This window comes from Choloepus didactylus, chromosome 2, assembly GCF_015220235.1.
Source record: "Choloepus didactylus isolate mChoDid1 chromosome 2, mChoDid1.pri, whole genome shotgun sequence".
NCBI lineage: Eukaryota > Metazoa > Chordata > Mammalia > Pilosa > Megalonychidae > Choloepus > Choloepus didactylus.
In genome coordinates, this window is record NC_051308.1 from 223,228,910 (window position 1) to 223,373,088 (window position 144,179).

Genomic DNA, 144,179 nt, shown 5'->3' on the forward strand with positions numbered 1-144,179 from the left:
TCTGAGCAACAAAAGAGGTTCTCTGGAAGTGACTCTTAGGCACAAGCATAGGTAGGCTTAGCCTCCCCTCTATAGCCTTAAGACTGAGAGCTTGACTTATTAAGTAGGGGGTTCCTAATTTCACATAGCATATATTCTATCCAAGATAAATAGTGTCTCACATTATCTTCACATAGTTATACAATCCTCATCACTCTCAATTTTTAACAGCTATCATAACCCCAAATACCCCAAAGCTCTTATCACCCCTAATTATTTACTCCTAGTATTGATGTGGTACTAGTAAGGTATTCCTATTAAGTATAGTCCATAGTATGCAATAGGTAGTTTTTCTCATATACCACTCTGTTGTTAACTGTAGTCATACTTTAGAAGTAGATCATGAAAGCACTTATTTATATTTGTAGTGCTAATCCGTGGGACACATACCTTTAAACAACCCCTTTTGAACATGTTCGCCTTCAATATGGCACTGATAATTATAATCCCATTAACAAACTATCGTCACCCCTGTCCATTCCCATACCTTTAAGTTCAATATCATTATCAGGTCTGTACATATTAGGTAATCATTCCCCCTTCTCTAGCTTCTGAATATCTCTAGGACCCCCATATCATTATCAGGTCTGTATATATTAGGTAATCATTCCCCCTTCTCTAGCTTCTGTCTACCTCTAGGACCCCCATATGCTACATTTTAAGACATTGATTTTACACTATTCAGGGAGTTCATATTAGTGATAATATAGAATGTCTCTCCTTTTCTGCTTGACTTATTTCACTCAGTACTATGTCCTCAAGTTTCATCTACATTGTCACATGTTTCAGGACCTCATTCCTTCTTATTGCTGCATAGTATTCCATAGTATGTATATACCACATTTTGTTTATCCACTCACCTGTTGAAGGACACCTGAATTGTTTCCATCTTTTGGCAATTGTGAATAATACCACTATGAACATCGGTGTGCAAATGTCTGTTCGTGTCACTGCATTCAGATCTTCTGGGTATGTACCAAGTAGTGGAATTGCTGTGTCGTAGGGTAACTCGATATTTAGTTTTCTGAGGAACCACCAAACTGTCTTCCGCAGCAGCTTTACCATTATACATTCCCACCAGTAATGGGATGTGAACCCGTTTGTAAATAGGATCTTGAAGATGAGGCTAAACTGAATCAGAGTGGGTCTTAATCCAATATGACTGGGATCCTTATAAGCAGGGGAAATTTGGACACAGTCAGGAGTAGAAGAGAGAAGGAGACAGATGGTCATGTGATGGAGGTAGAGATTGAGTTTTGGGTGGCCAGCAAGTCACAACCAGAATGCTACAGACTTCAGAGAACGCATGATCCTGCTGCCACTTTGATTTTGAACTTCTAGCCTCCAAAACCGGGAGAAAATAATTTCCTGTTGTTTAAGCCAATTAGTCTGTGGTACTTGGTTACAGCAGCCCTGACAAACCAAGACAGAATTTTTCATGTCTTCGACGATGACACCAATACCCGTCATTCTCCCATGGATGAGGTTTACTTCTGGTTTACTATTCCCATAGACAGAGGAAGTTCCAGGGGCATCTGCTTGGCCCTTCCCACCATAATGGCCCTAACTCTATGGGTCAGACAGCCAACTGATTCGTCTTAGTTGCTAAGCATGTTTATTCCAATTATAAATTCAGGAACTGGGGAAATAACTCCAGTGTGTGACCAGAGAGGCCACGAAAAGTTTCTACTATCACTGATGGACTATCCTAGTCCCCAGGAATTAGCATAAATTCAGAGCCAGTGTCTGGTAATCCCCTAAAGATCTGGATATTTCCTCTTCCCTCTACAGGGTCATTCTAGTAAATGAACACATCCCAATGGGGAAAGTTCGAGGGAAGATTTACCGTAAGCAGGGTTGCAAGTCCTTTCTTAAGGGGACCTGGCTTCCCCTTCAATCGGAGGGCTCAGGGTCTGCAAACTGGATGAAAGTGACCCCAGTCACTCAGGGGCACCCACTTCAATAAATTTGGCTCAGTCCAGTGCCAGGTGTAACACTCTTAGAAGCCACGTCCACGCATAGTCCCCAGTGTTATGTCAATATATGTTAGCAAAATCTTGAAGTTATTTTGGTGTATAAATTACTTCCTTCTGAATCAGATGCTGTACTTGTCCCCTTGGAGCATGCTGAGATTTGATCCTAATTAGGAGTCTAATGGCAACAAGAAGTGGTTTGGGTGGATCTGGAGGGAAGGGGCAACTGGCCCAAGCAAAGTTATTACAGAGTTTTCAAGCAAGAGATTAATCTTCTCATACACAAGTGGGCAAGCTGTTTCCACTGGCACGGGAGGCCCAGAGTGACAAGGGAGTCTGAGATATTTTGCTTTGTCTGAGTCCAACCAAGAGTCCCCATTACAAGTTTCATGGTCCACTTCTTCCCATCACATGACAGACTTGGTGAGACTGTGAATTCAACTGATGTAATTCTGCAACATGCATAAATTTTGTGTTTTATTCATCACAAATCAGCTGCAAGAAATAAAAGATTATTTTACAGCTATCCTGGAGGCAAGCTCTATGGTTCTCCGACCATAACTTGAGCTGAGAGTTTAAAGACCTGAGCTTGTCATTTTCTCTCTGCAAAGGCTCTGAAGTTCTCAGAAGACTCCAGACCACAGCCTCTGTAGCCACTATCACTGTCATAACAGTCAAGTGCCATAACCATTGGGACCCCCAAGGCACTTGTTTCAGTTGACACTTCATCACAAATAATGACAGGTGGTAATTTGATTAATCACGATGCCACAGCACGCCATGGATTAGTAACATCACATTTCTCATTGACAAGGAACTTGGCACATTCAAGCTCAATGACACAACCACATCCCACTTTTGGGGATCTGTTTCTGGGGATCACTCTTTTTTTTTTATTATTTTGAAATAAATTCAAAGTTATATGAACAGTCGCAAAAACAATACTAGCCCCATACACAGAATTCCATCACACCCTGACCCCCCTCCCCCGATAGCTCAATCCACCAACTTCAACATGCTGTCACATTGCTATTTCTTTCCCTCCCTCCCTCCTTATCATCCATCATCTATTGCTCTGTCTTCTGAACATATGAGAGTTAGCTGCACAGATCCTTGAACATACACTATAATTAACGTATATACTTCCCATGAACAAGAACATTCTTGTATGCAATTCCATTAAGCACAGCTAAGAAGTACAAGAGATTCAACAATGATACAAAGCTTACATTATATATTTCCTTTTCCTTATGTCTCAACTGTGTCCCTTTGGGCCACCTGTCCTCTATCCTCCAATCCCATCCAAGTTTATCCTTAGCATTCAATTGTCATCTAGTTAGACTGTCTTTTTTTTTTTTTTTCAGTTGTGGAAACATATATACAGCCTAAATCTTCCCATTCCACCCCCTCCCTAGCCTTCCATTAGTGGGATTAATCACATTTAGAATGTTGTAATGCTCTTGCCCACCATCCATTACTAGAAATTTCCCTTCACCTCATACAGCAACCCTATACTCATTTCTTAACTCCCCATTGCCCCTTCCCCCATTTCTCTTAACCCAAACTCTACTTTTCATCTCCATGGTTATATTCTCTGATAATTTCTTTGTGTTTACTGTGGGGCTTAAAATTAACCTCTTAAATCCCTATCAATCTTGTTTTTCTTTGATACCACCTTCACTTCAATAGGACACATAAACTATGTTCCTATACTCCTTCATTTCCCCACCTTTATATAGTTGTCTAAAATTACATATTTTACATTGAGTTCAAAACCACTGATTTGTCCTTAGAGTTTGTGTATTTTATATCATGTAGGAAGTAAAGAGTGGAGTTACAGTTCAAAAATTATTGACTTCTATTTGTATTCCATTGTGGTTGGAGAATGTCCTTTGAGTATATTCAATTTTTTTTCTTTAATTTCTTGAGGCTTGTTTTATGTCCCAGCTTATGGTCCCTTCTGGAGAAAGATCTGTGATCACTAGAGAAAAATGAGTGTCCTGGTGATTTGGGATGTAAGGTACTATATATGTCTGTTAAAATTCTCTATATCTCTTTCTCCTTTCTTTGTCTCTCTGTTGGTAGGGCTCCCTTTAGAATCTGAAGTAGGGCAGGTCTTTTATTGGCAAAGTCTCTCAGCATTTGTTTGTCTGTGAAAAATTTAAGCTCTCCCTCAAATTTGAAGTAGAGTTTTGCTGGATAAAGTATTCTTGGTTGGAAATTTTTCTCTCTCAGAATTTTAAATATGTCATGCCACTGCCTTCTCACCTCCATGGTGGCCGCTGAGTAGCCACTACTTAGGCTTATGTTGTTTCCTTTGTATGTGGTGAATTGCTTTTCTCTTGCTGCTTTCAGAACTTGCTCCTTCTCTTCAGTATTTGACAGTCTGATCAGAATATGTCTTGGGGTGGGTTTATTCGGATTTATTCTATTTGGAGTTCACTGGGCATTTATGCTTTGTGTATTTATATTGTGTAGAAGATTGGGGAAGTTTTCCCCCACAATTTCTTTGAATACTCTTTCTAGACCTTTACCCTTCTCTTCCCCTTCTGGGACACCAATGAGTCTTAAATTTGGACGTTTTATTTTATCTATCGTATCCCTGAGATCCATTTCGATTTTTTCAATTTTTTTCTCCATTCTTTCTTTTGTTCTTTCATTTTCTGTTCTGTGGACTTCTAGGACACTGAGACATTGTTCAGCTTCCTCTAGTCTTGTATTGTGAATATCCAGAGTCTTTTTAATTTGGCCAACAGTTTCTTTTATTTCCATAAGATCTTCTATTTTTTTATTTACTCTTGCAATGTCTTCTTTATGCTCTTCTAGGGTCTTCTTTATGTCAGTTATATCCTGGGCCATGGTCTTCTTGATGTCCTTTAAATCCTTTGCCATGTTTTCGTTCCCCGATTGTAGTTCTTTGATTAATTTTGTGAGGTACTGTGTTTCTTCTGATATCTTGATTTGTGTGTTTGGAGTTGAATTCTCCATATCGTCTGGTTTTGTCATACGCTTTAAGATTTTCTGTTGTTTTTGGCCTCTTGGCATTTGTTTTGCTTGATAGGGTTCTTTCAAGTTGTAACAAAAAAAGGATATCGATCTAATTTTTCAGAAACACAGTTTGGTGGTATACACTTTCTCTAACTAACCAGCAGATGGCATCTGTGAGTCACCTATATCCCTCAAGTCAGTTCTCAACCTTGTTCCTGCAGTATGTGGGGAAATGATTCTTGTGGGGTTCAGTTGGAGAACTCAGTTTGGGTGTGTTGCTGGAGGCGTCCGCCCTGAATGTGGGCCGTGTGTACGGGTGGCCAGGGAGGAAGGGCAGTTTTAATGTTCAAATCCCCCAGGTTCCAGGAGATTCAAGGCCACCGCAAGAGTCTAAGCCTTCATTTCAGTTCAGCCCCAGACCCTCTCTCTCACTGATCCACAAACCACTGGACTTGGCGTAGCGTCCCTGGGTTCTCCGAGCAGGTCCCCCCTCCCAGCCTTGATCCTCCAGGAGCTCAGCTGAGGGAATGCTGTGCTACATCACCAGTGCGCGCCGTCCCTCAAGGGAAGCCCTGGGCTGCCGTGCTGTGCCATGGCGTGCTCTCAGCTCATTTCAGAATGCAGAATGTCTGAGGCTGTCTTTACTGCAATGCCTTGCAGGCTGAGAACAGCTGAGGTTTTCTTCACAGAGAGAGAGAGAGGGACAGAAAAACTACCAGGTTCACCCATCAGCCAGAGGTAGCACCTGATCCTGTCGGCTCCCTATCCTGGGACAGATATGTCCCCCGATTCTCCCCAGGTCAGTTGTCACCACAAGCCTCTGTCTGCTTATTGAGGATTCACTGTCTGTATTGAGCAGTTAATATTAAAACCTCACTTGGAGCTGGGCTGAGAGAGTGCACGGTGCGGCTTCCGTGAGGGAGGGGCTCTCGGCTCTAGGCTCTCGGCTCTCAGCGCGGGTCTGCAGTTTTACTTACAGATTTTATGCTGTGATCTCGGGCATTCCTCCCAATTCAGGTTGGTGGATGATGAGTGGACAGTCACGTTTGTCTCCCTGCTGTTATTCCAGGTTATTTACTGGTTTTTTGGTCATTTATGAATTGTTCTGGGGGGGACTAAGTCTTCCACTCCTCTCTATGCCGCCATCTTCCCAGAATCCCTCTGGGGGTCACTCTTAGTACCAATTTCTCTATCAGTGAGAATCCAGCCGATGAGTCAGAAGTTGCATATTGGGACAGAGAGAATTTAAGATGAAGAATGGTTAGAATGGTTGAAATTTTAAACCAGGTAACTGAAATTTAAAAAGGGAACTCTGAAGGGTCATGGGGGTAGGAATAGCAGGAAGCATCTATAAAACAAAGGGAAAAGGTTGGAATTACAGAACTAAGAAACTTAGAGGAGGGGCCTGAGGAGCTGAAACTCTGACCTCTGCCTAGTCTGGTGTCCTGGAGCTTGGAGGAGGGACCCAGACCTCTGAGGAGGGGGTGCTGCCAGCTCATGCTGGTGACTCAGAGTGGGACACAATGAAACTGGTTCTACAATTTTTGGAAAGCTGCAAAATGGATTCAGTTGCTGCTACAGGAAGGTACTGCTGCCGAGGGGTGAAGGAGGGTTCTGGGGGTGGCCCTCAGAGTCCGAGGAAGCAAACAGGAAGGAAAAAGTCCTGACTTCCTCCTCTGGCCTCACTGTCTCCCTCTAGTGGCCCATATTGGCAGAGCAACACATAGAGCCAGTAGACAGAGTACAGATGTGATCCACAGGTTCACAGGTACTTTCATAAAGAGATGAAGTTAGGTGAGTATTATCTGGTTTTCAGCCGAGATGGAAGGGAAACAGGGGTGGAAAAGCCATCTGCCTCTGGACAACAAATAGTACAAGATAAGACTGAAGCTCTTGAGCAACCTGAGTAGAAAGCTGTGATCACCTTGGAGGCAAATACCAGGTTGAGAGTGTGGCCTTCTCCCTCCTAAATTTTTAGTGAGCACTGATTGGCCTTCGTTACCTGTGCTGAGAGGAATTTCAAAACGAGGTGACATCTAAGAAAAATGTTCTCATTCAGGAGAGAGTTCTAAGAAGTTTCTTTCTTCATACATATATATCTTGTGGTGTTCAGCTTTACCACATTTCATCTAAAAAGATGAGCAGCTTTAACATGAATGTTACATTTTATTTTTAGGAATTATGATAAAATATGTTCCCTTTGTAAATAAAAGATAATATTGTAAATCTTTTTATTAAATAAAGATGTATATCTGTATTTTTGAATCATGTTATAGATTATGGATATATTGTTTAATAGATTATATTTTGGAACCACAACAAAAAAAGTGTGGCCTTCCTAACTATTATTTTAGTTGGTTTCAAGATAGTTACAATCAAGAGTGAAGCAAGGGGATGTGCCAGTTTGGATGTATTATGTCCCCCAGAAAAAGCCATGGGGGCAGACATATTAGTGCCAGCTGTGGGTAATACCTTTGATTGGATTATTTCCATGGAGGTGTGGCCCCACCCATTCAGCGTGGATCTTGATTGGTTACTGGAGTACTTTAAGAAGAGCCACACAGGCCCAGCTGCTTGTTGCAACTGAGAGACACATTTTGAAGACGGCTGTTGAAAGCTGACGCTGACATTTTGGAGAATGCCATTTTGAAACGCAACCTGGGAGCACGCAGATGCAGCCACGTGCCTTCCTAGCTAACAGAAGTTTTCTGGACACCACTGGCCGTCCGCTGGTGAAGGTATACACTTGTTGATGCCTTTTCTGGGGCACTTGATGGCCTTAAGACTGTAACTTTGTAATCAAACAAACCCCCTTTATAAAAGCCAACCCATTTCTGGTATTTAGCATTCTGGCAGCATTAGCAAACCAGAACAGGGGGTAACAAACATGTAAGTTCATCAGCTTGAGAATTATGTTCAGGACAGATTTGAGTGTGGTTACTGTCATGTGGATAAAACTAGAAGCAATAAGAACAGACACCTATAAAGATTTTGGGATAAATGTATTACAAAGAAATCATGAGCCTAAACTAAAATAGACTTTGACTCATTAAGACTTAAAGTAACTCTTAGGCCCCCATGCTAGCAGGAAGTGGGCTGTGAAAGCTGAGCATTCTCCAAGGAGGTCATATCCACAAAGCCCATCTTAGCTGCAGACATAAAGGTTAATCAACAAGGAAGAACTTCCCAGGGGACACAGCCAGGTAGCCGTGGAGAACAATGGACAAAGGGGTCCCCCCTAGAACAAAATCAGGGTCTAATGAAATTCCCCCATCCCCAGGGAAGAGGGCTTTTTTTTTTTTTTAACTTGATCTTTTGGTCAAGATTAACTTGATCTTTTGGTCAAGATTTTCTCACTCCCACAATGCTGGATCCAGGCTCATCCCCAGGAGTCATGTCCCATGTTGCAGGGAGATTTACATCCCTGGGAGTCATGTCCCACCTGGGGGGGGGGGGCAATTCATCGGCCACGTGGGCACATCTGAGCAACAAAGAGGTTCTCTGGGGGAGACTCTTAGGCACAATTTTCAGTAGGCTTAGCCTCTCCTGTGCAGTAACAAGCTTCATAAGGGCAAGCCCCAAGACTGAGGGCTCATCCTACCAAATTGTTAGTCCTCAATGCCTGTGAGAATATCGGTAATAACCCAGTTGGGGAAGTCCAACATTTCCACATTTTTCCCCAGTTCCTCAGAGGGATCCTGCAAATATATTTTTATTCTTTGCCCAAATTACTTTGGGATGTATTGGGGTTTCACACTAATCTGTACAAACCTACTAGATCTCACTTCCTTTTCAAAGTTCCATGTGATTTTGGTGTTTGAATAAACTGACTGTACAAATTTAATTATTTATTGTGCTGTGGAAAATATAGATCCTGCACCAAATAAACATCTCTTCCCTTGGTCTCGCACAGAAGTTGAAGTTTTAAAACACAGTCAATATTGTCCTTTACCCTTTGGCCTGATTTGCCTTAGTCCTAACCAGACCTGCTTCGTTCATATCTCTAACTGAAGTCTAAACCCTTTTTCAGCTTTTTTTAAAACTGTTTCTGTATGAGGTAATACTGACATTCACAGCTGCTGAGCTCTAGCTCTGAGTCTCAGGTGTCACACAGATACCTAAAGTTCCAGAGACTGACCAGGTTATACACAAAGAGCTCAGCATCTCAGAACTTAGAGATAACCATTAGAACTCAGGAATAGATGTGATGTTGTAAGAGCTTACAATCTAGGAAGCATTACAATAAGCATTCCCCTAATAAGCTGTGCTCTAAAGTTCAATTCTCAGAGTTTACCCATTATAGTTAGTCCATATTAATGAGGCATTACAATGTTTGCCTTTTCATTTCTGGAGTACTTCAGTCAAAATGCTGTCCTCTGATTGATTAACAATGTAGATTACAAGGGGTGACAGTGTGATTGTGAAAACCTTGTGGATCACACTCCCTTTATCCAGTGTATAGATGGATGAGTAGATAAATGGGGACAAAAACTAAATGAAAAATAGGGTGGGGGACAAAAACTAAATGAAAAAGAGGGTGGGATGGGGGGATGATTTGGGTGTTCTTTTTATTTTTATTTTTTATTCTTATTCTGATTCTTTCTGGTATAAGGAAAATGATCAAAAATAAATTGGGGTGATGAATGCACAACTATATGATGGTACTGTGAACAGTTGATTGTGCACCATGGATAATTGCATGGTATGTGAATATATCTCAGTAAAACTGAGTTAAAAAAAAAATGCTGTCCTCCAGATCCATTCATCTTGTTGCTTGTGTGGCATCCCCTGGCCTGAGCAAAACGAACCTGCAGACCATAGCACACAGCAGTCTGCATGACCTAGGCAGCTACTGTTTAACCTGCTGTCTTTGTAAGGCAGTAAAGAGAAAAAGGGTAAATTGACCTTAAAATGTAACTTTAAAACATGAAAAGGGAAGCAGGCAGGAGGTGAGAGACTCTTCATCTAACAAAAGAGCAAGATATAATTGTACCCCAGAATTCCCACCATCAAATGTTAATCTAGTCCTTCCTGCACCACGTCACAGTGACCTGTTCCTCAAGCTATGCACCCCCACCCTTAGGAATGTCTTTGTCTTAAACCCTTAAAAATGGCTTGCTGTCCTCTTTCAATTGCACAGTCGACTTCCCTGCAAATGCAATGCCCGCCCGGCCTGAGAGAGCCGTCACGGTCTCTCTGCGACTTCTCACCCTGTCAGTAAGCCCAGAATAAAAGTTCATGTATCAGAAAATGCTCGTTGTCTTCTCTGGCCTCTGGACTGGCAAAGCCCTCATGGGTTGTGACAATTGGCAGAGCCAGCCAGGAAAATCAAACAGCTGCCAGCTGGAGACTAAGGAAATCCCAGGCACTGATGACATGAACTTGGGGAGGGGAAAGAAGGCGGCCCCGGGCAGGATACCAGGGTGGCCCACAATGTCTATGTGGGAAGGGCTGCCCACCCTCCCAGAGGAATGGATGTCTATGTGGGGAGGGGTGGCTGCCCTCCTAGATGAGTGGAATCTGCCGAGGGAGTATGGAAATGTTTATAACTCTCTGACTGGACTAACAGCCATCCTGCAGCAGGCCATAGGAGCTTTGGGGACTCAGAAAGAAAAAAAGGACCACCAGTTTGCAGCTGCAGTGGGCTGGCCATTGTTAGAGGCTGTATGTTCTGCTACTGAGGAAGTTTTAGCAGCAAAGTTGGCCATAAGCCACCTGGGAGGCAAATTAAAGCTAGAAAAAAATATGAGGCTATCACAAGCAGAATAGAAAGATGCTCTGGATAAAAGTTTAGAAATACTGGCATGCCAAAACACTAGAGTAAGAGGGCATAAGCTGCCCAAAGGGCAAGTCAGGCATATCCTGGCTTCCCCTAACTGGAACCCTAAAGTGTGGGACCCTGCTGATTCCTCTTCAAAAGATGATGAGCCCCTGTCTGACTGGGAAATTAATACTAAGGAAAGTAAGCATGCTCGACCCCTGGTCCAACAAAGGGTTAAAACAGAGAAAATTCAACACCCTGATCCCCCATGGAGGGAAGAGGGCAGGGCAGTAGCAGCAGCTTCTAATCAAAAGGTGCTCATTTCATCCTGGGAGTTTTTCCTGGCCAAATTAAGAGATATTAGTAAGCAATATCACCAAAAACCTAGAGAGCCATTAGTGAATTGGTTGCTCCTGTTTCATTTTGTGTTGGATCTTGCTAATGCCTTCTTTAGCATTCCTCTAGATTCCCTCAATCAACCCTGCCACAGTGGGGTTGTAGGGAGGTGGAATGCTGCCTTGTTGCAGAATATGAGTACTCAATTAAGTCAATTTGACTTTGTGTAAAGCCTTGCTAATATGTCATTTAGAATATTTTTAGATTCTTCCAGGCAACCTGTGTTAGCCTTCACATGGGGAAAACAACAATGGACATTTGCCATACTTCCACAAGGATACCTTCAAATGTGGAAACCTCCAGAAAAGCCTGACTTCTCTATCAAGTTCTTGGGTATTGTCTGGTTGGGTAAAACTAAGGCTGTTCCTTCAGTTGTTATTGTTAAAATACAGTTATCCCACATTGCTTACTTCCGAACAGTTAATAGCTTTTCTTGGTTGATTAAGTTATTGGAAAGTGTTTATACTCTATTTAGTATGATTTTTAAAGCCTTTGTACATCCCAATAATAAAAGGAAAAGTATGGGAATGGGATTTTCCATGGCAGGCTGTGTTTAAAAAGGCTAAGCAAATTATTGCATAAGCACAGGCTTTAGAGGGGCTGGACCCCGATATACCCTGTGATTTGGATGTGGCCAGTGCCAATACTGGCTTTGGGTGGGGTTTGTGGCAAAGGCAACAAGCTAAATGTATACCTATTAGAGTCTTGTCCCAAGTATGGAAGGGCACAGAACTCAGATATAGCCCTTTTTTTTTTTTTTAATCTTCATTTTATTGAGATATATTCACATACCACACAGTCATACAAAACAAATCGTGCATTTGATTGTTCACAGTACCATTACATAGTTGTACATTCATCACCTAAATCAATCCCTGACACCTTCATTAGCACACACACACAAATAATAAGAATAATAATTAAAGTGAAAAAGAGCAATTGAAGTAAAAAAGAACACTGGGTACCTTTGTATGTTTGTTTGTTTGTTTCCTTCCCCTATTTTTCTACTCATCCATCCATAAACTAGACAAAGTGGAGTGTGGTCCTTATGGTTTTCCCAATCCCATTGTCACCCCTCATAAGCTACATTTTTATACAATTGTCTTCGAGATTCATGGGTTCTGGGTTGTAGTTTGATAGTTACAGGTATCCACCAGCTACCCCAATTCTTTAGAACCTAAAGAGGGTTGTCTAAATTGTGCGTAAGAATGCCCACCAGAGTGACCTCTCGGCTCCTTTTGGAATCTCTCTGCTACTGAAGCTTATTTCATTTCCTTTCACATCCCCCTTTTGGTCAAGAAGATGTTCTCTGTCCCACGATGCCAGCTCTACATTCCTCCCCAGGAGTCATATTCCACGTTGCCAGGGAGATTCACTCCCCTGGGTGTCTGATCCCACATAGAGGGGAGGGCAGTGATTTCACCTTTCAAGTTGGCTTAGCTAGAGAGAGAGGGCCACATCTGAGCAACAAAGAGGCATTCGGGAGGAGGCTCTTAGGCACAATTATAGGGAGGCCCAGCCTCTCCTTTGCAGCAACCGTCTTCCCAAGGGTAAAACCTACGGTAGAGGGCTCAACCCATCAAACCACCAGTTCCCTATGTCTGTGGTCATGTTAGCAACCATTGAGGTGGGGTAGGCCAATACCCCTGCATTCTCCACAGGCTCCTCAAGGGGGCACTACATATTTTTTTCCTTGTTTTTTCCTTTTTTTTTTAACCTTTTTTTCCTTTTTAAATCAACTGTATGGAAAAAAAAATTAAAAAAAAAACAAAAAACATACAATAGAAGAACATTTCAAAGAGACCATAACAAGGGAGAAAGAAAAAGACAACTAACCTAAGATAACTGCTTAACTTCCAACCTGTTCCTACTTTATCCCAAGAAAGTTACATAATATAGCAACATTTCTGTGAACTTGCTCCTACTATATCCATCAGAAATTAACAGACCATAGTCATTCCTGGGCATCCCCAGAACGTTAAATAGCATATCTGTTCTTCTTGGATTACTGTTCCCCCTTCCTCAATTGCTCTCTATTGCTAGTTCCCCTACATTCGACATTATAAACCATTCGTTTTACATTTTTCAAAGTTCACATTAGTGGTAGCATATAATATTTCTCTTTCTGTGCCTGGCTTATTTCGCTCAGCATTATGTCTTCAAGGTTCATCCATGTTGTCGTATGTTTCACGAGGTCGTTCCTTCTTACTGCCGTGTAGTATTCCATCGTGTGTATATACCACATTTTATTTATCCACTCATCTGTTGAAGGACATTTGGGTTGTTTCCATCTCTTGGCAATTGTGAATAATGCTGCTATGAACATTGGCGTGCAGATATCTGTTCGTGTCACTGCTTTCCGATCTTCCGGGTATATACCGAGAAGTGCAATCGCTGGATCGAACGGTAACTCTATTTCTAGTTTTCTAAGGAACTGCCAGACTGACTTCCAGAGTGGCTGAACCATTATACAGTCCCACCAACAATGAATAAGAGTTCCAATTTCTCCACATCCCCTCCAACATTTGTAGTTTCCTGTTTGTTTAATGGCAGCCACTCTAATAGGTGTTAGATGGTATCTCATTGTGGTCTTAATTTGCATCTCTCTAATAGCTAGTGAAGCTGAGCATTTTTTCATGTGTTTCTTGGCCATCTGTATTTCCTCTTCAGAGAACTGTCTTTTCATATCCTTTGCCCATTTTATAATTGGGCTGTCTGTACTATTGTCATTGAGTTGTAGGATTTCTTTATATATGCAAGATATCAGTCTTTTGTCAGATACATGGTTTCCAAAAATTTTTTCCCATTGAGTTGGAGATATAGCCCTTTAAAAGAGCAATTGTGCACAGCTGTAATGCTCTGTTACAAGTTGAAGGTCTAACTCAGGTGCCCAGTGATCTTGCAGAAGACCACACCCATACAGGTATGTGGATACAGGACATGATAAATGAGCCCCATTTGGGGAGTGCTCAGGTGAGCATGCTGACAAAATGGAAAGTCTACCTCCTACGAAGTGGCATTTTTAACAATGGCTCTTTAAGTACAGAGATGCATGAAATTTTAGGACCAGCCTCCTATGTGGAAGAGCAGCATACCTTGTTTCCTGTCAATCCTCTGGAGGTGGCTCCTCCCATGCCCACTGTTGACAGACAAGGAAATACACCCGACTCTGCATGGTTTGGCACATGGACAACCTGCTACCTGGACAGCCGTGACTGTCCAGCCCAGTACCTACACCATCTAGTGGGAAAACATCTGGACTGTCTGCCACAAATGTAAGGTAACTGTTTTTCATGTCTCTGCCCACAACACCATTTCATCACCAGGTAACATAGAAGCGGATGCCCTAGCGAAATTCCACAGCCTAACACCAACGATGCATGAAGTGGCTGAATGGCTGCACTGGAAAACTGGGCATCGAGGACACCAGATTCCTGTTACCTGGTGGCAAAAAGACTATTTTGGCCCCCTTCCTCTGTCCAAAGGGACAAAGTATGCCTTCACTGCTGTGGATACAGCTACAGGACTGCTGCTGGCCCTCCCAGTGGACAAGGCCAACCAACAAACTATCATATGTAGCTTAGAAAAATTAAGTGCCTTTTCTGGGGTCCCCACACAGTGATGGGGGGGGACCCCCTTCACCAGGCAATTAACCCAGGCCCAGGCTACAGAACATGATGTCCTTTAGACTTTTCACTTGCCCTATAATCCCACAGCAGCTGGCTTAATTGGAAGAATGGATGGCCTTTTAAAGGAATTCTTAAAAGGATGCAGCATCAACTCTAGACCCAAAGTGGCCAGCTCCCGCCCCTGTGGACATGGTAACTGTTGGGCCCGTGCAGACCTTATGAAATCAGAAAAAGGGGTCGGCTGCCTTTAAGCTGCAAGAGGGCAATGATAATAACTTTCTCTTGCCTGTGCCACAGACACTAGAAATTGGGGAAAATAAGGTCAATTGGCTCTGATTCTGGCCCATACAGCCAGGCTGGTTGAGAATCCTAAGCCCATGGTTATTAGAATTACATAGGAAACTAATTGTAGATCTGACACTGAAGGGTTCCCTATAGGGGGAGAAAATATGGTATTTAACTACCCTCACCTTCTACTATGAAGACTCAGTTTATATATTGCTAAACCACTCAGCTGTCCAATTTAATGCTTATATGTGTTGTTAATTCTTGTTTAAAAATGTGTTACTATTTCAATAATGCATTAACTAAAATGTTTTGAGTATTTAGCATTCTAACAAGTCTAATGTTAATGGTAATAATATGTTGTGAAATGTTTGCTCAAGAACAATTTCCAGAATTATTTTGGTGACTTGAATGTAGAGGGTATGAGGGATGCTTTTATTAAAGGAAAAGGAAAGTAGTTTTGTCCTAAATGACTGGTTGTATTAGGGAAAAAAAAAAAAAAAAAGGATATGGAACAAAACCTGAATGAATATAGAAAGTTGCAGAAAGTTGGTGGAAAGGAAAATTTATTTCAATGGTCAAGGTTGGAAAATGGTAAAAACTAGAATAAAGCAGACTGCCTGGTAGTTTTATCCTTTAGCTGTTTTAGCCCCAGGTGGTACTTGTGCTCTGGTTGATATTCAGTGTTGTAAGCATGTGCCTGGTAATCCACAGAATGTAACCCACACTCTTGATCATATGCAAAATCACATACAAACTAGTGATCATTTATCTAATGGTTTGCTTGTCTAAATGGTGGGACTCATTAACTTGGCCATAGTGCCACTTGCTAATAGGTTTATTATCTCTCTGTACCAGTATATTAATCCTATGTTGTTTATTGTATTGTTGTGAATTATGGATGTAAAGTCTGTCCTACGGTCAGTGCAAACTGTTGTGTGTCAGTGGATTGTGGCAGCCCGTGGCCTGAGCAAACCAGCCTGCGACTTTGGTGCACAGCAGTCTGCCTGACCTAGGCAGCTCATGTTTAACCTATTGTCTTTGTAAGCCAGTAAAGAGAAAAAGGATAAATTGACCTTAAAATGTAATTTTAAAATGTGAAAAGGGAAGCAGGCAGGAGGTGAGAGACTCTTGGTCTCACGAAAGAGCAGGATGTAATTGTACCCCAGACCTCCCGCCGTCAAATGTTAATCTAGTCCTTCCTGCACCATCCCCATGTCACAATGACCTGTTCCTGAGTCTGTTCTTCCCCACCTTTAGGAATGTCTTTGTCTTAAACCCTTATAACTGGCTTGCTGTCCTCTTTTAATCACGCGGTCGACTTCCCTGAGAATGCGATGCCTGCCCAGCCTGAGAGAGCCGTCATGATCTCTCTGCGACGTCTCACCCTGTTGGTAAGCCCTGAATAAAAGTTCATGTATCAGAAAATGCTCGTTGTCTTCTTTGGCCTCTGGACTGGCATAGCCCTCATGGGTTGTGACAGCATATCTCACAGCTTCATTCCTTCTTGCAGCTGCTCAATATTCTATTGCATGCATACACCACAGTTCACCACTCTGTTCATCAGTGTACCCTTAGGCCACCTCCATCCATTGCAAATCATGAATACTGTCACCATAAACACCAGTGTGCAAATGTCCACTCATGTCCCTGCTCTGATGGGAAGGCGGCTTTGAAATGCCCCACCAGTGGGATTTAAAATGGCTTTGGACCAACTGCTGTACATCTTCCATTCTTCTTCCATTCTTTTGTTTTCTAAATGGGAGTTTGTGTCGAGTTATCCTTCTTCCTTCTCTACCATTGTATATTGAGTGTATCTGTGGGGTTGGTTTTGTTTGTTTGTTTGTCTGTGTTTTTTTATTCATAGGTCAGCATAAGGAACCGTATCTGGAGTTGACTGAGAAACTCTGAGCTGGATGCAGTGACTAGATGAGATTTGGGGTTATTTCCCTTGGGAAGAGGTAAGTGTGTCCTCTGTGTGAGAAGAGCAGAAGCAGGTTATTTGGTGTAGAAAAACAGACTGAGAGAGACCGAGGAAGTCTGTGACACACAAATATCTGTGTTCTCTTTTTCCTGAACCCATAGCCAGATTTCAGTTCCCAGTAGGTTGCCAGATTTAGCAAATACAAATACAAGATGCCCAGTTACATTTGAATTTCTTAGTATAAATATGTCCCATGCAATATTTGGTACATAATTATGCTGAAAAGTTATTTGTTGTTTACAAAATTTAAATTTAACCAGGCATCCTGTATTTTATCTGGCAAGCCTACCCCCCAGCCTCCCTTGCAGTTAGATGTGGCCATGTGACTGAGTTCTAACCAATGGAATATAAGTGAATGTGATGTGCATCTTCCAGCCCTGGCCCCTGAAAACCTCCCCAAAAGCAGAGAACTCCAAAGAAGCGGGCAGAGTCACAAGACGGAAGAAGACCAGGTCCCAGATGACTGTGTAGAACAGGCTGCCCTCAAACTTGCACTAGACTAAGCTGGAAGCAAGAAAGAAATTCTCATTACTGTGCCACTAAGTTTTGGGAATCATTTGTTATGGCAGCTAGCCTACTCTGAATTATATCCCTAATCCCTAAATTCAATAGCTTGTGTGATCATTCCTTAACTTTAGCAGCATATGACCCTGTTAACTCTTTTCTTTCTTCTTGGAACTCTCTCTTCCTCTAAAGATACTATGTTTCTCATCCTTTAATGATAATTAAAAAAAAAAAAAGTTCTATGTGCTGAGGAACTGTTCTAAGTGCTTTACCTACAGTGTCTCATTTTAATCCTCAGAACTCCTCTATGTGGAAGGTGACATAACCCCCATTTTATAGAGGAGAAAGCAGGTTTGGAGAGGTTGAGTCACTTGCCCAGAGTCTCACAGCCCTTCCTTCTCTCTCCTCTTCCTTTTGATAGTCCCATCCAGTAACATGGCTCTGCAATTATCATGCCTGTGCAGATGGCTCTCTGACTCCTCTCATCTCCAGTCCCACATGTCTGAACACCTGGCTCACAAATGTGCTGATGGCACTGTAAACACATGTCCAAAATGCAACTCTTGTTCCTTTCTCAGCACTGTTCTAAACACTTTTCATGTGGCAACTCATATAATCCTCACAACAACTCTATGAGGTAGATAGTATGATCCACATTTTGCAGATAAGTTTATGAAGCTAATATACATGGTTGGGCCGGGCTCGGGCTGATTTTAAGGCCTAGATCTCAGTAATGGTAAAACCTCAGCTCGATGCAAAGCAAGCTCTCCCTGATCTGTTCCATTTCCTACCTCCTATACTCATTCTCTGCCTTTAACTTTCGAATCCTACTTATCCTTCAAAGTCCAGCTCAAATGCTATTGTTCCACAAAGTTTTCTCAGGTATCCCAAGCTGGAAGGGATCTCCAATTTGTGTGATTTAAAGAGTGCTGGTTCTGCATCCCATTTCCCTTTTTCTAAGTGCACAAGAGAAATCTGAATTCATCCTCATCATAAAAAGTTCAAGAACAGAGAGATATACAGCAAAAAGCTTAAGTATCCCTTTACTCTCCAGCATTTATCATTTTCTACCTTGATTAATATTTCTGTACATCTGCTAGCTACTCTTTTAGAAAGTTACTTAAGGATAAGAGCCATAGCTGAGTCACCTTTATTCCCCTAAAACAGACATTAATAAACAATCATTGAATTAATCAGTCAATTTCAAATCCCTTAAACCTACTGCACACATTACGCTTTTTTTTTTTTATAAGAGAGGGTCTGTTCAGGAAAAGAAGTGACTTTTTCAATGGGGACTGGTAAATACTTGCCAAACATTCCTTCTCCTCCCACCTTCATTAAAGAACAAAAAAGCATCTACTTCTAGGTACATGAAGCGTCTGGTTTCTGATTTAGCAGGGTCTCAAAAGGAAATGACTTTTCTCTGAAATTGTAGACGCTCAATCCAGCTGCCGCATTGTTAGACCTCAGGGTAAACAGGAAGCTTCCTGCCTTGGGCCCTTCAAGTCTGTCTCCCAGCCTATTAAAGACTATAATAGGATGGTAAAAGGACAGCTGCTGGCCATAAAGCCAACCCATTCTTTAGATTCTCAGAGAACAGGAACTAGATCCCCCCAAAGTCACAGAGAAAGCTGCGTCCTTCTCCAGGTCACACAAGACGCTTCTGCCTAGCTGTGGTCCTCAGTTATCTCCTCAATTATCAGTTCTAACTATAATCGTATTTGCAGAATCCCCGAGTGATTTAGTTCTCTGGTATTAACCAAGAAGGTAGGATTCCCGGTCCTTGAAATCACTTGTTTCTGGGGTGATGAGAGCTAGTGTGAAGCTGAGGCTGACACTGCCAGGGCAGTGAAATTACACCCTATCCTGTGTGGTCTGAGTCACCTCTTCCCGTAGGGGAACAATCTGTCCCCTTGATCCCCCCAGAGGAGGCAAAGAGGAGACTCCAAGAAAGCAAAGGATCTGGTGCTCCTACCTCAGCAATCAAGAACCAAAACAGGACCCCAACTCTTCCTGTACAAAGGGTGGAAGTCCCTGGATTTGCAGCTGTTGGTGAGGAGAGAGAGAACAGTCTCTGCCAACTGGAAGGACACTAGGGCAGGGGTGAGCATGTTTTGCCAAGAAAGGCACTTGGGCCTCTTGGCAGAAGGCAGAGGGCTGCCCCAATCCATGTGTACGTTTTCAGAAGCATTTGACTCTGGACCAAATCTGCTCAGCTATGCTCAGCGCTGGGGCGGTGGATGGGCAGCGCTTACTGGCCAGGCTGACCAGAAGCTCCAACAGAGGGTGCTGGGGCTCAGCCAGGAGCTTCCCTTCAGCTGGCAAGTTTAGCTTTCAGTCACAGTCAGAGGCAGCGTGTCCAAATTCCAAGTCTCAGGGCTCTCCAGAGCTGTTTATGATTCCCCACCTATTTTGAAGAGTTCTTGCTTGTTGGAATTTTGGGCTCAAATGGAGAATGAGTGGTGATGATAGAGAGCCTCTTATCTGGCTCAAGGAAAGAGCAAAAATAGCTCAGCAGGAGCCAATGATCTTATACTGTCACAGTGATGGTCTCACAACCAAACGGAGGCCAGAAAGCAGGACAGATACCATTTCGTTCAACTTTGGCCTTACCTACAATTATTCGGTTCTTTATTGCTGAGGTAGGAGCACCAGATTCTTTGCTTTCGTGGAGTCTCCTCTTTGCCTCCTCCTCATGCTGCCATGTTGGCTTCTCTGACCCATGTTTGCCATGCAAGCAAGCAGAAGCTCTCAAGAATGGCAGGAAAATCAGCCGAGTGCAGGCTGACTTATGCAGGACAGGTATCTTATTTGCCAGGTGTCATTGCTTTCCCTCATTCAAAGGAAAGGTCACTTAGGTTACTGTTCAGTGTTGCACCCAAGTGAAGTTTCTTCTAATGCTGAAAGCGGGAGAACTTGAGACATTGTCTCCTAAAATCAGTTGTTTGAGACTCTACATAAGTGTTTAGACTGGGAGATTCTGTTTAAGGACATTCTTAAGATCTCTGAGCTGAAAGGGACCTAACAAGAGATTATATGGTTCAGCCCCCGCCCCCACCCCAGTAAGAACAATATCATTTGCCCTAGTTCCAGAAGATTACTAAGGCTCTGAATAACTGCCCAAGATCATACAGCTGGTAAATGGGGTTTTACTAGGAAGACTAGAATCCAGGTCTCCTGCTCTTCATGCAGCGTTCTCCTTACCCTTTTTCTTGGAAAAAAAATTTTTCCAAGTAATTTGTATTATTTTTAAAAAGTTAATTCATTATATGCACAGCCAAATGATGTTTAATTTGCACCTCGGTAATATTTCTCATATACATAAAACTGCCAAATCATGAAAAAAAAAATCAGAAACCATGTCCCATTTAGCAAAATGGTCCCACTTTCCCATGCCACTACACTTCTCAGGCCACCACCGTCTTGTGTGGAAGATCCTCAGTCTGTCAGCTAGAGCCTTTGATGAAATTTACATTTAAATAATTTACATCTAATTTACATGTGGGTCAGTGGTAGGTCTTAGACGATCTCTGCTATGTTTGGATAACTAAACAGATCCAAGTAAGTGTACTTCAGTCTTGGAAAAAGAGATCTTCACTTATAGAGAAAACAGTTATCACCCTACAATTTGTCCTGGCCAGGACCAGAAGGGGCTCTCTAGCAGCTCACACTTCCCCCATCCCCAGCTAACCTCCAAAGAGAGAAAGAGGAAAAGAGAGAGACTCTACTGGATGAGTAACAATCTCAGGACAGCACAGGCTGTCCCAGAGTGTACCTGTACTTGCAGACCCCTGGGTCAAGTCTGCTGCAAGCCTGCCCCTTGAGACTCCAGGTCATGTCCAAGGCAGGAAGTTGCAATGCAGGAGTAGTCCCAGGAGCCAGTAAGTCAGAAAATAGCCTAGAATGCTTCGTGTGACTGGAGAACAGGTTTTCCAGTTGTACAAAAGTTCCATGATAGGATTGCTGGGGTCCTTTTGTCCTGGTGGGGAGTCCCTTGCAAGAGGCTTCTGAGCTGCAATCTCTAGGGATCTCAGCAGCGGCTCTCGATCCTGAAGCAGATGAGCTGGAAACCAGTAAACAACAGGTGTGGAGGAGCCCAGAAACCTGGTGAGAACCTGGAAATCATAGGAGAGAAAAGTACCCACACATTAATTGGGATGTCACTGATTCAAATGGGACCAACTAGGGGCTTAGTTTCCCATCACATACACTAGAAATTTATTATCCTGGAAAAGAAATTCAACAGAGCTTAGGATCTGTTTATAAAGATGTGACACTAGCCAGGCAACCTCAATGTTACAAAGAAACATAGCTCATAGCTACAGACTAATTAATAACCACAGTAATGGTCCAATCAACACTAAAAATTCTGCAGGGTCCAATGCTAGCCCAGGGCCTGGACCCTAAACTCTGGGCTGTGACATGGGGCTTGGGAACCTGGGATGGTTCCTTCATTCCATGTGGATGGTCAAGCAGAGGGGAGGGGATCCTATGGTCCAACACTGTCCCTCCTGGAGGAGCTCAGAGCCAGGACTCCAAATGGCCTTTCTCATCTAACCTCTTGGAAGCTCCAAGCTTTGTTGGCACTCACTCTACTAGCTAATCCAGCTACAAACACAGAATACTTCTTTCTGTTTCCCCTGTGCCTTTTTTTCACACAAAGAACTTTACAAACAGCCAATGTGCACCTTCAACAGGCAGAAACTGCTGAGGAGAGGTCAGCATGGGGGCAAAAAAGACTTTTTTGGGTTATATTGAAACTGGAGCCAGAGCCAGGAACAAAAAATCAGATGCATGATCACCCTCTTTCATCCCTCTCTATTCCCACCATCCCAAACATTGAATATGTGCTCTGAAAATTGGGCATCTGCCTGATCTCAGAGAACTACAAGAAGCTAATATTCAAGCAGAAATTCTGGATATCGTGGTATTTTAGGGAAGGTTCCAGAGATGCCCTCTTTGCTTATTTCTATATCTTAGCTGACTGAGGCCACTTTATAACCCTCGAGTCTTTGCACACACTGTTCCATTTACCTAGAATGTTCTTCCTCTACTTATACAGAAAATTCCTGCTTACTCTTCAGGACCTTAAATGTGAGGCCTTCTTCAACTACTCCAGTTAGCTACTTATTCTTCCAAGCTTCCACAAAACTTTACCACAAAACAGCAATCCCTCTTCCATCCCACTGTACTGTAATTTTATCTGTTAGAGATCTGGCTACACATTTATGCCCTAAGGGCACAAATTTATATTACTTACGTTCTATCCCCAGTGGTCTGACACAGGGTCTGGCATAAAGAAAGCCCCCACAAAGTTGTTGAGTGAATAAATTAGGTATGGGTCACTCAAACAAGAGAAGTTAACTGTCTTTCCTGCTCCCTCATCAAGGGATTTTTTTCATATTCACATCCTAATCCCACCCAGGAATCCACCTCACCTGAACATGCATGCACAGACCTCCGAACAGCAGCAGCGCTGCAGCGTGGACCAGGTATACAAACACCTGGGGACTGAGGAATCCAGGGTCAGGCTTCTCTAGGGTCTTAATTTTCTTGCTCCTTCGCAGCCCAAGTGTAAGGCAGAGCCAAGGGTGGGTGGTCACGTATGTCCAGGTCGCCCAGACAACTAGTACAGCCACTGGTGCAGCCAGCAGGAAATTGGGCAACTGCCTGAGCTTATAGTATCTCAAAAGGCCAACATTCCAGTAGATATCCTGGATATAGCTGTATATTAGGGGAAGGTCCCAGGAACACCAAGGTGGCACATTTCCATCTGCAGTCCGGTAGCCCTTGTCCACAGCTAACTGCAGCAAGGGTTTAGGGATGGGGTGGGCTAAGCTTGGCAGGCAGAACTGGGTATAAGCGTAATACTGAAAGAGGACAAAGGGAAGGCCCAGTGTGAGCACTGACAGGAACACAGAGGCCATCAGCTTAATGAGCTGCCTCAGGGGGCTCTGCACCAGGACAGAAAATAGAAAGTCTCGGCACTGGGCGTGCACAAGAAAGCCAATGTTGATCAGCCCATTGGAACGTACACCAGAGGCAAAGGAAAAGAGGAGTCCACTAGTCCAGCTCTGGCCTCTCTCTAGCTGTCCCATGGCACTGAATGTCAGGAGGGCAAACAGAGCTTCTGAGTAACCAGCTGCCAGGAAGACATTGGCAGGGCTGAGGCAGAAGAGCAGTGCTGCATAAAAGGCCTGGCGGGGACAGTGCAAAACCAGACATCCCAGGTCATGAAGCGCGACTGCTGCCAGCACAAAGAACAAGGAGTTAAGCAGTGCTACAGAAATTAGCAGGCAACTTCGTAGGCTCAGTAACCCTCGCAGGGGTCTCAGCAATTCAGTCCCCACCAGCAGGGCCAGGGGGAAACCAGGAAAGAAGGCAAAGTTGTGCTCATAGAGATAGCCATGCTCAGCAATGAACAGGAAGTGTTCAGCATCCCAGTGAGACAGGCCACCAAGAAGACCTTCCACAAGTTGGTCCACAGGGCCCGAGGGGGCCAGGCGAGGAGGAGAAAAGGCTTCTGCATGGTGATCTGGGATGATCGCATTGAACAGGGCCTATGGGGTGAGGGAGAAACAGGATTCTGGTTGAGCAAATAGAAGAAAATACTTGCCATTTAATACAATGAGGAAGAAGAGGCTTGTTGGGGGAAACCGGGAGTTCAGTTTTAGATGACTTAAGTTTGACTTGGAACCCAAGAGCAGTGATCAACTGGGCAGTGATATATATCCATCTGTGGGTCAGAAGAGAGACGAGGGCTGGAGAGACAAACTTGGGGATTAAAAATGGCTGGATGGCATTTAAAGCTGTGAGACTGGGTGAAATTACCCAGGAGAAATTACGAAAAGAAAAGAAAACGTCTGAGGACTGAGCCCTGGACATGTAACATTTGGCGGTTAGTACAAGGGTTAAGATCCAGCAATGAAGATAAAGAAAGAAGGGTTGGTGAGGTAGGGGAAAACCAGAACACAGTGCTGCAGAACCAAGTGAAGAAAGGGAGTGATCAACTTGGCTAAATGCTAATGGGAGGTGAGGTAAAATGGGGACTGAAAACCAACCATGGGATTTAACCATGCGGTGGTCACTGGTGACCTTGCCAAGAGCTATTTCAGTGTAGGGAAGGAGAGACAATCCTGCTTAGAGGAGGTTCAACAGAGAATGGGACAAGAGAATTTGGAGACAGTGCACACAAGCAACTATTTTGAGGAGCTATGCCGTAAAGAGGAGCAGAGAAATGGGGTTGTAGGTGAATAAGGATGTGAGGTCAAGAGAAAGTTTTCTGTTTTTTTTTTTTAAGGTGAGAGATAAATGTTTGCGTGCCAGTGGGAATAATCCTGTGGAAAGGAAACTATTGAGGAGGCAGGAGAAAGAGGAGAATTGCTGGAGTAGGTGAAAGGGGGTGGCATCTGATACACAGGTGGAGGAGCCAGCCTTAGAGCAGAGCACATGCAGCTCATCCCACCTTCAACAGCAAAGGCACCGAGGTGAAGATGCTGGGTAAGCTGCTAGAGGTGATGGGAGCATGTGGAAGGTCTCTTCTGAATGCTTTTGTTTTTCTGAGTTTTCACTCAGGAAAGCAAGTTATCAGTTGAGAGTGAGGATTGGGGAAAAGGTGTTAAGACAGTTGAGGAAAGAAGAAAATGTGTAAAACAAGTTACCTATGAACCTAGTTCTCAAAATAGGCTGCACACTTGGAATCACCCAGTGAGTTTTAAAAATACTGATGCCTGGATCCCTCCTGCAGAGCTGATGATTTAACTGGGATGGGAAGCAGCCTGGGCACTGAGAGTTTTAAAAGCTCTCCAGATGTGATTCTGATCTGTAGAGAAACTTGAGAGAAATGCACTAAGACTTCCAGGTAGCACTAAAGATTCACTGGGGTTAGTGGCCTTGAATAAAAGAGACTATTTTTCACAGTTATCTATTTTTCTCTGTGCAGGTGCAGGCATGGAGTAGGCAGAGAACTGGATTTAACAAGGCTGGGCTTTCGCGAATAAGACATAAGGAGAGGCAGCACGAGAACTGAGTGTGTATGCCTGGGAATGATGATCATGAAAGATTATGCAACCTGACCTGGGTAAAAAGGGGAAGGTGAAGCCAAGAGGAAGGTGAGACAATGAAATAGTGGCAGGATCAATGGAGTATAACCCTACGGGGATGGCATATTTGTTAGATCCTCTAACCAGAGGGGGTGAGCTGGAAAGACAGGAGACAGTCAGAGAATGGGATGTTTAAAATAGAGATTATTTGGTAGGGGGAGGAGGTCTAGGATATGACTATGAGAGTAGGGAGAAGACAAGATCATTAGAAGGAAGCAGGACAAGGAACTGAAAGATTGGGATGTATCATGTTCATTAATAACTGAAATCACCAAGAAAACAAGAGAACTAATGCTGGAAAGAGTGACAGTGAACCAGGAGCTAAAACCATCAAGGAATGAGGAGGAATGTCCTGTGCCTCTGTAGAGGACGGCAACACCAAGGGGTAACCAGAGATATAATCTGATGGCATGAACTTTAAACTGGGAGAAAGAGGAGAGAGAATGAAACAGCTTATTGTTAAATGTCTTTTTCCCCATTAGACCATAAGCTCCTTAAGTTCCGGGAAAGGGACCATGACTTTTTTACACACACTATACAGCACAGTTCTTAGAAAATATTAGGTGCTTAATAAAATTTTGGTGGTTGAGTGAACTGTCTAGGGAAATATACTCATTCCAAAATCACCACCTGAATGAGAACCCAACTGTCCTGGTTCCCTGTCCCAGACAACAATTCACAGTACTGTTCTTTTAGGTATGCCCTTAACTCAATTGATACTGGTTCAGAGCTATCCTCGAGCCAGTTTCCTCAGCTTGACCACAGGAGCACAACCCCATTTTTGAGGCTCTTTCTCTTTTCAGTCAGTTTCTTTATCACACCACTTCAAACAGTGAAAACAAATGGGAAAGGCGTGACAATCGCAGATAACAGCCCTAGCCTCTAAGCGAAAGACACTTTCAAGTAAACCTGGGGCCCAGCAGAGCTTGCTGTGCCTTACTGTAGTGGTGGAGGAGAGGGAAGCTTTCCCCAAAGGAACTAGGTATGAGCCTCTAGAAAGAGAGATGCTTGCAATAAAAGGCACCTAAGATTATGCTAATATAACATCTCCAGGATGTTGATATCGTTCAACAACATTCATTCATTTATGAACATAGACCGAGGGCCTATCAAATACAGATATAATTCATAGATATGGGAAATTTGATTAAAATATTGATCAAGGACAGCTTTGGAGGGAAAAGGAAGTTGTAAAGGGGCAAATGCATCCTGAAACTTGTGTGTGGGTGAGGCAGCATGGAGGGGATGCCTGTGGGAAAAGGAGACATTACTGACTCAATGAATATACACAGACCTCTCGGGGACTCGAACAGTTTCACCTCTCTCCCACTCAACAGACACAGGGGACCCCAGGGCAATGTTTTGAGCTGTCACACCTAAGGGCATCTCTGGTTAGAGAACATCCTGGCCTGTTGGAAAGATCACTAGTTCAGGAGTTAGGAAACCTGCGGTCTAATTCTGGCCCTTCCTTAACTTGTTATGTGATTTTGGGAGAGTCACTTCACCTTTCTGGGCTTCTGCTGCTTCATGTGTAAAATAAGGGATTAACAGATCATTTGTAAGATTCCCTGCCTGCTTTTCAGTTATAAAGTTTATGTCTCTATGGTTCCAACCACATGGCGGGGCACAGGATGTATTCTCCTGGGAGATGGAAAGGGGGTGGGGACTACTCTTAGTGCCTATCCCAGCCTGGAGCAGCAGCATGATCAGGACAAGGATCAGAGACTGACCTGCAGCACCAGAGTCAGGATGCGGCAGCTGAACGCAAACCTCAGCACCTCTTTCCGGCATGGGTCCAGGGGCCACATGCTCTCGCCACCAGGAATCCAGCGGTGTTGCCACCAGAACTGAGCTCTCTCAGGCTTCTAAGCTACAAAACCCAAGGAGGAAATGTCACACATGGGCCAAAGGCAAATTCTTGAAAGTATTCTTCACAGGAACCTCCCCTTTCAGCATTACTACGGCAAACTTAACCATCTAACTGCCCAGATGAGGGAACACATCTTGAAGGCAGATGGGACCACCTGGTGTCACTTTGAAGCACTGTGTTCTCACAGGAAGAGTTCCACACAGATAGACATGAAGCTGGAAAACCAAGTATGCAGAAAGTCTTTAAAAGCATGCTGAGTGCTCCTATGCAGGAAATAAAGACTTTAGTTCAAGTCCTGCCTTTGACACAAGTTCTCCTTCAGTCTCTCTGAGTCTGAGTTTTTTATGCATAGAATGGGGGTGAGACTAACTGCTTTGCCCATCTCACCAAGTTGCCATGATGACGAAACAGACTAAAGTGTGAAAGAGCCCTTCACAAATCTATGATGTAATTGCTATTTATTTGGTTTGTGCCCTTTTCTTCTTGCCCAGAATAATACACTAGGTCCCAAAGCTGAATCCCAAAAAGTGGCCCAGAGAACTGTACTGGAAGACCTTACTGACTACACACTGCAGCTTAGCTCTCTGATGTGTGTTCAGCTGGTCTGTTAAATTTAAGTGGAGAAGGAAAAGAAAACCACCACTCAGCAGGACTTCAGCCAGTTCACATTGCTAAAACAAACTTAGGGTGAAGACAGAATTGACTACCAAGGATGGAGGAAACTTATTTCCCAACTCTTTGTTGTAATGACAGCAAGGTATAAACATTGCAAAGGCATTCTGAGACAAGGAATGCATTTTAAGGGCTTTTTTTTTTTCCAATTCCTTGGCCTAAAAGAAATAGTGATCTTCCTATAGAACTTTCAAACACCAGTCAGGGAAATCAGAAAGTAAGGCAAGAGCATCAGAGGCAGCTCATCAGTTTGTGGTGAAGAAAAGCTATCCCGAAAGGAATAAAGCATTTAATCTGAGAAATTAATATGGAGGACCAGAAGACTCTTTCCATCTCTTATGTGGATAATACCTATGAAAGCTTTAGGTATCACTTGTTTCTAGTATTCTCTGATTTTCACTAGACTACGTGATATGCTCCCACTGCACTCTGCCTTGTCATGTTTATTGCTAGTGCTTATTTAAGCTGCTTGTCAGCCCCAATAGACTAGAAGTTCTATGAGGACAGGGGCTTTGTCTATCTTGCTCACTAATCTTTCCCCAGGTGACACCACTGTATAAAAGTGGTAAGAGAAGGATAAGGCATCACCAGCTCACTGACTCTGGATATAAAATCACTGCCGCAAGCATTCCTTCCACCATATCTCATGTTAAGAACAAAAAGACAAAGTCCCAGAAGCCACAGGACAATAAAACTTCCCCAGGAAGGGAGCAAGGTTGGCTAATAGCGACAGTGCTCTTTCCTCACCACAAGAGGGCGCCTGCTGCTTACTCCACGGCTAGGAAGCCTGCAGGAAGGGAGGAGCCACCAAGTGCACAAGGGTTAGCTCATGAAAATTCTGTTCAAAGGCAAGCTTCTGAAAACCCCGGAGAGCAGCCGTACTTTGTGAATCCACCTAACGTTTCCAACACCTGACTCGCTGAATCGAGAGAAATCAGAGAAAATGGCACAGCCAACCTCATACGGCTGCTCTTTCTCTATCCCACAGTGACTTCAATCTTTTTCTCTTCCCACCCACATGCAGAGGAGTAGCTGGGAACAGAACAGCACTTAACCCACCTCTGCCTCTCCACCAGGCTTCCATTCTTCCTTTCCTCTCTCCAGAGTCAAGCTCCAGCCTCAGTGGCCACAGGAGACTTGTGGCTTATACTTAGCTTACAGGCAAGTAAAAGAAAAATAAAATCAGTCAGTTCTCCTTCTTGTCTAGTTGCCAGCCTCACTTCCCAACAACCTCTTTGCCAAATCAGACTTTTTTAACTGGCAGGACACTTAAGAGATCAACTAACTTCATTCTTTCATTTTCTCCTGAGGAAAACAGGCCCCAGAGAGGTAAGTAATAGAAGTCTCCTCCGTTTTTTAATTTTTACATCGGGGATCTCATTAGATTCTGTGAGGCCAGCATAATTACCACCCTTACTTTATGGATGTAGAAACTGAGGCTCACTGGGGTCAAGTGAAACACCCAAAGATACTTGAGAGTGTCCGGGGTCATGTTTTCTGCTTCTGAAACCTGATAGTCTTCCCACCTGACCTCACCTCTGGCCAAAGGGTATGTGCTCTTTCAGTGCCAAGATTACAAACCAGGTCTCCCGACTCCTAGCCCAACACTTCAGCCAGTGATACAACATGCTCTCGCTGTGTAGGGCAAGGAGGCCCTAATCGAGAATTTAGGAGAGCCCGCTGAGTTGGGGCCCCGGACCCTCTGGGTAAGACATATTCTGTGGGGTGGGGAAGGAGCTCTGTCCGGCCTGACGACCTCAGGGCCAGAGGCTTAGCAGGCCGCCCCGAGCTAGGGCTGCCTGCGGCCAGCCGTGCCCGGCCCGAAGCCCGTTCTGACCTGCTCCGTTATGACACAGCCGCTACCGGGGACCGGGCATCTGCCCTCCACGGTCCAGGGGCCGCTCCCGAGGGGGCCAGAGGAACCCCAGCCCCCAAGCCGTCGGGCCGGAAAGCGGGGAAGGGCGGGAGGATGTAGAGGAAGAGGCGGCGCCAGGAGGCCAGTAGGGCGGAGGGGCGTGGCTTCCTGCTCCTCCACGGCCTCTACCTCCCGCCCCTCGGCCTGCATTGACGACCTCCCAGGGCGCCAGGGTTCCCAAGCTGGCGCCCAGTGCTTAGCACCTGCGCATCTGCACCTCCTAGGCAGGACCCAATTCGTAGCACCTCCATCCGGGAACCCAAGCGTCCGCGCCTGCGCACTGACTTCGCCGATGGCGGCCCCGCCCCGCTCCTGCCCGGACTCGGAGCCGCCCCGCCTCCCTCCGCAACGGCCATGTTGGCTCTGGGCGAGCGGCATAGGGACGGCGTATCCCGATGACTCCGCGCTTTTCAGCTCAGCATCTTCCCGCCTTGGTGACACTTGGAGAGTTCTCCCTCGCACTTTATCCCTCCCCAGGGCCCCTGCCCCGCCTTCGTTTGGTCCTCCGGGATTGCTGTCCCAAAGCTGTGCTCTTGTTCCAGTTCCGTCCCGCAGACATTCACTGAATGTGTGTACCGAGGCTCTCTTAGCTGGGGGCTCCCCTGCAGCCTCTTCGCAGAAGCCAGAGCCGCACTTTCTCTGCTGTCAGGCAACAACAGCTTAGCACAGGGCCTGACACAAAATAGGTGTTCTCTGAAGGGAAGGAAAAGCCTTCTCGGGGCTTCTGTGGCCGGCAGCGGTAACCTGCGTTCTGGGTGTGAGGAAAGTGGGGGATCCCCTTGACTTTACCCTCGGGCAACCAGGGACCTTCTGTCCTCCTTCAATCCCCTGCCCCACTTCAGGTGGCTAATGAGGATGGGCAAGGAGACCTCTCAGGGAACAGCCCCTGGATTCTTTTCTCCTTCTTCACTAAAGCAGCTTCTCTTATAGGTCAAAAAAGAAGAAGAAAAGACAAAACCGTCTGTTAGGGAGGAGCGGCCGGTTGGTACCCCTGTAACGGAAACTGTTAGAACAACTTTGCACCCTCCTCAAAGGAAACAGATAATAAATCCTTCTCCTTTGGTGGATTTCTTGTTTCTAAGGATTCCAAAGCCTTCTGTGGTTTCAGTTATCTGCCCTCCAAAACGAAGCTGGGGTTTGGGTTAGCGACTGGCCACAGCCCTGGCTGAGGGAGGGTTTATCTTCTCCAACAGCTACTAATGTGGGTGGGAACAAAAGGGTGGTGTTGCTATCTCTTCAGGCAAAGAAACTAGCTCACATCAGCTCTGGGGGGGCCAGGAACTATATCTTTTGATGCTTTATAATTTATCACAGACCCTGAGACCTAAACTGCCCCCAGGTATTTGTTGTAAGGTGGAAAGAGAACAAATCACATAATAGTTGTTGGGTGTTGGAGAAGAAGGGGAAAATTGGAGTTTTTAGAAGGCCCTTCCCCCACGTTTTTCAACAACGCATTGTTTTCAGCTTCAGAGGCTTATAAGTGAAATGTCAAAATTGGGGGCACCCACTCTTGTGATGAGGCCTAAGATTAGGGCTTGAATCTCTAGAAGTCCGGGAAGCTCCAGGCAGCACTCTGCAAAACCAGAACTGCGAAATGAACTGTCCTTGCTCTCTGAATTCACAAAGGAAAAAGACATGCTTTCTCACTGTTCTTTCTGTCTACACCAAATTCCCTCAAAAATCTATTTATAAAAAGAACAGGGGTCTCTTGTGAGAAGTCAGAATGTTTTCTAAAAGCTCAACTGTCACCCTTTCGAGGGAGAACTTTGTCCAGATCCTCAAGCTCTACTTTCCTGCAATTTTTCCTCCGTTCCTTCTCTGCTACCCAACCCCCTCCTCTTCCGCTCTGTTTCCCGTTTCATTTTCTGGCTCTTGCTCTGACAGGAAAACAGGGAAGCTGAATCTTGGTGTTCTTAAAGCCCTGGCTTGTCAGACTGGAAGGAGACTGGGTGGGATGGGAGGGGGTTCTGGGCCTCCAAGGACCTTGAGTAGTGGAGGAGGCAACTCTCTCCAGTCTTTGCTGTTAAGAGCCTGCAGCTAAAATGGAGCCTCCATCAACACAGGGAGTCAGCTGAGCAACTAGAACTGCAGAGAGCAAGTGAGGGAGAGCTGGATCCCAGGGCTTCAGGAAAACTCTACACCTCCTGGCCACTTGCACTAAGAAGCAAATATCCCACACCACCAAGAAACAGTTTTCGTAATACAAACCCCTAACCCAAACAATACAGGCAATGCTGTTTCTAGAATTCTAGAATGTAAGAGGGTTCCAGTATTTCTGTTCCTTGAACTTGCCTGGCTTTTGTTTTCCCTGCTTAAAACACTACTGCCGGACTACCCCTTGGATAGCCCACTACATTCAGGTCTTAGCTCAAACATCATTGCCTCCTCATAGAGGACTTCCCTGACTACCCAGTCACCACCACCACCCTGTACTATCCCCATCACCCTGTTTTATTTTATTCATTACACTTAACACCACCTGGTTATGTCATCTATAAGTTTTACTTGTTTTGTTGTCTGTTTCCCTCTTCTGGCATGTAAGCTCTATGAGAGCAGGGGCCTTGTTCATCAAGGTATTCCCAGCACTTAGAGCACATTCTGCTTACTCAATAAAGATAATTTAATTTGTTTAATCTAATACCCACACTTTATGGATGAGGAAACAAAAGTTCAGAGAGGGCAAGTGACTGGCCTGAGGTCACACAGCTAGTGGCTACAGTGGCTGTGAATTCACAAAGGAAAAAAACATGCATTCAGTTCTCCAGCCTCCCAGGCTGGTACTTTGAACCACTTCATAGTATTTTCATCTCTCTCTCAGGTTTACCCGATTTCTATCTCTTCCTTTTTCTACCAAGAGTCTTGACATGCTATGCCAAGAATACTTTACAGGGCACACTGAGTCTTAACAGGTCCTACCTACCCTTTCCTCTACCAAATTCCTATCTCACCTGTTTGATTTATTCAACAATACTGGACTGACTAGCATGTGACAGGAGGTGAGGATGCAATACTGAGTAAGACAGGCACAGTCTTTGTCCTCATGGAGATGACAATACCTATCTCATAGGATGCATAGTGCTTGGCATACACTGCTCAATAAAGGTGGGCTATTATAACTTCCTGAACAAATCAGGGGAGAATGATTTTTCTAAAGAAGGTGTGGAGAAGGAAGTTTGGTAGCTCTCACTGAGTGCTTACCTCCTTGGACCTCTCCGATGACTTGTTTCTCTGCAGCTTCCTTGCTTTGCTCCTGCCTCCACATCTGGAGGAGGGCTTCACCCCAGGTCTGGAAGAGGGACGTCGCAGTATATTTTAGTGGCTCAGTTCTCAGACACTAAACTTGCTGCGGTCCCAATCCTACAGGAATGAATGGAGTAGCTGACTCTGACATGGAACAATGACTCTGAGGCCACACCATTATGGGGCAAAAGTGACATGATAGCCTCTGATTTCTGTCACTTGGACCTCTCCGATGACTTGTTTCTCTGCAGCTTCCTTGCTTTGCTCCTGCCTCCACATCTGGAGGAGGGCTTCACCCCAGGTCTGGAAGAGGGACGTCGCAGTATATTTTAGTGGCTCAGTTCTCAGACACTAAACTTGCTGCGGTCCCAATCCTACAGGAATGAATGGAGTAGCTGACTCTGACATGGAACAATGACTCTGAGGCCACACCATTATGGGGCAAAAGTGACATGATAGCCTCTGATTTCTGTCACTTCCAACTGTTAGCAGCCAGGCAGCTTTGCCCTTACCAGAGCTTTATTTTACTTTTTTTTTTTTTTTTGCTGTGGATGGATAAAAGGGCATTCACTGGCAGTTTCCAAGGATGCTGGGAGACACCTGCATCCATCCTTACACTTGGGGTGGCACCAGTCAGGTCTTGGACATTTACCAAAAGCATCCTTTGTGCCCTTTGCCATACCCCTTAATGATACTCATTCCAAGACAAAGCCCCTGCTCTGCTTCCCAATTGCAGGAGCCATACACTGATCCTTTAAAGTCATGGACACTAGGCAGTTTTCACCTTCCCTGCATGCCTTTTAACAGTTAGAAAACCCTGACCCCACAGCTGTTTCTCTCAGACCAGAGGCCTAGGGGGAAGGGCCTCACCCACTTGGGGGTGGTAGTGGCTGCAGGGCAAAAGAGCCAATGAGGTTGAGAGTATTGTTTAGGCTGGACTTGGCTGCTCTCCAGCTATGAAAGAAGGCTAAGGTCATTTGAGGGGTGGGGAGGGAGGAGCCTGGGAAAAGAACGACTGGCCACACCCCTGGGTTCTCCACTGGCTAGGTTCTATTTACTTCTCAAAAGCACATTACTCACAGCTCAGTGACTAGCAGTTCTTTTGGCCCCGTGGTAACTCCAGTGAGAAACTGGAGACCAGGCTAGGCTGCCTCTGCATTGCAGGAGAGCAGATGAAAGGAACCCAGGAAACCGAACTCCACACGCAGCCCAGAAATGCACTTTCTAAACTAGAAAATGGAGCTCAAAAGGCCCTGAGCAAAGAGCCATTAGCAACATTGTTCATTACAGTGTGAAAATATTCCCATTTTTCTCTAAAAGAGTCCTAGAAGGCTAGCTAGTTCTCTCTCTCCCCTCTATTCTAGCTATTCATTCCTGTCCCTGACCCCAAAATTAACATTTAGTTTGATTCTTGGGACAATTTTACTTCATGCTAAATACAATGAAAACAAATCTTGCTTTCTGAGCACCACAGCTAGCTCTGGTTACCCCCGGCTGCCTCTGCATCCGGGAGGGAGGTGTGGTGTATCGGGAAGAGCATGGGCCCTGGTCAGGTGGACTTTGGTGCGGAAGCCCAGACAAGCTTTCCATTTCTCTCAGCATCTTTCCTCAACTGTAAAAAGGGAGCCAGGACACTGACCTCGTGGGCTATGGGGCTGTTGTTATCTGTTATTTGCAATGTACTATATCTAACTAGGTACTCAATAGCAAGCTGTTGTTTCAAGTTTCACTTCTAAGTGTCCACAATAATAGCATTTTCTGTTACTGCTTCTGATTTCTCCTGAGAAACCTGAACTTGAAGTTCTCTCCATTGTTTCCCCAAGAAAGGGAATGAACAGAGGAACCATGTATCGCAGTATTAGCCTCATAAAAGCAACTGGGTCTGGTCAATGCCTACGATATCAATCATTAATTAGTTAAGTGGTGACCACCTGCCTGGCTGTGCTGTAGGACAGGGATATAGCAGTGAACAAAACAAGGCCCCCTGCTCTCAGCTTCTAGTGGAAGAAGACAGGTAAGTAAAATATACAATGGGTCAGATGGAAATAGGGCTATATAAAAAAAAAACTAAGGCAGAGAAAGGAAATAGAGCAGGGGGGGCAGAGATAGCCATTGTAAAGGTGGTCAGGGAAAGTCACTGATATAATATTTGAGCAAAGACCTGAGGGAGAAGAGGGCTTGAGCCCCACAGATGACAGAGGGAACAGTAAGTGCAAAGACTCCAAGAGGGAAACTGCTCTGGGGCAGTGGAGTGAGCAATGGGGAAGAATGGGGATCAGAAAGAAAGTGGCAAGCTAGGTAACCGGGGAGCAGCACTGAAGAATTTTGATCTGCCTTAGGTTTTGAAAGGACCATTCTGGTTGCTATGTCAAAAATAGTTTGACAAGGCAGAGTAGAAGCAGGGAGGCCAGGAGGGGGATATTTCAAGAATCCAGGAAAGATGATAGTGTTTTGGACTACAGTGGTGGTGGCTGGACTGAACTTATTCTCTGAAGAGTGGTGACAGACTGGATGTGGAAATGAATAGTCAAGGATGACTTCCATGGATTTTGGCCAAGCAATGGAAGTGTGGAGTTTCCTTTTACTGAGAAGTCTATGGGAGACATAGGTTTTTAGGGAAGACAGAGCATCTTGACTTGGACATGTTCAATTTGAGATTCCTATTAAACTTCCAAGCAGAGATGTCCAAAGGCAGCTAAATATACTAGTCTGGAGTCAGGGGAGAAAGCCAGGCTGGAGATACAAACGATTAAGTTGGAGAGAAAAAAACAGAGATCCTCCCTTTGCCAACTATTTCCACAAGTTTTTTTTTCTAGCGCATCATCAATTTCTTTGACTTAACTTTAAAACCTACTTATTTCAAGAGGCTAACATACGTTTTATGGCTGAAACTTCCTCCTGCAGGCTACATCATCTCAGAACCTTCTTAAACTTAAAACTTACACTATCGAGGTTAAAGCTGAATATGGTACAGTGACTACAGGGTCCAGTAAGCCACCATGTAGGGGCAAGAGCACACAAAGGGAGGTTTGCAAGAACAGGACCAGCCAATCCATCACCACCACCAAAAGGTTACTCTTTAAAATAGTTTGAAATAAAAAGCCTCACAAACGTCTTACCAAGATTTAATGTACATTTATTCTTAACACGTGGAACATAGAGTATAAAGATTTCATACTGAATAAATGATATTAAGCCAAAAAAGGAAAAAAAGGAGGAATTTACATCAAGTTTAGCTACATTGTTTGAAATACAAATATGCAGATTTTATCACTGGAAAAATCTCAATTGTGTTTCTTCATCAGGAATTTCAACTGAACCTAGAACTTTTTCACACCTCGATTAGAAAGAAAACAAAACAAAACAAAAACCCAGAAAAAAATAAACTATAAGTTGATTGGCTGCTGAGACAGCAAGGACTTTTTACAGAGACCTGTACAGCATCACACCAAGAGGGGCGATGTCTGGCAAGAGATTAAATAGCTGTGTCTCGCTTTGTGCAGGTCACCAACTTGTTAACTCGTCATACTATAAAGGGGTGGCTGGGAAGGGAACCAAACTGTGGGGATCCAGAGGGTATGTGCAATGTACAACGTCATATATATACACACGTGGCAGCGCAGCCGCTGCAGCTAAAGGTTAAAACCAGTTCTAAGAGGTGATCTCAGGGTTATTCATACAATCAAGGAGGAAGAGAAAGAGGTCAGGGTGTTGTAGGTTCACACATGATACTTTGGGGGAAAAGCCTTTTTTTTTTTCTCCTCAACGTTTAACTAAAAACATTTTTAAAAACTACAGCTTGCTGCTGACCCAGCGTTTTCTCTTTTTTTTTCCATGTGAGACATTATTATTACAGTATGTTTACAGTATCAGGTGTACAGTACAGTACATGAAAGGGTCTACACTCTACTGCACAGGCCTCTCCAGTGAACAGGGTCTGTTCACAACTGCTAACTTCTTGGCTCCTGCAAGATTGTGAATGTACAACAATAAACCACACACAGTTCAGCAGTCACCTTTTTTGTCCTTCAGAGGGTTTTTTTTTTTTTTGTATTTTTTTCCTTTTTTTTTTTTTTAACCATTAAAAACAGTTATGAAATGTGGCATCCCGTTGATGCAAGGACCGGGAAAGCCATTTTTATTTTAATTTTTTTTCCCCAAACTCACTGTAAACAACAGTAACTTTGGTTAAAATAAAAAAGTCTTCTATGTAGGCAGAGCTTTGTCTTTTCAAATAGGGTGGGGTCCTGAGGGGAGTAAGGTGAGGACAAGGAACAGAGAAGGTAAGGGAGGTGGAGCGGGTAGGGAGGAATGAAAAACAGGAGAAACTTTTTTACCCAAGGGAGAAGCTGGACAGCACAGGGTAAACTGGATTCTGAGGTGGTTTTGCATAAATAAAGGGCAACAGTCAGTTTCTAAGTTCTCCACACACGCACACACACACGGGGGAGGGGAGGGGGAGGTGTCCCACGGCTGTCATGACTGGCCAATCAAAAACAGTACGTCACAAATGACTTGTGAAACCAATGAGTTCATCAACGGCGATACCGAGATGTCTAACAGCCGTGACTCGTACAGCGTGAACTCTGAGTGGTTCTCGTCCACCTTGGCCAGGGCCAGCAGCGCACGGGCAGCCCGCCGCATCATGTCCACACTGGTTGGCTCAAAGGGTGGGTTCTGCATGTGGAGTAGGCTGGCCTGGCTCTGCTGGAACTGCGTGGCAGCAAGGCTGTCCTCGAGGAAGCCCAGGAGGTTGCCGATGCTGCCCTTCTGCACTGCAATGGCACGGGCTGCCAGGCTGTCACCCTGCGCCAGGTTGGCCAGCAGTACCACAGCCATCTCCCGGCATACCGGGTTCTTTCGGTCACTGAGGAAGCGCACCATGGTGCTATACAACTTCTCCAGCCGGCTGAAGGGGGGCGTGGCCAGGATCAGGTCCACATTGTTGTCCTGGATGCTAAGTTTGCTGAGGGTTTCCAAGACCAGTCTCTGAGGGGAGAGGACAGCATTGGGGCCCAGGGTGGAGAAGGGGTCCTGGGCTTCAGCTGAAGGGCATACCGCCCAGTGTAGGAGCCCATCCAGGACAGGCAGGCAAATGCTCTCTGGGTATGGGGAAAGGTCCAACTGCCCCGAGATGTTGGCGAGGGTGACCAAAGTGTTTTCCCGGAGCATCTCCAAGCAGTCCCACCACCACTCCACTTTGTTGCAGCTCACCCCCTGGTCCTGCTCCTCCTCCTTCTCGTAAGTTAGTGGTGCCTGCTTCCGTTCTGGGTGCTTGTGGTGCAGCAGGATCAGCTTACCCAGGATCAGCAGCAGCCCCGGGTGTTTGGACATCTCAAAGTCGTTGCCTGGCACAAATGACAGGCTACGGATGGTGTTGGAGACACAGACACAGCGCTTGGCAAGGGAGTCCTGCCAGTCCAGAAGGGTACACAGTGGGGTCTCATCTTTACTATGGGGCTCGTCCTCTAGAATCTTGATATTCCGGTGGCTCTGTGCTGGACTGATGCCAAACGGAAATTTGCTGCTTTCTTTAGTGGCCTCTGCACTCTTAGCCCCCTCCTCTGTCAATGTGCTAGACCTGGTGGACAGCATGTCATCCATGGTAGCTGTGATCCGTTTTTCTGGAGGGCCATCAGGCGGGGGACCATCCTGCTCTGTTGTCCCTGGAGTACCCTCTGCTACTGTGACATATTTCCGGGGGGCTGGTAGACAGGGCGCATGAGGCCGGGTAGGCAGCAGCTCTGTCTTGCTTTCAAAGTGGGTCTGGATATGCTCAGTGGTGTCCCCCCCACCAATCCGCCAGTGCAGCAGGCCGCTGTCAAACTCCTGCACACGCCCAAGCTTATCTGAGCAGTCCACCACAAACGGGTCATTCTTCTGTACAATCTTCACAGGCAGCTTGTCAAATTTACTCATCAACTTGTCCTCGCTATTCTCTGAGACTGGCTTATCCTTGCCCGAAAAGGCTATCTCCTCATCATTTTCAACTACTTCCTCCTCTTCTTCCTCTTCCAGTTTAGGACCTAGAAGGTCTTCTTCCTCCTCTCCCTCCCCCTCCGTGGGGGCTGGACTAGAGGCCTTACTGAATCTCCCAGGGTCCAGTAATGTTCTCTGTCCTGGGTCACCCACCTCATATTCCTTTAAAATGCCAAAGATCTCAATCAGGCAACGTCGGAAATATTCCACAAGGAGCTCCAGCAACCCTGGGAGCTAAAAAACAAAGAACCAGAAATAAGCTAGGGGAGAAAAGCAGCCTAAGAAGAGAATCTTTGACTTGAGAGGGCCCTCTCAAAGTCTTCTATCCAATCCCCTTTTCTTCCAAGTCAGATGTATCACTCTGGAGAGGCAGAGTTGCTTCTCCCAAAGGCTCTCCATAGAGCAAGTTGTTTATCTTAATCTCTCCTCTGTCTAATACAAAGTTCTTCTTCTGCCCAACCTACCTTTACTTAGGCCTGCCTCCCATGGGATGGAAATCCTTGCCAACAGCTTAGTACCTTATCTACCAATGCCAGTGCCACCCATCTCTCAGCCTCTTCTTTCCCAACCCATCTTCTGCCTTTCTTCACCAGGTCCGGTTGCTACTTGTTGGTATTTGCCAATGTTCCTCTTAGGATACTCTTTCCATCCCACTGCCAAGTGGAGGCCAAGGCTAGATGTGGCAGGATCAGCTCTTCTAACACAAACTGAGAGAAGAGAATGCAGTATGGACAATGTTCATCTGCTCTCTTTTCTAAGCTCTATAACATTCAAGGAGGCTGGATCTCCACAAATCTTACAGCAAAATGAGTGAGAGGAGCCCTCAGCTCTCTAAACTCTGGTCTAAGCTGGTGCTAAGGAGACCTAAATTCCAGCTTGGATCCTTGTATGGGACATTTAATCTCTACAAGAAAACACTAACTCCAGCCCGGTTAATCTCTGGCTGAATAGTGTATCAAAATGGAAAAACAGGGCTTTAGAATTTGAAAGATGTAGTTTAAAATTCTGGCTTTTCTAGTAACCGTATGATTTAAACCCTTTAAACTAGTTTTTCCATCTTTCCATTGGAAATGATGTAAATCCCCAAACTTTACAGGGTTGTTCTGAGGTCTAAATGGAATATGTAAAATATCTGGTAAATGGAATTGGCCAATATTTGTTCCTTTACAAATTACTTTTGTCACAGAGACAATATTATGCAATGGAAATAAAGCCAGCCTTTGGAATCAGAAAGATTCTGCTGACAGCTATGTGAACTTGGGCAAGGCATAAGCCTCTCTAAGCCTGTTTACTCATCTTTAAACAACGTCGTCTTCCTCATGGGGCTGTTGTGAGGATGACATGAAACAAAACATAAAGGGTCTGGCACAAGGTGAGGGGATAATAATTGGAAACTATTAATAGCAATGCCCATCCTTGACAGATGGCTTGGTAAGTACTAAGGATGATCAAACGAAGTAGGATGTTGCAGCAGAAACTCTTTCCAGCTACTGGGAAAACTCAAGGTACATATCTTATGGGGAGTGGGTCTAAAGAATCAGCTTTGCAAGAACATCATTACAAAAAAAAAAAAGCACCCATAAGTATACTTCTTTCTTCCTTCCACATTCCAGTCAATACCTGAGTAAATTGGATCACAGACCTCTACTCAGTGTGGAAGAAGCAGGGAAGAGAAAAATAAAGAAACTGCTCTGCTCTCTGACAGAGGCCACAGACTCTTCTCGGTAGTCTAAAATATAGTGTCTTAACTGACATCAACAGAAGCTGGATTTCTTACCAATACCAAAACTTTTCTCTCAAATTCCCTCTGAAGTCAATTCTTTTTAAAGCAATCAACACAATACACCTTAAACCGGCTGTTACTGTCTCAGTATCCTGGGCCCATGCCCGCTGGCAAGGAACCAAAGTACTAGTCGGGTGACTGTGTTGTCTGGAGATGGCTTATTTCCCGTATTGCTCAGCAGGGTCTACCTCAGGAGATCCCAGACCCTCCCATTCTTCCCCAAGCACCTGTACTCACCTGACTGAGGCTGAAGGTCATGATGCTGTTATCATCATACAGCAGGATGTTAATGGTGTCTAATGCCCACGTGCTCTCTGCCAGCAGCCCAGACTTGAGGGACATCATGACTCGCCATGCCTCCGGGGTTCCTGAAATAAACCCCCGTGTCTTCCATCCAACAAAGCCCAGGTTGGCTGGAGGCTCCCCCCAGGGCTGGACAATCAGTCAGGCTACTCTGAAGATAACACATAGTTGGAGTCTGTTACTATCTGGGAGATGACACACACCTGCCCTCAAGGTATCGTAGCCTCTCTAGGACATCACTGCCTGGGAATTCCTTGAAGAAAGTCTGAAGTCAGTTTTTCTTCCTTAGCAAAAGCTTTTTGGCTCTATTTTAGTCAACAGTGGACTCAGACTGAACCTCATCCAGGATGGCCTCGAGGGAGCAATGGACAATGGAGGAGGGGGAGACTAACCAACCCAGTCAAGGAGGTCTCCTTACCAATGTCTTTCATTGTGAGCCGCCTCCTCTGCTTCAACACAGGCTGTGTGGCCTCCACAGAGCCAGGTGGGAAGGTAATATCCCGCCGAATCATGGGAGGCTGCACAGGGGCAGGTGCTATGTGTGAAGCAGGCACTGGTGGGCCTGCCTTCTGCATTTTCATCCCAGAGTGCAGGAACGGGGACTTGCTAGGAGAGGTGCGGTTCTCCATTGGCCGGGGAAGGGGAGCAGGACTGGATACCTGAGGAATGTGATTCTGCATGCTTGGTGGGGGCTGGTAGTTAGATGGAGGGGGCCTTGTCATAGGGGGCACAGGGGCAGAGGGACCATATGGGGGCTGGCGTGTGCCATGGGAAGGCCATGGGCCTTCATGGTTGGCCCTCTGATCCGTGTGCAGCATTTCGTCTGTTCGGTTCACTCCATGATAGGCGGGGCCCTGGGGGGCAGAACCTGTGCTTTGCCTGTTGGCATAATTGTAGGTCATGTCGTTACGCCCCTGCCACATGGTGCCTTGCTGAGCAACCTCAGCTGATGCCTGTATGGGGCCGCCCATCATTTGTGGTGGTATGTTCTGCTGGGCATTGGAGCCAGGGGGTGCAGAGACACGGTCTCGGCCAAACTGGAATGGAAATTGGTTCTGGGGGCCGGCCGTTGGTCGGCGCTCAGTAGCAGCAGTGGCAGTGGCAGGATAGGCATTGCCATACTGGTTGTACACATCTTGCTGAGGGGAAGGCTGGGCAGCTTGTTGCTGGCTGGCAGGCTGGGGTTGGGCTGGAGGCAACTGCTGCTGCTGAGGCTGCCCCTGCCCCGTGCTGTATGGCACACTGTACATCTCCCCTTCGTGCCGCTTGGCAGGTGGGCCATATGTGCCATCCATTGGCCGCTTGTAATTCTAAGACAGGGAACAAGCAGAGAGGAAGTTAATACTCTTTCTGCATTTGGGGACACAAGACAAAAGATACCAAGATGGCTACAACCAGACACTTGTTTGGCTTTCTTCTGCCCCTGCAGAAGAGAAGACATAGACCCTAGGAAATAAAGGAATCACCTTTATAAACTACTTTTTGAAAGCAACCACTATTCTCATTTCCCCTGTGGCTTTCCCTTGATAAGCAGAAAAACATGCAAACCTCAAAAACCAAAATAAGTTCTATTGTTAGCCCTTTTGGAGAACTGGGGAGATTGGAATGGACTCAAAAAGAGAAAGGATTGAGAACTTGGCTTTTAAGGCAGAATTGGCTATCTGGGTGGGAGAACACCAAAGTATCCGAAGTGAGTTTCTTAGACTTTTCAACAGATTAAGTTTCTTAACTGGCTTTTAAAAGGAACCTGAGTCAGTCTATTCCCAGTAATCCTTGTCACCTGCTGCTGCTGCTGATACATTGTGGTCTGCTGGCTGGGGAAGGGACTGCCGGAAGGGGTGCCTTGGGTGGAGAACTGATTGCCATAGGAATCATGTCTGCAATTGGGAGAGAAACAGAGGGTTAGGGTGAGAGAGGGCAATGCCTGAGCCAGAGCAGCCCCGAGGCTGGAACAGACCTGGCTTCACTCACCGTTGCTGCTGTTGCTGCTGCTGTGGGGGGTAGCGGCTGGGAGAGTACATCCCCGAGTCTGGGTTGGAAGGCATGAGATTTGGTTGTGGGGCTCCAGTGCCCATGTTTCCCTCGGGTCCTATTCCAGGCTCCCTAAACAAAATCGGAGAAGCAAACTGAATCCACTCTAGCTGTGGGGTGTTGGGGGCAGAACAGGGGTAGGGGCCATGCTTACCTCACTCTGTCATAAGGACCTCCATAGGGGTAGTGCTGTCGCGGTCCCATCGCCACATTTCCTAGCCCAGGGCCGGCAGCACGGCTGTAGGGATCCCCCATCCCACCGTTGGGGCCCTGCCCTGAGGACATGAAGGGATCACTCCCTGGAGCTGAGTGCAGAAAGAAAGGGAAACAGTGAATATACCAGTATACCATCTGACCTACTAGTTGAATACCTTGCCTGCTCCAAGGGCATAGAGCTCCAAAGACCCAGGCCCTCTCCAGAGCTCAGGTCTGTTCCCATTGCTTTCCTGACAGGTTCAAAACAGATCCAAAGAGGCCCAACTGGCAAAGAGCGCTTACTTATTAAAGGTTAGCAAGGTGAGGCCAGGGAGAAGGAGACAAGAAAGGATGTAGGGCTGAAGACAGGTGGTTAGGTGGATGCTCAGGAAATGCCTTATCTCAGAATGGTCTGAAAGGAACTCTAAGATAACAAGATATACCCCCCATCTCCCTGGTCATGTCTTCAAGGGCACAAAGTCAATGGCAATTGGTCACCTTTCCTCATGCTGCCATAAGGATCCTTATTTGGCTCGTAGGACATGCGCCCCATCATGTCAGAGGTATTCATACTGGGCTGGAACCCAGGGTTTGGAGTCATGGAATTCCGCTTCTGGAATGTGGGGTCATTTCCATCAGGAAAGGCATCCTGAATCCCAACCGAATTGCTCCTGCTCCGGAGTGAGAAAAGTCAATTAAAATCCTAAATAAGCTAATTCTTCCAATGTAACACAGGACTCACTGGAGTCACTGGCTGGGTGAGAAGACAGGAGCCACTCTTGGGCTGATGAGGAGCTCCTGTGTACCTCTCCTTAGGGTCCCCAAACCACCCTCCCTTACTCCTGTTCTTACCTCATTCCTGGCAAGGGGGGGATCTGGCTGTGTGGTGTGGATGCTGGAGTTGGTGGCTTTAGGTCTCCTCCTTCTGCCATGGAACTGCTGGTTGACTGAGGAGTCTGTGGCCCCTGCATAGACCCTGACCCTGCTGTGGACAGAGATGGGGGGTAAGCAGTTTGCCTGGCAGGAAAGTGTTTTCTCCTTATAGAAATGCACAAATGCCCTGGAACAGATTTTTACATGATTAAAACTCAGGGCCCTTTTAAACCTAAATCACCCTTCTCAGCAAGGGATGTGCAAGGCCAAGTAATAAAAAGGGATTTTGAGGGTTCTAGTATTCCTTGCTGCTAATTTAACATTTAGGGGATAGGAATGATGTGGTGATAATGTCACCATCCTGGTGATTCTTTGTGTCACTGCCAAGCTTCCCTATCTCTCTTTACTTCCCCAAGGACCTTAACTAACCTATTAAATCTGTAATGACATATGCAAGCTCCTAGTCAGGGTCTGCAAAATGCTGGGCAGGAAGGTTCTGTCTCACCCCAAACCTGTGGCACACTTTAGGAGCTTAGGAGTTCTTATTCTCAACCATCCAGCACAGTGCCATTGCTCAGGTTCAAATGTTCCTCTAAGCATGATGAACACAGAACTATCAGTAATTAATGCTTCCCATAATTAATGCTTCCATTAGTTACCATTCCCAGCAGCAGATATCCCACTGCTTAGGCCTCCCCAGTTAATGAGTCATCTCAGACACTCACTGTACCCTCTGAGGTCAACACCAGGGCACATCTCTTACACCCACCTCCCAGGCACCCTGGCCTTCTTCCCTCCCTCCCTATGCTCACCCAGGCCCCAGTCTCCTCTCAGAAAGGAGGGTGGGCAGAGGCACTCCCACCAGAAAGTTCCATTCATGTCCTTCCCCAGCTCCTCTTTCCCATTCATTACCATCTCCGCTCCCTGGGGAATTCAGAATGCTAGTCTGAACTGCATTCTAAGGCACTGACATCAGTGGGCCAAAGCTCCCAGATGGCCCTGCTTCACTGCCATTTGTCAGTTTCCCCCACTCCTCTGGTGTCCCTCCCACTTACCAGTTTACAAACATTTGGCAAGATGCCAGGTGCATAATGAAAATTAAAACTTAAGGGCTGCTACAGACTACTTCCCAAGGGAGTCACCACTGCCTGCTCTTCAGTATGCCAACTTGTTAAGCCTTGTGGTACGGCAGGGCAGAGCACACATCCCTGGCAATTCCTCTGTACCTGGAGAAAGGTGCCACTGAATAAGGACCCTGGAACCTTGAAAGCTACCCCTCAGCCTTGGTGGGGCTGCTCATCCCATTCTTACCAGGAGAGGGAGGCTGGATCTTGGGCTGGGACTTCTTGGAATCAGCAGCTGCAAAGATGTCTGGGGGAGGGTCTTCTCCCCGTTCAATCTTGCACTCAAAAGCATAGAGACACTGGATATACTGCTTTTTCAAAGAGCTGGCAGCACTGCTTGAGGTGCCCACATTGAGGTTGGTTGCAAGTTCCCGCCATTTTTTGTTCTTGTTGACCTGTACAAACAACCAGAAGTGTCAGGGTACATCTTTCACCTGGTCTTTCTGCCCCTAAGTCCCAACCCCATCAGCCTGCCAGGTACTCATCTTTAGTGAAATCACAGTTCTCAGTGAACTGCAGAAGTTTACCCCACTTGGTGGATATTCTACAACAAATGTTAAATCCATGGCTGGTTTCCCTCTACCCTCAGCATCTTCTGTCCACATATCATTGCAACTATCAAACCATTTATTCAAAAGAAGGCAAATTTCATGTCATTATTAGAGAAAATAGAATTCAGAAAGTGTGGTCTTTGCTTTACACAAGCGTATTACTTAAAACCGGCCTACAAATCACCATGAGCTCCAAATTCTATTTTAAATACACTAATAAAACTAACATTTATCAGGTATCTGCTGTTTATAAGGTGCTACTCTAGGTGCTTCATACACATCAATGCATTTAATCCTAGGCACAGGTACCATTATTCCCCTCTTACAAATGAGGAAACTGAGACACAAATTGAGTAACTTGCTCAGTCACACAGCTACCAAGTTGAATCCAAAGTTCATGCTATTAACCACTACACTGAAATGCTACCTTATGAGAAATCCTTTTATGAAATGGAGACTCTTATGGTAATATCAACAACCTGTTTGACTTATTTTGTCAAACAGGGAGTTTGCACATCTGATTTTTTTTAGTGTGGGGCTCCCTGCAAATTTGACATTCTTGTGCCACTGCTCCCCTACATCCAGTGACATTAACTACAGGCCCTTTCATAATTGTCTAGGAGAAGCTTGGAGCCCTATGATATTTTTGTACCTCCCAGCAGCCAGCCTACATTTCTGCCTCAATTCCTCCATATCAGAGCACAATGACCGATGACATTCTTTCTGCTCTAGCCAGCTAGGTCTTCCTCCTCATGCATTCTTAAACTCACTAGGCATCCACCTTGTGGTAAGCCTGTCTTCCAGGGGCTTGGACCTGGCTTTTCAGTCCCCAGCCACAAATGAAGTTCAATATGCTATGTTACCTGTTAGCAGAGAGAGTGACAAAGAATCACAGAGGGGGACAACCTAGACAGAGGGGAGGTGACCAAGATCACTTCCCAGAATAGGTAATATCAGAGCTGAGTCTTTAAGGTTGGAGATGGTTCTGGTCGGGGATGATTCCAGACTGTCTTCCATCTCCACACCATGTGGGACAGTCTACTGGAAGGCTCCTTCCTCTACTTAAAGTCTTCAGGAAAGCTCACCACTCACCACTTGCCTTCTTGGAGCCTTTACAAACTAACCTATATTGGTACTCTTCCTCCTCTAAACTCTTACTGTTTTCAAGAGTTCAATTACATTACAGCATCTAAAAGGTTTGCATCCTTTTGTAAACTGGAAGACAGGCCCAGGCTTCTGCACCTCATCCTAGGTTCAGTGGCTCCAGAAGCTCATCCAACCTAAAATAAGCCACATCTAGTCCAAGGCCCCTTTTCCCTACAGGCAGGAAAAGCCTGACTATGAAAACTCAGTACCAGGGAGAATGGCAGGAATAAGCCTAGGGGTCACTTCAGGAGCCTTCTGTGGCTCTGCTTCCCACGCCAGTTATGTGGCAGTGTGCACGTGTCTTATTTTGTTTTGTTTTCCTTTGTGGGGGAAGGGAATAAAGCCTGAAGGGAGAAGGAGTTCATAACTGGCTGTTGGTTGGCTTCATTCCAATCACTTTCTTTTCTGCTGGTGACAGCTGTTTTCCTCTTCTGATTTAGAGGGTTTGGAATAAGTCCCTCCCCACCACGCCTCCTGATCTCAGCCAAAACCCTGACCCAAGAGCAGCTCCTGGTCTGGCGACTAAAGAACACACAGAGTAAGGAGCCTGCAAGGCACACTGAGCTCTCTGTCAGTGCTGCCTCACCTGTTTGCCTCCTCGGCTGAGTCTAAAACAAAACCATAAGGTATCAGGGCAGGGGCAAGGCTCAATGTAGCATCCAGTTCAGAGGTTTTCAGCAGGAATTAATCAATTCACTTAAGTCTTCACTAATGGAGGCATTAAATACATAATTTTCCACCTATTCTTCCTTCATAAATTATTTCTTCTGAACAGCTCCTGAAATCCCATCTCCATTGGGAAGGTTTCTAGAGTGAGAGGGTCAGCAACTACTCTGGCTGCCCCTGTACCATCTTGCAGGCCAGTTTATGTGGCAGAAACTTGTTGAAAGTTTTATGTTGATTGTTTTTCACTTTCACGCTGGGTCGACATTGTCCCTACTTAATAAATTAAAAAAAAAAAAAAAAAAAAAGGCTCAGAGTGATTAAAGTCACATGTTATTAGTGGCTAAGACAGAATTCAAAAGCAGACCCATCTCTCCAAACCCTGCCCTTTGTCCTCTAACTGCTTCCCATGGAATCAGAATGCCCACAGCCTCAGCCTTTCCCTATCTTTACATTCTAGTGGGACCCTAGATACATGGTAAACTTAACGCAAATACCTCGTATTACCCAGAGGTCTTAGCCTCTTGCCTTATCTCCTGGAAGACCTGTGTTCTCTGGTCTGTAAGTGGCTCTGACAGCAGGGGTGGGTGATGTTCCCTGTGGGATGCGTGGTATCACATGAAACCAGTGAGTACCCAAAGAGAGGAATTTTTGAAACCACAAGGGAAGTCAAGTGCCAAGCACTCACCTGAGTCAATCCACCAATCTCCTTCACAGACACATAGAGGCGATAGAGGTCCAGAGGTTTTCTGCCCACAGCAGGCAGATTCGTCATGCCCATGGCCTTCTCCTCTGTGAAGGCTAGATAACGGTCCACCCACATCTTTCTCTCGGGCTCACCACCCAGCTCATACAACTTGGTGATCTTCTCATTTGTTGTAGTAGAGGAACTGGATTTCTGGAAGGGGCAAGTCAAAATTCATAGGAATAGGTCAGATTCAAAGTCTATGTTTCAGGTCTCAGAAGGCCTTGATTTGGGCAGTAGTAAAGCTTCTTACTCTGGCATGGTCACTAATACCTGCCCTGCCTTCACATGGGTAAAGGGCTAAAAGGGAGCCAAAACTTTCTTCTTGTAAAGGAAGGAAGCTAACCAACACTTATTGCCTAAATACTACATACTGAATGCTGAGCTATATGCCTTTACAAATATTAGGTATAAATTATCTCCATAAATACATGACCTTGACACGATAGGCTGAACTAAAATGAAAAGAAACTCTTCCTCTCAAAATAAGGAAGTCTCCCAACTGGTTGAAAGGCTTTGGCTATTATCTTATCCAAGAAAGGAGGATGCCTGAAAGGGTCTAGAAGCCAGGGTTGAAGATCCACAGGAGATAGCAGCTATGATTTTTTATTTTCCCTACTTTACAGATAGGGAAAATGAAGCACAGCAAAGGACAGAAATGTTTCCAATGACCCAAATGCTGAGCAGGTTCTCAGGCTGCCTATCAGAGAGTGTAAGCTCCAACCTACATGGGGGGCCAAGGTCCCAAACCCCACCTGCCTCATTTCCCCCTTTATAGAACACAAGGCATCAACTGCTCCTACTGTTCTGAATAAGGTCCAGGAAGAGAAAAGCAACTACTTTCTCATTACACACACCATCTTAATATAGGGGACCCCAGGCCAATTGTGGAGAGAACTCTATACTGCAATCTCTGATAATTCCTCCATAACCGAGACCTGTGAGAACATTTTCCATTTAAATCAGGGTTCCTTAAGGTAACTCAAACCTAATGCAATGAGCTATTATCCTGGGACCCTTCATGATAGGAAGAGGCAACAACAGCATTTTCAGAGACTATCTAGTCAGTGCCATAAAAGTCTGAAGTCTAGTCATCCTATTTAATTTTTCCTTCCTATCTTTGGAAAGGATGGGATGCAAGACTGAGGGAAGTCAAAACACGAATCTTTACTTTGGATTTGGACTCTGTCTTGGGTGTCCCATCTGCCTTGTTATTCATTTTGGTGGCTGGGGTTAACTTGACGTCTCCAAGGCCCATCATCTCTGGGCTGGCTGCCATCCCTATAAAAGAGAAAAAAAATTCTCAAGTCCCATAGGTTTAGCTGTGGCCTGAAGATAACTCTAGAAGACCATGGGTAAGCAATGACTAGGACTTACCTGCTGAATTGTTGGCCATGGTTCCGCCCATGGGATATGGGGGTCCCTGAGGGTTGATCATGCCAGCCATACTATTAATCCCTTGTCCATAGGGAGGTCCAGTTCCCATCATGCCCCCCTGATTCATATTGGGGTAGCCTGGTGGCCTGAGGAAGAAGATGGAGTGTGAGAGAGCAGCAAGGGTTGGAGACGCCAAGCATTCAGATTTGGACATTAGCTCAATAGGGTTGTGTGAGCCAAGACCATCTAGTTAGGCTTACAAGGAAAAACTTATGGGTCCCCCAGATCAGAACTCTGTAACATCTGACCTAGATACTCTCATCTAAAGGATTCTAAGACAGTACAAGCTCCAAATAGGACAATATCTCAATTTTAAGGGCTACAATCCTTGGAAGGAATCAAGGAGCCCTATCGTGTCTCCTAAGTACTGGCTCCCTCTATGCCACCTCCAAAGTCAAGCTGGGTTTCCATTTAAGGGCCCTCTCTGGCAAAAGGCCTACATTAAATGTTCAACTTTACCACTCTGTCATGCCGAACCCCAAACTATACTAAATCTGCTCATAGCATAGCATCTGAAGGTGGCTCTGTATTCTCTTCTTAATGGGCCTACTGCGAACTCTGCATTTCTATCATTCTGAGATTTTACCAAACACACCTTTTAAAATTCAGTTTTACTGAGATATATTCACATATCATTCAATCATCCGTGGTACACAATCAACTGTTCATAGTACCATCATATATTGTGCATTCATCACCCTATTTTTTGAACATTATCCTTATACCAGAAAAAGTCAAAAATAACACCCAAATCATCCCTCCCCACCCTATTTTTCATTTAGTTTTTGTCCCCATTTTTCTACTCATCCATCAAAACACTGGATAAAGGGAGTGTGATCCACAAGGCTTTCACAACCACACAATCACACTACATTGCTATACAATCGTCTTCAAGAGTCAAGGCTACTGGGTTGCAGTTTGGTAGTTTCAGGTATTTACTTCTAGCTATTCCAATGCATTGAAACCTAAAAAGGGCTATCTCTATAGTGCGTAAGAATGTCCACCAGAGTGACTTCTTGACTCCATTTGAAATCTCTCAGCCACTGAAACTTTATTTTGTTTCATTTCACATCTCCCTTTTGGTCAAGAAAATGTTCTCATTCCCACGATGCTGGGTCCAGATTCATCTGGGCAACAAAGAGGTACTCAGGGGGAGACTCTTAGGCACAAATATAGGCAGGTTTAGCTTCTCCTTTCCAGTAATGAGCTTCATAAGGGCAAGTCCCGAGGTAGAGGGCTCGGCACACCAAACCGCCAGTCCTCAATCAAACCCACCTTTTTTATAGTCATCTACCCTATTCTACCTTGGTTCATCAACATCTCAATAAAACAAGATTCACTTAAATATTTGTAGGCAGCAACAATGGGGTGCACAGAGATGGAGCCTTGAATAACAATGGGATCAGATTTACTGAACTCTGTAGCCAAGGAATAGGTAAATCTTCAAGTAATTAAACCAAATCACATGAGCTTTCTGCACTTTAGCACCAGAGTCAGATACCCATCAGTCAACGAGATCACCTACCCACAGGACCACACAGAACCATCAGGAGAAATGGCTAACCAAATCCCTACCATCCTCATTTCTCACACACAGATCCAAGTCATGTGCATTGTTAAGAATCCTTTTGAAAACCAAGAAATTAGACTGACAGAAGAAAGGAAAAAAACCGTCTACTCTGAAAACTTATCTTATTAATAAATAATCTGTGCTTTATAAAGTTCAGGCTCTTTACATCTGATATTTGGTCATGTGAAATTTTATACCAACCTAAGATGTTAAAATCAGCACTTCTGTTGTATGTTTTTTTTTCTTACTGTAAGAAAACCTGGTTTTCTGAAGAGCTTCCAGTAAATACATATTTTAAAAAGGACACATTAGGTCAAGAAGTATCTCAATGACCTGAATGACTCTAAAATTTATTTCCTTATACTGACATCCCTCTTTACTTCCCAGGCCTTACCTGTTTTGGATAGAGTTGGCAGCAACATGCATGGCGACAGCAGTTTCTTGAGTTTTCCGGTTCATGCCCCCTGGTGGGGGACACATTCCTGACCCAACCTGAGGTGGCATATTGGCCATGTTAGGGCCATAAGGCCGGTTGCCCATGGAGGCATGACTCATTCTCCCTGGAGGGAGTGTGCCATAAGGTGGAATGCCAGGCTGCCCATGCATCTGACCTCCAGCACCCATAGGGTTCATGCTTCCAGCCATGCCTGCACTGGGGTAGTTGGCATTGGGCAAGGCATTATAGTTTGGCTGCCTGGGGTAGCCTCCTGGGAGGGAAAGAAGGAGAGAAGATAAGAGATTTGATTAGTGACTCACTAGCAACTCACAGGTACCTCTCAACACAAACTCCAAAGACAATGAACAATGGGAATATTTCAATATTTGGTCAGGAAAGAGACCAACTTCACGGTAGCTTTTATTGCAAGGAATAAAGGGGAAGTCAATGGCATATTAGAGGTAGGCCCTGCATTTAAAGACAGCACAGAATAAGGCCAGCTGGCAGGCAGGGCTGACTTCAATTAATTCCCCGAATTCTTTTCTGTCTACAAAGTCACCTTGCTCTGTCTCCAATGTTCTGCACAAGACATTCACCTTTGGTTAGTTTAGGGCTCATTTTGAGCAAAGACGTATTCTATTAGAATTTACTAAAAAAAATAATTGTAATAACCAATAGTTGCCATCTATTAAGTGTTCTGTGTTCATTATTAAGCCAAGTACCTTATCTCCATTTTACAGATAAAAAATAAAACAGAGAAGTTCAAGGTCTTTCCTGGGCTAACAGAGTAGGTGGACACAAGATGGAACCCTGTTTTGCCCTACATCAGGACCTGGGCTTAGTGGATTCAAGGCAAATGACAGTCCTATTCTTACTACCTGGATGTTAGCATATCAGGCAAGAAACCAAAACTCTCTTCTCATCTCTATCTACTACTAACTAAATAGTATACTCACCTTGAGGGCCATACTGACCCCCCTGGGGACCGTAGCTCCCCATGGAGTTCTGCTGGTAGGAGCCCATGCCTGTGTGCATCTGCCCTCCAGAAGGCTGACGTGGAGATAAGGCCGAGCCGGGCTGGGGAGAACTGTACTGGGGCATCTGGGGGTTCCTCTGCATGTAACCTGTTTGTGGTATGTGTCCATAGTTATTATAATGGGAACAAATGCTCTCTCTGATCCTAGGACTTCATCACCTACATTTTCTTTAGCAGCTGCCTGCATGGAGTCTCTCTCTAATTTGCTATACAATCATGTGCCCTTTAAGGCAATCCCCAAAGTGACACAAGCCATTAACCAGGGGATGCCAACTGTTTCTACTGAACGGAGGTTTGAAATCACAAAGAGCAATGACAGGAAACAAAATGAATGATTTAAAGGGTGAAGACCCAATGCTGAGTATTCTTACCAAATTAGGCATAAGTAGGAGACAATCCATCAAAACACAGACACACATGAAGAAAGGAAGAATGACTGTAGGGGTACACAATTCTAGAATCACTAACTTGGCTAAGCCCACTCTAACTTCACAATCTGCTGCTGGGACTGTCCTAAGCTTCATGGTCAAACAGTTCTCTAAAAACTATTGCAAAGGACACTTAAGTCTCTGCCCTCTCCCCCAAAGCCCAGCCTCTCACCTCGATCTTGGGCAATGCTTGATTGGTTCATGGAAGGATGCATGATGCTGTCCGACTGACCACTGGGTGGTCGAGGTGGCATCTGGTTGCCTATTCCAGACAGTGAGAGAAGTAAGCCAATCATGGCCAATCCTGGAAATTCTAGCTGGGAGGTCAGTTCAGAGTTGGAATGGCTAATGGGGAGGTCAAGTACCTCCCGATATCATATACAGAGAGAGTTCTAGCCAAGGGGCTCCTTCCTATCTCCCTTCTCCCAATTAAGGGGAAGTTATACAGACATGAACCAGAGATGATCTCTCTGACACTGGAAAGCTGGGGTGCCCTAGTATCCTTAGGGGCCAGTCCCTTTTCCACCTCCCCACAGCCCAGTACTTGAGGGTACCTGGCACTGCAGCAGGTGAGAGTGGTCCTGAGCGAGACTGAGCAACACTGGCGGGAGAGCCAACAGGGGACGGGGAAGGGCCTCGGATGCCAGGCAGGTGAGGAGAGGTATGAGGAGAGAAAGGAGACTGAGCTGGATTACTCTGCTCTCCTTGGCTGCTGGAAATCCCTGACGTGCTCACTCCAGGGCTCAGAGCTCCTTCTGTCCCCATGGGGAGATCATCTATCGAACCAGACAGATCCTGAAACACATATAACGAGGACATGGATTAGCATTATTGGGCAGAAAGACTCTTCTTTAACAATCCTACCACATGCTTAGCATTTTCCCTGAACAACCAAGAACAAACATGTTGGATACATTATTTAGTCACAATACTACAGTTTATAGACAGCGACTTTCTATAAAGGGCTAGACAGTAAATATTTTAGACTTTGCAGACCACACAGTCTCTGTCGAAATATGTCTGCCGTTGTAGTGCAAAAGTAGTCACAGACAATATGTTAACAAATGGGTATGGCTGTATCTCAATAAAACTTTATTTATAAAAACAGGTGTGAGTCTGCAAGCTGTCCTCTCAGAAGCAGAACTGGTATTTTCATCAGCTTTTTTTTCCCCCTAGACTTCTACAGTCATAAGAAAGCCGCTCTTTCTAAGAAACTTTAGTTCCTTTCCAATAGGGAAACTTTATAAAACACTGCCAGGATGATACCAGGAGTTAACAAGAGAATGTTAACAAAGTTTGGGCAATGTTCATAGATCTCGTCTCCCCCAGATTATTATAACCTCCACTTACCAAGGACCCAGGCACTTCAAGTCACCACAGTTGGCAACACAAGGCATAGGAGATAAAAAAGGGATACTCTGTGTGCCAGTTTGAATGTATTGTGTCCCCCAAATGCCATTATCTTTGTGGTCTTGTGTGGGGCAGACGTTTTTGGTGCTGGTTGGATTTGCTTGGAGTGTGCCCCGCCCAGCTGTCGGAGATAATTTTGATGAGATGTTCCCATGGAGGTGTGGCCCCACCCATTCGGGGTGGGCCTTGATCGGTGGAGCTATATAAATGAGCTGACTCAAAGAGGAAAGAGAGTGCAGCTGGGAGTGATGTTTTGAAGAGGAGCAAGCTTGCTAGAGAGGAACGTCCTGGGAGAAAGCCGTTTTGAGGCCGGAGCTTTGGAGCAGATGCCAACTGCCTTCCTAGCTAACAGAGGTTTTCCGGAGGCCATTGGCCATCCTCCGGTGAGGGTACCCGATTGCTGATGTGTTACCTTGGATGCTTTGTGGCCTTAAGACTGTCATTGTTTAGTGAAATAAACCCCCGTTTTATAAAAGCCTATCCATCTCTGGTGTTTTGCATTCTCCAGCATTAGCAAACTAGGACAATTCCTAACTGCCAAGAAAGTCTGGGACTATATTCCTAACACCCGGCCCACAAGAGGGATGAACAGTTTGCCAACTGAACAAACCCAGTTTTTCCCCTGCTTTAAGTGTTTCAATGGGAACTTGGTATTTGTTTGGAGGCTTCACTTATTTTGAATTGTTTAGTTAAGATTTCATTCTTGGTTGGGAAGCTCCAAAATTGGCTATCAGGAGCTCAATATGAACAGTATTTGCCCTGGGAAATGCTCCTTACCTCACCCGACCCCCAGCCCCATCGTTCATTCTCTAGCAATACCACTGAACCAACATTACGCATTAATTTCATACTGGGAACTGTATGCTGAAGAAATGATGAGAGCTCAAATCTGGGAAAACCCTGATGCTTAAATGGTTAAGAAAAAAGTTCACTTCTTTCATTTGAAAAAGAAAATCCAAGCTGGCCTGATTTGAATTAGAATCTATTCCTGTTCTCATAAATAAGTTCACCTTGGAAAGATCAGCTCAAGGTGACTGAGGAGACTGACAACAGCAGTGGCAGTTAGAGGGCATCTCTTAGGCTCTCCCCCAAGTACCCAGGCTGGTTGGACCTTCCTCAAACCAGTTGGCTACTCTGCTAGGTAGAGCATTTTTTCTGAGTTCTATGGGAATGAAGCTTGCTCAGAAGGCAAGGCAGGTAGGTAGGTGTAAGTTTGTGTCTGTATCTAGCTCTCAGTTTTAGCTGAGAAGTCAGAAAATGCTAACTTTCCTGTTGATATACAGACCTGGCACACCATAACATGCTTTCAAAATGCAATGAGAATTAGTCCAGGGTAGAAGGGAACTCAAGAAGCCCATTTTCTCAAAGGACTGAAGTACCAGTAGCTGTAAAGAGCCTTGGGTTCATCCCAAGAAACAAGGTGTTCCATCCCTGTGTTGAAGATTAGCTATACCAGCTAATATCCTTGGCCACTGAGCCAAGGAGAACAAACTCAAAAAAGCAGCAAGATAACATGAGGAGCCCACTGTGTGGGCCAGAAAAGGCCACCAGAGCCACCTGCTAAGCCATATAGTCTGAAACAGAAACCACAGCCTAGTGCTCAGTTTTAGGGGCCAGTAGTTCTCTTGTGCATTCCTTCTTATGATCTCCATTCCTTATCAAGCTGCCAGCTTCTGAAAATAACAGCTACTTGCTCGCAGGAAAAAGAAATCAGTATATTGGAACAGAATAGGAATCAAGGAACCATAAGACAAGAATTTGTTCTAATGGCTGTGCATTTTTATCTTTAATAACACAAGTAAAACATGAACATTCTCATGGTAAAAATACTTTCAGATAATAGAGGTAAAGTCAAAGTTCTCCTGTGGCCCTCTTTCTGCTGTCCTCAATAGAAGAATCACTGTTCAATTTGGTCTGTATCCTTGGAGGCCTACCAAGGAATTGAGTAGGGAGGGAGAAATAAACTCTGACCACTGTTACATAGTGTTGTCAGAGGGACTAAGGGTGTTCCTTTAGTCAAACTTCTGATAAAAAAACCAGGCTCACTATATACCCACAAGGTGAATGTCCCTAATTCAGCTGAGGGATCCCAGGAGCCTAAAAAAAAGAGCCAAACACATTGCAGCCCCTGGGGCTAGGCTCTCAGGACCCTGGAGGCATCTGTGACTGGCAAAGTAGTGGCTTCCTTCACAAAGGCACCATTAGAATATCTGTCAGTTTTGGTAAAGTGCCCTGAGCTTCTTGGAGAAAAAGTGCTAAATAAACCACTGTCAACAACAGTCCCACATGGGTTGGTGTGCCTGGTCACAGAAGAATGCTAGGGAAGGAAGTAGCGTTTATCTTCTCATTTCTCTGATTTGATTGGTTTGAGGCCAGTCTCTCAAGCTGTCATTCATCAGATGGCAACTGGTCTGTGGGGGTAGCTGGTTCAACAGAATTTTAAGAACCAAAATGTTAGCATAGGAAGGGATAGGTCATCTACTATTAATATTAACAATAGCTGGCATTTGAGCAACCACTATGTGTCATGCACTTTACAGAGGTATCTCATTTAATTTTCTACAATTCTTGGAGGTAAGTATCACTGGCATTTTTAAGATGAGGAAGCTGATACTCAGAGACTGAGTTACATGCCAAAGCCTTCAAACGAGTAGATGGCAGAAGCTAGAATTGAACCCAAGTCTGCCAGACCCCAAACCTATTCTCTCTCTTCCTCTCTCCGTTACGCTGCATTACTATTTGAACTGAGGAAAAAGCACCATACTTTTGAGTCAGGAAACCAAGGCCCAGCTCTTGGAACTTAGCTGTAACCTTGGACAAACTAGGAACAAGCTGGGCTTCAGTTTTTCTCACTCATGCAATGAAAAGGCTGGATAAATATGAGTTTGTGATGCCACTTGGGCATATGCATTGAAACTGGCTAGCACCAAATGATAAGGACCAAATGACCAATAGCAATACCCTGGAATGAGAGACATAACAATATACAAGCAGCATAGGATATAAGGCATACCCATTAGTCCCAGTGGTTAATCATGGTAAGTGCTTTTATTGGACAGGAGGGAGTGGTAAGGGTAGCAGTCTCTAAAAGTTATGAAAATTACTGGGGCACAAGAAGCTGACCAACAGCCCAGCCTGAGCTACATGAAGATACTGCTCTGAACTTCATGTCCTTTTACTGCATAGGACACACCTCTACTTTCCACTCTACAAAAAGCCAGTTTTTCAAGTCTTTTGTTCCATAAAATACCCATGTCTGGTTGTTGAGTCAGACCTCGATGTGCCTAACAAGTTCAGTTTTCTACAACACATTTATCACAAAGAAAAAGTTCAATCAATTCAAGCCTCTATTCTCCCTAGTGGGGACTGCCTTTGGCATTTCAGGACTCTCAGGTTCTCAGCTCTCCCAAAAAGGCACAGCTAACAGGTATTTTCTGGTAGCACTGCTGAAAGAACCGTAGCAATGCCCCTTAAGTGAAAAGATCTCTTTTCCTAGGTTTGCTCTCCTCCAGGCATAATCCTGCTGAGACGGGAGGTGAGGATCAGCCCACTCAGTGCCCCACCAGTTCCAAGGAAGCAGCAGGGCCAGGGAGAATTTCCTCACGTGTTTCCAACGTGTTTCATGCATTTTATTGCTCATCTACCATGCAGATCAAAAGCACTGGAGCAGGTCCAACTATTTCACACAGAATCTCACACTCCATGCTGGCTACAGCCCCGAAAGCCTTCCTTTCTTCACTTGAAATACTGCCCAATGTTATTTTGGGATGTGACCTGATAGAGGAAGCCCACAGGGACTCTGTGACGATAACCATTCCAGCTGTGATTGGTTGCCCAGCCCCAGTGAATGCCAGCATGAGTCTGTCAGGCTCTGCTGACAAATGGGACTCAGCAGCTAACACTTTCCCTTCGTACCACAACAAAACCATGCCTGAAATCACACAGTCCCTACCTAACTGGGGGGAAGGGGGGATGTTGCTGGTGCTCTCACAGGAAAGGGCTACAAGTTCTAACATGACTGGGCTGCCTGATGGTGTACATTTCAAAAGGAAGATACCAGATCAGGGTTAGAGGAGGTGGTGTTTAAATGATCTCCCAACAACCCTGAATTGTTCATTTTGCTGAGCAGATTAAATATCATCAATTGGCAAGTCTAAGGACCAGCTTATGGCAATGCTCAGATTTCGAGTTTTCCTATAAATTTGGCTGAATCCTGGAGGAACAGAGTTTTCATTAACCCTCAGATGGGTTTCATATATGGAATGCTTTAGCTGAGTTGTGCTGATTACTGGCAGGCTAACCACCCACCAAGAGAGCCAGGTAAATCCTACACACATACTTGTAACATTTTTTTTCTTTTGGAAGCTCACAACTCAATCGCACCCACATTAAATGATAATCCTTGAATGAAAAAAGTACAAATGCACAGCCAGAAATCACCAGAGCTGCGCTAGCCAATCTGCCAGGATCCGCCCGCCTGCGCCCCTACCCCAGCCTAGTCCAACAGATCCAGAGCCACGGCAGAAGGCTGCTCCCATGCTGGAGAATGCAAGGAAATCCTGGAGAACACAGTAAGAGGTTGAGAAACAGAACACTTGAAGAAAGGCAGAAGGTAGGAAAGGAGGCAACAGCTGTGAACAAACTACAAAGAAGAAAGACTAAGACAAATTTAATTACCTAGGAAGTACTTAAGGCAAATAGGGAGTTTTGGGGAGTCCTGGCTTTTCAGAAAGCCTTCCTCAAGCAACATATTTGTTGGGAGGGGCAGGGGCAGTGAGGGGTGGGCAGGAGGCTACCTCTAAGCGAACACTTCTAAAAAAAGTTCAATACAATAAAGGTTCAGTTATTGATTCCCATTTTTTCTTTTCAGTCTTTGCTAAACAGGTGATCTGACCCACCTCAGACTGGTAGGGACTCCTAAGTTAAAGAGTTACTGTACTTTTGTTCCAAGGAGTGGTCTCGGTCCACAGATTAACTGCTACCTATGCACAGAGAACAGGCTAGGTGGTGGTGGCTGAAATGCCAAGAATGAGTCAACATACAGAACAGGCTGCCTCTTACTCCTGATGGTACCTCCAGGTCGGGGATTAAGCAGGTAGAAAAGAAGAAGAAAAGACCCAGAAGCTGGCACCATCCTTTTAGTTCAGGACCAAGCACCATCTCCTCCGTGGACCGCTACTTAGAAGAGCAGAAACTGCCCTCAGGAAAAGCTCGGAGAACTCTATTTCCAAAAACTTGGTTTGTATCCTATAAATCACTACATAGGACCAGAACCCACCCCCCACCCAACTCCTTCTTCTCTTTTTCTACAATAGGCTATTGTTCTGGGAATAATGGATCTTTCTTCCTGGTACTTTCTGGCTGCCTGATAGGAAATGCACAGGAAAGAAGGGTCAGGCTCTTCTTGTCTCCAGAATGCTTTTCTTTCTTCCTTTTTAAAATTTTTTTGTGGTAACATATATACAACATAAAATTTCCCATTTAAACCACTTTCAAATATCCAGAATGCTTTTCTGGGGCTCATCTCCATAAACATCCATGCTTTATGTCAGAATTCAGAAAGCCAGCTCTAGCAGACCAAGTCTCAAAACTGGAAGGATGTTGGAAAAGTAAAAGGAGGAATAAAGCAAATCCCTTTATATATCCCTCTTGAAGGAAAGCAGAATTGATAAGAATATGTGACTACCATGTGCTCAACCCTAACCTAAGTAGTTGGCTCACATTTCACTGACGTTTTACAATCATCTTCTGATGCAGGTTTCATCATCCCTATTTTAACAAAAAAGAAGCAGGCTCCGAAGTTAAATTACTTGCTCAAGGACAGAGAGCTATTCAAAGAGCAAAAGAGCTAGAGTTCAAATCCATATTACCCTGATTCCAAAGCCTCTACTTCCACCACAAGGCAGAATTTGCCATTATCAGGCTTGCCAATTGAGTGGCAAGGCAATCACAGAAGCATCTATGTATATTAGCTACATCACTCCAGACAGGCTAACCTTACTAGGCCTCAGTTAACATCTCTATAAAGGAAAGACTAAAACTAGATAATCTGACTCTGCAAGTCTATGATGCTATGTGTTCCCCTCTTTCCTAGCCACTCTCCTACATCTTCCATGGTTTACTTCAAATCAGCCCTTTCACCCCTAATTTTCTTAACTAAACCAAACATAAACCTAAAAGTAGATTTAAGTTAAAACCTATTTTTTCTACACTAGAGGGCACAGTGTTTTTTCTTACCCCTGGGTTCCTAGACGGGTACTTAATGTATTAGGGAGAAGGACTTAGAATCTAGGGAAACAAGCAGAAAGTTAAGTTGTAAGAAGGTAGGTGTCTGTTGTCTGCTGGGCATTTGTTCATGTTCTAATCCTATTATCAAGCACAAGGGTGTGGCTCAGAAAGAAAAATCAAAACATCATGACCTCATGTCAGGTGATTTCAAATGTTCACTTTCTTCCTCACTCAGCCCTCCTGGGCCTTGTTTAGGGACCTCAAAATACAAGATGGGAAGGTTCCTTTTTCTGTGGGCAAGCAGGCTTCAACTCCCTGCCCATAGACACGCTCCAACAATGGGACAACAGAGCTCTCCTTTAACACATCAGGTTGGCCAATTTCCCAGCCACCCCAGAGCAGAACTGGGGGGAGGACCAACTGCTTGAAGATGCACTAAAGGCAGAGCAACCATAAACAAAAACCATTATTAAACCTTGGGAACTTCAAAAAAGAGAACCACTTTGTGGGGCAGTAGAGGGATCAGAAGCTTCCACAGTTATAACAAAGATCCACTGGTTCCTCTGCTAAACAATCTGCTTAAAGACTGTGCTGTTGACTCCAAGGACAGGACTGATGATATTGTACTATATCTTCCCCTCTCTCCCCCTAGCCTGTGGGACCAGAGCAGGACTAGGCTGCATTCTCCTATATTTTAGTGACTCAAAGAATGCCAGGCATACAAAAGGCAAGATGCTTGATAAATGCTGCTCAGTGAATAATCTACTAAAAAGCATCCTTTTTACAGTCACTCTCTACTGGTCCTCTCTCTTTCCTTTGATCTCCATATCCCCTATCCCCCAACTCCCCACCTCAGGTTCTGAACTCTAGTTCTCCACACTAGCAGAGGAACTGGATGGTGATGTCACCCAGTTTTAGATAGGTTCTCCTGTCTAAAACTGAAAAGTGCAACCTCCGAATGGGCCTTGGCTACTTGGGTAAGCTGCTGCTAGAACTGCAGTACAGGAAAGGAACGTCTGGAAAAGAGGCTATCAGGAGGCGGGGCTTTGTGTCACTGGAGAAGTTTCAATCTAATTGCAAAAATACAAGAACCTGCTGTTCTAATTCACCTCAGCAAAATCTCCTGAGGTGTATCTACCCCTTTGGGTGGAGGCTGGGCCACTGCTGAGGTGCAAGAGGGAGGGAAGAAAGACTGCTGGGCTGTCTGCATTCCCTCGAAGGGAGCCGCTGCAAACAGCCAGCTTGGTCACTGCAGTAGCCATTGATTTTCCAGGGGTCAATATTCTGCTCCCAAAGATCTGCTCAGCTGGAGGTTTAATCACATCGAGTACTTCTGCTCAACATCTCCCCTGTGCTCTTCCTCCCCAAACCAATAAAACAAACACCAAACAATGAGAATTGGCAACAGATAGATGAGATGATGCTCCTCACAGCTGGTTGCCACCCCCAGAGAAATTCTAGGCACTAGCTTAAAGGGAGTCAGCACCAGTTTCAAGGGAGAGGGAGCCAAACCAACAAGGGACAGCCCATGAGAAGCCGCAGGGACAGACCCGTAGGCACAAGAGAACACTTTAACCCATTGTCCAACACCCCCATCCATACCCATTTAAAAACTGGACAATTTCACATGAAAATCCAGGTTTTCAACTTCTAAAAAGTTAAGTAGATCCTGGAACTCCCAAAGGACTCTTCAGTTTGTCACAGTCTCCACCAGACCTATATAATACCATGTTATCTGCCTGACCGACCAGCCCCTCTCTAGATAACCCCTTCCCCACCCCTCACAAAAGGCTTCTTACTTTGGCAAGGAGAGAATATCTCACCCAGTCAGAAACTACCTCCTGACCAGAAATGTTGAGTTTTTTGAGGGTCACTAGCTAAGACACTCAAATCTGTAGGGGGGTGGGGAGAAACTGGGTCAGAACTGGGCCTGAGTTAGAGCAGCCAAGAGCTGCGCATATTTATGGAATGGGGCTGTTCTAATCCCAGCAGGAAACAAGAGCACTATGAAGCTAGAGAAGACAAAGAAGTTAGGAACCCCCTACTTTTTTAAAGTCAAGCACTCTCTGTCAGGAAGGCCAACCATACAGTGCTTATTGCATGATCAAGATCATCAGCTGCAATCCTACAACCTGAGCAAGGAGGACAGGAAAGAGGGGAGTAAGAGGGAAGGAACCCAGAAAAGAAAGCAGTTTTCTAGGTATAAGCAGCATAAGGGGAGGAGACGTGAGGGGGTTGCCTTAGGCTTCCACATCATCTGTCTGTCTTCTCTGTAGCAAGCCTGGTTGCTCCTTAGAATTACAGCAACCAGAACACAAGCAAGGATCTAACGTACAAACTAAGGAAGTCAAGGTTGGCACTGTATTAAACTTAGTAGGGGCTGGATGGCCTCCTTCATTTAGTAAGTTAAAGCCCTAAATTTATATTTTTATATTTGCCAGCAGTCTTCCCCTAACATGGTCTAGACAAAATTTAAAGATTTGGGGCGGGGGGTTGGAGTGTGTGTGTGTGTGTGTGTGTGTGTTGGGGCGGGGGGTTGGAGTGTGTGTGTGTGTGTGTGTGTGTGTAACAGATTCTACTTGGGAAACAGGTAGGATCTTAAACCAGAAAAGACAGCCATCAACCACAAAGCCCTTTAAAACGAAAAGAACAATTCTGAACATAGGGAGAGCTATAGGCAAGTTCTAGAAGTAGAAGACAAGGGGAAAAAAAAAATACCCTTGATAATAGTTCCTCTGAACACTGATACCTTTTATTTGAAACTTGGTTTCTCTCCCACTTTCCCCAAAATGTCAGGACAATTACCTTGAACCAATCTCAGTAAACAATATTCAGGAGACCAGTTTTCCTCCCACAACAAAGCTGACCTTAAGAGACAGGTTTGCCGAGACTCAGCTTAAGCCCTTGGCCTCTAGTTCCCACCTTCAACATGGCATGGCTTCTTGGCTTCCTTGGGAAAGGTCAACTGGGAAGGAAGCTAGCAGCTCACTGGTGAGCTTTGCACCTCATTGCAATCAGAGATGATGTCACAATGCCAGCCAATTCCATGCTGATATGAAAATGGAATTAGTTCAGGCCGTGGAAATGGATGGAGCAAGAGACCAAAGCACTAGTCCCCAAAAAGCACTAGAACACATATTGGTTTCGACATAGCTTTCAGGTAGAATATCAAATGTCTTAGAAACATGAGAAAAAGACAACTGAGCTAATTCTATACTTGATTTATCAGGTATGCTAACACAGCTTCACGCCTAGGGGTCTTCCCCTCTGTTTGTAGGAATAGATTATCACCTTGGCTGAGGAGGGGTCCTACTGGTTTTGGCAAGGGGTATCATTTCCAGGTGGGCTTAGCTTATCTCCTGCTCAAAAGACCCAAGTCCACATGGAGTGACAAGAAACAGCTTGGCAATCAAACACCTGTGGGCTGGGCTGGCTTTCTGAATTTGGTTGATCTTTTTTGCAGAAGAACAGCAAAAGGCAGGGCATGTGTTAATTGAGGTAATATCCCAGCCAGCTCTGCAGAAGGTTATGAAAGCATGAATAGGAGAGAAAAGAGAAGGGGTAAAGGAAAGTCATCATCACCAAAGCAATAGAGTTTTCATGTAATTCTAAGTTTTTTGAGCTTTCTTCCAGAGTAAATGCCTCCTACATCTTCCTGGGGAGTGGACCTAAACTCAGAAGCTGAAGTTATTAGTATCTCAACCCACATCCCTCCATACTTCCTCTTCCCTTTCTCCAAAGGGAAGAAAATATGGAAGGCAAAGCTCCTGTTTTCAGAATACAACATTCTTCCTTTTCTTAAAAGAATAAGTTTGCTGAAGCAGAGGCTGGTCCTAACAGTAAAAGCATTGGACTGGAACTCAGGGAACCCAAAGTTCTTATTTATTGAAAGACTTTGGGCAAGTCCCTCACCCTTTCTAAGCCTTGGGTTGTCATTTGTAAAGTTGGGAGGGGGAGAGGCAGGGAATAATGGTGTTAGAGTTAATGTGGTGAGTATTTTGTGGAATGGCTCATTCTGTCTCCATTCTACCTTTTTACAAATTGGAGAAGTTAGAAAGCTAAAACTACATTTCCCAGAATCCCTTACATGTGAGTTTGGATAAAATTCAGATTCTGCTAATTAGAAGCAGAATCTAATTAGATCAAAGTGTGGCAGAGACCATATTTCTGTCTCCTTCAGTTGTTTCTGCAGGAGCATTTTGGTTCCATTCTCCAGTTACCTGGTGCTGGTTCTGGTGGCAATACCTGCTGCTTGATACATTCCAGCCTAGTGATCCCTGGATTGCAGATTAGGGGTGTAATGTGAGAACAATCAATCCGATAGTGGCTCAGAAATAAGAGTTCCTTTGGTAGGTCAAATCTAGTACAGTACTGTTCTGGGTCTCATTCCTGGAGACTCAGCCTAGAGCCTAGGCCCCCCAACAATTCTGTTAGCCCAAATTCTCTGTATTAAATCCCTCTCTACTGAAACATACCTAAGTTCAGTGCAGATACCACTATATCTGACACAGCAATCCCAGATGATTCCCAAGAGTATTTGTGAAGGGAAGAGGAGAAAAGAATTCTTCAAACATCATATCCTCTGCTAAATCAGCACTTTCCTGGTGAGAATGGGAGCCTTACACCTTCAAATACATTTGTCCAGGAAAACCTCCATTTCTTCCTTTCTTGCAACCATCCTGCACTTCCTCCCACCCACCCCAAGCTCTGGGGAACTGAATTGTTCACAAAAGATGGAAGGTCAAGTCAGCCCATGCTTTTCTTTCCAACCATATGTTCTCTGTTGAGGACTGTATTACTGCCTATTCCAAAATAAGTATGCTCTGTGCTTCAGGGAGGCTTGGGCTAGAAAGGGTATCAGGTATATTCCTCAGCAGTAGGAAGTTCAAGAGAACTTGAACTTCCTGGCACCAGTATGGCTAGTAAATGAGGACAAGTTTGGCCTGCACAAGATCCAACTGATCTTCTTATGTCATTTTCTGGTCTAAGCAAAGAACCACCAGCTTCCTGTAGCAGGGCTGGAACAAACCGAAAAATGAGGTTAAATGCAAGTGATGTGCTTAGTGGGAATGAGGTTCTTCCACCTAGCCCTTAGTAGAACTGACAGACCCGAGGAGCCATCACAGTAGAGGTAAGGCTCAGCTGCCTCTCAGATCGAGGTTGTTCCAAAATAAATAAATAAATAAATAAAAGGTTCCAACAAGAGGAATCTGTGTGAGACACACAGGCAGGAAGCAGAGCTGAGCCACCAGTGACTAGAATAGAAACAGGAAACAGGCCCAGGAACAAGCATACGGTAATCTGCTGCAAGCAGTACAGGCTCTAGCAGGCAAAGGCAGCATTAGGGCCAGAGCCAGTATGACTAAGATGGAGAAGCGGGTTGGCCAGCCCTGCTAGAGAACCAGCTCTAGAGAAGGGACAGCTACATGCATAGGGTACACACCGCTCTGAGCAGTTGGGGCAGACATGACAGAGGGGGTGGGAATTTCCTTTTCGAGACTTTGTGAGAGCAACGGGGCTACAATTCAAGGGATGCAAAATACACAGGCAGGTATAAAGAGAATAATAGGTCACCAATCTCAGAATGGCCAAGCTTTTCTGGGTACCAAAATTGCTAGTGGCATCTGTTATCCCTTTTAAAATAAACCATCAAAAACCTAGGCAAGAACTAGTGTGCTGCCTGCCCCCCCCCCCTTTCTATCATGAAATGGGACAAAAAGGAGCAAAAAAACATGTAAGATTAAAATCCTTTAGACATATCAGTATTTTAAGCCTCCAGAGACTTTCAGTCTCTTCCTTGATAAACATAGACAATAAAAAGCTGGCCCCCAAGTTCTGCTAAGTTATCAAGAATCTAAGGAACTAGTGATTTACTAACTTACCTGTGCTGGGTGCATAACAGGTGTGAGATACAGGCCTAAGTCTATCATCAAATGCTATGGGCAACATGAAAAAACTGCCAAGAAAATGGGAAAGACCCAGGAAAGTGACTTCTTTAAAAAAAAAAAAAAAAAAGTGGGGAAACAGCTTAAGCAAAAGGACAATGGCAAAGTAGGACTGGGAGTTGTGAGAAGCTTAGGGTATAGCTGAGTGTCCAGAGATGAGACTGCAGAGCTATGTTGGGAGCTGTGGATAGCCCCACTAAGGAGTCTACCCTGTAGAATAGGGAGCCAAGATCCCCCAAAGCACCCCAAAACAACCAGAGTTGGTCTTCCACTTCCATCTCCCACACTCAAGAGATTATTTAAATTTTACTAGATACAGGTAAAATTTATTATATTCCAAAGTTCCCAGAGCCTGGCATATCACTTGAAAATTTCATTCTCAGCTCTCAGGGTCAAACCCTTAAGAGATGTATGAATCACCTGGGGATTTTGTCAACAGAGTCGGATGCAATAGATCTGGGGTGGGGCCTGAAAATCTGCATTTCTAGCAAGCTTCCCAGTGACATCTATGCTCCTGGATGATGGATCACTTTGCATACCAAGGGTCTAACTGATCAAGGTTAGCTTTAACCAAGACATTGGATTCTAAGAAGAAAGGTATGGAATAGGGCTTGCTTCTATCCATTACAGGAGAGACCAAAAAACCCAACACCAGTCAATTCTCCACTGTTCAAGGTGATTCCCTAGTTGGTTAGTTACTCCAGTGGACCTTATAGGTTTGGTCATCTTCCCCCCAGCTGCTCTTTTCATAACTCATCATAACTCTATCACAAGGAGATCTGGGGAACAATGGTGAAATGGAAATCCATTTATACTCCTTCCCTTTAGACAAGTCTAGTAAACAGTCAGTGGTAAAGCATTTTTGGGTAAAAATGAAGAGAGGATCAGATTGTTCATGCCTTTCCTCTTCTGGATGGGATGCTAGAGGAAATACTTCATTTGAAAATCAGAGAGCTGGGAACTCAAGTCCTACTTCTGACCCTTAGTTTCTTCATATGTAAAACAGTGGTGGGTGCTCAGTATATTTCAATTCTTTTCCTTCTAGGATGATTAGTGTTGGCTGTAGCTCCTTGGCTGACTTTTCTCCTGCCCTCTAACATTCAGATTCTACAGGAATGACCAAGCTCCCTCACATTTCATCTTTCCAGATCACTGTAATGCAAGCTCTCTGGGTCTGAGAACATCACAGCATGAGTGCTAATAGCTACTATATTGTTAAGTGAAATCCAAGCGCATTCTCCTCTACATTAAGAAAGAATGGCTCAAAAACCCAAGTATAAATGACTGTGGATAATTTAGCAGTGATTAAAAATCCTAATCCTATTCTCCTTCTCAGTCCCAGTATCAAACCTCCACTCCTACCCAACAGAAGAAACAGGTATGATCAGCTCCATTTATCCCGACCTTCAACAAAGGTCAGGCAAAGATGTAGTGTCCCTTATAAGCCCTTCAATGGGTGTGCCTGATTCATTTCTCTCCCAATTCCTGAAAGATGTTCCTGTTTATACCTTCCAAATACTCTGCCAGCATTTTCACCCTTCCCTCTTCTGTCTGTCTCCTACATATGCCAGTCTTGCGATGCAGCTGAAGAATTTGGGCTGATTCAGCCACCTCTAGTTCTTTTCTGTGCCTTTCAAGAACGTTTTTTACCCACAGCCTTTATACCTTCCCCTTGTTCGTTTCCTCTCCTCAAGCCCTCAGAAATCAGGCCCTTTCCCCATCACTCCTCCAAAAAAGATCCCAATAACTTGCTTTATGACAAATCCGTATGCCTGTTTTCCTTGAAATAAAAATTTGATGCAGACCATCTTGCCTGCACCCGCGGCTTCCAGAAATATGACAACAACCCTGGTCCTCCTCTGATCTTTCCAGTTGTCTGCTGACTGCTACTACCTGACAACTGCAGGCATTGTCCAGGGCTCCATCTGGCTCCTCTCTCCATACTCCATAGCCTGGGAGGCCTACTTCATTCCATGGTTTAACTATTAACTACCACACAGATAACCTGAACTCTATTCAGGTTCAGCTCTTATCTAAGTTTCAGTCTTCTATCTCCATTTAATAACAAGGCATTTCTTTTTTGAATATCTCACTATATTATATCCCTTAAAATAAAAAACAGAATGTACCTTCTCCTCAAAAATGAGTTTTCCCTGTTAACTTTTCTATTTCTGTCAATGGGAACTTTCTTCCACTCCCAGTCACCCAAGATTATTAAATCTTCTGTCAAGTAGAATCCACTTATTTTCAGATCTATAGATTCTTTCTTGCATGTTTCATATCTGGGACTGGGTGGCTATGCTAATGAGACAGAAGGCGTAGAATTCTACACTTCTTGCCAGAACTATTTCAACAGTTTAAAACTTGTCCTCTTGCTTCCAGACTCTCCCCCTTTTCAAAACCATACTAGACACCAAAGGATTATTTTCGTAAAACAGTTTTATCATGTTATTGTCCTAATTATATATCCGCAGGTCTATAAGATCAAATCCAAATGGCTACTTAGCCCACTAGGGCCCAACTCTATTGATCTAGCTTTCTTTCCTGTCACTTCCCACCCTAGGAAGCCTGATCCTGAACCCCACACATCATCAATACTGTACCCCACTCCATTCCTACTGGCCTCTACTCAGGCAGGACTTTTCGTTTCCAACAATCCAGAATCTTGACTCAGAATCTGAAGCTAGGGTTCAGTAATCAAATATTTTCATTAACCTCCAGATGATTCTTAATGCATGCTAAGTTTGAGAAGCACTAATCTAGCTAATCTCTCCAGATCAGGGCTTTCAATCCTATATTCATTTCCATCACTGATTGGAAACCCAGGTACACTTTCAAAACCAAGATATAAATTTACAATGTGCCTCAGAAAGAAAAATTTGGGAAACATTATTCTAGGGAAACCATACACACCTGAATGAATCACATAAACAGAAACTCCATGTCTTTCTCAAAAATGACTGTAATCAAAAGCCAGATACCAGTTCTTTAGATAAGAGCCCTCCCCTTACAATTTTTGACCCAAATGGAAGAAAATTAAAGTTCTTAATGAAACTTAATGAAATGCTCACCTATCCCTTACAAGAACTTTCTTAACATAAGGTAAATAGATGACAAACCCTAACCATGCTTCTTCCTAAGGCCACTTCCAGGAAGCACAAATAAATTATCCTCTAAAATGGGGGTTGGGCCGTCCCATAATAGTCTGTGATATCCACCTTGCCCTATCAGTGGAAACAATCCAATAATATGGTCAAGCTGTTCCCTGTCAGACGTACAGTTCCTGAATGAGCAATATAATGGACATTGTACAGGTTCATTCATTCAATGAGCTGGAGCCAACATATGCCAGGCACTATATGATGGCAATGAACAAGACAGAGCAATTAAAGAAGTACTTTAAATTACATTTAGGATAAGCACCGACAAGAAATATGGGTGCTACGACAGTGTAGTATAGCAAAGGAACCTGACAGTCTACAGTGGAGCTCTATGATACTCTAAATTAGAATCATGTGGGAGAAGCTTCTAACCATAGCAATGCCCAAGCCCTGCCCCACATCAAACAAATCAGAACTCTTGTGAACCTTACATTGGTTTTTAAAAGTCATTTGCTCCCCAGGTAATTCTAACATGCAGTCAAAGTTGAGAACCACTGGTCTTAGGCATCACAAGATAAGTGTTGGAGACACAGAGGTCAGTAACACAGAGCCTGCCTTCCAGGAGCTCACCATTTAGTGGGACAGACACAAGTATATTCAAGTGGAGGCATCAGCAAAATATCCTGGCAACATGGAAAAAAGAAATCTCAAAATACAGGATAGTGCTTCTCTGAGTACAGAGAGGGGGAAGTGATCCCAGAGGGCCACATAAGTGCTTTTACCTGAGTCAGCAAGGTTTGGGTAGTACTCAGGCACTGAGGTATTCTTTATACCTTTTTTGTATCTCTTAATATTGCAATTTTTTTTAAGTAAAACAAAACTGCCTTTAGTCAGTGAAGGCATTACAGAAATTATTTAAAGCTGAGAATGGAAGCTTGATTAGGAAGGCGCTTTCTAAGGAAACAACCTTTAAGATGTAATCTGAAAAATAAATAGGAGTTGGGGGGAAAGAGCATGTGGCAAAAGGAACAGCATGTGCAAAGGTCGGAATGAGAAAAAGCATAGGGCTTAGAGAAACTGAGAAAAAGTTGAGAGCAAGGAAGAGAGCAAAAGGGTATGAATGGAGATTCTCAAAGTGCTGTCTCTATTCTGGCATCATCGGCAACATCATGGAACTTGTCAGAAATGCAAATTCCCAGGTCCCACTTCAGACCTACTGGATCAGAAACTTGAGGGAGGGGAAAGGGGCAGTAATCTGTGTTTCTGACACCTACGGTAATATTGAGGATTCTGGATTTATTCTAAGATTAATTAAAAATAATTGGGAGGTTTTTAATAGGGGGATAACATGATCAGAATAATGGCAGATAAATGGTTTGGCATTAATAGCCAAGTAAAACAAACTCCTCAAAATCTAACTTTTATAATAATCAGGATCAGAAACCACACTGAGTCTCTAAAATCAAGGGTCACAATCATAATGCTTCTAGAGCCAAGGAAGCAAGGTGAATGAGTTAAGTGGGATTCATGGCAAACTGCAGGGGCTGCCCTCCAGTCAGCCTACCTTCTGCTCTCATGTCAAACACAAATATGTGCTCCATAAACATCTGTTGGCTGAAGGAATCCACTGTCAAACCTAGGGAACCTTTAATATGACTGCTTAAGAAAGGAGAGGACATCTTTTAGGGAATCCCAAACTCCTCATTTATTCATATATGACTGTTTCCCAGCCTGGCTAAACAAATCTGACATTAAACCAAAATTTCAAAAAGTAACCACCTTGTTTCTTGTTCTTGGCCCAAGTAGCAGAGGGATAAAGCAATACACCCAAAAAGATATCAATAACTCAGCCAGCTCACCTTCCACATGGAGCTTCCACCACAGAGCAAATGACCCATTTGGATGAATCCATAGTAGAAGCCTGGACTTGGGAATACTCTTTATGATAGAGGCTTCCTGGGAACAACTCTCCCCTGGGCCTAAGAGGCTGGTGACACCTGCACTTCAGGAAATCAAATTGGAAGCTCTTGGACTCATTAGTACAAGGCTCCCAACCCTGAACCCTTAGAAGACAGGCAGTGTGTTTACATATGAGCTTTCTCAGGACAAAAAAATACCAAATGCAATTCTATCAAAAGATCACCAGTAAGAAGGAACAAGGTCCTGAAACATGGTAACTTAGATGAACCTTGAAGATATAATGCTGAGTGAAATAAGTTGTACACGATGGGAGAGGTATTGTATGTTACCAACTTCTGTGAATTCCCTGGACAATGTAAAATCAATGTCTTATAATACAGAATATTGGGGACGTAGTGATAGACAGAAGCTAGTGAGAAAATAATAATCTAATATATTCAGATATGTTAATGATGGTGAATTCAAAGGCATGGGAATGGATAGGGGTGATGATTAGTTGTTAATGGGATTATAAATATCAGAGCTGCACTGAAGGTGAATAGGATTGAAAGGGCTTTTTTAAAGGCATGTATCCCACAGATTAGCACCACAAATATAGATAGGTGCTTGCATGATATACTTCTAAGGCATGACACTGGTACAGAGAGTTGACAACAGAAGGGTATATGGGAAAAATATACTTATTGCATACTAGGGACTATAATTAATAGGAGTACCATACTAGTACCACACAAATACTACGGACAAACAATTAAGGGTTGAAAAGAGCTATTACAAAGTGTTTTGAGTCATGAGAATTGTTTAAAATCAAGAATGATGAGGATTATACAACTAAGTAAAGACAATGTGAGATATGGATGGATTATAGTGGACATAACATATGATATGTGAACTTGGGATCCCCCTACATTATAAGTCAAGCCGTCGATCTTGAGGCTTGCTCTGGTGAACTTTATGGCTGTAAAGGGGAGGCTAAGCCCACCTATAATTATGCCTAGGAGTTACCTCCAGAAAACCTCTTCTGTGGCTCAAATGTGGACTTTCTCTCTCTCAGCCTAACTCTGCAAATAAATTCATCACCCTCCCCCTGACGTGGGACAGGACCCACCAGAAGAATGAGTCTCCCTGGCATTGAGGGGTTGGGAATGCCTTTTTGACCAAAAAGGGAGAAAAAAGGCAACAAAATAAGGTTTCAGTGGCTAAGAGAATTCAAATAGAGTCAAGAGGCTGTCCTGGAGGTTACTCCCATGCAAGCTTCAGCTAGATATGCCAACAACCACAGTATGATAAGCCCAAGTCAACAGTAGTCCCGAAAACCTTGAAGAATACCCAGATCCTTTTCTGAGACTCTATACAATTTTCACTCACAAAGTTTATTCTTCAGAAACTTAAATCCTCCAGACAGCCCCTATGCCAGCTAACTCCCCAAATCCAGAGGCAAAAGCCTGACATCAACCAGACATGTCCCCTTTTCCCACAAGGTTGATACCCCTTTTCCACATTAACTTGTTAGGGTGGTCACTGCCTAGACATCCCTGAAGATCGGGAAAGTGATTGAACTAGAGGAAGGGGTAGCAACAGACAAGATGGAATTTAACAAAGGATTATGAATACTGAATCTATATATAATTTTCTTCTTCTTGGTTGCTAGAGTATTAAATATTTAGAAGGAAAGAACTGGAATGGTGGAACTGTAACCCACAGCATCCTTTGAAATTTGATAATTTGAAAGTTAATCACCTCTTTGTATACATGTTATACAAAAAGGTGATAACGTTGTATTTCAAGAAGGAAGTAACTGAAACTATGGTATTCTAACTCATAACATTTTTGGAAATTTCCTTTATAACTACTTGCTAAATCATACTTTGAAAGACATTACCTTTTTGCATATATGTTATATTTCACAATAAGGAAATAACTGTGAAACTGTAAGCCATAACATTCTTTGAAATTTGCTAACTACTTGTTAAATTGCACTTGGAAAGTTATGACTTCTATGTATATATGTTACATTCTACAATTTAAAAAAAAAAAAGTCCTATCTGGGGCACAATAACCCCATGACAGCAGCCCATGCCTTGTGCTCAGTCTGCAACATTGGGTCTCTCCCATGTTAAAAGGTAATAGATTGATAAGATGTTGTTAAGACTATGGGAGAAAAACTTTAAAAGAAGCCTCTTAGATACCAGGTCAGCCTATCTGTGATGGTTAAGTGCATGTGCCAATTTGGCCAGGTGATGGTGTCCAGTTGTTCGGGAAAGCAAGCACTGGCCCAACTGTTACTGTGAAGGTATTCATAGATGGGTTTACATCATTAATCAGTTGATTGCATCTTTGGCTGGTTACATCTACAATCAACAAAATACTGCCCTCAGCCATGAGGGGTGTCTCCTTATCAATCTTAAAGAGAAAACTTTGAATTTCACAAGACAGAAGCAGAATTTCTGCCTGTGCTTCAGTCAGCCAGCTTTTCCTGGGGAATTCAACCTCCCTTTCAATCAGTTTCCAGCCTGTAGCCTGCCCTACAGAATTTGGACTTCCCAATTTGGACCCATGGTCGCGTAAGCTAATTCCTATAATAAATCTCTTAATAAACCTGAAAAGGGAGGGAAAGAAAAGGTCCCCAGCAAGCAGAGACTTTTTAAAGGAGAGCTACGTACAGTACTGGTAGAAATCCACCAATTTAGGTTCTTGCCACAGTAGAACTTCACCCAGATTTAGCCAGAAACCATAGATGAGGTCTGAATCAGGTTAAAAAGTACATTCCAGTGCAGTTCAAGATGCAGAAAAGGATTGCAACAGACATTAATGAGAAGGGAACAAAGTGTAACTGCTTTATTCAGATACTCCCTTTCCTCAGTTCCTCAGTTGAGAACATCAACAAAGTTTAAGAAGTCCTATGAGACAGTGGCTGTTCCCCTAGGCCTGGGAAGCCTGAATGCCAGGTGCTTGAGGGACTCCGCACACTGCGCCCTACTAAGGTTATGCCTCAGAAGATTGTCAGGGGAAGCCACAAGAGGCTTCCTGTCTCCTACTTACTCCTTAATGATCCAGAAACCACCTTCTCCTCAAGTCAGAATAAAGGAAGAGACAGGCTTTATATCCAAGTATAGCCAAAATTACAAAGGATTCTTATCTGAGAATGTGTGGCTGAATTTCCATTTCCTAACTGAAGCAGGATGTATAACAGACGATTTGCTACCCACTGTCTTACTAGATTTCAGAGCTGTCCATTTTATTCCTGTGCCCAGCAGATTAACTTTCAGAAGGCTGAGTGACTAGGCCACAGGTAGTGGCAGAACAAAGACTAAAGGAAAATATTCCTGGAACCAGCCTACCATTAAATAGTTGGTGTTAACTGTCTTTCAGGTATCAAGCAGTCCCTATGCCTTCTGAGATGACGATGATGATGACAGCTGGCATTTATGAAGTACCTACAATGTGCCAGTGCTCTCTCTCTATTAACCTATTTAATGTTAATAACCACCTCATGAAGTGGGTACTATTAGATTCACTCTTAAAACATGAACACTAAGGTACAGAGAGGTTAAGTGCCTTATCCAAGGATACCGAGTTAGTGGCAGAATAAAGGTATGGACCCAGGAACTCCAGAGTTCAAGCTCCTATGTGGCCTCTCTCTCAGGATATGGTCAATTCATTCCATAAACACTAATGTAGTACCTGAGCACTAAGCATTCTACTAGACAAAAGTACCTATTAACACAACACTACCACAAGAAAAACCACTTTACTCCATCCATGCTTAATGTGACAAGGCATGCTGAATGCACCCCAGATCTTACCTCCTAGCTAAACACTATGCGTGCCCCTCCCCGCCCCCCCCCCCAAAAAAAGCCCTAGAGAGTTAGGTCAAGAAACTAAGACTTCTCTCAAGTTAAATAGAGAGTAGACAGTGCTTCCAATATCCCCATGTTCTATGCCCTTCCCTTGGATCCATACCTAAGAGCCCAAGATAAAAAACAAACTCTAAACAGAAAACACAAAACTATTCCCTGAACAAGTGAACAGAATAGACATTTTACAAGGGTCAGCCTATGAACAAAGAGGAGGGCAATATTCCCTTTCTTCCTATTCATACTTTTGAACCTGACTTCAAGGAAAAGCTCATTGTTCATTTAGCACAATATCACCATGACATCCAATCAGAAACTGGTTTTCTTTGGTTCCCTTTTTGCCCCCATCACCTTTTAGAGGAGGCAGGAATACTCACAGGCAAGCTTGAGGGTCTTGACTGAAGGCTCAGGTTCATATCTTCTTGCCCTCCCTTACTGGAGGTCATTGAGGGGGCTGAGGATGCCTGAGACCCAAATGAATCTTGAGATAACTCCTAAAACAAGAAAAACAAAAGTTGTGAAGGCCTGGTTTATGGTGAAAGAGATTTGGGGACTCTCACACAGAGAAAGCTGGGTGGAAGAGACTGCCCAATTGTGAATAGTACCCATGGCACAGAAATCCAGGCTACAGCTCTTAAGACAAGAATGTCAACAATGGATGCAAGACACTTTCTGATGGCATTGTCACACAGAGTTGTTCCTTGGGGTTAAATGCTCAAGTCTGGCTAATTACAAGCTATGCCTATTGAGGGATGAGACCAATTAAGTGACAAGAAAAACTCATACCAGAACCTCTGCATCAAAATGAGCACTGCTTTCTTCAAAGGTATCACCTTGGGATGAGATACTTATTTGAACAATGCCACCAATATACAACATCTGAAATAGACCTGTCATTGCTCAGTCATTTCTCCTCTTTTCACTCTTTTAAAGAATGAAGACTAAGTGGTTATTTATAGGCTTCAACATCTACCTTGCTCTCCAGACATGGCTCCAAATGAATTTTAGCTATTTTGAGGGTAAATCAAATCTACCCTCAAAAAGAAAAAGATTTGCTACCACAGAGGATATTCTAAAAAACGTGATGTCAGCTCCAATGGCAACTTCAAATGAAGGGGTCCAAAGTATTTTGAGCAACAGCAGCATGGAATGGCAATTGGAATGAATGTACAGAATAGCTTCCCAAGATAACTGTTTGAAAAAGACCACACTCACTTGGATGAACAAGTTCTGATATGCTCGTTTTAAAAAAAACAACAGTCCATTACCTTTAATTTCTTATCTGTCTATGCACTTTTCATTGCCCTATTTCTCCATCAGTAAGGAGAGCTTTAGGTCTTCATGTAGTTAAGGTTAGGCCTTTATTAGTTCAATCAATCCAGTTAGCATGTTTATGCAGAATTTAATTGGTTTTTAAGTGCACATTAGAGAACCAATTTGTATAGCAAAGTTCTTATGACACCCCAAGCTGTCTGTGGTCACACACAGGGAAGGGACGTCTTACCTGTGGCGGAGGGAAGCGCTGCTGGGAATAGGCAGTTTGCTGGGGCTGCTGAGGCTGGGGCTGAGGGTATGCAGCCTGCTGGGAGAGCGTCGAGGATGCTGGCTGCTGAGGTTGCTGCTGCTGGTAGGGAGACTGCGCCTGTGGCTGTGAGTAGGGGGGCTGGCTCTGGGGGTGCTGCTGTGTGGTGGACTGCTGGGAGGAGTATGGAGTCGGGGACTGCTGATGTGGAGGCTGGGATGGTTGCTGGGAATATGGAGGTTGAGAGGACTGGAGCTGTGGTGGCTGAGACTGTGGCTGCGGCTGATATGAAGGTTGGGCATGAGAGGTCTGGGACGGAGGCTGCTGGGAGTAGGGTGGCTGCTGCTGCTGGGGGTGAGGACTTTGCTGGTTGTAATATGGAGTCTGGCCCTGTTGACCATACCCACTGGGGCCTTGCTGTCCATAAGGAGGAATCTGTAGGGAAGGAAAAAGGGATACTTTTAGCAAGGACTCTCCTGGAGAGGATGAAAAGAGGTGAGATAATCTATTAGAAGTTATACCTTAAGGATGGGTATAGAGAGCAGACAAGGCTCACACTTAAAGGGCCCATGGGTCTTCCACCATCCCTGCCTAAACTGAGCCAGGAAAGACAACAAAGCTGGGATACTGACTGGTTTGTTTACAAATGGATTTCATTCATCCAGTGAAAATTTATACTATTTAATATTTGGGCTACTTACAAGAGTTCAAGACAAGCTGTTTTCACCAATGAGCCTATTCGTTTTATCACGGCCTAAACAGTTTTTTTAAGTACTAGGAATCTGTATCCTAACCACAACGAATAGTCAATAGCAGTCTGGCTTAACAAAATGAGAACCTGGGGTTTAATAACCCAGTGTGCAAATCACAAGATACCTTGGTTCTCTCTTTAATTTACTCTTCATTAAAAACATATGAGGGGAAATGTTGGACTTCCTCACCTGGATTGCTGAGTTCTCACAAACATTGAGGACTAGCAGTTTTGTATACCGAGCCCTCTTTCCTGGGGCTTGCCCTCATGGAACTCTTTACTGCAAAGGAAAGGCTAACCCTGCTTATAATTGTGCCTAAGTCTCCCAGTGAGTACCTCTTTGTTGCTCAGATGTGGCCCTCTCTCTCCAGCTAACCCTACTCGGCCTGTGATCTTGCTACCCTCCCCCCATGTGGGATCTTACTCCCAGGGGGTGTAAATCTCCCTAGCAATGCAGAATATGACTCCCAGGGATGAATCTGGACCCAACATCGTGGGATTGAGAACATCTTCTTGACCAAAAGGGGGGTGTGAGATGAAACAAAATAAAGTGGCTGAGAGATTCCAAATGGAGTCGAGAGGTCACTCGGGTGGACTTTCTTACGCACTATATCGATAACCCTTCTTAGGTTTTAATGTATCGGAATAGCTGGAAGTAAATACCTGAAACTATCAAACTGCAACCCAGTTGCCTTGACTCTTGAAGACAACTGTGTAACAATGTAGCTTATAAGCAGTGACAGTGTGATTGTGAAAGTCTTGTGGATCACACTCCCTTTATCCAGTGTATGAATGGATGAGTAGAAAAATGGGGACAAAAACTAAATGAAAAATAGGGCGGGGGGGATGATTTGGTTGTTCTTTTTTACTTTTATTTTTTCTTCTTATTTTTACTTTTTCTGGCATAAAGAAAATGTTCAAAAAAAATAGATCAAGGTGATGAATGCACAACTATATGATGGTACTATGAAAAGCTGATTGTAAACCACGGATGATTATACATTATGTGAATGTAACTCAATACAACTGAAATAAATTAAAAACAAACAAACATATGAGGGCCTGCCTGCCCACTGCTGTGGGGAGGTTACTATCTACCCCCTCACGCTTCCATTTTCTCATTGGAAGAAAAAAAGTGATTATCTCATTTTATATATTTAAGGGAATAGTTTACTTTAAATTCTTAGAAATAACATTAGGTTTATATTCTGTCCTTCACCATTTTCAGTATGAATATCATTGAAATATAAATGGTAGAAAATGCTGTCAAAATAAAAAACAATATTGGTGCGGATGACTAGACAAAGGGAAATGGAGGAAATCTCCATTTCTAATAGCACCAATAGCACTTTTGCTGTTCAAACCTCGTTTTCTTCTGCTGCCAGCCCTCCCTTCTAAACATTCATTTTGAACCAGACAGCTGACATGATGAAAGGCCCCAAGAAACATCACAGGGGCTTGTTTGCATCCCCAGGGCACATGGCACTAGTGGTTTTCTTGGTAGGAGCAGTGAACAGGTGCTCAGCCACTACCTTTTTTTCAAATCACCTCTTTCAAAAATAACCATCCAGTGGACACAAGCACGCCAGCCAGGTCAAGAGAAAAAGACAGATATGTATAGCCTGTGGCCAAGGAGCCGTTTTCCTTGGAGGACACATGGGATGGTACTCACAACTTTGGTCCTGTTAGTAGCAATGTAACAATCTGAGCCAAATGGCTGGTGTTCCTATCACAGACCAAATCCTGGACAGCAACAAAGGTTAAGGTAATCAGAGTCACCATCTACCTGCTGTGCGTACGACAGGCCGCCCATGGTACTCTGTGCCCGGCCCTGCATGGTCATCGGGTACCGCTGCGGGGTCTGGGACCCATATGGCTGCCCTGGGTACCCATGTCCTTGCTGAGGTCCTGACGGAGGTCCCTGCTGTTGTGAGTATGGGTTAGTCCCGCCATATGACTGAGGTCTCATCTTGCCCATCTGATCCATCGGACTGGAAGGCTACAAAATAAAGAGATTTCATTAGCCTGAAGCATTGATGGTCTCTGGCCAATATGAACACACAACCCACATGGGGAGATCAGTTACTACAAAAAATAGTACAGATCCAGTAACTCTTGGGCAAGTCACTTGACTTTCCTCAGAACCTTGATTTTGTCAAATGTAAAATGAAAACATCTATTTGTGAAAGCATCTTGCAATCTAAAAAAGACTTTAAGTGTGTGGTAGTACTTGAGAACCAAGGGACACGAGTGAATAAACAATACATGCACTCCACGGTGTGGGGGGCAAAAAAAAAAAAGAATAAGGTCTTCAATTTGAGAGAAGATGGTGCTGCTATGCTCTGCTATGCCCTTGCTCAACACCTATGGCTCCAACGATAGCCTCTGTCACTAGGAAGGAAAGCTAGTCTTAGACTGAATCTGACACACCTCAGAAGGCATAGCAGAAGGAGAGAAAAAGAAACCAGGTCCTTGAACCTATGGCCAAGCCATCAAATCAAACCAAACCTAAAGTCTACAGTTCCTCCAGACTTCAAGATAACTAAAACAGTAAAATATTTTTGCTTAAAAACAAACATAACACTTCAATACTGTGGATGGAAATTCAAACAGACAAACATCCAGATGTTTCTATTCTTCCAATAGTGGAAAATTCTTTCTTTGCACATCTGTAGCCCGTTTGCTCTATGGCACAACAAGTTAAATTTATTCTTTCTTCCAAATGAGCAACGTGGCTAAGTTACAGTTGAGGGAGCTGTAATTTGGAATTTAGAGCCTTATGTGGCTCAACTGAAAAATTCATCTCCTTTAATATTCAAGAGTTTGAGGGTAAAAGGATAGAACTTTTGTCTCTTATACAACATATCAAAATATAACACAGCAAGAAAAAAGAAAGATAAAAGGTCAATTTCCAGCTCTTTATGGGGCAACAAGTTCAAACACCTCATTCACTTTTTGGCATGCCTTTACCCCATAGGAGCTGCATAGCACAGAGCCCCAGCACACGCTTTCTTCTGCTAGAGATATCTACTTATATCTCTAGGTGGAGGTGGAAAGAGGGTCTCTAAGCAACTAAAATAGGTAACATCCAAGTTGAAGAGTAGGTCTGGCCTAATATAAAACTTGAAAACTGAATCTTACTTAAATTGGGAAGGGAGGACAGGGAGAGAGATATTAATACCCTGAGTCTCAATATCAATATGAAGGATTTTAGTGGTTCCCAAACTTTAGAAGGCAACATAATCACCTAGAGGGCTTGTTAAAACAGAGACTGCTAGGAGACTCAGCAGATTCTGGGTGGGGCCTAGGATTTGCATTTGTAACAAGTTCCCAGATGATGCTGAAGATACTGGTTCAGGGAGTACTTTCTTTAAGAACTACTGGTCTAGTTAATATCTTTTAGTTCTGTTTTTCTAGAGTTAATGTAGGATCCTAAAATAGAAATCTCCAAAATAAGGGAGGAGGCATTCATATGATTGAATCTCTGTTCATGGTTTTTTTTTGTTGTTTTTTTTTTTGTGTTTTTTTTGCAGAGTACTACTCAAGTCTTTTATAAGAGAGGAAGTAGAGCCATCATGGAGGAAAATGGATAAGACAATAAAAGCCACAGAGGCTTTTCTCTAAATATCAAGAGGAAAAAATATCAGCTACAGCTGAAATCTCAGTTAAAAAGGTAATAGTGACAATGTGAGTACTATAGGAAATCATAGTAAAACTGTGTCCGAAATCACTACTACATGTCAATGTTTAAAATGCTGTTTCCAACAATCCTAACCAAATAATTCTTGCCTAAGTCCTGCCTCTGTACCAGAAGATCCATTAATGTTCCCAGTCATAATTTTAGAGCCACATGGATTCTTTTGGGACTATTTAGGAAGTTCAATTTTAACAACAATTGGACTAGTGAGTAACAAATAGCATGTGGTCTTCCTCAGATACATCTGACAATGGACCCAAAACATCACCTATTCCTGTCGGTAAAGAGTTCGGAGCTTACGTAGTCACATCACATCACATATCATGCCTTGGTCCTCACCTCATTCCAGGCTGCAGCTGCTGTCCATGTGGCCCCAAGTTGAAGAGACTACATATCCCAGCCTGCTCTGGATATCCGTCAGTTAGGTCTCCCCCCAACACATGAGGGCCAGTCATTACCATAGTTACTATGGAGCGTCCAGAGAAGTAGCTATTAACCAGGGCTGCAGATTGGAATTTTCTGTGAAGCTTCATAAATGCCTAGGCCCCTCCCTAGAGATTCCAATTTAGTGGGTCTGGAAGGGCTTGGGCCTTCCCCCTACTTTAATATCCTTGGATGATTCTAAGGTATACTATTAGCTGAGAACTGATGTTCTAGAGAAGCATTGTCCAGTAAAATTTTCTGTGATGTGTGGCTGTTAAGTACTTGGAAATATGGCCAGTGTGATAGAGGAACAGAAGTTTTATTTTAATTAATTTAAATAACATGTGGCTAGTGGCTACCCTTTTGGACTGCACAGTTCTAGAGCAAGGCTCCCAAATCACTTTCATGACTCCCTGCCTAATTATAACTCCAAATGTCCTACCTACTACATCCTGAACAGTATCGCACAGAAAGAGCAAAGAGCACAGTGATTTTAAAGACCTGAGTTCAAATCCTAATTCCCTTACTGTCTAAACTGTCACATCAGTTCTTCATATAAAATCCGCACAACACTTTACACAGTGCCTGGTATTTAAATGCCTAGGAACAGTAGCTATAATCAATAATGATAAAGAGTGTTTCTATCTGGCTCTCAAAACCCATCCACAGGCTGATCCAGTCTTACACATTTTTCAGTCTCACTCCACAGTTCTTCACATCTTTATATGCCCAGCTCTATGCAATTTCCTGTCCACAACGATTTCTACCAGCAGAAACACAGTCCTTCAGCACACCTGATCTCTCACTTTTCTAATGTCCTATTGTAAATTATGACAGATCCACAAGGTTTGACACTTAATTATAGCTAATTATTCCAGCTATCTGACTGAATCTCTCAAGACTAAATTCTAGGAATGAGATCGATGTTTTATCTTCAAAGCCTCCTCCAAATACCCAAGTGTAGTGCTAGGGCTCGGTAACTTTTCAATGTGCCAGGCTGCCCTAGTACAGGAAGGGGGTAGGGGAAACAATGGGGGAAAAGCCCAGAAAAAGCACACCCTGTGCCCTTAGACAGATAATAACTTTAAGGTCAGAAAAAAATTGGATTGAACTGAGAGAGAAGAGGGTTAGACGAAACAGCCAAGGGAGGAAAAGCAAACTTTGAGAATAACCTTATGTACCATCCTATACCAGAGGAGTTCAAAATTGCACAGGCATCCCTAAACAAACTGCTTAAAAACAAAAGGTCAAAGGCAAGTCTGCCTCTCCTCTCTCATGTCAGAGGTCCTGTACTCGCAACATAGACCAGCTACCTACTTAAGATGGGGCACTAATTAATAATGTTCAAGGATTCTTCCATCTCAATTTCGGGAAATCTTTGCAGACCAAAAATAAATGTGACTCAAATAAATTATTTTAGAGATAAAAAAAATCAATACATTTCCCCTTCCTGGTTATCAGATTTCTGACCCTCTCCTCTCACCAAAGGGCTATGATCAACAGAATATGCAGCTTTTAGCAAACTAAAATGTTCATTTCAAACAGATTACTCCACTCTCACGTCAAAGTTAAATATCTGCTCCTATCAGGAAGGGAGGAGGGCAGAGACCTAACTCACACTTCTAATATTTAAAACCAATGTTAAAGATGAGTGATTTGCAGTTATAGGTGAAATGCCATATTCCAGTCTCTCTAAGAAAAGGAGTCTTAAATCTTCAAAAGCAGTTTTATTGGAAAGTAGACATTTCAGAACAGAAAAATCCCTACTACATGCAAGATACAAAAGCCAGTATCAGCAGTCTGTACCAAGGAAGAGGCAGGGAATGGGAAACACCAAATCCTGGTTGCAAAGAGCCAGAGATTCAACTCTGGGAAAAACAGAGGAAATCCTTTCAATGAGAAACCACAGGAGTAGATTACTGTGATTACACTTCAAAAGCAAAGACTCTGCCACAGAGACACATAATTGAGAGGAAAATGCTGACCCCCTGATCAGGGAAGTCGGGCCCCCCGCTATATACTCTCTTGCATTCATAAAAATAAAAATAAAAAGAGGAAGAAGGCCATAAGAAAACTCCCAATCTCCATCCACCACTTATCTCGTTCCAGATCACTGGTCCTGTTACAAACTGCTGCCGAATGAAATGTATCAAAAGATGCAGTTTAGGGGCATCAAAGGAAAGGATGCCTAGCAGGCTAGTCATTCCAAATACATTCAGAACAAACAAACCACTTGGAAATAGAGTTCCCCTGCTCCAAGCAAACGGAATTGCAACTCCCTCCAGGTTAACTGGCTAATGGAATCCCTTATAACTTCCTATCGCACCAAGGAAAGCCATTAATGACCCTCAGAGGTTGTTGGGATTTAACAGACTGGATTTAAAGGCTAAGTGTCCTATAACCAAAGGTAACCAGCTTCATAAGGCTCACAGGTGAAGCATAGCTACACATTCCCAACTTATGACCATGACTAATTGAGAAGAGGACAGGCAAAACAGGGCCAAGGACTCTTTCGAAGCAAAGAGATGCAAAATACGCTATTCCACATGGCAGTGGCACCAGGAAAGAAAACTGAAAAATCAATTTTCTTGAAATAAGTGTCCAACTGAAGAAAACTCTAGGCTTTAGTCCCTATCCAAAGATGCAGAAAATAAGTGACCAGGAAGCAACCCAAGGCAGCCAGATTTGGTACCCAGCAGTGCCAAGGACCAGCAGCAAGAGTAAGAGTAGATGGGCCAGGGGCTACCAAAAAGGCGTCCACCAGGAAGGAGAAGTCTTCACCACCACTCATTTGTTCTGTCACCCTAAATGCCAACTAGCTGGGGCCAGTAAGAACATAGAGCCATAACCTTGGATTTTGGACATTTAATATTATTTCTTACATCCTGTGCTTTGAATATATTCCTGGCCAGATTTGTTGTATGACTTTTAATAATAACAATAAAAAAAGCATCCCTGGCTCTTTAACCAAAAGAACCCCCTAATTGATTCCCACAGTAATTAACCTGCATTTTACCTCAGAGAGCGGTAGTTAAGGAAGTCGGCACTGCTATTTATAACTCATCTCAAATTGAGGGCAGACTGCCTAAAATCTAACACATCCCAGCTGTACTCCTGTTTGAACTGGGGCCAAGGGAATTTTTTAAAGCAATCTTGGCACCGAATGAATGACACCAACAGTATGAGAGCGCGAGTGGTTGTGTTGTGGTGACGTAGCACTGGAGGTGGAATGGAGAGGGGGGCCAGTGTACTGTGATCCCTCTCGTGCACGCCTGCTGCTTGCTGAGTCCCAATACAGTAAACTGGGAACCGCCCACTGAGAGCCAAATACAGGAAAAGGCTTTTCCTGTGGAACGCCTTGAAGTGAGAAACACATGGCTAATCTGCATAAACGCGAAGCCACACTGCCCCTGCCAGGAAGGTTAGTGCTCGCAATCTCTGGCCATGAAGCTGGCTGCCTGGGAGGACTTGGACTGACGCCTGATAACCCAGAAAGAGCTGAGAGAACAGATGGGTAAGGACCCCGGCAGAAAACAACTCCGGGTCACGTGACTCGCCACATGGCCCCGCCAGCACAAACCATTGTCTGGCTGCAGCGCTCCCATACAAAGACACCCAGCCTCCGCTTCCTGTGATTCCAGGGACAGGCAGCAGCTGTTGATCCAGTTCCCGCACAGGACCTTCCCCTATTGAGGAGCATTCCAGGCAGGGACAAATATCAAAGTTAAGGCCTCTCCAAACCAAGAGCTTTCAGTTTCCTGCAAAGCTCCATGTGGCTCAACTCAGACCTTAGGATGGACAAAGCAGACTTCCACAGAAAGAACCACCCTTTGTACCCTGGTACACATGAGCTGACCAACACAAATCATTCCCAATTGCTGCCCTACACCAACCACACAAATACTTGTATTTAATGCCCCCTCATCGCGTCTCTTCTTCCTTCTCCAGGAGACACTGCCCAGGAACCTCCCTGTGGAATGTCTATCTCTAGACCCAGGCTCCTAAAACAAGACTCCCTTCATTTTGTTTTGCTTTTAAAAAGTGGGGGAAATGTGACTGTTTATATGACCTAGAGAATCCTAACTTTTCAACCAACACTCTGTCTCAAAAGTGATACAGAACAAGACATGTGGCCTCTCTCTCTCTCCCTGGTAAAGAAACATTTAAGCTACAGTGCTCCATTCTTCCCCAGCAGATTAGAGAAAACTCACTAACGGTAGCAAAAGGAGACCAAAAGGGGAAGAGTCATTGAGTCATCTGGCAAAATTCAAACACAGATTATGAGAGTCAACTGTAATAACCACCTCACAGCTGTCCACCCAAAAGAGGCATGCCAGAAAAACCACAACCAGGTGGCTTGTATTTCTTAATTTCTTTCTTCTTGGGCTCCAGAAAGAGCCCTTCAAATAAAGCCACTAGAGCACCAAACTAATGAATTCCCCAACAAATGACAAAGTTCTTCTCATCTGGAACACTTAGATTAGTCACCTTTCACAGAAAAAATGCTAAAATGATGAAAATCATTTTGCAGACGACAAACTTAGCTAACCGACTGCGCCCCAATTTCCAAAGGATTGCAAAGGCCTCTAAGGAAACCAAGCAATTTTTTTGGAAAGAATTTCTCCTCAGGTACTGCCTAAAACCCAGAGCTGTAAAAACAACAGTAAAGCCCCAAGAAGAAGATTAAACCAATTAAGGAAGGTAGGAACTGAAATTCCATTTCATAAAATTAAACATTCCCTTCTTTATAACTTTTTATCTCAAGAGTAAGGCAGCAGTATGACATGGTGGAAAGAGTGCTAGAGTGAGAGGCAGAACACCTGGGTTCTGACCTCAGTTCTCTGACCAACTCCCCAGGGGAACAGACAAGGCAATTAACCAGATTGCACCTCCGACTCTTCAACTACACAATCCAATCCTGCCCTCTAGATTCCAAATCAGCTGCTCTGGGATACGGCCAGGAATCTGTATTTTTAATCTCCTCAGGCGATTCTCCAGTCCAGGCTGAGAGCATGTGGGCTACAGGGCCTCCCAAGGCTCCTCCCATCTCCAGCACAGTAACTCCAGAACTCAGATGCAGATGAGCAAGTTCAGTTTCCTTAGCCAAACACAATGGTCTAAAGAGGGCAGTGCCTGCCAACAGAGAAAAAACAAGAAAAGGCTGATTCCTAAATGAGAGGCATTCTCAGCCAGCCAAGCTTTCCCAAATTCCTAAACCTGGTGCCTGATTTACTTGTTCTCCTGAACACATATCACTAACATACTATATGCTTTACTTGTTTATCTTGTCTACTATATGTATCCTAGACTAAAACATAAGCTCCAGGAAAGTAGAGTTTTGTGTCCTTAAAAATAAAAAATGCCAGACTTTAAAAGTGGGAAAGGAAAGGGCACTGGAGAAGAGAAAGTGAAAGCGTTTCAATTCCTAACCCCATTCGTGCTGAAAGGAGGTGCTCTGGATCATATGGCCAGTCCTAGGCAGTGTAAGACCTCAGCCTCTGTGGTGCCTTCAACCTCTCTGTTTACTCGTCAATAAACTAGAGATAATAGTAATACCACCTTCAGGGTTGTATGAAATGAATTAACACATGAAAAACACTGTTCTTGAAACAAGCTGGGCACACTCTGGTGTCAAAGCTTTTGTATTCATGGATCCCTCTGCATGGAATACTTATGTTCTTTCCCCAGACAGTATAGCTCCCTCTTCCATGTCAAATATCATTTCACTGTGGCCTTCCCTGGTGATTACATCTAAAATTTCAATATTCTATGCTTCCTATACCTGGCCCTTGACTGACTTTCTTTCTTGAATATGTATCACTAGCACACTATATGGTTTACTTATTTATCATGTTTAATATCTGTATCCCAGACTAGAATATAAGCTCCAGGAAGTATGTTTAATGCACTGTTGTACCCCAGCATCCAAAATGATACCTGGCACAAAAGACAATAAATATTCATTATTCTCATCCTACACAAATCCCAAATTTGTGGCAAAGCTCAAAAACCAGAACAGTTAAGGTCTAGTCCCATATGCACAAGACCAGAAGCCTATAGTGGTAAGCTAGAGGTTAACTGGCAAACAAAAATATTAAGGGGATGCATTAATATTAAAAAAAAAAACAAAAACAAAGCTTAAGGCTTTGAAACCACCTTAAACAAGTCACTTCATCCCTTGGCCCCTTCAGACCATATGTAAAATGGGGATTCAAACTACTTCACAAGAATATGAGGTGGCTCAAATGATATGTATGTTAAATGCTTATTCCAGTGCCAGTCATAAAGTACATACACAATAGACATTACTTCCCCTTTTCCACCTCACAGTGGGGAGAAAAAGCAGAATGGGGTAGAAAGCGCAGTTTCAAAATACATACTTAAAAACAAGAACACACAAATCAGACACCAAAATGTTGGCCAGACCAATTTTCATGCACAGTCTCCTTTCAATATGTTCTCCCAAGAGGAATCTGTTCAATAACTCCCTTCCAAGAATCCTGGTGGTCCAGCCCAATAGTTCTCAATTGGGGCAATACCAAACCCTGAGAAGTGTGTTTGGAAATAATGTATGGAAGTTACTTTTCTGGGTTGTCACAATGACTCTGGTGCTATTGGCCTTTATTACCTGGTGAGCAGGATGCCAAATGCCTGCAATGAAGCCCCATACAAAGAAGAGCCTCACTGAGAAACAACAGATCTAGCCCATTACAAGTCCAACCTCAGATGGAGAATTTCCTGTAACACTTGACCCTGGAGCAGCAAAGGGCAAGGGAATCACAGCTGACCAGAACCTATCCCAAGAGTTCAACAGCACAAAGCCACCCACTAGCTAAGGCGATCATAAATCAAAAATTTATTTTAAAAATTGTTGGAAGATAAATTTACCAAAGGAGGTACTTCTCCTCTGGTGAATTTATTATAATTATAATTATACAGTTATTTATGATTATTTGCTTACATCTTTCTTCCCAACTAGAAAGCACTCCTTGGAGCCAGGGATTATGAATCCCATGTTCACTACACAGTGCCTGATACATTGTAGAAGTTCAATAAATATTTGTTGAATTAATGTAAGCAACTGGCATACAGTAGATACAAGTTCTTCAAAAAAGATTTTGCCATAAGACTTATTAATATTGACAAATCCCCTCTATTTTTATGCTTTAAAGTAGACAACATCTCAGCAACAGAACTGGGCAACTGAGTTTAAAAAGTTCTTATCCTGAACATCCTTAAGAAATGGGGAATACAACTAAAGTCTTGAAAACCTTAATGGTATGAAAGGAAGCAGGCTGCTATACTGTATCCCAGTACAAACTCAAAAGTTAATAACTTAACAATGTATAGAACTTGTTACCACATAAGATGATATGGGTTGATAACAGAAAAAGGATTTCCTCTCACAAAATATTCTTCAAGGTTTCTACTAGGGAAAAGACCTTAGTATGAGTGGACCACAAGCCCAACCAAGTGGACACTTCTTTTGAAATCTTCTGCCCTGATTATGTGTCATTATTTGTCATCAAGTGATGTGGTACACTTGAGAAATACATGGAGAGGCAAGGGTCATGTAACCTTACAAATGTAACTTCATCCAGGAGGATACTGTCCAACTTTTCAGTAAAGACAACATTGTTCTAAATCTTACCTAGTTCCTCTGACCTAGTTTCTAAAATATTCCTCCCTCTTCCATTTTGAACTGCTTTGCAGATAACAGCTCAGGGGAAAAAAAGAAAAAAAAAGAAAAAACTGCTCCTAACCACAAAACTTGAAGGCCTTGTTTGCTTTCTTTTTAACAAGCTCCAATTCCCCCCATTCTTTTCATTTTCTCTACAACTCCAAACTTGGGCTGGTTTTGCATGGGTTATATAAAAAGATCCTAAATTTCTCTAAGTGCACAGTTCTACGTCCTGCCAAAGTCTTTTTCCCTCTCTACTAAAAAAGGTATCTGTGACATTATCACTGAGCTGACTTACACGCAGTTGGGGATTCCACTTGTCATCATGCTTCTACATCAATCCAATCAAGTACTATATTTGGATCTAGACACCAAAAAGCAGCAGCAATTCCACTATTTCATTAATTCCTACAGCTGCCTTGAACCACTACCCCCAAACACCAATCTTTCACTAGGTACCCCTAGGTCAGCTCTCAACAGGAATGGCCCAGGGCACAGCCAACCTTATTAAGATTATGGGTGCCTCCAAATTCTTAGGCTTAAGGTCAACAATTCCCTGAATGGGAAATCACCGAGTCCTATAAATTCTCTGGCTTTCAAAGCTTCACAAGCACACTGGTACCAGTCTCCTCTATACCATTATATAGACAAATGTGTACAGAATATTCTGGGTTCATGATTTATACCAGAAATACATGGGACCAGACCAAAGATACCAGCTATCTTTTCTGAAGCTTATTGTCTCTCTTTATTTGTTATCTCTGGCCTGTATAATCAAATTGGGATGGATATCTAGAACACTATGCTATGGAAATCTAGCTAACATTTAACCTTCCTCCTCCTTCCAAAGTCTATTTTGGCTCATATACTCTTTTGAGGTTATCTTATTCAAGGCACACAGAATTTCCCTTTGGTGCAAGTGTCAGGGTGGGTGACCCCAGCTATCTCCATCTCATTTTATTTTAACCCAAAATACCATAATGAGACCACATATTGGTCACTTGAGGTTTTATGTAGAGGTTTTAAAGAAGCCAATTCAAAGCTGCACTGGCAAAGCAGAGGATTCAAATCACATACTGGAAAGTAAAACAAGAATGTTACAATTCTGTCTTGGGCCAACAGAACCCAAAAAAACAAATTAAGGAGGGCTAAAAACCTGTCTCCAACCTAAAGACAATAAAGCAGAGCAGATAAAGAGAGGTAGAGATCATTTAGGAATTTCTGTTTATTAATGAATTAGACAAAGGCACTTCCTGCTTCAAGTTAACCAGGCCTTTCTAACAGAGGAAAACAAACACTAGGAATCTTTCCTTAAAAGATGCTAATCTTAAAGTGGTATAAGTTAATTGCATCTCCAGTCCTTTTAAAGACTTTTACCAGCTCTATTCTCTATGTGCTTCACATTCCACTAACACAAGAGTTTTAGACACCAGAGGAGAGAATGGAAAAGGAAAAAAATAAGAATCAATAAAATAAAGCTAAAAGGTACAGGATGATTGTGAGTTTAAGAGGGGGAAAAAAAAAGAACACAAGACTGTAGTATGGAATACTAGAGTATTCATCTGTACGTACGAATATCAAATCACAGATCAAACTGTCAGCACACTGCCTCCTGGAAGCCACTGCCTTCCTCACAGCCAGGTCACAATGATCTCAGCTTCACTTCTCAGGCAGGAGAGAAAACAGCCATGATACCAGGAGGTTTGTTTTTAATGGGAAAGACAGAAACCACATCAGGTTTTCAGAAAGCCCAAGTGAACTAGAACACTGGTTCTCCACTTGGTCCTTGCAGTGTTAGTGTTTACCACCTGACCATTTCTGTAACTTCTGTGCCAAGCACAATCCTTATTCATTAAGTCATACAACTAGGGACAGGTCTTGGCTCAAATGTCTACTCCTCTGAGAGGCCACATCCACTTCAGAGATGGGGCAACTTGTCAGGAATCTACTTAGAGGATTTATTTGCCAAGATTTTACAAGAGACACAAGAAAAGAAATTCAGAGCAAAACTCAGACTAGCCAATGGGGCGGAGGAGTGGGGTAGGTAAAGAAGACAAGAAGGGGAGGACAGGGGTCATTAAGGATGGCTATAGAGAAATCACCAGATCACCAAAGACCCTATTCTCAGGTTGGTTGGCAATTATAGGCAGAAAGGACATCATGGCACTTAACTGGTGCTCTAACAGAGGCCTTTAATCAGCATTTTCAGAAATCACTTTCTTAGGCAAAGTTCACTGAATTGGTCATACACAGATACCACCACTGTTGGTCACCAACTTAAAAAGATCTTTTCCACTTTATCAAACCTCCAGGACCACAGATTCAGATTGTCCTCATGCTGCCTCATCAAAGAACTAAGAGAAAGGGAGCCCTCAAGTCCTATGCAGACATTTTTTTTTCCACTAAAGTTTATCATTATTACATACCAGAAGATCCATCTCAATAGAATTTTCTTTCTTTCCCCCTCAACCCCAAGCACTGTTACCTTTTCTCCATCCAATAACACTTTCACAAAATGGGAAAGGGCACATACATCTGAAATATAGCCGATGCTGTAATTTGTAAGAAGCCCCTATATGCTGCAGCCCAGTTGAGCATAAATGCACAGTAGTTCTCAAACCTGAGCATGCATCAGAATTGCCTTGAGGGCTTGTTAATTCACACTGCTGAGTTCAACTGCCACTGGATTCAGTAGGTCTGGGTCTCTGATTTGCATTTCCAAACAGAGTCCAGGTAATAATGGTGCTGGAGATCCCAGGAACCACGCTGAGAATCACTGCACTAATCCATCTTTCAAAATTAGAATAGAATGCCTAATAAAATTTGTGTTTTTTTAAAAAATATCAGTAATAGGGGTACATTGGAGTTCCTGTATGGGATTTGTATTATTTTTGTAACTGTCCTGTAAGTTTGAAATTATTTTAAAATTAAAAAAAATTTTTTTAAGGAAATAAAAGCATTAATATAACTCAGATGCAGTTAAGAACTATAGGATAGTTTTTAATTCATTGAAGACCAACACCGTCCTTAACCACTCAAAAGTGTCCTTAACTCCCTCTCTCAAGCAGGAGTCAAGTCAGAAGTGTATTTCGTTAACTAATAGTACTTTCACATCTTATTTAAAATTTACTACAGCTTGCAAGATAGATATTTTTCCTCATTATACAAGAAGATACAGACCTCAGAGAAGTTAAGTGACTTGCTTAAAGTCACACAGCTGAAAGGAATTTTAAACCTAGATTTTAAAGCTGACTGCTAGGACACTTTGGGTGCAGCACTTAACCTCTATGCGTTCACTTTCTCTTTTCTTGTGGAAAAGACAAATTCCTGCCTCTCCAGTGAGTGCTCCAAGTTCTAGAAAGTAAAATCACTATGCAAATATTTTCAAACTGCAAGTCACTTTCACTTTTATCAAAAGACTATCTTCAAGTCTGAATCCCACGCTGCTCCTAAAGATCACTTATAAAGAGGAAGGAGCCTGAGAACCAAATGCTGCCAGTTCTTACCATTATGACCGTAAAGCTTATAAACCAAGCACCATAGTCATTCATCAGAAACTCAGCATAATAAAACCCTAAATTGAAAGAACTGATAGGATCAAGATGTAGGCATGATTTCAAATTATAACGATTGTAACTAAAGGCTTTTCAGTCTTTCACCCCATTTAAGAGTTCCAGGCTTTTGCAAAAATAATGTCCAAATAATTAGTAATTGAATAATATTTTTTGGAGAAGCAAATTTGGTATATTTTATCAGGTCACAGCTCTGGAAATTCAGACAAACCCTGGTTCAAATCTCAACTCTAACTTTTACTAGCTATTTGTCCTTGGGCAAATTTCTCATTCTTATTTATTTCCTGATTTGTAAAGTGGGAATCCACTTTAACAGAATCCATCTCTCATACTGTTTTGATGAGTAAATGAGGAAATTCAGAGTACCAAAGCACAGTGCTTAGCACATGGTACGTACTCAAATGATGGTAGCTGCATTAATATTCCCCTCAGCATGCTATCATTTGAAACTCAAGGTTGGAACCCTCACCTCTCCCTGGCCCAGGACAATGCTGTGGATAACTACTTCCAGAATTGTTCCCCAAACTCTTTTATAGTATAGTTCTCTTTGGTGGCCCAGATTCCCAAACAGGCAAAAAAGTCAGAAGTCTAGAAACGAAAAGCAGGTTATCCAGACTTGAATCACCAAAGTTTCACACTGACGGACCAGCCCATGAATTCCACCACCAAAGGACCAGACTAGAATGTTCTCTGAGGGGCAGGAGAGAAAGCCATCTGTATCTGCCAGAGAAAACTTGGTAATAAACAGCAACTAATTCCCAGCATTTCTACCCAGATGACTTGTTCTCTAAGGACAACAGAAAGCCATAATAAGGTCTACCCCAGAGAGAGGGGAAATCACTGAGCAAGAAGAGTCCAAAGGCATATCTGCTTCCTCCAAAAGGAAGCACCCAGGGAGCTGTAGCCTTTAATCCTCTACCACGTGGTTGAATTCACACTCTTCTTAAAGTTAAAGTACACCAGGCACGGTTCAGTTGAGAGTAAACTGCTGAGCCCAAATGCACCCAAACCTAGCAAACAAGTTATGACCTCAAGGAAAACAGGAGGCAAAATAAAAACACCAAGCACACAACAAAATGGTTTTTAAATAACTGGTGTCACAACAACCCCCAAACTCCCCTGCTGCCTTCCTGCTGGTGCTAGATCTTCCCAGCATCTTTTAACAGAGATGTCTATAAACAAGCAAGTTGAAAAGCTAACATGTTTAAGAGGGAAAAGCATATAAAAATCTTAGCTGTTGCTGCTGCTGCTAAGCCACAGAAAATTGTGAATGTGCCAGTGCCAAGAAAGGAGGAAGTCTAATATCTAACACTGCAGACTTGGGAACACAGAAGCAATGAAACCATAAGGAAGCCCAAATGCAAAAGAGAGGGAAAAAAGGCACATGGATCTTTCCTCTTCACGTGGGTGGCAATTCAAAAGAAGGCTGCAGCACTCTGGGAATGCAGAACGCATAGCCCAGTGCCCAAAGCCCTTAGTATTTAATATCAATATAACTTCCAGGAGGGCAACAAAAATCTGTCCTGGATTACTGGGTGATTTCTATTATGTACCATAACCAACACTAAGTCAACATTTTAGAGATCAAATTTCCTACTCTGCAGCATGTTGGAATGCATTCTTGGCATTAGACTTCTTCCCATTCCAGTCCACCCTTACAAATGCAGAAGCCACTGGGAAATAAAGACTCAACTTGTCCCAAGACCATCTTCCAGCTATGTACAAATGACTAACAAAAATAAATAGATGTTCACTTAGATGCCCCTTCACATTCAATAAAAAACTAATTTCATCCATTCAAATAGAGTTAAATGTGGGGGTGGGGTGGGGATGGATTTCAGGAAAGAATATTCAAAGAGGGTAAATCAATATTCACTCTAAATTGGATTCCTCTAAAATCTGGGATTGACTAAGGGAGTTCATCTCAGGCCCCTAAACACATGCAATCCATAGCAGATGAACTATCATACCCAATTCTGAGTTACTTGAAACCTGCTTTTGCAAAATGCCAAAATGACAAGGCAAAAAGAAGTTGGAAGAGATATTTCCAAACTAGAATCTGTATTCAAGACTCTGTACTTCTGTATTAGAGCAGTGTAAACCACCCTTCTTCTCTTCCAGGGGTAAGTACTGTAGGAGCCTGGCACTGGACACCCCAGGAATCCTTAGATGTTAAGCATCCAGTTATGGCCCTTGAAAAGTGCCAGGCTCAAACAAACATGGATCAGCAGGTAAAAAGAAACCAAAAACACTGAATTTCAGAGACTCCCAGAAGGAATAAGCATGTGTTTGCAGCATTTGAGCTTCTTGGCCACAACCAACCTAATAAAAATAATATTAAAGGCCATTTCCATGAACAGATGGGCAAACTGCATAAGTGCAGGCTTACTCAACCCATCAACCCTCAATATACGGTCTGATCCAAGCAACTCAGCTTCTACACAGCTTCCAGCTCTTCAGAAATAACAGCAGCCTAAGAATCCCACAGGAACTTTCATGGCTCTTGTTTCGTTTAGGCCAACTACCCTGCAAAGTGTGGGGGTGAGGGAGGATGGGGGTGGGGGCTCTCCAACGAAAGTTGAGCCACTATCACTGCAGAACTGTCCAGAGCATAAAACTCTGAAAGTGACATGACCTTCCAAAACCAAAATTACTACAAAAGAGAGCCAGAATTGGCTGAGAACTTGGCAGTTTGCACCAAAGGCCCCATATAACCACAGGAACCACTAAGACCCTGGAACCATTCTCTTTCAAAGAACTTTAAGGTTAGAGTCCAAATTCTCAGTCACTAGGACACAGACAACTACAGGTCTGGAGATGAATGTGTAATTTGGATTCTGTCAAACACATGGAATGCAGAGTAGCATTATGAAAAGGCAAATTAATATTTTAACTTTCCCCTGCTTGAACATTTAGCTTCACAAATCATTGCCTCTGAAAAGCTGTTCCAGGTTAACCCTGCCCAACTCTGATTGCTCCTTATTCTCAAATTCCTTCAAGTCCACATTGCTTGGTCTATATCTGTTTATAAAACCTTGCTTTGCAAATTTTTCAGATGTACACACACACATACTTCCATAAGAAAAACATATTCCTCTCAAGCACATATTGACTATACCTTTTAAATTTCTTCCTAGCAATCACATAGGCCTACTTCTCAACCCCACTCAATCTCCAGATCTCCCTGACCTACAAATAATGTTCTCATCAACAAATGTGAAGTTCTAATACCCTTACCACCACCTCAATGGGAAAAGCCTGGGCAATACTGAACAACCAATGTCAGAGTCAACCCCAATGATTTTTGTGTTGCATTTTAAAACATGCTGATATTCTCTGGTAAGTTAGCTAAACATAAAAATTATGGTCAGGACCATAATTATATTCATATTTCCTATACTATATATATACCATATAAGCAGCTAGTCTGGTCTAGAAAACAATTCTTATGAAGAAGGGGAAAAAGAGACTTCAAGAAGGTGAATCCTGTCTTCTCACAAGGCTACCAAAGCAAAAGTACCACAGACAGACAGCTCAAGTACTCATTCAGATTCTTCTTCTTCCCCTACAAAAAGAATGTCTCACTGATGGAGCTCAGAAAATGTTTTTAACCCTAAAACCACAATCTCAAAAAACAAAGATTGACTTTACCCATAAAACCCTTCAAACAGGATTTAGTGGCTCCCCAAACATTTGGACTTTCTACGGACCCAAGGGGCATTAATATTAATATATGTGATACACAGAAGTTGTCCAGTAAAAAATGTATAAATAAACCCAGCTCTGAGTAGTAGATTTATAATTCTGAGAGCTACAGCAGAACAGGGGCTAAGGATAATGCTGAATATGTGGTATCTCTTTTTCTCCTTTCTGGTATTCCAAAAATGCAAACCCAACCCTAAAACTTCTCACCAAACTGCAAAACCTTTCAGAAGGAATAAGACTTTAAAACTCAAAGTCTCATAGACTAAGCTTTTGAAGCACAGTTATCTCACTACTGAAACTTGGGGTCTTCTTTCCAAATTTCTGGTTTGTTTATTTGTTTTCACTTGATTTTGAATAGGGCTCCATGTTCCCTGAACTTAGCATGGAGTCAGAGCCACGGAAGTTTTGCTTTCTGGGCAGAATTTTTCCACTTCAAATCTTTTTAGATCGCCTCTCCCTATCTCCAAACCGCACCCCCCCCCCAGCCCTACCCTCTTCCTTTCCCCAAGTCTTTTTCTGCAATAATATTTTATTCTACCATAAGAGGAAAAACTAGCATTACCTTTGCTTGAAAACTGTTTATTAATTTGCCTGTCAAACATTCTATAGAGCCATTTACATCTTACTACAGAAACCTCCTGGGCACATATTGACAGCTCAGCAAGTATTTACACAAAGCTCTGAAACATCTGGTATCTTCAGAGGAAGAAGCTGCTGTGTCAAGCACAGAATTATCAAACACCTTTCCCTTTATATTTGTCCTTCCTTTATAAAGGGGAAGCTTCCTTGTAGTATACCTCTATCATGCCTAAATTATACTTCTAAACTACTAGGCCAGGAGGCTAGAAAGAATGGAAATTCAGGCGTGTTTGAGAAAAGAACAGCATTTCTAAGACCACGTGCAAACCACACCATGTGGTTCAAAAAACCAGGGGTATGAGAAAAAGCAAATACACCCTTGAAATTGACTCTGAGACATTTAGCTTTTCCTGTTCCAGCCATAGGAACTTTTGCTTCTCTCTCAGCAAAACTTACAGGGCAAGTCCAGGCACTCAGATTACAACTAACTGCCCAAACCAGACCTAGACCTGCCCAAACACCAGAAGAGTATGAAGATCTTAATACTATTACCTCTTCCCACCTCTCCACCCCTAAAAAATAACCAGAGTGTTAACGCTGAACTTATGAACATCCACTCCCACCCCATCCCCAAGCTCTCCCGAAGTGAAAAGCCTCCTGGGGATTCTGAAACAACTATTTTTCAAGCCTTGCTTTATGAAGTATGCCTAATTTTTCAATTACTGTTTAGTGTTTGAAAACAACCGGCCAAGTGGAATGACTAATGGCAACAGATTAACAGTTTCAAGGCAACAGTCTGGTAGGGATTTTTCTGTCAAGGGGCACAGACCACTGTGACACCTAGCTGTTCAGAGCTTGCTCCTGCAAATCCTCAGGAGGAAAGAGCCTTGAGTTCCTGCACATAAATAAGCGCAGGGGAAGAAAGATAGTCTCAAGACCCATACCCATAAATGTACAGGAAGAAGCTGCCCTCAAAACAAGCCACATGGGAAAGAGACAGATGTGTAGTGTCAGAGAATAAGAACCCCAAAATCATGTAGTCCACCAACTTCATTTTACTGATGAGGAGAAAATGAAATCCAGAGGAGGAAAACAATTTACCCAAAGTTACACTGTGTAATCAAGAGCTGCACATGGAACCCAAGTTGCTTCCTCCTCCTGTGAGTCCCGTGCTCTGTACCCCTCACCACTGTACTACACACAACTCAGTGTGCTCTGATAACAATAATGACCAATATAAACAAAGGAAAACTCAGGGATAAGTCACAGGAATCAGGACTCTGTTTCTGAGCCAGAGGTATCAGAGCTCACCGGCAGGAAAAGAACTATTTAGTGCCAATTTATTCTGAATAACATATTTGCATGCTTCAGTTCCTTCTAGAATTTGGGGATCTGAAGACAATCAACACAACCTTTGCAAGGGGTGGGGGAGGGAGGGGGGGAGACCTGCCCAATACTTTGTTAGCCTAGTCCCATAGTTTAAACATAGTAATCACTTTGAGAAGGGCCTACTATACACATCACACCCTGGAGGAGTCAATCCAACATATGAATGATTAATGAAATCCAAGCCATCTTGGTACAGCAGGTGCCATTTGTCATGGTTACTCTGTGTCACACACAAAGGAAGGAACTTTAAAAAGTCCTCACAGGATCCAACATACAAGAAGTCAACCTTGGCCCTGGCTGCTCTCTCTCCCTGCACCACCATCTCCAGTTCTCATGGGCCCTAGAGAAACATGAAGCCCCCAAAACTAATAGCTGAGAGAGGGCCAAGTGTCCTGTATTTCAGTCAGCCCAGAATTTCTGCCAATTGGCATTTCCATAACAAGCCCAGGATCCTGTGTTTGTTTTCCAGGAGTCAGAAATGTCATTTGATATTTCCATAGCAAGAACTAACAGCCAAAGTTCCATAATCAAATCTACCATGGCTCTGAACTACTTATTGTATTCCATTTTTTACCTTGATGAGCTGGGTGAGTATCAAGGTACTACTGCCAAAAAGCATCTCTAGTAAAAAAAAAATAAAAAATAAAAAGCCTTACATGGAGTTCAAGCGCATAGATGACCTACAACTATTTCATCGACAGTAGGATTCAACATCTTTAGACACAATACTACATAAGAAAAGGGATAAAGAAAAAGTCTGTCTTCCAGGATCTTTTCTAGCTCCTGTGAAAAAGACAGTTGTGATACACAAACTTCCTTAATATTTATTTCATAAAGGCAAAGTTAAGTGAGAATATTATCACCTTTGCTGTGCCAATCAAGTCTCTGCAAAATGCTCATTTTAATATAGGACTGGGTTAGAAAAAGGAGGAGGCAGACTAAGACCCTATTTATCCTCAAGTAGCAGAGGAATTCAGAACAAAATCCATCCAACTACAACTCTCACCTGGACTAATGCCTCATAGCCAAAGAAGCCCACAAAACTGGAAGTTGTACTGTCTCTTCCACAAGTGAATGCTCACCAGCCATTCCCTGAGTCTCAGGGGAGTAAGTGACTAAACTGAGGTTGAGCAGGAGTCTAGCTTGTGTGGGATGCTGCACTCGGGCCTGGAGATGTTAAAAGAATCAGAAAACTCACCCACAAGCAGCACAGACACCCTTCCACACAGGGACTGTGCTATTTTCCTACCACTTACCCAGGACAAAACATAGTACCTAGCACATTAAAGGCACTCAAATATTTGTGTAATGACTGAAAACCAAATCACTATACAGCAAGAGTTGGTTTTATTTAAAATAAAAAAAAAAGTTTGCCTGAATATGCTCAAACCAGCAAAATTCAAATCTATTTTGCTTACTCCCAAATTATTTCCCCTAGCAATTTTCAAGAAGGGGGATTTCACATCAAAAAAAAAAAAAAAAAGAAAGAAAGAAAGAAAGAAAGAAAAAGAAGGGAGAAATGAGGTATAGATTATAGAATAGCCTAGAGACAATATAATTTTCTATTTTCTAAGACAAACCTTATCCTCCAAACACTAGAAAGACTATTTAAAATTCCCCCATCCCTTGCCCATATGTAGAACATCATAGAAGATGTGGCATCAAGGTTTAGAGCTCTAAGTCTGACATCTAAAACTATTTTCAAAATTCGCAACTCAAAAGAAGACTTAGGAAAACAGGATAGGGATGGACTACAACTAATTAGGCCATCTAAGTGAGCAAACTCTCCTCCTAGCCAAAGGTGCAACTGGGTACTGCTGGGGATGGGGAAGCATGAGGGGGCCGTTTCCCTCTTTGAAAACATACATGTCTCCACAGAGTACCCAATATTCCTGACTAAAACCTTGAAGGCAGAACATGATGAAGAGGGAAAACAAGCAAACTAAAAACAAAATAGGATGTATTAAAAGTACACAAAAGTTGTGATTTCTAAGCAAATCTTAAGTATCACAGGTATCATAGGTCCTATCTTGATATCTTGGAAGACAGGAAAAAAATGAAACCTACCTAGGAATGCAAAGAAAAAATTGGTTGCTCTCTATTTTCAAAGCTCTAAAATGACTGATGACAAAATAAAAAACTAGCTTTTTTGATATTCCAAACCAAGCCTTTAGGAGAAAATCTCTCTTGACACCATAAAATATAAACATTAGCTTCCCTTTAAATTGAGCTGCTCTCCCAAAGTTCAATCAACAACAACAAAAAAGTGTTAGATTCAACATGTAAACAAATGAGTCGCTAACAGAACACTTGAATATAATACGAAATTCTGTCAGAAACCTTCCAGTTGTCGAAAATAAAAAAAATTAAAAAAAAGTACTCCCCCTGAATAAAGATCCCTCATTCACCACTCAATAAAAAAGCCCAGTAAAATAATTCCAATTCTGTAAAGCGAACAGGGTGAAAATTACTCAAGACAAATGCATCTTCAGAATCATCAAAGAAGTCATTTATACCATTAGGAAAGTCACAAAACCAAAACAAACAGCAAACCCACTGTAGAGAAAAACTCAGCTACTGTTCTGACAACACAGAATCTATTTCAGTCTGCATAAAACATAACAAGTAAAATAAATCCAAGGTACAAGCAAAATGCCATCGCCTCCTCTTTTGTTTTGTGCACAATGTAACAAGGGCAACCTGTCTGGGGCTCTGCTCCTGCTGATACAGTATTGCTACTTAAACCTCCCTCCTCAAGGTCACAGCCAATTTCAGCTCTGGAATAAAAGGCAGATAGTGGCAGCGATGGTTTGGGTTATCACTGGCAGAAAAGCAGAGTGTAAAAGTTTATGAGCTCATCAGGATTGTTGTACCATTACATCAGAGGCAATTATAAATGGCCAAGAGCAGGAGATGGGGAGCCAATCAGATCACAGATAGGATGTCAACCTAAGACCAACTGTCTCCTGGCTTTGACAGAAGGATTTTACCTCCATAATTCAAATCCCAAACCAAAGCAATCTGCACTTACTACTCCAATCACTCAGCTGTTTACCAGCACTTCCAGGGAGAAGACCGGGCCACAGGGCCGACGGAGACTAAGACAGGAGATGGCCCGGGCTGTCCTGGGTGAACCGCAGCCGGCCTCTGGCTGCCCCCAAGCAGGCCCCTGCCCTCCCTCGAGCCCGAGGGGCCCCTCCTTGAAAGCACAGAAGGGAAACGGCCTAGAGGAAAGCAAGGGGGCAGAGAGGAGCGGCAGGTGAGCAAAGAACTGTTCTCTCAACTCCCTTAGCTCCTGCCACTGCCTATACCCCTAACCTGAGTCCCCAGCACCCGCTCACCCCGGGCCGGGCCATTCTCCGCACCCTCTGCCCCACACCCCCCTGAAGACCCCCAGAGTTCCAAGGGACTAGGGGAGAGGGGGAAGGGGAGCAGACACCTCTGTGAAAACCCCACACAAAGGCTGAAGGAGGGAAGGAGAGGTAGGCAGAGAGGCAGCCATTTTAAGAAAGAAGAGCCAGACAATGGCAGGTCCCCAGCAGTGGGGGCCCAGGACTGGGGGGGAGCCCACGGCTGTGGCCGGTTCCCCGCTGCCGCCACCCACCCCCAGAACCCCCGCTCGCCCCAGCCCCCTCCCCACTCAGCTGTGTACCTGCGGGGTCCGGGCGAGCGGCTGCCCCCCGCCGCCGCTGCTCCCGGGGCTCATGGGCGCGTGGTGGCTCCTTTGTTGGGCCCCTCCCGAGGCGGCCGCCGCCGCCGCAGCAGCAGCCCCCCAACATTGCGAGGCCATGTCCGCCGGGCCCTTGCCGGCGCCGCCGTCCTGGGGCCCGCCGCCGTAGTCGCCCCCAGGATAGCCCTGGTAGCCCCGGGCCGAGCTGGGCGACGTGAGCAGTTGGTTGAGGGTGGGGGTGGCGGTAGGTTGGGGGGTTCCCCCGCCGGCCGCTGAGGGGCCGCCTCCCCCCATAGCCCCGAAGCGCTGCTGAGCGAAGGACGAAGACGACGAAGAGGCGGAGGCGCTGGAGGAGGGAGGAGGCTTGGAGCCGGCAGCCGCTGCCGCGCCGGGGCCCGGAGTGCCGCCTCTCGGGGAGCTCAGCGCGTAGGCCTGGGGGGGCGGGGGGTAGGCGCTGCGGTTGGGGTAGTAGGAGTTGTACTGGTGGTTAGGGAAGCCGTGGTCGTGCGAGTTCTGCTGGGGCCCAGCGTAGGGCTCCAGGCCCCCGCCGCCGCCGCTCTGCAGCGCTGCCAGGCCAGGGCTTTGTTGTCCGCCATGTTGTTGGTGGAAGACGGCGGCCGCGGCGGCGGCGACGGCCGACGGACTCCGGCCGTAGGGCTGCCCGAACCCGTAGGCTGGGGGCGGCAGGGCGGCCGCTGCCGAGTGAGGAGGCGCCCCCACCCCGTCGCTGCTGCCGCCACCGCCGCCGCCGGGCGGCTCCGTGAGGTTATTGTTCAGGGCGGGCCTAGGGCCCGCGTTCCCGTTCGAGTTCTTCAGGTCCGGCTCCGCGCCGGACCCGCCGCCGCCGCTGGCTCCGCCGCCGCCACCCCCATTGCTCTCGGCCCCGTCCTGCAGCTCCTTTCCCAGCGGCTGCGGCCCCACAGCGGGGCCCTCGCTTTCCTGCCCGGCGGCTGCCTTCATTTCCCCGCGCTCGGCCGCTGCCGCCGCCTCGCCCCCCGCCTCCTCCCGCTGCTGCTGCTCCGCTTTCTTCAGTTCCGAGGGCGGCGGCGGCGGGTTACCCAGGCTGCTGGCGGCGGCGGGGGCGACCTGTGCGGCCATGATCCCCGCTGTCTCGTCCGAGGAGAGCCCCGGCCCTGTCTTCGTCTTCTCCCCCCCCTCCCACCCCTCCCCGGGGCCGAGTCCCCCGGGCTGCCCTCCCCACCCGCCCGGGCGGGCCTCGCGGGGCTCCGCTGCTGCGCTGCGCTCGCTCGCTCCTCTCCCCCCCGCCCCGCCGGCTCAGGCTCCGGGCTGGCGGCGGCGGAGGAGGAGGAGGCGGCGGCGGCCGAGGCGCCGGCGGCTCAGCTGCTCCCGGCTCTGGAGGCTCGGGACCCGGCTCTCCCGGCTCATTCCCCCCAAGCCCTTGCCTGGGAATGAGGGGGGCGGTGGAGGCTCCGCTCCCCAGGGCCTGGCCCCGCTGTGACTCTCCGCTTTCTGCTGCCGGAGAAAGGAGGAGGGAGGGAGAGAGGGAGGGAGGGAGGAGAGGGGGAGGGGGCGGGGAGGGAGGGAGGGAGCGGGGGGAGGGGGACCCGGGACGGGCGGGCTGGAGGGCGCGCGGCAGCAGCCCGGGCGCTGAGAGGCAGACTCGGAGCGCGGGGCCGGGTGCCCTGCCTCCCCTCCCCGGCCGCGGCTCGGGCCAAGGCTGCTGCGCGGCCGCGGGCTGGCGAACCGGCAGGCGGCCGGACTGAGCGGCTAGAGCGCCCCACTCTCCTCCGAGTCCCCCTCACTCCGACACGAGGCTCAGCACTGCCATTTTACCCAGCGCCGTCGCGGCCGCCTAGCAAACCCGAAATGGAACGCGGAGCGGGCGCAAGCCGCGGAACGGACTCACTCCCTTCCCCTCACAAAGGAGGAGGGGAAAGAACAAGCCGTGGCGGCTGCAGGTCCTCAGTCGCTTTCGCTCGGCAGCGCCGCCGCTGAAGGCATCGGGGAAAACCTGGCCCGGAGTTCACGCTCTCTGAAGCCTGCGCCGCCTCCCTCCTAGCGTTCCTATCCCGGCCGGTCGGCTCCCGGCCGCTCCGAGGGGAGCTGGCAGCGTGAACTTTACCCGCGGCTGGCAAAATTGGCCTGAGCCCGAAACCACGGCCGCCTCGGCTCTGGCCTGATCCCCTGGCAGCGGGCCTGGTCTCTTGGCTACTACTTAGCACTTCTACTGCACTTTTCTTTCAAAGCCCTTTACAAACCCGCTCTAAAGACCCAGCTGAGTCTGCGAGCGGGTCCCAGCATTTTACCTCCGTAGCTAGCCGAAAGCATCATTGTTTTCATGCTATCCTGCCCTTCTTAGCCCGTCCTGACAAGGCCCTGGGGGGTCTGGTGTCCAGATTATCCCATTTTACAGAATTGAAATGCAGAGAGGGGAGGGGACTTGCCCTAGGTCACAAAGTCAGATCGCTGAGGAAGGTGGCTTTAAAAAGAAGTGGAGTCCTCAAAGCTGATTCCTGTCCACTTAGCCTTTATTAAATAATAATAATAAAAAAAAAGGTCAAGTTGTCGACAAATGCAACGATGGGATCAGAGTATCAGAATGGGTTTGATGGGTTTGAGATCAAAGCTGGTCGGCTCACCACTTACTTAAAATGGTCTCTGCAGAAGCTGCTTTGGAGGCATATGGCAGTAAGACATCAAGCAGAACATAAGCCCCTTCTCTATCTCCTCAAAGAACTTAGCCCACAATGATCAATATACCTATTCTCCAAAGGCAACACCTGTAAGACTGTAAACAGCGTGCAGAAGAGGATCCCTTGACTGGAAGTACCTGAGTGTTCAAACAAACCACTGAAGAAGAGGGAGGGCCAAAAGGAGGGAAGCAATTTTCTCCTTAAAGCGAGAGAAAAGGCACAGTCTAACAGGTCATTTAGAAAATGGATACAACCCAGATTTGTTTTCTATCCCTCAGTGTAAAGATTATTTAAAGTTTACCATCACATTCTAAGAAACCCTGATTGAACTGGAGTTAGGTATAAGGTCAGGTTTATCTGCAACGTTCAAGGCATACATAGAAAACTCCAATGTTGCCCTGATCCACAGGCCCCACCAAATCTCAGCAGCAGCCTTTTCCTCCTCAGGCTGACTTGGAATGCTCTGACATGACAGGCTATGAAAGCCAGAGGGGATTCCAGTTCCTCACCAGGCTCACAGCTGCCTTGGGAGAGGCCCAGGCCAGTGTTACTAGATACCAGAGCTTCTTTCCCCCTCAGATTTTATAAGTGGAGACCTCATGGCCACAGAATCTTAGAACTTCAGATTCTGCAAGCCCCTTCAAGAGTCGTGGCCAAGTTATTGGTCACTGAATGATTCCAAAAGCCTGAACTCACCCTCAAGAAAACTAACTTAGAGCATCCTACACTAAAAAGGTAAAACCATCCTCCTAATCTAAGAGTGGTGAGATCAGGAAAAAAAAAACAAACAAAAAACTGCTGGGTTTTTTTGCCCCCAAGCCAAGAACCAAAGCCCTACCAAGAAGATCCAACTCACCAGAATGGGCCAGTGCCCTAGTTTCACGCACAGTCCAGGGCCAACAAATCTCCTGGTGCATTAGGTTCTAGAAAACAAATTGTATGCTGCCTCATAAATGGAGTTTGGATATTTGACTGATTGCCTGGGAGCTGGCAAATAGTTCTGAGTCCTGCACACAAATAAGGATTTTTTACATGCAATTGCCCTGCCATTTTCCTCAGAAGTGAGGTGTAATGGGAAACTTGGAGCCTAGTAAATATCCGCAAGCCAGAATTGTCTCCAAAAGAAGCCCTCATTACCTTTCTTCAATGGCTGTGAAATACGGAAAGTGCCAAAATCCCTCTCCCTACACGTGGGCACGCTGTTTTGCAAACAGCCACCATTTTTACCTGGTAATTAGGTAAAGTTCCCTAAATCTATCCACCTGAGCTGAGGGAGGTAATGCAGGATTTCTCTCTCTCTCTCTGTCTCATCGTTTAGGATCCTCTTCCACCCCTACCTTTAGAGCCCTAGGCCCCTATCCTGGGACCACCCGGCTGAAGAGAACTTTCTTAGAAACTGGCCCATAAACTCTCTAGGGGCGGGAAAGGGGGGAGGGGAGGAAGCTGGGCACGTGGCTGGCCCGAGCTGCGAGACCAGCTAGGGGCCGCAGATCCTCCCCTCGGTGGAGTTTTCTCCCCCACGGCCCCTGCCATTTAACCCCACAGCCAGGCAGCTCAGGAATCCCGACGCAGATTGGAGAACTAGGACTAGGACAGCGCTACACTCAGGAAAGTGCCTCTACCACCAACAGCCTGATGGCAAATATGGACTGAATCGTTGACATGGAAACCGGACTAAAGTCTCTCTTGCTCTCCTCACAAGAGAGTTCTTATACACCATCCCCGACCGCATGGCACTTAGCAAACGTGGACTGGATCTCCAGCCCGGAGGATCTGGCGGGGTCTCTGGGCACAGCATTAACTCCTGCGGCTACGGCCGCCGCGGAAGGGGGTAGGGCTGCCAGGACAAACAGACTGAAAATGGCAGGGGATGTGCTCTCATTTTACCCAGCTGCACATTGCGCATGAATTGGGCCCGAGAACAAGGGAACAACCTATTAAAATCCACATAGTTAACTGCAAAATGTGGAACCGAGGCCTGGAAGGTTAAGAGAGGGAAACGTTTGTAGGGAGGATAGCCCTTCCTCTCTCGCACTTTGCTTTCCCTAAATATCTGAAATACAAAACTCAAAAAACAAACAAAAGGTCAGGCTTTGCTCCTCATCAGGGCTCCTTCCTTCCCCCACTCCTCTTAGGGGAAGACTTTTTAAGCGCTGAACTAAAGCGCGGGGAATCTTAACTGGAGCGCAGGGTTGCTGCCCCCACACCCATTCCCGCCGCGGCAAAACAGCAGACACCCAGCGGAGCTCGCGAGTGAGAACTGGAGCAGCGAGTTTGAGCAAAAGGGCAACTCTGTCAGTTGACAGAAGCCAGAAGCAGAGTTCAAAGCCTGGCGTGGATTTCCGTTTGGAGCTGTGTGTTTCTTAAAGTTTGTAACTCCGTGTTAAGAAACAGCCCCAGCGGAGGCTTTGGGATCAGTGTGAAAGTCTAGCACTACCATCTGACAGCGAGCTGCAAAACTTTGGGCTGCATATTAAGAGAGGAAAGTGGATTGAAGCGAGAGTCAAGGCAATTCATTATGTTACCAGCTCCCAGGCGGGAGCTGTAAAATATGAACTGGAGCGACACGGAGAAAAATGGAATGGAGCCTGAAAGGCGCTCCACAGCTCTTCGCGGTAAAACTATGCCTGCCAAGAACCTAGAACCTCAAAGGAGCAATCCAGGATGCACCAAGTTTGGTGGGGGATTAACTACCGCTTTTCTAGATCCGTTTTCGCCCATCTCAAGGTCTTAAAAATAAACAATTCGGGGGAATTGACATTTCAGAATAATGATAAGAAACACATTTTGAAAAATGTTAATTTCTGAATATAGGGTTTTTTTTCCACAAGTGGAGTAGCTATGATAAAATACCTTTACATATAAATTAAATAGCTTAATTTGTACCAATATAAAATAAGAATTGCCCTGACCACTACCTTCCCCCAAAGTAGAAACAAACAAAATAAATAAAGGTCCAGGCTAGTCTGATTTGTGGTGGGTTTCAAGCAAAACAGAATACCCAGAGTCAGTTTAACATGAGGAAAAAGGTAAGAACTCGCTCACATTTTCATGTGTACATTCTCCTCATCCACCATTCTCACTGCTGAGTTTGCTGACTATTCTTTTAGAGAAGGTAGAGCATAACTATCAATAATATTAAAAAACAAAAAAACAAAAAAAACACCCAACTTTGACTGGACTATTATATAACCACTGCGATGATCAGGAATTTGGATTTCTTATTTCTGCTGAGCCTCATTGAAGATTTGTATTCACCAACAGAAACAAAAAATAGTATATGAAACACCTACTTGCAAAAAAGTTTGAAAGCCATTTTAGAGTCCAGCAGAAGAGAAACTTAACAATTTTGTACCCAGTACTTATTATACTAGCTGTTTAGATTTGGAGAGCTAAGCATTAATATTACTAACGATAGATAAGGTCACCAATCTCAACACTGAAGGCTATTGCCCAGGAACCAGAAGTCTGTTTTCTTTGACTTCTCATATTAAACCAACATGGGCTGCTTTTGTTTTGTTCTGCTCTCTAAAACCAATCTAGGAAACTCTCTTTATGCTTGCTTACATAAAGCTTTCTTACACTGCCATTTTACTGAGATAGGAAGAGAGTCAGAGAGTGGAGAAGTTTCTCATAGCAACTCTGGAATGGATCTGGAATGGAGTCTTTTGCTCCAACATAAGTTCTGAAGAAAAGAGAGATGGAAAGAGAGGAAAAAAAGTGTGTGAGCACAGACAAAATGGAGGGAAGCAGACGTGCAGTCCGGTGAAATGGGCTAAGGTGGCCAAACAGCAAATGTGCTGTCCATTCTCCCTAAGACAACCACCACAAGAGAATCTCCCTGCATAATCATCCCAGGCTTTTAATTTAAGAATCAAAGAAAATCCCAAGGAACTTATTAGGCATAGGACAGGAAGTAGATGGCCCTTAAGGGAAAGCATTCTGACTAGCTTTAATAGGGTTTAAACCCATCTATCCCTGAAGAAAATGTCCTCTTCCAAAGATAAAGAAAGGATAGACAGAACAAAAAAGTCAGTCATGGGACTACTGTAGTGGTGTAGCACTCCAGTGAAATGCAGAACTTACAATGACACCAAAGGAAAACTGCCAGGAAAATGACAGTGAGTTTTGGCATTTTTCCAAATTATCACTTTTTGCCCTGAAATTTAACACTGCAACTGGATTCAGAAGCCACAAGTAGGTCTGTTCTTTTTGCCCTACCCTCTCCAAAGAGACAACTGGAGACCAGAGTGGAAGTACCTTGTTATTTTTCAATCTTCGAGAGAAAGAGAACAAGAGACAAAGGAGGAAATAACCCAACACACTTCATCAAGCCTATCCAACAGGATATTTAAAAACAGCACTGAAGCAAACACACACATGCACACACACCTTCTCCACCACAGTATGTTTTCATTAATAGAGCCCATCTATACTCTCAAACAAAAAAGTACACAATACCATTCAACATCAGGCCTATTTTTGCCCCAAACACCAAGATCAGGATAACGATTACACATTTTTAATGGTCCCTTGATCTCAGAACAAAGTCCAAGAGCTCATTTAACTATCTTTTCCCACAGCTGCCTAAAACTATGGATACTCTATCCAGCGAAAACTAGAGTCCACAGCTGATTTTGTGTTTCCCCTTCAGCCCAGCTAAAGTTGGAAATACAAAAGTGTTCTAGTAAGAAGAGATTCTAGATGACACCACAGCTACCCTCTGGTTCTTTATGAAGTAGTAGCCATGGTTTCCAAGATGAATGACAGGAGAATTGTAGTGCCACATGGCCTTCAAAAAGAAGATGTTCTGTAGGAAGAAGGTTAGAGGTAAGGAGATCCCAACCTGATTGGCTACTGAGGATTTTTAGTAATCCCATCATTAGTACAATTTGTAACCGATTGTACAGAGGTTAGAAGAAACCATTTTATTCACTTAACCAAATACTGTAGACCAAGGGCAGGCAGTCTCCACCCTGAATACTCACCTTTTATGATGAAGCAACCTTACCTTAAGCACCTGCTCATCTTCAGCAATCCTTGAGTTGCGCATGCTGTTCTGACCCAATTTCCTCTAAAATGGGTCTTTTACTGAGGCTCGGAAATATTGTATGTTATCCTTTCAATCAGAAGTTAATAGTATGACTATTGATAATAATAAGATCATTACAAACCCATATTTATTAACTCCATTAAGTAGCTTATGCTTGGCTTTAACTGTCTCCTAGAATCCTTATTAATGCTATCATTGGCAGTAGAAATTTTTAAGTCCCACAATAAAATTTGCAGGAGGGCCGTGCAATAGCAATTGTACTAGGACTAAATGCAATAGCAAATTGAAGCAGTCATGCTGAGCTATAGCCATTCACTGACATCACCTTTTTTGACTGCCTGCAACTGATTCATATTCTCAGTGATCTGCTAATTGAAGATTAATTTGGTAAGGATGTTCTTCATCGTTGCACACTATGATATCTGATTGAGTCTCCCTCTCACCTCTACCAACACACACACATACACACACACACACCCTCCCACACACACCTCTGACATCATGTTTTGGTGTATGATGCCAAAATATGAGAAATATTTAACAGGAACAACAGGAGAAATAAATTTCCTAAACAACTGAAAATATGGAAGGGACCTGAATAATAAGAGAAGTTTGTTCTCTATTTCATTTGAGGTTTTTACTTCTGTACTTTCAACACCAGAACATGCACACAGGAACCCCAAACTGGATTAGGAAAAAAATACTTATATATACACACACACACCACACACACATATATGTATGTATGTTATAGATACATACATATATGTATGTATGTATGTATGTTATAGATAGATGGGGGAGGGAAGATGCTGGCCAGGATTAAGGTTATACCAAACATATTCTACAGTGCCATTTTCCAAACTGAATCAAACAGAGCAAAAACATGGAGAAGGAGTTTTTGGGAATGGAGTATTGCAAAGCAAGATGAGAACTCTCTAAGGTGCTGTTCTTGGAGGTGAGTGGGAATAGGAGACAAGGATAGGGAAGATAAGAATGAAAGGAGTATGACTTAACTAACATTCAAACCAAGAAGCTATAGTTTGAGAGCTATCTCAACACAATGCAAATGTCCAGGTTTTCATTCCAAGTCAGGATTCCAAATAGCTGTATCTATAAACTGTAATGCCCATGATTTCAAATAGACTCACAAAATCCAATCATATGGACTATGTATGCTCAGAAGCACCAGAACAGAAGTTCCCTCGAGTTGAATGATCATGTCTTCATTGTGATGCTCTGAAACCAGCCACAGATTTTCTGCTTTCTGATTTTGGATATCTATCCTCTTATTCAGTTTATTATAAATGGGAGGTCCTATGACAATTGCTCTGCTATAAAACATTGTATATACACTACCTTCTTATCTCCCATAAAGTATATGATATATATTGATCTCTACCTAAAAAGAAAAACTTACCCCAAAATAGTATCATCCTTTATTCATTCAAAATTTATAACAAGTTTCTAGCACTCAGATCAAGATTCCTCGTTTTCTAAGAAAGTTGATGAACAAAGAGAAAATAAACAGAGAAAAATTGAAGACATGGTATGCTGGTTTGAAGCTGTTATGTACCCCCAGAAAAGGCCATGTTCTTTTAATCCATTCTTGTGGGTGCAGACCTATTGTGGGTGGGTCCTTCTGATTGGGTCATTTCAACTGAGATGTGACCCAGCCCATTCAAGGTGGGTCTTAATCCTTTACTGTAGTCCTTTACAAGAGGATAAAAGGCAGAGACATTGGAGAGAGCTTAGAGAGACAAATATCCCGGAGATGTGAAGAGAGAACCCACAGACTCAGAGAGAAAGCCACTGGAATCAGAAGCTGAAAGCAACAAAACACAGGAGCGAAGGAACAGCAATTGCCAGCCGTGTGCCTTGCTATCTGGCAGAGGAACCCCAGATGCCAGCAGCCTTTTCTTCAGAGAAGGTATCCTCTTGTTGAGGTCTTAATTTGGACATTTTTATGGCCTTAGAATTGTAACTTGTAACTTCATAAATCCCCATTGTTAAAAGCCACCCCAATTCTGGTATATTGCATTTTGACAACTTTAGCAAACTAAAACATATGGCAGTTCCCATTCTGTGGGACACTAAAGAGATTTCGGTGAATACAAGGAAAATAATGGATGTTAAAAGTACTTTGAGATCAATGGCTTCATTATCAAAGCTATCATTACTAACATTATTACTGCTCTTATACCAAGATTTATGTTTTAATCATTTTTCCCCCTAGAGGAGAAGAGAATTAAGGTAGCTGCTTCTCCTCCTCCTTTCCTTCTCTTCTTCCCTCTCCTCTATCTTCTCTCTCTTTTTTGATCTCAGGGTCACTTAGGCTCTCACACTGAGTAACTGTACTTGGACTCAGTGGTACAAAAATGTCCACAAGGTACAGTTTATATCACACACTGTCCATTCTCAAAGCTCAGACTCCTGTACATAACAGTGCTCATGACAGGAACTCCCGCATGGTTTGAAACCCAGTGCTCCTAAGGCAGCTACGTGGAATTATGCGGTATTTGTTCTACCTATTCAGCTGACCCTGAGTTTAGAATTGCCTTTGGTCCTTGTAACAAGAGAAACAACTGAGCACCAAAATGAATGGCTAAAACACACAAAATCAAATAATGTCCTTCACTGGATGAATGAGAAAGGGAAGAGGAAGCCTGATTTAGAGTCCATTTCATCGCAACCCTCTGAAAGAATGCTGGTGCTAGATGAGGCAATGGCATACAGTCTTCCTATCTTTTGATTTTTTGCTAATGAAAGACTAGTATTTGATCTTTAGATCAGTGTTTGGAGGGTTTCAAAATTAGTGACCTGGGGAGTCCCAGACCAACAGCTAGTACTTCCCCACTCCATGAACAGGTTCCTCCTGTTTAGCCTTCTTGAAAGCCTCAGCCAGCAAAGACACAAAGCAGAACAGTTAAAAGATGATATTCTGAATCACTCCACATGTAGAATGCCTTGTTTTCTTCTTCAAACTTGAAAATATGTGTTCAACAGAATTCTTCATAAAACAGGTTTTTAAAAATTGGCATTTCCAAAGCCAGTTTGCTGTTATAATATTTATAAAAGTTGGATGATGCTTACCTTAAACTCTAAACATTTACCAAATGACAGTATTAGAATCTTCTATAATTTTAAAAAACAAATAGAGAAAAACAAACAAACAAACAAATTCTTAAGTCTACATACAGCTTAGGCCTTCACATGAGTAATGCTGAATACACAGTGATAGTAAGGTGTTGGCAAGAGATTTAATTTATAAAAGTGTAAAAAGAAGAATTTTTTTTTTTTTTAGGAAGAAAAGAATTTCACTAATACTGTATGCCACGAACTTGCTGGTGACAATCAGTATTCACCTCATTTTCTTCCAGAGACCAGGAAAACCAAGGAAATAACATCAGCCTAAAAATCTAAAGAATATACAAACAAATTGGGCAGCCTCTCACATCTCTATAACATTCACAGAAGGGCAGTCCTAGTTCGTAACATGGGGAAACAAGGAGCCTAGATGCTCACTTGGTGCTGCAGTCCACGCATGTTTCCAGCTCTGAGCACCTCAAGAAGGAGACAGCGGTCCTCACTCCAACCCAGGCAGTGCAATCTGTGATGTCACGTGGTTTGCAGCAGTAAGAGGAATCCCTCTTCCATGGGGAGCTATTGAGGAGCAGTTTGGTTCCAAAACAGAGTTTTCCAAACTGACTCTCTCTGTAGGCTTCCCCAAGGGCCAGGCGTTAGGAGAACTTGTCTACTGTACCTGTAAAAGAAAAAGAAAACATCAGAGGCCCTAAATTGAAATGAAATAACTCAGTTTGAAAGATTTTCAACAAAAACAAGAATCTTTGTTAAATTATTTCAGCTCCACATTTAAGAATCAAGGAGAACCAAGTTCCTTATTAACACTTTGAACTTTTATTTTGGATCTTTTAATATCAGAACCAATCTAAATGAAAGAGAGCACACACCTATGTATTAAAAATTATATTCTATATGCATTTTACTAGGTCTCTAAAAAACAATGCCTTCTTTAAATGGCAGAAGAACAAAAATCTTAGGGAAGCATCTTCTACAAAGCCAAAATTTCAAGATATAGTAGATTTAGACGAAAATATGGAGTGATGCAGACATGGAAAAGAAAGTGGGGCAGATTCCTGCCTGCCACCCTGCCCATAACACAAAAATTTGATGATAATAATAGTAGCTATATGTGCATGCTATGTAGTCTCTAATACCCACAAAAATCCAAAGATAGGTACTATGATCCTCATTCTATAAATGAAGATACTGAGACTCAGGAAGGATAAATAATCCAAGGCCACAAATCGGTAAATGATGGAGCCAGGATTCAAACCCAGAATGTAAGCGTTGTGCTTCTTCAATATACTAATATTAACTGTTATCAAAAATATTATATATATATATATATATATATATGTGTGTGTGTATATATATATATATATATATATATATATATACATATATATATCAACACCAGCAAGCATGGAAGGTCAAAATAACATTTTTAAATTGGTATTTTAACTTTATTACAGGGCCATTATAATACTAATCCAAATCAAAGTATCATTTCTTTGGGTCTCTTAGAGTCTCCCTATTGGAAGTGTGGTCTCCATACTAAGCAGCATCGGGATCAACTGGGAACTTAGAAATGTACAATCTCAGGCTCCACTTCAGACTGTCTAAAACAGAATCTGCATTTCAACAAAATCCGCAGGGGACTCATATGCAAATTTAAGTTTGAGAGGCACTGTTTAGTGATGGCTGATTCCAGGAAGAGGAGTGCCTCTCCACCTCTATTAGAGTCACCCACATTCACAGGACCAGGGAGGGAGAGGATGGTAAGAAAGAACTCACATTACAACCTTTTCCTCTCGGGTTTTTAATTAAATGTTCATCTGTTATTCTTTTTTTGGGGGGTGTGGGTGAATAGTTTTATTGAGATATAATTAAAATTCACCCATTAAAGTACACATTGCAATAGTTTTTAGTGTATTCGCTGAGTTGTGCAATCATTACCATAATCAATTTTAGAACATTTTCATCATCCAAAAAGAAACTCTGTACCCTTTAGCACTCACCACCCACTCCCCTCAGTACCCCAATGTAGGCAACCACTAGTCTACTTTCTGTCTCTATAGATTTGCCTATTCTGGACGTTTCATATAAATGGAATCGTACAGTATGCGGTCTTTTGTGATTGTCTTCTTTCACTTAGCATAATGTTTTCAGGGTTCATCCATGTTGTTCATCTTAGTCTTTCCTCAAAAGCGTCAGTATTCTTTCAACATATATGTGGGTGCCAGGAAGCAATGAGACCCCATCTCCTACTCTTCCCAAGGGGGCTCCGAGTACTGCCACTCCCCTAGGAGTAGCCTTTCTCTTGCCATTACTAACTGCCCTAATAAGGAAGGCCTTTAGCAGAGTTCTCTTTTTCCATCTTCTCCCTGGGACTTAGAAGCGCAAGTGCTGCTGGACCTTGGCCAAGCTTTCTCTCCATAACACCTGCAGGCACTACCAGTGCTGCCACCTTATGCCCATTTTTTGAAGTAGTGGACACTGGGCCAGGCACTGTCTTCCTCCCGGAGAGCCTGACTCTCTGATGTTTTCACAGCAGTCAAGCTTGTGACTCATGACAGAATGTGACCAGGAGAGGTCGAGGGTGTGCTGTATGGAAACTCATGCCTGGTACCTTCAAACAACCAAGAGGCAGAGAAAGAACCAAGTGCAAATGCATTTGGGGCTAAAAGGAGCATGATTTTGCAATCTCTCTTCCTGATTCTCTTGGCTGTTTCTTCAGCTCCCATTCCTCTTCCTCTCCTTGGTTCACTTTCATTTCCCTATGTTATTCTTCTCAGAATAGGGAACCTAAACATCTCCCCCCATTTATTTCTACCTGGATTGTTTTCTCATGCCATTTCCAGGGGCTCATCAGTCGTGTACTTAGATATTTGGGTATGTCTAAGTTACATCTATAAAACAGAAGGTCAGTCTTAAATCACGCCCCTATTGAGGAGTAAAATAAGGAAAAGGTTTTCTGTTCTCCAAAATCAAGATGTTCTTCCTTAACAAATGAAGTTACCCAAAGCCAAATTTTTGTTATGAAACATACCTAAATTATCGATGCCAAAGGAAAACTAGCATAGTAACAAAAACACTTCCCCTGGATTTGGGCCCTTGTCTGAGTTCATTTTGGGGTCTACAGTTTCTTTCCAGATTATCGATGATCATGTACTACCCTGTAGTCCCTAAGAGTAGCCCATATATCCCAAGTCATACCCTTTTTCCTAGGACATGTTTTCCAAATTAAGGCTCCAGTTATCTGTTCCACCTCAAGCTCTTGGTGCCACTCTGTCATATTTATTCAAGAAATATTTGAATGCCAGTCCTGTGCTATACACAAGGAAGACATTCCAGTTCTCATGGGGTTTAGCTTTCAGGGGTGGAAGTGGGGGGAATATGATGGTAGACTGCAGCTCTAACAGACCTGTAATGTGCTTGGCTTGGTTCCTTCAGTGTGTCTTGATGAGTCCTGCTATCTCGCATGAAATAGGCAAGAAAGACCTTGCTGTTTTGGAGAGTAAAGAAGAAAAGTAGACGGATTCAAGTGGTTCTGGCTGGTAGCCTTGCAGACCCTTCTGCCTTCAAATTACTTTGACCCTTTAAACTATAGCTATCTGTATTAGCCATTGCTTAGAAATTGTTTTTATATATAACCTTTATTAATCTGTTCAGTTTTATAGTATGTAGTGGTATAACTAATTTACCTTGTAGGTTTGTTTGTATGATCATCCCTTAATCTCTGGGAACACAGAACAAAGTGTTACATACCTTTCCTATTTTCTATTTTTCCTTCTGCAGTGTTGCGCATACCAATGGAATCTTGTTAAACTTTTACTGTTAGTGTGTAGAAGAATACTTTATTTATTCTCTCTTGCTTGCAGGGGTGGGGTGGGGTGGGGGGGTGGTGTCTAACGGATCAGTCAGATCTAAAGACACATTTAGAAGACCTGTCAATATAAACAAGTGTATTTACTCTGATTTTGCTATGACGATTTATTGAAGCTTCATTTATCTAATACCTTTGGAGAATATGAAAAGCCTGAATTAGTTTTCTAATTAATTAAAATGAATACATTTAAGCACAAAATGTTTACAAAATCTGCCTTTAATGAAATATTTTAAAAATGATAAATTATATTTGCCTTCTTGGAACATACAGCAAACATAATTTAACTTTTTCTTGACGTCTTGGTCATTCTTAACATTCAAACCTAGACTGTGATGCATCTTTGGGAAATGTTAAATATGCTAGGCTTTTTGCCCTGCCCCAAATGATCTAGGACCGTTATGTTTTTAAGTTGTGTCCTTATAATACTTTTCTTTCAGTTTTTTTCCCCTTTCTGTAAGCTATTAGATACTACCACTTGCTATTTTCTGGGCACCTGGCTTTAGCAGTCCTCCTCCCAATCTCTGTCCTAAGAAAACAGATAACCAAGTTTATTAGCATTGTGTGTAAAGTAAAAGCAAATAAGACTTGAATCTGAGGATCTTTCCTAGAAGTGAATTAGTATTGGCTTTTCAAAGGCAGTTTGATAGTAATTTTCACTTGCTCCAGTGTTCTCAATTCCCTACAAATGCACTAGATTGTTGGATAAATTATGCTCTGTAGAAAAAGGTTTTACCTTGGTGTTTTTCGGCTAACATCATTCAGAGAGACGGTAATTTTTTCCCATCATAAGTACTCCTTTATTTCTAAACTATTATTTTTAATTCCTCCTGATTTCTGATTTCAAACCATTGATTCCCCTAATAAGGACATAAAGAAAACCTATATAACTTAGAAACTTGGTAAGATTTAAAGCTCTCCTTATAGATTACAGAGAGCCTTCCAAATACAATGACTGAGTACTCTTATTCTGTACTTCTAACAGGAAAAAGGCCCAGGTTGGATTTTTAAGTTAAAATCAATCTACCCAATTTTTAAATGTAACAACTACCATTTAAAGTTGTGTATTCCTTGTATGCCAAGTGTACATATATTCTTTCCTATACTTGGTGCCACAAAGTAGATAATAATTCTACATTAGTGGAAAATTGATTCTAATAGACATTAAGTAACATTAACTTAATACATTAAGACATTAACTTAACCATGGTCACAGGGGTATTAAGTGGATGAACTGAAATTCAAATCCAACTCTAAATCCAAAGTCTATCTTCTTTCCTTTAAGCGAAACTGCCTCCTGTTATACTATTGCTGAGAGGTAATGAGTGGGAATTCAACATGACTTCTGGTAATTGTGTTCGACTTGCTCATGGACATAGCAGTAATAAATGTAGCAAATTAGCTGTGTCTACAATCAGGAATTTGTATCAGAAGATAAAGTAGAAGTGATTCTTCCTAGCTGCTAGAATCTCCCCTCTTGAGGGCTGAGAGAAGGGGCAGGGGCAACTGGACAAGCCCAGCTGGAGCAGAAAGCAAATGGTCTAATGGCCAGGGTTTGCTTCCATAGAAGCAAAAGCCAATATTGAAATATTAGTCCATTAGTAATATGAACACCCTCTTCCAGGGCATAAGGCAGTACTGGATGATAGAATATGGAGTTGAGACTTCAGTGATAAGTACAGGAGTGGTTCAATAAGAAGAAGGAGTCTTGGGCAATTTCTTCAAACACCTGTAAATGGAAGATATGTAGATGAATCTACCTGGCTTAAAGGGGACAAGAGTCTTCAGAGACATCTGTGAAGGTTTATGAGAAGACTTGAATCAACGGAGCCATTCACAAGTTCTGTTAGAGGCAGAGTCCCCTCAGGAATGAATGACAGGAAGTATTGTGTATTTTCTGAATTCGTATTTAATATCTACAGCAGCTTTCTAATGTCTTTAGTTATTTGGTTTTTCTCCTTTTTCCCCTTTTATGGCAACAAACACCAATTTTGGTTTGCTTCAACTAATTCATGTTTCTTCCATTCTCTGGTTCTGCCTTAGGTTAGTTTTATGCTATAAATAGTTATATGTATAAATCTATAACCACTGGATTATATTTTCTGTCCAAACTGCTTCAATCCAGTTAGCTATACTATTTCTTGATTCTCTGGCCAACTCCATCCTTGTAGTTTTTTCCATGACTTTGTTTTTAACTCTTTATTTTGAAATACTTTCTAATTTACAGAACAATTATGAAAATAATACAAACCCCATACAGAAAACTCCAACATATGCCAACCCCACCCCCAGATACCCAGATCCACCAATTTTAATATTTTGCCACATTTGCCATATCATTCTATCCATCCATCTGTCTATTTATCAATTCATTTTCTGAACACCTGAGAGTAGGTTGTATACAACCTGTTCCTTGAACACTCAATACTGCCATATATATTTTCTAAGAATGAGGATATTCACTTATGTAACCACCTTAAGTGCTTGTTTTCAAGTTCAAGAAATTGAATATTGATATGAAGTCTATAGTCCAAATTCCAATTTTTTCATATGTCCCAATAATGACCCTTTGAGCCTTTTCTCCTCCTTTGCTAGATCCCACCCAGGATCGTGCATTGCATTTAATTGTCATTGTCTCTTTAGTTTCTCTTTCTTCTTCTTTTTTTTAAATTGTGCAAACATTTATACAACATCTCAACCACTACCAAGCATATCATTCAATGGCATTTATCACTTTCATAATATTTTGGTACCCTCACCACCTTCCATTACTAAAATTTTCTCATCTCCCCAAACAGAAACCCTACACCCATATGCATCAACTCCCCTTGTCCTTGCACCTCCCCCCTCCCCACCCCTGGCAAGCTATACTCTAATTTGTGTCTCTGTGAGCTTGCATATTCTCTGATATTTTCTTTGTAGTTACCATGGGGCTTAAATTTAACAACTGAAATCTATAACAATCTTTTTTGCTTTGATACCAACCTCATTTCAATAGTTTGCACAAACTCTGTTCCTACAACCCTTTATCCCTCCACTTTTATGTAGTTTTTGTCATAAATCATGTTTATATATTATCAGTCCCAAACTACTGATTTATCATTACATTTTATGCATTTGCCTTTTAGATTCTACAGGAAGTAAAAGTGGAGTTACAAACCAAAAATACAATTGTACTGGCATTTATATTTATCCCATTAATGCCTTCACCAGACCTTTTATTTCTTCATGTGGCTTCAATTTATTGTCTATTTTCCTTCTCTTTCAATCTGCAGAACTCTTTTTAGTCTAATGGTGATAAACTCCCTCAGTTTTTGTTTATCTGGGAATGTCTAATCTCTCCCTCATTTTTGAAGGATAGTTTTGCTGGATATAAAATTCTTGGTTGACAATTTTTTGCTTTCAACACTTTAAATACGTCATCCCACTGCTTTCTTGCCTCCATGGTTTCTGATGAGAAATTGGCATTTAATCTTATTTAGACTCTCTTGTGTGTGACACATTGCTTCTCTCTTGTGGTTTTCAGAATTCTCTTTGTCTTTGGCATTTGAAAGCTTGATTATAAAATGCTGTGTCATGTGTCTATTTGGGTCTATCCTGTTTGGAGTTCATTGAACATCTTGGATATATATATTCATATCTTTCATTAAATGTGGGAAGTTTTCAGCCATTATTTCTTTGAATATTCTCTCAGCCCATTTCTTTCTTTCTTCTCTCTCTGGGACTCCCACAATGTACATATTGGTATGTTTGATGGTGTCCCACAGATTCCTCAGGCTCTGTTCACTTATCTTCATTCTTTCCTCCTTCTGCTTCTCAGACTGGATGATTTTAGTGGTTTTATCTTCAAGTTCACTGATTCCTCCTTTTCCCATCTCCAATTTGCTGTTGAATCCCTCTGGGGAATTTTTAATTTTTGTTACTCTGGTCTTCGACTCTGTTTGGTTCCTCTTCACCATTGATATTCTCTTCATGCTCATCCATCATTTTCCTGATTTCCTCTAGCCCTTTGAGCACATTTAGGACCTTTTTTAATTTTTTTAAGTCTTTGTCTGATATGTACCAGGTCCCATCCTCTTCAGTGATGGTCTCTAATACTTTAATCTTCTCCCTTTCCTGGGTCATCACTTCCTGTTTCTTTGTATGTTTTTGACCTTTTGTTGAAACATGGACATTTTGATATTTTAATGTGTTATCATTGGGATTTAGGCTCTGAGGCATCTGTTCCTTAAGTTTTTATTCAGCTAGTATTATGACAGAGCTTTCCTTGATTGCCAAGAGTGTACCAAAAGAAGAAGGAAGAGGAGGAGGAGGAGGAAAAAAAGAAAACACCTTTTCCAGCCCTTGTAGATTGGCCCACGCAAGTGCTCTCCTTCAGGGCTTATCCATAGGATGATTTTTGAGAGTAGTTCCAGGCCAAAGCAGGGGATTCCCTGATCCTTTCTGCACTGTGTCTTCTCTTGGGCAGTGCATGTGGCCCTAGGAATTCCCCAATTTAGATAAAAATGTCTCCATTTCCCTAAGAAACAGTTTCCTGAGGGTCCACGGCACTCTATGTCCTACAGCCAGCAATACCGTCCCTCAGGCAGGCACTTGACTGCTATCCCATAGCATCTGCAGGAGAGCTCTTGAGGTGCCACCTACACACAGGGAAAGTTCTGGGACAGTGAGTCCCTCAGGCCACCACTAGACAGATTGGGCCAGACATACACATCTTCCCAGAATGTGCATGTGGGAACCCAGAGCCTGGGTCCCCTCCCCTCCATAGTGAAAGTAAGTTATTACACATAGCTGCCTACTTGACCAGGACAGACATTAAAGGGCATCAGATGTCCCGGAGGCGAGGGGGGTGGGGAGGTTTAATGTACAAATGGTATCATAAACAAAGCATTAAAACTCCCCTCCCCTGACCACTGTTGATAACAAATCTCCATGCTCCTCTGTCCCAACACCCTGCCGAAACTCTGTTCTCACACCCTATGGAATGTCTTTGTCCTAACCCTTATAAACCACCCCCTGGCACCCTCTGCTCTTTATAGTGCACTAACTTGCATCATTCCCAGCAGGCCACCACTGTGGAATCATCTCTTGTCCATAAGTCCTATTAAACTCATATCTAACTCCATGCCTGGCATGTTCTTCAGTTTGGGGATGAGCTGGGTTGGGAACAGTGCACAAGGGTTACTGTGCTCTCTCTAGAACCAGGGATTTGCCCTGGGAGCCCAGGCCAGCTCTGTGCCTAGCAAGTAAGGGGTGGAGAGAATAGCTACAATGCTTCTAAGTAGCCCTTTTCTTGATTCAACACTCACCCTGATTCTGCAGTGCTTTAACTGTTTTCTGAAGCTTTGAGAAACATGTTTCTGCCAGTTCTTTTTGGTTGTTCCAAGCTTCTGTTGGAGGACAGAGCCCTGAAGTATCTAACTTCACCATCTTGATAGGCAGGGCTCTTTTCAAGACCTTTGTTTTCCTTCTCTCAGATTTTGAGATTTGCAGTTTTGTCTGTTACTTGGCTTTCTGTGCACCTACTATCTTTTTACCTAGAAGATGTTAAAAATTTCATCTCCCTTATGGTCAACAGAGTTGGGATTTAGGAGTTCTCCTTTCTTTAGACTCTGCACTCCATCAAAGTTGAGGCCAAAACTCAGTTATAGTCCAGACTCAGTCCTAACTAAAATCTAGCAAAGAGCAACAATTCAGTACCCAAAGCTTTGCTTTAGATCTTTGTGTAAGGAGGAAGAAGGTGTGGGCAGTGAGCTGTAATTCTATCTTGGTGTTGTGTCTATGTTTTCCTGAAAGAGTCTTATTCCTTCAGTTCCTGTAGTTGTGAGTTGCAGTGATTGAGAGTGGGGTTAACCTATTGTAGTTTTCATTCCAATAAATGATTCCTTCCTTGTGTGTTACTGACACATTCCTCCATAGATTTTCTCATGCTGCTCCTTCAAAAGTGTTCCTATGGCTCCCCCAAATCTCATTTCAAATATTACCTCTTTAGGAAGCAGTCTCTAATTCCTTTAAACAAGGGGTTGGCAAACTTTCTCTCTAAAGAACCAGATAGTCAATATTTTAGGCTTTTCAGGCCAACAGCAATGAAAGTAGCACATAAGGTTTCTGTCACAACAACTCAACTCTACCAGGCAAAAGCTACCATAGATAACAAGCAAATGGGAGGGGCTGTGCACCAACAAAACTTTATTTATGAAAACAGGAGGTGGGCTGAATTTGGCCCATGGATTGTTGTTTGCTGATTCCTTTTTAATTTAGATATTCCTTCTTCAACCTAACTGCTCGTGCTCCATTATCATATTTGTACTATAATTTACCTCCATCTGAACATGAGCACCTTGAGGGCAGGTATTCTGTCTTTCCATGTCTCTGAACTGAACAAAGACAAGCTGAGCTGTTAATGGGTACTCTTTAAATAATTGTGGAAGAAAGTGTGGAAGAAAAGTACGTAGGGATAGGGTCCTAATTAAGTAGGAAACAAGATCATGCAAATCTTGTAGTGATAAGCAATTGAATATGACCTTTCTTTAGTAGCATGGAACAGATGCTATTTGTAAAATGGCTGCTTTAGACTCTTCAGAAAAGTTTGATTTCAGAAAGCTTGCTTTCAGGGATTCATATATATGTTAGCTAGCCTCTAAGATAGTTCCCAGTGATCCCTACCTCCTGGTATTCATGGCCCCTCCCACAATGAATAGGGATAATCTGTGTGACAAATAGGATATTGTGGGAATAAAGGAGCATGACTTCTGAGGTGAGATCATAAAAGATATTGTAACTTCTGCCTTGCTTTTTTTTGGATCTTTGTCTTTGGGGAAACTAGTTGCTATGTCTTGAAGACATTCAAGCAGACCTAAGAGAGGTCCATGAGGTGAGAAACTGAGGCCTCCTGCCAACAGCTATGTGAATGAACTATCTTAGAATTGGAACTTCCTGACTGACTGACTGACATCTTGACTGCAAATTCATGAGACACTCATCCAGAACCATACTGCTTAGACCTTCCTGAATTCCTGACCCACAGAAGCTACAGGATTTAACAAATGTTTATTATTGTTTTAAGCTGATAAATTTTGGGTGCAATTTGTTGTATAATAATATATGTAACAATAGATAATTAATACAATATGCTAAGTGCCTTTCCTTCCATCTAAATGCCCTGTAGTCTTTCAGAACCCCTTATTCTTCTCTTCTTAGCATTTAAAATATACAATTCTATATTGTCTGTGTATCTCCTTCATTGGGCCAGAGACCACATCCCTTTTCTCATCAAGTACAACTCCCAAGATTCAGGAAGTATTCAAATATTTTTGAGTAAATATCCAGTAATAAACAAAATAAAGAATTTTAAACTCAAGAGTGATTTGCTCCCAACACTTTGGATCCTAAAACATATTACAATATTGTCTCTCCCCAAATCATCATTCACACAGGGTTAAGACCTTTATGTGCCTCCACTGTAGCATTCATCATTCCTAGTAATAATTGTCAGTCTTCCCTACTGGGCTGTGAGCTTCTTGAGGGCAAGGACCTGAGCTTATTCATCTTTGTATCCCCAACATTTGCAAGTGCCCAGAACAAATGTGTTTAAGAAATGTTTATTGAGTGATAAAATTAAAAGAAGTGATTGATTTGTGGAATAACCAAAGATGGGCTTCCCATGGTTCTATTCATCACTTAAAGTTATGCCATCTCATTCAATATTGCAGTTTGCAGAATCCTTTGTTTTGTTGTGGTATTCTCAGTTATACTGAATTAAGAATAAATCTTTCTAATAATGCTTCTTGACCACACGAAATTTAAATAGAGGTCCTACTTAGGGAAAGAGTAAATCAGAGGAAAGAAAGTAGTATCTCCTGGTTCAACTGCTCTTTTAGTTCATAAGGTAGAAAACACAAGAAATGCACATTTTATAAAATATGCAGATCCATAGACTAAATAATTCCTGTTTATGTCGAGTTAGTAAATGCAAGGATACTAGATACAGATTCTGCAAGTAAAAGATCCCTTAAGAAAGAATGTCATTCAGACCAGTTAGAAAGTCCAAGCGATAACAGAGGATTTGGATGAGTCATGATACATAGACTAGGAAAGTCCAAAGCAAAATACCTCAAGAATGCATGGTATTTACAGTACTACTCATAAATGGCCATTATTATTAAGGTATTAACAAATCAGCAGATGCTCTTTTTGAATTAATTTTTATGTGACTGTGCAAATTTGCAAGAGAACTATTTCAAGTTATTCTCCATGGAAAAAAGCACAAAAGTATCATGTTACACTGGAACATATTAAAGATGCTTTGTTTTTCTGACTTCAACCAAAGTTGCTTATACAAATAAAATACTAAGTATACACACTAATTAAAACTAGCAAGAGTAGCAGTTCAGTTAGGGATACCTGAGAGTTCAATCAGTTAATTTTCTCCTGTTACTTCCAGTTCCTATCTCAGTGGCTACAAGTATAAACTTATTGATACTAATGTTTCCATATAGAGTTGCATCATCAAAATAATTTTGCCACATCTTCCATGGTGGTCTTTTGTTTGATGACCTTCTTGTGCCATATAGAAAGAACTGCCATAAAGCAATAACAAAAGAAAATCTGTCATAAATTGCCAAAATATAGTGGCCAGCATGAAACCTGGATCCTGGTGAAGAAGAAATAAAAATTTAAGCTAACTCTTAAATGTGCTCCCATGTTCGAAAATTTTTCATGTAGATCACATATAACCAAAAAGAGAAAGCCATGTAATGCTACCTGTGGATCATTCAGCTTGAGGAGGACCTCTTAACTGCGTCAGAGGAGCCCCATTGTACCCATGGTGTTTGAATGGAACATTTAAGCAAGGAGCTCTAGGATTGGGTTCTGTTTGCATGATGTTGATATAAAAAGCATCTTGGCTCAACTTGTAGCTATAAAGCTTATTCACCAAGTCTTTCATTGCAAAGTTCATGAAGGAAGGAGCTCTGTTAACTGATACAGCTAATTAACACTTCCTAAGAGTAACCATGAATGCTGAATTCTAAATTTCACAGAAGTAATCAATTTCATATCAATTCCAGTGTGTCTTATTTCATTATATATTCTCAAGCCACAATGGCAATAATTCACTCAACATATACTTATTGAAAGCTTACAATTTTCCTGGCACTATTCTACTTGTTAGGGATATAGTGGTAAACAAAGTGGACAACAATCTCTAACTAAGTAACTTACATTTTAATGTTGGCAGACAGAGAATAAATATATAGCTAAAATACAGGTAAAACATATCTCAATTGATGCACCAGAGAAAAATAAAGCAGGCAAGCTGGGTAGGGAATACCAAAGTCAGGCTAGGGCTGCAACTTTAAATAGGAGAAAGAAGAAATATCTCAGTGAGAAGGAAACATCTGAGTCAAAACCTGAAGAAAGTGAGGGAGTAAGTCATATAGATATCTGGGGAAAGAATTCCTAGGCAGAGAGTTTGGGCCAGAAATATGAATTAGGGAGCTGTGAGTATATAGATAATATTTTAAAGCCATCAGGCCACAAGAAATCACCAAGAGACTGAATGTAAATAGAGAATGGAAGAAATATAAGGTCTGAATCCTGGGGTACTCCAATATTTAGAGGTCAGAGAGATGAGGAGGAATCAGCAAAGGAGACTGAGAAAAGCAGGAGAGTGTCGTATCCTGGCATCCTAGTGAAGAAAGTATAGTATTTCAAGGAGGAGGGGTGACAGCTGTGTCAAAGGATGAAGGCTGAGGCTTGACCATCGGATTAGCAACATGGAGGTCACTGGTGACCTACCAAGAACAATTTTGGTGGAGATGTATGGGCAAAAGCCTGATTGGAGTAGTTCAAGAGAGACTAAGAGGAGAGAAATTCAAAACATTGAGTAGATGAGTAACAAAAGAAAAAATGGATAAATTGGACTCCGTGAAGATTAAAATCTTTGTGCAGCAAATTCTACCATCAAGAAAGTAAAAAGACAACCCACAATATGGGAGAAAATATTTTCAAATCATATATCTGAATAAGGAACCAGTATCTAGAATATATAAAGAACTCTTATAATTCAATAATAAAAAGAAAATCAAAACCAATTTTTTAAATGGGCAAAGGATTTGAACTGACATTTCTCCAAAGAAGACATGCAAATGGCCAATAAGCACATAAAAAGTTGCCCAATATCATTTAGTCATTAGAGAAATGCAAATCAAAACCACAATAAGATAACACTTCATACTCACTAGAATGGTATAATTAAAAAACGACAGATAAGTGTAGGTGAGAATGTGGAGAAATTGAAACACTTATACATTGCTGATGGGAATGTAAAATGGTGGAGAATTTTGGAAAACAGTTTGGCAGTTCCTCAAAAAGTTAAACATAGAGTTGCCCTTGACCTAGCAATTCCATTCCTAAATATATGTCCCAAAGAAATGAAAACACATATCTGCACAAAAACTTGACCATGAATGTTTATGGCATTATTCATAGCAGCTAAAAAATGGAAACAATCCAAATGTCCATCAACTCATGAATGCATAAATTAAAGAGGTATATCCACACAATGGAATATTACTCAGCAATAAAAAGAAATTGAGTACTGATACATACTACAACATGGATGAACCTTGAAAATCTTATGCTAAGAGAAAGAAGTTAGGCACAAAAGACCACACATTGTGTGATTCCATTTATATGAAATGTCCAGAATAGGTAATTCAATAGAGACAGAACATAGATTAGCGGTTGTGTAGGGCTGGGAGAGGGGGTAGGGAGTGACTATTGAGCAGGGAGTTACTTTTGGGGTGATGAAAATGTTCTAAACTCAGATTGTGGTGATGGTTTCACAACTCTGTGATTATGCTAAAATCATTAAATTGTATGCTTTATATGGGTTAATTACATGGTATGTGAATTATATCCCAATAAAGATATTAAGAAATATATATTGTATAGAGATGACTTCAGGAGCAGGAACATAAAACCCTGGTAGATACTCAACAACACTATTTGAGATTAAAATCTAATTGTGTCTGACTCCAAAGCTTGGGTGTTCTTAGCCATTTTACTACACTGCCTCCTAAGGATTATTTCCTTAGGTTAGATTCCCCAAAGTAAAATTATTGAGTTAAAGGATATGAACAATTTACTGGAAGGGCTAAAGGAGTCATGCAGCCATCTGAGTTTGCCAGGTACATAGCCCCCTTCTAGGCAAAATAATCCAAACTGTTCTTTTCTGTTGGAGTGCTATGACTCATACAACCTGTTTTGCATGAAACAAACCCTGCTATCACAGCTGATTAACCAGGAGCTAATACACAAGCCAAAGAAAACTACATGCAGCCTAGCCAACTGCCACTGTGTGGCTTGGTGTTCAAAAGAAGCACTCAGTGCTGAGTGATGGCAAATCACCTCATTCAAATTTTCTTTGGGGACCTATAATACCAGGTGAACAAAGACAAGACAAGTAATTCAAGTTCAAGTTGTTGAGCATCTTGCAGATGTGTGGTAAGTATAGAAAATGAATCAGATATGGAGAAGCTTTCAATTGTCATCCAAAGAGTGATCCCACATGTCTCTTGAAAATAAACTCACCTGACTAGGAATCCATGTATATAGCAGATTCAGGTCAAGTCATTTATACTATTAGAAAAATCTAATCATAGGAAGCATTTTCTTTGCATTCTTCAAGGATAAAGGGGTTTACAAAGGGAAATCAAGTCATTCTGTTTAGATCAAATTATTGTACTAATTCAATAAAAATTTTAGTTTGAGCAACAGAAGAAAAAATAGATAACCAGGACTTCATCAAAATTAAAAACTTTTGTGCATATAAGGATATTATCAAGAAAGTGAAAAGGCAATCTACAGTATGCAAGAAAATATTTGGAAACCATATATCTGATAAGGATTAAATACCCAGAATAGGTACAGAACTCCTATAACTCAACAACCAAAAGACAAACAACCCAATTTAAAAATGGGAAAAGGACTTGTATAGAAAGAAGATGTACAAATAGCCAATAAGCACATGAAAAGATGCTCAACATCATTAGCCATTAGGGAAATGTACATTAAAACCACAATGATGGAGAGAGGGATGTAGTTATTCACTGTTGGTGGAGTAGAATGGTGCAGCCCATCTGGAGGGCAGTGTGGTGGTTCCACAAGAAGCTGTGGGGTTGCCATAAGAGCCTGCAACCTCATTATTGGGTATATACTTGGAAGAATTGAGAGCAGGGATACGAATGGACATTTGCACACTGGTGTTTATGGCGGCAGTATTCACGATTTGCAATGGATGGAGGTGGCCTAAGGGTACAATGATTGATGAACAGAATGGTGAACTGTGGTGTATGCATACAGTAGAATATTGAGTGGCTGCAAGAAAGAAGAAGAAACAGATTCCTGTTTCCTGTGATACCTTGGATCAAGTTATGAAGTGATGAAGGTTTCTGGTGTGTTAGAGGGGCTCCTCCTGCTTTGGTGCTGATTCATGGTTTAGATGATGTGCTTGTAACCTGTACTGATTTATGGCTCCAGATCAAAGTTAGACGATCACCTATTGTGCATAACCTGCAACCCCAGCATCATAAACTATTTCTGGGAAAAAGATGTGTTGTAACAAGAGTGACAATTATTTTGGATTCATTTATCCTCTATCCAATTGTGGCATCAGGAAACATGATAGCATGTTGGGCATTCTCATTGAAAGTTCAGTCACATATGTACCAGTGTTTTTAAATATGGAATCTTACTGCCCAATATCATGTTCTGTTCCAAGAAAGCTTCCATTTGCCCAGCTGAAAAGTGAGCTAAAGAGTGATAACAGGACATTTGGGGAAATATCTACAGGGACAGTGGGAAGGGAAAACCCAACATCATCTCAAATGGGAAATGTGGGGATCAATCCAGGAGAGCCCTTTCAGACTAAGTGATTGTAAGAGAAGACCCTTCTCAAACATGAAAGACAGCATAAAAATTATTCAAATGGCCCAAAGCCCTTGGAGTTTACCATTCCTGAGGGGACAGATCTTGTAAAAAAAATTTTCAGGAATCTTTTGACCTCTTAAATTAAAATTTGAGATACTACTGTTAAATAAAACCTATCAACATTTAATTAATAACAACTGTATATAGTAATAAGTCAATGATACTTAAATCAGTACAATATTGTAACAGTTCTGTAGTTTAAAATTGAAACTGTTCCACCAACCCAATTCCTGTATTCCCTATTGGTTGAACCAAAGTGACTTACCTGAGCATTTTTTGTGTAATTGTTTCCCATCAATACAACTACATGACTGTTTCTCTTTCCTTCTTACAAGAACAGTTTTTCCTTTGTTGGATTATTTCATTTCCTTATCCATTGCTCTAAGGAAGGAATTAAGTTATAATTCCAAAATGTGAGGCAACTTTACTAACTCCTGTATTCTGGGTACATGGAGGACTGTACTGACTTAGAAGTTGGACTAATGCCTATGGATATAATCTGTTATTGTTTCAATAATATTTTTAAATGAATTTTCTCTACAGTTCATGTTGATTAATTCTTTTGATGAGGTGATAGAGAATCCCCAAATCTTTGAAATGAAGGTATTTTAAAAAATAAAGTTTTACACATCTTAAAAAGAAGAAGAAGGAGTTGTGAGGCATGCAACTAGGTGAATGGATCTTGAGGACAGCATTTTGGTGAAATAAGCCAGAAGTAAAAAGACAAACATTATAATGCCTCACTAGTACAGACTAAATATAATGTACAAACTCTGAGAACTGAAACTTAAGTTAGCACAGGTTATCAGGGAAGGCTTACTGTAAAGGTCCATAGATTGTAGGCTCTTACAGCAGTCACATCTATTCCTGAGTTCTAATGGTTATCTCTAAATTCTGAGATGCTGAGCTCTTTGTGTATAACTGGTTGGTCCTTAGAACTTCAAGTATCTATGTGAACCTGAGACTCAGAGCCAGAGTTTGGCAGCTATGAAAGTCAGTATTACCCCATACTGCAACTGTTAACAAAAAGCTGAAAAAGAGTTAAGACTTCAGTTAGAGATATGAATGAAGCAGATCTGGTTAGGACTAAGGCAAATCAGACTAAAGAGTAAAGGATGATATTGACTGTGTTTTAAAACTTCAGATTCTGTATGAGACCAAAGGAAGAGATGTGCATTTGTTGCAAAATCTGTATTTTCTGTAGCATACTAAATAATTTAACTTGTATCGTCAGTTTATTTTGGTTCCATAAATTACACGTTCCATAATTACATGGAACTTTGAATAGGGAATGAGATCTGGTTGGTTAGTACAGGTTAGTGTGACACCCTGATATATCCCAAAGTAATTTGAGCAGAGAATAAAAATATATTTGCCAAGCCCCTGAGTGATTGGGGGGAAATGTGGAAATATTAAACTTCCCCATTTGGGGAATTACTAATATTCTCACAGGCATTGGGAATTACCAATTTAGAAGGCTGAGCCCTTGATATTGGGGACTTGCCCTTGTGAAGTTTGTTACTGCAAAAGGAGAGGTTAAGCCTACTTAGAATTAAGCCTAAGAGTCTCCCCCAGAGAACTCTTTGTTGCTCAGGTGTGGTCTCTCTCTCTCTAAGCCCACTCGGCAGGTAAACTCACTGCTCTCACCACTACATGGGACAGGGGTATAAATCTCCCTGGCAATGTGGGACATGACTCCCAGGGTTGAGCCTGGACCTGGTGTCATGGGATTGAGAAAGTCTTCTTGACCAAAAAGGGGAAGAGAAATGAGACAAAATAAAATTTCAGTGGCTGAGAGATTTCAAATGGAGTCGAGAGGTCATTCTGGAGGTCATTCTTATGCATTATATAGATATCCCTTTTCAGTTTTTAGTGAATTGGAATAGTTAGAAGGAAATACCTGAAACCATTGAACTGCAACCCAATAGCCTTGATTTTTGAAGATGATTGTATAACTATGTAGCTTACACTGTGTGACTGTGTGATTGTGAAAACCTTGTGGCTCACACTCCCTTTATTCAGTGTATGGACAAATGGAGAGAAAAATGGGGACAAAAATTAAATGAATAATAGGGGGAAAGGAGGGGATGGGATGTTTTGGGTGTTCTTCTTTACCTGTATTTTTATTTTTATTCTTTTTTTGGGAGTAATGAAAATGTTAAAAAATTGATTTTGGTGATGAATGCATAACTATATGATGGTATCATGAACAATTGATTGTACGCTTTGGATGATTGTAAGATATGTGAATATATCTCAATAAAACTGAATTGAAAAAAAAACACAGTGAAATACCACTTCATATGCACCAGAATGGCTATTATTCAGAAAACGGAAAATAAGAAGTGCTGGCGAGGACATGGAGAAATTGGAATCCTCATACATGGTTAATGGGAAAGTAAAATGCTACAGTTACTACAGAAGACAGTTTGATAGTGCCTCAGAAAATTTAACTTAGAATTTGCATATGCCTTGGCAATCCCACTTCTAGGTATATACCTGAAAGAATTGAGAGCAGGGGCTCAAACAAGTATTTACATAGCAATGTTCATAACAGCACTATTCACAGTAGCCAAAAGTTGGAAGCAAACCAAGCATCCATCAACAGATGATTAGATAAACAAAATGTGGTATATACATGCAAGGGAATATTATTCAGCTGCGAAAAGTAATGAAGTTCTGATATATGTTACCACATGGATAAACCTTTAAGATATCATATTGAGTGAAATAAGCCAGACATAAAAGGACAGATATTGAATGATTCCATTTATAAGAAACAAACAGAATAGGCAAATTCATAGATTCAGAAAGCAGATTACAGGTTACCAGGGGGAAGGGAGGGGAAGAGACATGGGGAGTTAATGCTTAATAGGTGAAATTTCTTTTTGGGGTGATGAAAAAGTTCAACACTGTGAATATAATTAATGCCACTGAATTGTATGCTTGAGGTTGTTAAAATGGTAAAACATTATGTTATATATGTATTACCATAATAAAAAAGAAAAAAACTTTAAATAAATGATCTATTGTTCCAAGGGAAAAAAAATGAAGAGAAGTTAGAACATCTAATCCAACCACCTCTAAACCTTCTAAATCTTCATTCAGTTCTCTTCAAACTTGAACACGCTTTCTGCCCTGCCCTCTCAGTTAATTAATTTGCCTTTTATGTCATTGGGAAAATAAGGCAATCATATAGGAATTCCCTCAAATCCACCAACCTATCTGTATTAGTACCCGTATTCTCTGTCATCTCTCCTCTGACAAGAGGAGTAGCGTCCCAGTTCCTAATAAAGGCCTACCACCTGATTTGGGCTCTGTATTCCATCCCCTCAACCTAATCATGGATTTTGCTCCCCAAATTTTCCCAAATCTCTCATCCATCATACATTTCTCCCTTTCTATTGAAAACATGCAAGCAAGCTCTATTATCTCCTTTCCCATATTTAAAATTAAAAAAAAATTAATAGAAAACGCTTTTAAAGTATGATCCAATACTCAGATAAATTCAATTACATAAAAACTATAAATTTTGCAAGAAAAAATTCACCATAAACAAAGTGAAAAGACGTCTTCGTAACTCGTACCACAAGTAGAGGATAATGTCCCTGACGATATTAAGAGCTCCTAAAAATCAGTAAAGAAAAGACTAATAACTCAATAGAAAAATGAGCAAAAGAAAGAAAGGGGCAATTTAAAGAAAAAATATATACAAATAACTCTTAAGCTTTTGAGAATATATTCAACCTCACCCAAAATAAAATAAATGAAAATCTGAAAATCAGAAGTATACCAAAAGAACATTTTTCTATCAGACTGGCAAAGATAAAAAAAAAAAATGTGATAATATACTGCATGGGGTAACAGCCTTCTCATAATACTGCTGGTGGGAGAGCTATTAGTGTAAACTACATAGAAGCATTTTGGCATAGTATCTATCAAACCCACAGTGTACTTACCCTTTGACTCAGCAATACTTCTAAGTAATTTTAACCTACAGATATATTGCCACATGTGTGAAAAGACCTATGTAAAAAATTATTCATTGAAGCTTTGTTAAAATAGCAAAAGATTAGAAATAACCTAGATATTCATCAGTAGGGATCACTAGGGAATTGAATAAATTATGGTGTAACAACACAATGAAGCCAAAAATAAATAAAGTGGAAGCTCTTTTTCTATACCTATATGGAACAATATTCAAGATATGTTGATAAGTACAAAAGCAAGTGGCAGAAACAATGTGAACAATGAGTTACCATTTGTCTATTTGTTTAAAAGGAGGGAAGGGGGAAGAATGTATACATATACACAAATTTGCTTGTATATGCAGAGAATATTTTCAGGAGGATTAATAAGAGACTGGAAACATTGACATTAGAGAGGAAAATATTGCTGCTGGGAGAATGGTGCAGGGGTGATGCTTTCTACCACAAACCCTTTTGTACCTTTAAAATTTTGTACCATGTAATTTTATTTTTTCGAAAGTATTGTTTTTAAAAAAATATTTTTCAAGTTTTCCCTGACCTGTCCCCTGTTCCCTCTAGCTATCATCTTATTTCTTTACAAAACTACTCAATAGGCTTGCTGTGTTTGTTTTCTCTACCTCCTCACCTCCACTCTCTCTTCAACCCACTCAAATCTAGCTTTTGTTCCCAATATTCCACTGAAACCACCTTGTCCAGGTTATTATGACCTCCATCTTGCCAAATTCAATGGCCATGTCTACCTTCATCTCAACTACTCAATAGTATTCAACATTGTTGACTACTCTCTCCTTGAAAAATTTCTTTTCAGGGCTTTTAAGACACATCCTATTCCTGTTTTCTTTTCTGCCTCCTTGGCCACCCCTCAGTCAGATTATTTGGATCTTCATCTTCTTCTACTTAAATTCCAAAACTGGGTTGTGTCTTTGGCTGTTTTCTACTTTATCCATACTTTCCTCTAGGTGAGCACATCCAGTTCCATAGCTTTAAATATCATCTATCTGTCATTGACTACCTAATTTATAATCCATCCCAGTCGTTTCTTCCCTGAGTTTCCAAACTCATATATTAAATATATACGTGACAAGTCTACTGGTACATCTAGTAGGTATCATAAAACTTAACATATCTAAAATAGAACTCTTGAATTTTCTCCCTCAAACCTCTGTCTCCCTCAGTCTTCTCTGGCTCAGTGAAAGACTCTTCTGGATATTAACAGTTTCTCAGGTGCAGAACTTAGGAATCATCTTTGATTCCTCTTTCCCTGACACCGATATCCAATCATCAGCAAGTCTTTTCAGTCTTACCTTTAAAATATCTTTCTAATATGTTACTCATCTTTTTGACACAACTGGTAATTTAACATTTCTACCTCCCCAAATATACCATGAGCCTCTCAAAAGCAGGACCTATGTCTTAGTTATCTTTGTTATCTTTATAATATGGTCCTTGGTACATTATAGCTGATTAATAAATGTTTGTTGAATGAATAAATGAGTGATTAGAGGAATAACGAATGAATGGTGACACGTACGCTGTCTCAGGTAGCAAATACACCCATATCCAGCACTTTCTGTCATTTCCTTACAGTTCTTTGCTGGAAAGGCAACATCTTTACAAAATTTAATATGTTAAACACCTATTAGTTTTCAGCCCAGCATCTTATTCTCTGGAACTCCTTTCCCCACCTCCCACAACACTAAATTCACCTGATAAAAGTAATGGAAACTTTGCAACATTTTCCAAAATTTTTAGACATCAAAATACACCACAAACTACACATCTATGGCCAGTGTTTTTGATAAGTGAGTCAAGTCCATTCAATGGGGAAAGAACAGTCTCTTCAACAAAGAATTCTGTGAAAACTGGATATCCATATGCAAAAGAATGAAAGTGGACCCCCATCTCACACCATATACACAAATTAACTCAAAATAGATCAATGACCTAAATATAAGAGCTAAAACTATAAAACTGCTAGAGGAAAATAGGGAGATATCTGTAGGACCTTGTAACAGATAATGGAGTCTTAAACTTTGTACCAAAAGCATGAGCAACAACAACAACACAACAAATAAATTGGAGCTCAACAAAATTAAAAACTTTTGTACAACTAAGGACATTATCAAGAAAGTGAAAAGACATCCAACAGAACAGGAGAAAAGATTTGGAAGCCATATATCTGATAGGTTTTAATATTCAGAATATGTAAAGAACTCTTACAACTCAACAAAAAAAAAAGACAAACAATCCAATTAAAAAATAAGCAAAGGACTTAAATAGACATTTTTCCAAAGAATATATACAAATAGCCAATAAGCACATGAAAAGATGCTCAACATCATTAGCCATTAGGGAAATGCAAATCAAAACCACAATGAGATACTACTTCAAATCCACTAAGATGGTATTAAAAAACAACAACAATGGAAAATGATAAGTGCTGACAATAATGTGGAGAAATAGGAACCCACATACATTATTGGTGTATCTGCTGTGGAAAAGATTTTAGTGGTTCCTGATCATGTTAAAGATAGAATTGCCATATGACCTGGCAATCTCACTTCTATGTTTATACCCAAAAGAGTTGAAAGCAGGAACTCAGATATTTGTACACCAGCATTCGTAGCAGTGTTATTTGCAATAACCAAAGGTATATGATGGCTAAGTTCATGAGTCAGTTTGGCTAGGTTACGGTGTCCAGTTATTTGGTCAAGCAAGCACTGGCTTGACTGTTACTGTGAGGTTATTTTGTGGATTTAAATTATCAGTAACTTGACTGCATCTGTGGCTGATTACATCTACAATCAACAAAGGAAATTGCCTTCAGCAATGAGAGAAGTCTCATTCAATCATTTGAAGGCCTTAAAGTGAGAACTGATGATCTCAGCAATCAGAAAGGACAATTTCTATCTCTACTTTCAGTAGCCACCTTCTCCTGGGGAATTCATTGAAACCTTCATTGACGTTCCCAGCTTGTGACTGTTCCATGGAATATGGACTTACCAATCCTCACAGTTACATGAGTCAATTCCTATAATAAATCTCTTAATTTTTAACTTACACATATCTTCTGTCAGTTCTGTTTTCCTTGAGAACCCTGACTAATACGAGATGGAAGCAATCAAATGCCCATCAGCAGATGAAAGAATAAACAAAATTTGGTATAGTCATACAATGAATATTACTCAAACTTAAAAAGGAAAGAGTTTTGATACATGCCACAAAATAGATGAACCTTGAAGACGTCATGTTAAATGAAATAAGCCAGTTGCTAAGGGACAGATATTGTATGATTCCACTTATATGAAATAGCTAGACCATTTAGACCATTCAAATGTATGGAGACAGAAAGTTGTGTACAAGTTGCTAGGGGTAAGGGGTAGGGGGAGTGGGAGTTAATGCATCATGGGTGTAGGGTTGTAGGGTTTCTGTTTGGGGTGATGAGAAAGTTATGATAATGGATGGTGGTGATAGTAGCACAACACTGTGAATGTGATTAATCTCATTGAATGGTATGCTTGGGAATGGTTGAAATGGGAAAGTTTATGTTGTATATATGTTTCCATGATGAAAAAAAAAGTAACTAAAGAATTAATGACAATTAAATTCAATGCATGATTCTGTACTGGATCTAATAATGGAGGAGAAAAGACCCAAAAAGACATTATTGTGACATACGAAAAAGGTGGAATACAGACTATAAGCTTTATATCAATGTTAAAGTTTTTGAACTTGATAACTGCACTTAAGGTAGTTACATAAGTGAATATTCTTGTTCTTACAAAATGTACACATAAATATTACATGTTTGAGGAACATGATGTATATAACTTACTCTCAAATGTTTAGAAAATAAGTAGAGAGGTGGATTCATAGATGGATAGATAGAATGATACAGAAAATGTGGCAACATGATAAAATTGGTGGATCTGAGTGTCTGGAAGGGGGCATATGTTGGAGTCCTCTGTATGGGTTTTGCATTATTTTTGCTACTATTTGTAAGTTTGAAAATATTTTATTTATAAAAATAAAAGTTTAAGGAAAGAAAAGACACCACAAACTAAATTAAATGGAAGAAAATATTCACAAAGTGCTAACACCATTGATGTAAAAAGATTTCCTATAAATTAATAACAAAGTGATAAACAAAAAAATGGCATGGGATAAGAGCAGGCAAGTATAAAAGAAATACAAAATGTCTAAAAACAGAAGATGCTTGATCATCACTAGCTGTCAGAGAAATATAAATAGATATTTAAAGGCACCATTTTTACTCTTCAGACTGGCAATATTTCAAAATATTGATACCATCCAGTATTGGAAAGAATGTGGGGAAATGAGAACACTCACAAATTGCTGGGGGAAGTGAGACTCGCTATGACCTTTTGGGAAGATGATGTACCAGTATCTTTTAAATTTTAAGACGTCCTCTTTAATGCAGCACTTCCACTCCTGGGACTCTTTTCTATAGAAATAAAAACACCAGTATTCAAAGCCAGTCTGGCATGTAAATAACTTGGAAGTCATCATTCCCATCCTCACATCAAGAAAAAAAGCTTAAAAACTGAAATTCAAAACTTTTCCTAGATCCATCAGATAATTGGAGTCACAAGGCAAACCATCACCCTGAAAACTGAAGAACTATGTGTGCACAAAGATATTTATTGTGGCATCATCTCCAATGGAAAAAAGCTGAACTGGAAAATACTCTCCATATTTCTTCCCTGGGGGTCACATGCTTTCTCATCTCTGTTTCTCTCTGTGTTTCTTCCTGCACTTAGAGGTGGACCAACAAGGTCATCAGACTTGAGACTTTCTGATCTTAAAATTTTCAGTGCTCACCACTGTCTGACTCAGTCTAGAGTTTCTATTTTGTTCTTTTACAAATCTGCTATGTTGCTTTTTTTAATGCCACATTTTAGTTTCTAGTGCTCTGCCAATTTTTTCAAGTTTGGCTTTTAAGTCCTTTAACACAGTACAAAGAGGTTTTTTTGTTTTGTTTTGTTTTTTGTTTTTTGTTTTTTTGTAATAGTCTGTGTCTAATCATTGCATTATTCAGTCCCTGTGGGTCTGTTTTCGGTATCTGTTATTTCTGCTGGTTCTCACCCATGGTGCCTTATCTCTCTGTGTTCTTGGTTACCTTTGTGGTAGACATATTTGAAAAAAATATACATAAATAATTTGAGGCCTAGGATGATGTTATCTCTTACAAAGAGTAGTTTTATTTGCTTTTGTACAAGCAGTTAGGGCCAATTTAATACAAGATCAGGCCTTGACATTTTTCTGAGCCACACAGATGATCTGAAGTAAGAATGCAGCTGTATAAGGGTAAGTTTACTTTCTAGTGATCACTTAACCTACAGTGCAGCAATTGAAAGTCCTGGGTGAGACCACAGGGTGCTAGTTCAGTCTCCCTATGCTTCATAGCTCCTTTTGTCCCCAAGGGCTCTCAAGGATGCCAAAAGTGCAGCTTAGTTTCCTAGTCACCTCTTCTGAATCAGCAAATGCCTCCAAACAAAAGCAGCAAGAGTACCAGGACAATAGTTCCAAATTCCTTACCTATTCAAAATCTTGACCCAGTAATTTCATTCTATCTTTTTACTTATTAGTACAATATGCTTTTAGAGGATGCTTTTGATGTCTCATTCAGCTTGTTTAGCCATCTTCAGTAGGAGGGCTGATTTGAATTACTTAGTTACCATTACCAACAATGAAAGTCGGCTAGGTTTATTTTTTCAAGAGAAAATCTCATTAGCTCCAATCAAGAGACCATTCCTGGTCTTAACACCTGTGGCCAGGGGTGCAGGGTCATTCAATAAATAGGATGTTCTATATATATATTGGCTTTGGGAAGAGTGTATTCCTGAGAGGGAGAAGTGAGGAGAAATGATTTGGCATCTCTAAAATACCAAATTATTTGTTGTTCTGTAAACGTACCCTCCTATATCATGTTCCTATGATTTCTCACATGCTATACCCTCAGCAAGAATTTCTTCCCATCTTATTCACCAGACAAACTTCCATTCCTTTTTAAAGACTTAGCTCAAGTATTACTACCTCATTTGAAAGATTTCCCTGCCTTCCTAAAAAAAAAATCCAGACATTCCTTCCTCTGTACACCTTTTGTAACTTGCATAAAACTTTTCATAGCAATTATTCCATCCTTCTGGATAGGAATTAATTTTCATCTATGTGACCTGACATTGTGCCAAATACATAGCCAGCATTCAACAAATATTTGTTGAATAAATGAATGAATAAGAAGGAAGAACACTAGCTTAGTTGTACCAAATCATTTCTAAGTTTCCTCAGATCTTACATTTCATGATTCTATGAAATTCCAACTCCAAAAAAATGACTAACTTAAATGGTATGTCATTCACTAAATCTTCACACTTTCAAAAAACTTCTCCTCTTATAAGAATAAATGATACAGATATGTTTGAGAAAGAGTAGCTAATAATATCATATTACATGAGATGGCCTAACTTTTACTCTACTAGATTTGGTACTCTCAGATTCTCACTCCTTTTCTTTATTTTCATGCCTAGGAGACAAAGCATCAAACTTATTGAGTGGCTTTATTGCTATCTTGTACTTTCCCTACCTCCCTCTCCATCAACTCCTATTTTTCTCTCCCACATCTTCTTTCTCTCTCCTAACTTTCCATTCCTTCTTCCATACAAAATATATTCACTGATCACACTACTGATCAAGTGCAGCAGAGGAAACACACAATTTTATATCTATACACTTCTGTAACTTCTAGGAAAATCGGAGACAAACATATATCAAGTTTAATAAGTAATAAAAGCAATTACTAACATTAATAACTAATTCAGAACATCCCTAAAGGTACCCCTATCAACCAGTTCTAACAGCTGTACACCAGGGGAAAGATGGCAAAATGTCTGTATCAAGCAGCCACCTTTAGAAGATCTTTTTGAGAAACATTAGGAGGCAGTGTGGCCAGATAAAGGCCAACCAACAGTAATAACTTTCACCAGGATAAGAGAAAACAGAAAGTATCTGTTTAGCTATGTTTCTCAAAGAAATAGAGAATAGGAAGAAAACAGAAAACCAGTAAAAGTACCAGCTCATCCAGGAAAAAGAAAAAGAGAGATTGAAGTGTGACCAGTTGTACAAAGCTGCTAGAATTCAAGAAAAGAAAAAAAGCCATCTAGTAATTGCTTCAACTGTAATGTGAAGATATCCACTGTTTTTGAAGTAGCATCAGTTGCCAAAACTAAAGAAGACTCCAAAGAAAAATATTTTTTTACCCAAAGAATAAATCACAAAATGGATTTACTAGTTTTTTTTCCCCATAAAATATGCTTATTTAATAAGAGTGGGAAACTGATATTTTGAGTCATTCCTTTGATTGTTTAAAAGGCTTTCTTTTCAATAGTTTGGCCCCTACGCACCACAGCCATTTGTGAAAATCCAAATCGTTTTTATATAATTTTCCAAGGTCTGCATAGGAATTTTCAGCCTATTATGTTCAAGAAACTCACCTGCTTCAATCCAATATTTATATTTTTGTCTACAAAGGAAGAAAAAATATATATGAGGGAGGGCTAAAAAAAAGAGAAGGTAGATCAATAAATTTTTTAAAATAATTTATTTATTTTTAGTTGTTGCAAAATATACATAACATAAAAATCACTTTAACCACTTTAAGTGGACAATTCTTTCACATTAAATCCATTGACAATACTGTATAACTTTCACCACTATTTCCAGACAATTTTCATCATTACAAACAAAAACTCATACTAATTTAGCAATAACTTTCCATTCCCCCCTCCACCCACTCCTGGTAACTACAATTCTGCTTTCTGTCTCTATGAACTTGCTTATTCTAAATATTTCGTAAGAAAAAATCATAGAAAATTTGTCCTTTTTTGGTCTCTCTTAGTTCATTCCATAAGATATCTTTAAGGTCCATCCAAGTTGTAACATATTTCAGAACTTCATTCCTTTCTGCGGCTGAATAATATTCCATTGTATGACTATCCCACATTATGTTTATCCATTCATCTGTTCATGGACACTTGGATTGCTTTTATCTTTTAGTATTTGTGAATAATGCTCCTATGAACATCAGTGTGTATATATCTGTTTGAGTCCCTTCTTTCACTTCTTTTGGGTATGTACCTAGAGGTGGGATTGCAGAGTCATACAGTAGTTCTATATTTAGCTTTCTGAGGAACTGCTAAACTATTTTCCACAGCAGCGACACAATTCTACATTCTCACTAGCAATGAACAATGCTCCTATTTCTCCATAAACTCTCCAACACTTGTAATTCTCTGGTTTTTTTTTTTAAGTAGTCATTCCAGTGGGTGTGAAATGGTATCTCATTGTGGTTTTGATTTGCATTTCCCTAACGGCTAGTGATGCTGAGCATCTTCTCATGTGCTTTATGGCCATTTGTACATCTTCTTTGGAGAAATATCTATTCAAATATTTTGCCCATTTTTAAAATTGAGTCATCTGTCTTTTTGTTATAGTGTTGTAGGAGTTCTTTATATAGTCTGGATATTAAAGCCTTACAAGAGATATGGTTTTCAAATATTTCCTCCCATTCTGTAGGTTGTCTTTTCATTATCTTGATAAAGTCCTTTGATGCACAGAAGTTTTTTATTTTGATGAAGTCCAATTTATTTATTTTTCTTTTGTTGCTTTGTTTTTGGTGTAAAATCTAAAAATCCATTGCTAACTACAAAGTCCTGAAGATATTTCCCTGTATTTTCTTGTAAGAGTTTTACAATATTAGCTCTTATATTTAGGTCATTGATCCATTTTGAGTTGATTTTTGTATATGGTGAGATTTCCAGTTGTCCCAGCACCATTTCTTGAAGAGACTATTATTTCCCCCACTGAATGGACTTGGCACCCTTTTCAAAAATTAAGTTACCATAGATGTGTGGATTTATCTCTGAGCTCTCAACTCATTTCCATTGGTCTATGTGTCTATCCTTATGCCAGTACCTCCTTGTTGTAATTACTGTAGCTTTGTAGTAAGTTTTGAAATCAGTAAATGTGATTCCCCCAACTTTGTTCTTTTTCAAGTTGTTTTGATTATTTGGAGCTCCCTGCAATTCCATATGAATTAGGATCAGCTTTTCCATTTCTACAAAAAAAAGGGTGCTGGAATTTCGATAGGTATTGCATTGAATTTATAGATCACTTCAGGCAGTATTGACATCTTAACAATATGAAGTCTTCCAGTCTATGAACACAGGATATGTTTCCATTCATTTCAGTCTTTTTTAAAATTTCTTTCAGCAAGTTTTGTAGTTTTTAGTGTACAAGTCCTCACCTCCTTGATTAAGTGTATTCCTATGTATTTTATTCTTTTAGATTCTATTGTAAATAGAATTGTTTTCTTGATTTCCTTTTCAGGTTT

At 42.5% G+C, this 144,179-nt stretch overlaps 2 protein-coding genes across 6 annotated transcripts; both read right to left on the reverse strand.

The window, feature by feature from the left end:
• Window positions 1-18,751: 18,751 nt before the first annotated feature.
• Window positions 18,752-30,357, reverse strand: PIGV (phosphatidylinositol glycan anchor biosynthesis class V). 3 transcript variants are annotated; one of them, XM_037828054.1, is made up of 5 exons: window positions 30,041-30,356; window positions 29,263-29,352; window positions 27,392-27,531; window positions 22,998-24,119; window positions 18,752-21,674 (listed from the first exon to the last, which is right to left on the reverse strand). In XM_037828054.1, the coding sequence occupies exons 3-5, from the start codon at window positions 27,467-27,469 to the stop codon at window positions 21,393-21,395; spliced, it is 1,482 nt and encodes a 493-aa protein (XP_037683982.1). In that variant the 5' UTR covers window positions 27,470-27,531; window positions 29,263-29,352; window positions 30,041-30,356; the 3' UTR covers window positions 18,752-21,392. The 3 variants fall into 3 exon arrangements, with proteins under 3 accessions (XP_037683982.1, XP_037683981.1, XP_037683983.1); XM_037828053.1 differs by having other exon boundaries at window positions 29,263-29,357; XM_037828055.1 differs by lacking the exon at window positions 22,998-24,119 and having other exon boundaries at window positions 29,263-30,357.
• Window positions 30,358-37,038: 6,681 nt separating this feature from the next.
• ARID1A (AT-rich interaction domain 1A) lies at window positions 37,039-104,244 on the reverse strand. Of its 3 annotated transcripts, none has more exons than XM_037828056.1 (20): window positions 103,091-104,206; window positions 80,179-80,391; window positions 77,624-78,076; window positions 76,497-76,613; window positions 54,213-54,453; window positions 53,831-53,920; window positions 53,151-53,318; window positions 52,153-52,465; window positions 50,129-50,274; window positions 49,923-50,032; window positions 48,695-48,904; window positions 45,834-46,041; window positions 44,502-44,634; window positions 44,148-44,323; window positions 43,609-43,759; window positions 43,395-43,526; window positions 43,204-43,300; window positions 41,842-42,733; window positions 41,358-41,488; window positions 37,039-39,571 (listed from the first exon to the last, which is right to left on the reverse strand). In XM_037828056.1, exons 1-20 carry the CDS (start codon window positions 104,204-104,206, stop codon window positions 37,835-37,837), a joined length of 6,834 nt encoding a protein of 2,277 aa, XP_037683984.1. In that variant the 3' UTR covers window positions 37,039-37,834. The 3 variants fall into 3 exon arrangements, with proteins under 3 accessions (XP_037683984.1, XP_037683987.1, XP_037683986.1); XM_037828059.1 differs by lacking the exon at window positions 103,091-104,206 and adding an exon at window positions 102,470-102,734; XM_037828058.1 differs by having other exon boundaries at window positions 37,835-39,571; window positions 44,148-44,320; window positions 103,091-104,244.
• Between the last annotated feature and the right edge of the window lie 39,935 nt (window positions 104,245-144,179).

Bases quoted from the DNA above. Each gene is read 5' to 3' on its own strand.
- PIGV (XM_037828054.1), bottom strand. From the start codon at position 27,469: ATGTGGCCCCTGGACCCATGCCGGAAAGAGGTGCTGAGGTTTGCGTTC. The intron at 24,120-27,391 runs GTCAGTCTCTGA...CTCACCCCATAG, and splicing joins TCCTGACTCTGGTGCTGCAG to GCCCTGTTCAATGCGATCAT. The intron at 21,675-22,997 runs GTGAGGTGGATT...TATGATTTCCAG, and splicing joins GTCTGTGCATGCATGTTCAG to GTTCTCACCAGGTTTCTGGG.
- ARID1A (XM_037828056.1), bottom strand. From the start codon at position 104,206: ATGGCCGCACAGGTCGCCCCCGCCGCCGCCAGCAGCCTGGGTAACCCG. The intron at 54,454-76,496 runs GTGAGTATTCCT...TATGTGTTTCAG, and splicing joins CAAGACCCTCAAGCTTGCCT to GATCTGTCTGGTTCGATAGA. The intron at 44,635-45,833 runs GTAAGAATGGGA...CTCTGTCCACAG, and splicing joins GATCCAGCCTCCCTCTCCTG to CAGGGTCAGGGTCTATGCAG.